The sequence below is a fragment of the Cyprinus carpio genome, chromosome B5 (assembly GCF_018340385.1).
Source record: "Cyprinus carpio isolate SPL01 chromosome B5, ASM1834038v1, whole genome shotgun sequence".
NCBI classification, from domain to species: domain Eukaryota; kingdom Metazoa; phylum Chordata; class Actinopteri; order Cypriniformes; family Cyprinidae; genus Cyprinus; species Cyprinus carpio.
Window position 1 is genome coordinate 33,757,742 of NC_056601.1, and position 136,597 is coordinate 33,894,338.

Here is a 136,597-nt window from a genome sequence, read left to right on the forward strand (position 1 = left end):
ATGAATGCTTTCCGGTCATGCAGAAAATACTCTACAACCTAACATATACATTCTTCATATTCTAAGTGCCTTGTAGGAAATTTCTACTTTGGCAAAAAAAGTATAACTTTGCTGAACCTTCTCATTAACAGTTGTCATCAACAGCTTTCACTATCAGAATCGTCCCACTGCACTATTTTCAGTCTCATCACTTCTTCCAGCTTGTTTATCCATCACCATTCATCGCTTTTTTTTCGTCCAAGAAAATAACCTACAGCGTTTTCTCTCATTCGGGGCTTTGCAACAAAGCTTCTTCATCCTTTTTTTCTGCAAACTCAGTATTTTTTATTCCTCTCAGCCAAGATACATTCAGCTAAGTTGTGCTATAATAACAGTCTCTGAAATACATTAGTTTCACTTTCATCCTCATTTCTTCTATATCTCCTGCCAACAACTTTGATCCGGCGCCGCCCTACCAACATCAACACTTCTTACTGGCTCACCATCTTCACACACTGAGCCAAGACATTCATTGTAGCATTATTTGACAGCCAGTCTGTTCTGCATTACAGCTGTTTACCGGATCTTCTGCTTTTACGACCACCACACCAGCCTACCGCCGACTCCTCAAGCTTCTAGGGCAAGGCATTAACCTGTCCATTCTAGCAGGCAAAAGCACTTCATTGTATCGAAGACTAAAAATTACATAATCAAACCGCCAACCGCTAATTTAAATGCCATATTCATTTCATCCGTTTTTGTTTAAAACGGCATATATACACTTCTGTCAGTTTTAAAACAAACAACATGTTTGAGCAATGGAGGAGCATAACCGGGAAGGTCTAGTGTCATTTATAGCATATTATGGGTTTGCCATGCTTCAACTCTTGCTAATAGCAAGTACTATCCTTATGTGCCGTATGAACGTTGGAAAGGATTTATTCACCGAGCTGGTTGTATTAACGGTACACTGATTCAGCTACAGATCTCTGGATTCAAGACAGGACTCGGCGTCACATTTTGCAGCTGCTGAATCAGGAAATGTGACCGTAACTGTGACCTGTGTTTACTATTATGAAAATAAACCATAGCAGAGCAGCTGACTACATTTTATGGTTTATGATGTTAAGAACATTTCATGACGTCTCAGATAACTGTAAATTTGTGGCTACTCTGGTTTTTAATTATAAGCTATCATTAACTTATATTTACCATAGTAAAAGCATGGTACATTTTCTTTAGAGGCACAATAAATTTATGGCTACTCTGGTTTTAATTATCGCGCTATCATTAACTTATATTTACCATAGTAAAAGCATGGTACATTTTCTTTAGAGGCTGCTGGCGTCTATTTTATGAATGTAACTTAAAGGGATAGTTCACCCAAAATCAAAATTATGTCATTAATGACTCACCCTCATGTCGTTCCAAACCCGTAGACCTCCGTTCATTGAGAATGTATATACGGTATACTGTCCGCGTCCAGAAAGGTAATAAAACATCTTCAAAGTAGTCCATGTGACATCAGAGGGTCCGTTAGAATTTTTGAAGCATCGAAAATACATTTTGGTCCAAAAATATCAAAAACTACGACTTTATTCAGCATTGACTTCTCTCGGGTCTGTTATGGCGCGTTCACAGCACTGCAGTTTAGTGACATCCGGTTCGCGAGCGAATCACTTCGATGTAACGGATCTTCTTGAACCAGTTCACCAAATCGAACTGAATCGTTTGAAAGCGGTTCGCGTCAACAATAAGCATTAATCCACAAATGACTTAAGCTGTTAACTTTTTAACATGGCTGACACTCCCTCTGAGTTCAAATAAGCCAATATCGAGTAATTCATTTACTCAAACAGTACACTGACTGAACTGACCGAGCCAGATAACGAGCGAAACATTGACTCGTTCTCGAGTCAAGAACGGTTACATCGGTTTTGGGATCACCCGGTAGTGATGGGAAGTTCTGTTCTTCTCAGCGAACCGGTTCTTTCGGACAGTTTGATTCAATAAACCGGTTGCAGAGGTTCACCAGTTCTTTTCTTTCGGCGTAATGACTTCATTGGCGATGGTGCCCTTGATTCAAGCCCGGTTTACCAGCGCTCATAACGTAGCACAGAATCAGTTCAGAATCAATCACCAAAAGAACCAGTTCGGTTCAGGCGCGCTGTGTGTCAGTCTGCTTCAACGCGCATGCGCAGTATCATCAGCTCCTCGGTTCGGTTCCGAGTCCGGACGCGTCCGACAGAAAGCGGTTCTTGACTCGGGAGCGAGTCAATGTTTCGTTCGTTATCTGGCTCGGTTCAGTCGGTGTACTGTTTGAGTAAATGAATTACTCCGGGATATTGGTTTATTTGAACTCAGAGGGGTGTCAGCCATGTTAAAAAGTTAACAGCTTAAGTCATTTGTGGATTAATGCTTATTGTTGGCGCGAACCGTTTTCAAGCGATTCAGTTCGATTTGGTGAACTGGTTCAAGAAGATCGGTTACATCAGTGATTGGATTCGCGAACGGATGTGCTGTGAGTTGTGAGCGCTCATAACAGACCGGGAGAAGTCAATGCTGAATAAAATTAAGTAGTTTTGATATTTTTTGGACCAAAAATGTATTTTCGATGCTTCAAAAAATTCCTAACGGACCCTCTAGTGTGGCATTATAAGATTATGTATGAGATTTTGCTTGTGAAAAGGTACAAAAGTATTACATTTGTTATATACAGATTTTTTTTTATATACAGAATAAAGTTAATATTTCAAATACTTGTATAATCAAATAAAATACCAGCGGAGTGCCGCGCAGATAACAAGTTAACACGTTTATAAACTTAAAGTAATTTTATCGCGGTATTTCAGCCAGCAGAATCTTATCGTTTACACTTCAAATCAAGTCCACTTTCCAAAGTAATGCTACGAGAAAATAAGTGGAAATAGCGTTGTTACATTGATGACAGCAGATAATTCTGGACACATTCAGCTCAACCTCTTGAAGGAATCGTGGGAATGCCCACGCCCGATGCTTTTAGCGCCCCGAACAAGAATATAAATTAATGATAGCATTGCAGACAAAGCCATCTTTGCAAGCAATAGTGGGTCGCCTCGTCGCCAATTTGTTGTATTCTTGTTATCAACCGAAAGCCAGGTGCCCAACAATGTAGAAGGGTTACCATGCTCCTTTTTATGCTCATATTATTAACACTCAACAACTCGAGATCATCTCTCTTCTTCTTATCACAGTATCCCCTTTTTTATGCTACTTCCCCCTAGTGGCTCTCAGTTCAGAACTACGTGAATAACAGGACACCACAAGATCTGTTTGAGCAATGGAGACTTGCAAGCCGGCGGTATTTTTTTCATTGCGACATGATTTTGCCATGCCGAGGACAACTCTGCTACTAGCAACTCATCCTTAATAAAAGGCGCCACATTGGGAGGAGGAATTACTCTGTTCGCATTGGTTGTATTAACGGTACTACAGAACACCAGTGTTATCGGGGATCGCACAGACTCAACCCTTGCACAAACACTATTCACCTTCTCTATTAAGTACAAGAAAATAACCACGAGCGCCATTCATTCGGGAAGCAGAACAATGGCTATCCATAAACTGCGGTCCTTCCAAACAGCCAAGGCCCAATCTTCAAAACCGAAAACAATTAAAAGGCAGGCACAACTTTAAGGCCATGCCTGCGTGCAAACAACGTTGGTCAAAAACTTTGACCGAGCGCCGCCGGCGTCGCCATAGTCACCTGGCAAACGCCGGCCTACGGCGTCCTCTCCCTTTACACTTCACACAATAAATACTCCTCTACTAACTAAAACAAAACCTTTAAGACAATCAACACCAAGACGCTTGTGAACAAACAGTGTGAGAAAAGCAGGAAAAAAAGAGATAGAAAGAAAAGAAAAAAAATTAACCTTCACCACAGCGTTATCTCAGCCACACGCTCCTAGCAACCAATCACTCGGCGCACATTGAGCAAGAAACGAGGAGAGAGAAGAGCAGGGAGAGTCTGTGTGTGAGAGAGAATGTGTGTGGGATGCGCTGTGGTGTGGGTGTGTGGTGGATGAGACAGAGACGGAGAGCGAGAGTGTGTGCGTGCGTGCGGTGTGCCGTGCAGCGCTGCGCAAAGTGCGTGTGTGCTTGCCAAGTGGTGTGCGTTGTTTGTTGTGGGTGTTGTGCGTGCGTGTGTGTTTGCGGGGTGTGGTGTTGTGTGTGGCGTTGTGAGTCCCGTGTGTGCGGGTGCGTGCGTGTCGGTGCGTGCGTGCCGTGCCGTGTGCGTGCGGTGATGTGTGTGCGTGCGGTGCGTTTGTGTGCTCGTGTGTGATGTGGGTTGGTGTGTGTAAAATGGCCTACTAATCTGGAGAATAATTAGCACAGCAGACAAGTTAGGGCCCCTCAACAGTTCTGGTGAACGTCAACACCAACACAGATAATTCTACTGAAACCCGCAAACTGAGAAGTTAACAACAGAAATCAGGGTGTTTCATGCATTCTACGATTTTACACGGAAAGTGTAAAGCTGACAATTCCCACAATAAGCACGTGAAACACCTTAATTTCCACAGAAGACAAAACAATAAACGAGCACTGATATTCGAAGCAATAAAAGAAAAGAGCATAAACAAACTGTCTTATCTTGATTACAGAAGAATACAAATATCACATCGTATTTGCAAGTCGGAATCGATGATGGCCAATTACATTCTGCGGCAGTAATCTAAAAATTGGTACCTAGTGTGAACAGCTTAAAAAAAACAAGCTCTCTTGATCAAATCATTTGGATTTTCACTCTGGGATAAATGCGTTTCAGATTAAGATTACTGCATCAGCCCTGTCATCCTGCAAGCACAAATATTTGTGATTGTACATGCTTGATAGTTTCTAAATAATTTGCAGTAACCAGGACAAAATAAGTAGTTGATACATTTTGGGGTGGGAAATGCCAAACGATTACTCGCAGTTTTTGATGTTCAGACTCTTATTCTGGCCATTTCCATAACAGCCCTGTAGCCAATATAGCGCATTTGGGAAAAACTGCTTGTTCATACATGTTAATGACTGACCCAGTAGGGAGAGCCCCAAACTAATCATATTTTAATAACTGTAAAGTAGTAGTGCAGGACTCCAACATTTTTTGTATTAGCATTTAAGGGGAGGAAGCTTAAAAGTGTCTGGGCATACGGTACAGAGCTACAAAAAGAGATAGTCTTAGCATAATAATTTTAACATTACAAAGACTCCTAAACATTAGGAAAAATTATGTATACAAAACAATTAAATATACATAAAGTATTTTCTTCTGGGCAGGACTGATGATTGTAAGGCAGTTTGATGATCTGTGTGTATTAATGGACACACAATCCACATCCAACATTCTCAGCCACACTCAAATCGAGCAGCTTCAGAAATCTGACACTGTTACAGAATTAGAGGAATGATTCCCTCCAGAAAGAAATTTCTGTCGATTATTTCCTTCTTCATGTCTGTGGGACACAAAGGAAAAATCTGAACAAAAATTTCCATGCAACCTTTTTCCTTACAATTAAACACCCAAAAAAAATGATGACAAAAACCAATAAAATTACTGCATGAATGTCATGCTCTATATTTGTTATAGGTACAAATCAGTTTAGTCAGCAACTGGTTTCAATGACAGGTCAACTTGAATTATTACGTCTTGTTCATTTTGCAGCTTACTTTCAAACACCTGAAAATCTAGATCACTTAAAGGACAATTCAGATGTAAGAAATTTGTCACTTTACAACTCACTGTAATTCATTCGCACTGAATGAATTACGTTGAAACAAAATGCAATATATTATTTTATTTCTGATGCATGGAACATGATCGTCTTTATGAACCCCGTCATCACACAAAAGCTTTTCTCTGAAGTTCGTGTGAAGAAATGTTTGGGTGTTGAAAAAAAACATTTAGATGAGTTCAGGGAAATAATGATCTCTTCGAATTGTCAATTAATAATTCACGAAACAATTGAAAAATGTCTAAGTGTAACTATGTCTGCATCTGGCACATGCACTGGTAAACTTTCTTGGTTAATGTATTGCATTATGATACTCAAATAAATCAAGTATCATAGTGTACCGGGTTAGATATCCATACGAGGATTCGTAGAACATACGCCAAGCAATGGCAACCACCACTTGTGGCAGGAACCTTTTCTACAAAACATTGCAAATTGTACACTTGTAAACAACAAACAGTTCACATGTTATGTAAGTTAGAAGGCCCATACACTTCTATGCAAATATTAGAAAAACGGCATATGAAAAAACGTTATAAAAAATTGCAGTATTACTTATGAAATAAGCCTATATATATCTATATATACACTTTTTTGTTTTTTTAGAAATAACAAAATGTCTAAAAATTACCTTAAGATAAATACATTTGCTCTTACAAAACTTTGAGCTGTGACATAGTACATCATCCTATGACATGTATGTATGAGTCCACATATACCACCAGAACTCAGCTTTGGTCTGCTGTAGGTAAATTAAGGACACTGTTACAGTATGGTTTATCGAGGGTCTGGGCAACCAATTTACACCAACCAGGTATAGTAACTGGGACTTCCTAAATGTCAAGTATCATGTTTTGTGTATTGTATTTATATAGATTTAATTGGCTTTATTCTCTACAGCGGCATGGCACTCATAGAAAATTGGAAAAGCTCAGGACCTGCAATTGACACCAACTAATAATTACACGATGTGTCTCAAATTCATATTAAGTTTGCACCCAAACAGTTAGAAAGAACGGTCATTTGTTGGTCAAAAAATGATATACCGCAGAGAAGGAAAAAACAGAAATTGTGTGCAGGTGTTGATTGATTACAGGATGTGAGTGAGACCACACGCACATGGGGAGATCAGGTGCTTCCCTGTTATTGTGTCAACTGTAGTGAATAAGGGTAGTAAATTCTTCTTAATGTTTATCCTTTCCCGTTTTGAATCATGGTGCTACAAAGTCTATGAAAATCATTTTGTACAAATGCTTTCAGATGAAGTGTAGCATTTCATGGCACTGAAATCATGTAATTCCCAGATAGTAACTTCAGGGAGTCAATTTTCTGAGATACTAACCAGTGAAATTATGTTGAGGAAAATACTGAGAAATCTTTTTAGGAAATGCAAAAAAAAATTTTTTTTAAATCAAATGTTACTCAAAAATTTCACAGAAAGTTGAAGAATTTTAAGTTGGTGAACGCATGGAACGATTGGAAAAATCATGCATAAAAACGAACAGCCAGATGTCAGGACGAAAAGGTATACCATCAGGTACACCAAAACCGAGACAAACGTGAGACAGGCAAGACGGGGTACAATGGCCGCCATCTTGGAAGCGTCAAACATGATCACAGATAAGCACAGTCCCACAATTCAGTCTTCAGGGTCATGTGGTCTAACTTTAAATTAAAAGTGCAACTGTGTGGTTCTGGGAGGAGTCAAAGACTGATATGAATAATCTCCTCTATCTCTGCACTGATCATCAAGGGCCCACACTGCAAGTAATGGACAGTAACTATGAGGCGCTGGAGTCCAGTGAAACCGGTCACTATTCGAGGTGCTATAAAGATTTGCTTATGAGGCATAGAGACACATATAATCACTCCTGAGTAAACACAGGTACTGGTAAAAGTTTGAGCATTACATTTTGTCTGTTTTGGTGCGGGTAATTCTGTTTGCACAAGAAGTAAAGTTGTATTGTTTCTGATTAGTTCCAATTTAAATTTTTTATGTTCTGTAGCACTTGCTCTTTAAAAATACCACATTTAAAACTATTAAATAATCAAAAATAATAAATAATTGCTCTTGATTAATCCTTTATTGAAAACTCTTAACTCATCAAAAGTGATGTACAATATTCAAAATACCGCATTTATTATTAGTTCATGTTTACTAATGTAGTTAACTCCTAACTGTTAAAAAATACCTATTGTAACCATAATAATAATGTTTCTCTCTTTATTCAGGGGAGGCCAAAGATAAAGGAGATGGTTGGAACTGATTTTCAGATTTTCATTCCTGTGGTCTATTCCTCTCAGGTTGTGGAAGGAATGAATTACATGGTCAAGGTAAATTAAAATTAATTTTGTTCTTGTGAAACTCAAGGTATAACTTGCATGCCAGCTAATATCAACTAGTCAGCTGTGTGTCCTAACCAGGTGTGATGTGTCAAGTAATTCGTCCATCCTCACTGAAAGTTAAAATGCATCAAGTCAAGCTTCTTGCATTTGCATAAGATAAAACTTTTCTTAATATTGTAGCATTGCTGGACATGGCCAAATGTAGTCGAACTTGTAAAGTTTTTGTCTACATTAAACCATAGATATTTTTTCTCTCTCTGTCAGTGGATGGTGTGAGGTGAGCCTAAGGATGGAGTTCACGAATCCCTTCAGTCATTGATATTTAGGCCTCTCCCTTTTGTTATGGAATGGAAACGGAGTTTGACTAAAATACAGTACCCCAAACCTTTAATGACCGTCTGACCCTTTGATACTTTACAGAAATAGTCTTATCTACTAAGACACATGCAAGAGCGCCAACTGTATAGAGGAGCCCAACTGAAATCATTTCATTCATCAATATAAACTCCATAATCAAAATATCTCAAGGCATGTGTTTGCTGTGTGTTTGTTTTGAACCATTTTTTTTTAAATTGTCTTTGAAATATGTCAACTCTGGTTGCCTATCAGTTTCAACCGGCAGTTGTTCCAAAGCAGACTAGAAGTGGAGAACTGATTAGTTAGAGTTTTGGGTCAAAATGTTGGTGGGCTGGCCTTTAGGTACAGGGCCGTTTGTGAGGGCTGGCACCGCATGTACTGGTCCCTTTCACTACTCTGTTGTTTATTTAATTATTGAATTTATGTTAGCGTTTGTTGGTTTCCTGCACTTACAATAAATAACAAAAGAACAAACAAAAAAATAACAATCTTTTTTACAATAAATAACAAAATAACACTCTTTAATTTTAAAAGTGGTTTTTGGGGGGGGGGGGGGGGGTTTGTATGTTTTTTTTGTATAGGCCTATATATACATTTCGTTACAAAATTACAGACTTTTATTTTCAAATTCTGTACAGCGTCATCTTGCTGATTGCACATGCTTTATAGCCACATATAAACATTTTGGAAAAATAATTGTTCTGGATGTATCAATGACGTCTCATTACAACTCTTACAAATCATTGAAGAGCAATTATTGTCATATATCGAGTTGTGCTCATAAGTATTAGCGATATCCCTTGCAGAACTATGGAAAATGTTAGGATCTAATGCATTTTAACAAAATGAGAGGGATCAATGAAAATTGCATGTGGGATTTTATATTTAATACTGTCCTGAATGAAGCTAGCTATTTCATCATACACAGATGTTTATATATTCGTCCACAAGACAAAAAAAAAAGAAGAAAAGGACGCTGTTCAAAAGTTTTACAACTACCGCTTGAATCCTTAATACTGAGTGTGTGTTCCGCTGGATGATCCACAGCTGTCTTTCCTGTTTTGTTGATATTTGTTCATGAGCCGGCTTGGTTGGTCCTGAGGCAGATAAATCCTCCGGCTTCTGAAACATTATTTGTTTTGTCGGCAGTCATCTTCTGCATATTTTGGACGCCTTTCCAACAGTGACCCTACTGACATAAGGGAAGACAGCAAACGCATCTCCGTGCTGCAGGGATGTGAGGAGATGGAGATGGGCCGAATCAGGGGCACAACTCATAGTATTGTTGTTTTGATAATGGGAGGTGGTGTATGCTCACTTCCGTTGTTTTCCGATATCATCGCTGTACAGCATATTCATCATTTCGGGTAAGTTGTTGCCAAATTAATGAAGCTAGAGGTCCGAACAGATTTTTAGGAAATATGTAATCGCCCTAGTTAAATGTGCCAGGGTCGCATGAGAAGATCTGGGGAAATGTGTTTAAAAAATTTTGCTTTTCAGTTAGGCGCGCAGTCTTTCATCCAATATTTTAGAGGCATCTTGTTAATTCTGGTTATTGCGTTTCTTCGTCTTAGGAAAAACATCGGCGGGCACATACTTTCCAGTGGCGTATAAGTTTCTAGATCCCTAGGATTAAAATGATTATCAGTCGCAATAGCAGACTTACCCCCTAATCATGTGTGCTTTGAACACATTTAGTGAAAAGTGCATTGTATCTGAAATCGGGTACTAACATCTTATAGATCCTCTGCAATTTGCATGCTATCGTCCTTCTTCCGGAGTTGTGGTTGAGGATGCAATTTTAACTGGCATTGCACCTGTTGCATTCACATTTAGAAAAACCAAAAATTTTCATGCAAAAATTCTGTTTGTGGATTTCTCATCAGCTTTTAACTGCATTTCTCCCAGTATATTAGCTGCTACCTTGGCCAAAGAATTTTAATTAGATAGTAGGACACTTGCCTGGGTGACCAATTTTTTATAGTTTCAGAATCCAGCAGGATAAAATAAGACGATCTTCCAGATAAAATGATCACTTTGGTCGGAGCTCCCCAGGGATTTGTTTACCATATAGGGATAGCCTTTTACATGATGGGGAGGAAGAATATACAAATTATTGTGTGAGCTTTTTTAATAACAGACATATTGTAAAATATACAGATCATACTGCTTTGGTGAGCCTTTTACATGATGGGAAGGAAGAACACGCTCCTTTATAATACTTCTTAAAATATAAATAAAATCTAAGATATCTCCATAACTAAGGAGAAGGTTATCGATTTTAGAGAGAAAGGGCAAAGTGTAACCCATCCTTCACTAATGAACAGGGAGCAAATTCAGTTAGGAACAAATTATAAATACCTCGGTGTAATGTTGGACAATAAACTTAGGTGGGATGCATGGACTGACTGTGTAAGCAAAAAGCTACAAACAGAGAATGTACTTCTTAAAGAAATTACCCTTTTAATGTTGATAACAAAATGTTGTTAATGTTTTATGGGGCTTTTGTTGAAAGCATTGTGACATTTTGTGTGATCTGCTGGTGTATGGTTAATGCTTCTGAGGCCCAGAAGAGGTCATGGGAACAATAGCAAGTAAATTGTCAGAAAACAAAATTATAGAGCATAAAAGGTATATAAAGAAAGTGTTAAATAAGGCTAACATGAATGATAAAATGATAAGAATAATAAATAACATTATACATTTCAAACATCTTTCAATTGTATCACCAAACAGTTTGACGATATTGTGTTCCCAGATGTTCAAAAAAATAGGTTAAAATTATCATTTATTTATTTTAACTAGATATATTAGTATTAAATTATTGTTTACATCTATTTATTTATATGTATGCCTGATGTGAATCATCAAATGCCTGCATTAAGTTGGTGACTTTGACTTGCAGTGGTGTGTTTATTTTGAATAGTTTTCTTCATTTAAAACATGAGACAATTTTAAAAAACCTTAAAAATACCACCATCTATAGCACCAACTCTCACCAAAAATAACACTAAATATAATTTTACATAAATTCCATATAATTTTGCACATCTATCACAAATTATTGATTAATTACAGGCTAGTGAATTTTAATTGGTTTTAGGAAACCAAATTTGTTCATGAAGTGCATGTAAGAAGTTGTTGTTGCAAAGAAATCCCTGTTATTATACTTTTGACTTATTTATTCTTCCATCATCAGTTTGGTCAGTGCTTAATTATGACTTCACATTTTTAATATTTTGAATTAGTTTTTTTAGTTTTTAGCAATTTTGTTTTGTGCCTTGTGTTTTAAATATATAGTTTTAGTTATTTTACAAAATCAAGTTAGACTAAATGAAAGTGAGAAATGTTGTTTTGGCATCTAGCTGAAATAAAATAAGTTTTGTTTATTTTATTTTATTTCAAGTAACAAAACTGTTTTTATAATTTTAATTTGAGATAACTATAATAACTATAGTTTGTTTTAGCTATTTGGAAAAACATAAATGTACAGCAAAAAAATCATATTAAAATGCTAAAATAATAAAAAACTCTATTTTTTATTTACGTATTTTCACTGGGTCTACTGCTGTGTAGTCTGTGCTGACTAGATCATATCAAAATTATATTATATTATATAAAAACAACCAAACTACCATAAACATTTGCAATGCAATATTCATTATTTATTAATTAATTTATTTATTTTACCAAAAATATATAGACACATCTGAGATATTACGAATAAGACATTTTTGGTCTGTGTTTTCATTTTACAGTCAAGTCCTGTATACATTTCAGTCAACATATTCACAGTCCTTCACCGAGCGGAAATAAGCTTTGTTTACAGAGGTTCCAGCTGAATCCATTCATTGTATCCTCCAGCATAATGACGGGGCCTGGGAGACAAACACACTTATGATGAGTTTTGTTGTTTGTGAGACTCCAAATCAAATGAACTTATCTTGTGGGATTTTTGTGTCTCTCAAACACACACACACAAACACACACACACACACACACACACAGACACAAACACTCACACACACTATCTCTCTCTCTCTTGAGTGTGTCGCGGTCTCGTTGCTCTCTATACTCTCCTGGCGGTCTCACAACACAACACACACACAGAACCACGCAGCACTCTCTCTCTCTCTACTCTCACACGACACACACATCCGCTCTCTCGCTCTCTCTCTCTCGCTCTCACACACACACACACACACATTCTACTCTCTCTCTCTCTCTCTCTCATACACACACACACACAACTCTCTCTCTCTCTCTCTCTCACACACACACACACCCTCACACACACACACTCACACACTCGCTTCATTTCAAATTTATTCTGTATGATTTATATGCTTTTTTTAGATAGGGACCAAAATGTCGACCACAAGTGCAAAATTGACTGGTAATTACTATAGTTTCTGTTTTCATTTTAATTTTAGCATTAAGTTATTGTCATTCATACTAACCATCCAAATAAACTAACCATCCCAACCAACTATATATGCGATCGGAAATAAAAATGAGAAGACTAAGGTTATGCTTATGTTATTATTATAGTTTTTATTTTTGTTGGACAAGGGATTAAAAGAAAAAACACTTTTTTTTTTTAAAAACACAATTTTGAAAGGTTGTTTTTTTTAATAAGTTTATTTAGATAGGTGGAGGAGTTATATCAACTGCTTTGTTTAGTGGTGTGTAGGAATGTAATGCCATGTGTTGTCATAAGATAACATTATGAGTGATGATTATTTTTCTTCTTTCTGGAACATTTACCCAGAGTTTAACATGACAATTACATCACTTTGTGTTAGAGAGAAAGTAGGACAGATGACTTGAGTTGCTTGCATCAGACCGTGTGTGCATCCTCATTGCTGTGTTTTGGTGATGTTAGTGCTGCGTTTTGACACCATGATCACGACGAGAGAGGTGTTTGATAGTGTACAAAACGATACAGGTATCCAAGGTGCAGGCTTTAAGAGAGGTTTAGATCCTACATAACGTGCCCGAATCGCTAGAATACTTGTTATCTCAAATGTGTGTCCATCGTGTGTGTCACCAGTAAATAGGGTGTGCCACAAGGACTGTGTGTAGTGTCCCTCTGTGATTGTCAATATACATGTTGCCCCTTGGTAATATCATTAGAAAAATAGGGGATTAGTTTCCACGGGTTGCGCTGTGTGTCAACTATGTGTGGTAACAATGCCAGGTGAGAGAGTGTGTAATTGTGCTGTGTGTGAGAAGAGAACAGAGAGTTGAGAAGGTAAAGATGGTGTGTGGACCAATGTGTTTGTCTCCTATTAAATTCAGAGAAGACAGAGGTAGATATTACTGATGTGTGGGTGTAGTGTGTGAACCTTATCACAGAATCTCGTAGATACAAGCAGAGAACTAGAGTACGATGTGTGTGTGTGTGTGTACTTCCTGTACTGTAAAAAAATCTGGTGTGTGTGTGTAGTGTGTAACTTGTGTGTTGTGTGTCATATTCCCATGTACAAAAACAGCATTCTTTCCATTGGGTGTGTGTTGAGAGATGACGAGACATTTACCGTGCCTGAGCAGAAAACTGTGTGTGCGTTCATGACGTCTAGTGGACTGTTGTGTGTGCGACTGTAGGTGGTGTGTAGTCTGAGAGAGAGGACAGAGAGAGAGTTAGTCCCAAAATGCAGGGGATAGAGTAGAGACCAGGTGAGAGAATGTGCAATATGTTACCCCAATGTACAGTCTGTGGCACTGGGTGGTGTAGTAAGTGTCTTCATATACTTTGCTGTATCCCAGATCTCTTGCGGTCTCCAGCGCGGTGAGGCTGCAGATGCCCCTCTGGCAGTACAGCACCAAGTCTGAGTCCTCTAAACCAGGCTTTGGGACACCGTAGCGCTCTCTAAACTGATCTGGGTTCAATCTGAGGGCCTGCTCCACGTCTCCCACTGCATGACCAAAAACACTGTAACTCCTCACATCTGAGTGTGTTTGTGCAGATCTTTGTGTGCTGGTGACTTACAGGGAATGTTAGAGGCTCCTGGAATAAATCCTGCTTCCAGCTCGTCTGGTTCACGCACATCGAAGAGCTGGACGCTTCCGGTGGACATCATGTCCTTCAGCTGCTCATACGTCACCACATCATCTGAGACACACGACGGGTGAGCACACATCCGAGTACTGACAACATACTGCTGCTAAGTCATATTTATTTATTTGATCAGTAAAAACAGTAACACTATGAAATATTAAAATTTCAAATTACTGTTTTCTACTTAAAAATATTGCAAATTGTAATTTATTCTTGTGACACAAAGCAGAATTTTCAGCATCATTAATCCAGTCTTCAGTGTCACATGATCCTCCAGAAAAGAATGAAGATTCAGCAGTGAGATTACAGTGAAAAATAAAGATTCAATAATATTAATTTAAAATATATATTTCATTGATATGTTTTATTACATTTAAATACATATTTTGTGTTGTTCTGTTAATATCTTGTTAGAAGATTTTTAATTTTGCCCTCCAAAACTTGATTAACAGTGAAAAAGTGCAATTTGATAAAAAAAAAGGGTGTGTATTACTTAATGTGTATTAGAGTAGAATCTCGTGGGAATCTAGGCTCCCACCCAAACACAAATACTGATTCAGCAACCTGAATGGATCATTATCAGTCTTCACATGGGTGTGTCACAGTAATTCATCAAACTAAACAAATATACTCTGTGAGAAAGTCACAATCCACACAATAACATTCACGAATGAAAATAATAATATTAGGAACATTTAAGACCATATAAAAAAAATAAAATAAGAAAAATTAAAAACAAAAAAAAAAAACATTTTAAACAGAAAAAAATTTAAAATAAAATTTAATATTAGGAACATTTAAGACCATATAAAGACAGTATTTTCATGAGAAACAGATTTGCATTAAATATGAAATTTGCATCTTTTAATTGGCTGAGAAGACGTTGGATATTGGACAGTGCCAACCACTATCAAGATAAACTCTGAAAGCTTATCTTGTGTTCCAGTTTAAAGTGTTTGTAAAAATCTGAGTCCTTCTTTATATCCCTTCTGCAGGTGATGAATTCTGTAGAAAAGCTATATTTATGACTTTTTAATCTCATATCTCCAACTTTTTGTCATTTTCAATCTCATAATTATTTCACAGTTAAATTCTTTATACATAATTTGAATTTATTTATTAGGATTAACCCCTTAAGATGTAACATCTCGTTTTTGAGGGGGTCCCAAAATACAACGTATCACAATCACAACATAGTAACATTAAACAAAACAAAACACAAATTAACAATACATCCATAAACAACACTAAACACAAATGGGGAAAAAGGCACCACAAAACAGAAATAACAATTAACAAAAAAACACAACAAAACAAAAATTAAAAAAAAAACTTATCAAAAAAAACAATTATAATAAAATATAAATACAGAAATTGAAGCCAATGAATATGTCTTCTTGTGTGAGTATATTTTTCCCCTCCAAAACTATTTCTAGATCGATGTAAAAGTTTCTTATGAACACTATATGAAAAACTATATATAGATCTAAAAAAAAAAAAAATATTTTACTCAAAATAAAATTAAAGATCGATGTAAAATTCCAAAATTTATTTTACGTAGAATATGATTAATATGTGATTCAAAGGAAAGTTCAGAATCAAGCCATACTCCAAGGTATTTAATAGTATCAACTTTATGAAAAGTAGTACAGTCTTTACATGAACCATAACAAAAAGAAACAGATTTGCAAGATCTTCTTAGAGCTTTTTGCGTGCATTTGGCTCCCACCACTCTGGAATAGCCTTCCTGATAATGTTCGGGGTTTCAGACAAAATTCCTCTGTTTAAATCTAGATTAAAAAACTGTTCACCTCTTTTGGCCAAGCATTCAAATAATGCAATCTCATAATTTTGGGACTGCAATTTTATAATGATCAATGATTACTTGGCTGGAACAGCAGCTACGCTAATTATGTCTCATTACTTGGCTGGAACAGCAGCTACGCTAATTATGTCTCTATTTGTTTCTCGACAAAAACAGTCACGGTATTTACACAAGCTCCAGTCTGGATCCAGAACACCTGAGAAGAGATGATGCCAGCCCCTCAAAGGAAACAAAGTATTGCTTAGAATCTTAAATGAGCCGCTAACAGCAGAAAATTATTAAGTCACATTGGGCTTTAAACATTATACACGAAACTACCACATTTATGCAATAAGTTTGATTGTACATATATTGCTGTAAATAGTGTTAATCGTCTGTTGTTTACTTCTTTTATTGATTTTCTGAGAAGCTGAACATTTCTGCAATATGCACATGAAATGAGTCACCACTGATAAGCACTACTACTAATATGTGATTGTAGAAACTTAGATTTTCTGCCTATACTAAAGGTTGCTTTGTAATGATTTAGATCGTAGGAAATCATGATATACGACTTGTTTTGTTAAGTACTAATTTATTATCCAAAAGCAAATCATGATATACGACAATTTATTATCAAAAACCAATTCATTATAAAAAACAAAAATCCTACTGAAGAGACAGTTGAATTTGTAAAATATCATACTGAATTGAAATATAACTTTACAATTATTGTAAATTAACGGTAAATCATTATTAGATATAGGTATCATGGTGTCATCAGCATAAAGTTGAACTTTACAATTATTGAAAATTAACTGTAAATCATTAACATATATCGAAAAAATAAGTGGTCCTAATATTGAACCTGGGCCCACACCTCTTTGTTGAACCAAAAAATCTGATTTATTCCCATTTAATACTACACACTAAAATCGGTCAACTAAAAAAAAAAAAATATATAAAAAAAAAAAAAAAACAAATGGATAAATCAAGAAAAATAGCACATGTGAGTTTACCATCATCAACAACAAATAATGGATAAATCAAGAAAAATAGCACATGTGAGTTTACCATCATCAACAGCTGAGAACACATCATTAATAAACTTAAGTAATGCAGTAGTTGTAGAATGATCGGACCTGAAGCCAGATTGATATGGTGATAAAATATTAATAATACGTAAATAATCTGAAAGTTCTTTATATATAATATATAAAATAATGTATATATTGTTTATAATTACGACTTTTATCTCATTATTTTGACTTTGTAAATCATAATTAGAACTATGTCATAATTGACTTTTTATCTGATAATTTGTTGTCACGATTATGACTTTATCTCTAAATTACAACTAAATATTTAATAATTACGACTTAGATTTTTTATTAATTTTTTTTCATCATGTCTCAATGTCACAATTTTGACTTTAATCACATAATTGTTTCTTCTCATAAATAATACTTTAATTTCATAACATAAACTCTACATCCCAATAATCCAAATATTTAACTCATTATCACACAATGACACAGTTTTGACTTTTTGTAATAATTATGTAATGACTGTTTGTAATGACTGTAATGAAATTATGTAATGACTGTTTATCTTGTTTTACTTTGGTCATCATTTCTACTTTTATCTCCTAATTATGATATAGTATAATAATTTTGACTTTCTCATAATTTATCTCATCATTACCTCATCATGACACAATTTTTCAAAATCATAATTATATTATTAATATTTTTTATTTATCATTTATACATTTTATCTCATAATTATAGCCTACTTTAGTATCTCATAATGTCAACGTTTTTCTCCTAAGTTACAACAAGTTATCTCCTTTTGTCATAAAGGCCTAGTTACAACAAGTTATCTCCTAATTACGCTTTCCTAATGACCGAAACCAAGTTTTTTCTTAGTGTCAGGAAAGGTCATTGATCAGGCAGGTTTTGGCAAAGGCAGCAAACTGTTCATCAGGTGAAGCAACATCAAACCTTCTCTGACCTATGAGTCACTGACCATACGTGCAAACTCCTATGCTTAGGCTACTCACTCTGTAAGAGTTCACATATGAGCCAATGGAATACAAAGATATTACATCTTAAACTAGATTGTATATTTGTGGGCGTTTTATTGGAGATGTTTCACTATAATCGTTAAATGAGCAGTTTCTGAAATAGACATGCAGCTTGTTCCGAATTATTCCTTTAAATGTAATCAAAACACATCTTTATCTAGTAATCACAATCGATTTTGATCGGTCCGTTCAGATCAGCGGTAACATATAGTTAAACACACACCCACTATTTCTACTATTCCACTAATATACTGCTGGAATAATTTCATGAAGTAATTTCAAAGCCATTTAAAATAAAACAAATACTCTTTAATAATTTCATGAAGTAATTTCAAAGCCATTTAATCGAAAACAAACAATGTGTAATTAAAATAGGAAAAGTTTTTATTTATACCATCGGAGTTCACCAATCAGAGAGAACGGTCTGTTAAGCCACGCCCACAATTGTCTTCCTACTCACTTTTGTGTTAGTCCCGTCTCAGACTAAACCAAATTATAAGAGGAAACATCCTTGATACATCAGATGTTATGATAAGCAAATGTGTTAGAATTAAACACCAACCTTAATAATTATTTGCATTATTTAATTATACATCATTGCTGTTATAGCCTAACTCTATGATTTATTATTTTAATTTTTTTGTAAAGTTGTTTTTTTAATCAACCCCCGCCTGTTCCGAACACATGGTACATTCCAGAGATGGCTCATAGTCATATGATCTCTAGACAACATAAATACTGCAGCAGTGACATTTCTGTGAACTGGACTGTCTAAAATATTATTTTTTATACATCTCGACACCAATTACAGCAATGGCAACATTGATTGGAGGTCCATCCGCGGTGATGCAAGCCACACCCGAAGTGCAGAAGATCTGCGATGAGGTGAGACTGGAGCTTCTGCTTTTGTTTTGATGGTGTAAGTCAGCTGATATGGGAATGCACGTGATATGCATTTATCAATTATTATAATCTATTAATTAGTTTTAAGAATTTACTATGCTGTGGGTCGATAAAATAATCAAATGATAAATAAAAATTATTAATGCAGGATAACTATGATTTAAAGTCATAATGCAACAATTGCATGCACCAGAGATTGCAGGCAATAAATGGTATTTATGCAAGGTCAAAAACAAACTAATGTAAACTGGTAACCTTCACATGATGTTGAGCAAGTCTTTTAAGGTGTGTCAGAGTAATTCGTCTAACTTGACAAATCACATACTTCTTGCAAAACAGGCTTTTACCGTCTACTGTATGTCGGGGTGGGGGGGGAGGCAAGAAATTGTGTTTCAGGAAAAAGAAGCATATTTTAAAGACCAAGTTAAAATGTCATTGTGATATTATTTTAATGACAATTAAACACATATGCATTAAATATGAAATCTGTCTTTTGATTCAGATCAAACATCATGCAGAAACGAAGGCAGGGAAGAAGTTTGCTGTTTTCGTCGCCAAATCTTTCACCACTCAGGTCGTGGCCGGGACCAACTACTTTATCAAGGTAAACTTTGAAGACCAGGATGTGAGGCAACAGATCACCCAAAAATTAGAATTTGCTAAAAATGTGCTCACCCTCAGGCCAAGCTGCAGATGAGTTTGTTTCTTCATCAGATTTGGAGAAATGTAGCATTGCATCGGTGTCTCAGCATTGGATGCTCTGCAGTGAATGGGTGCCGTCAGAATGAGAGTCCAAACAGCTGATAAAAACATCACAATAATCCACAAGTAATCCACAGCACACCAGTCCATCAGTTAACATCTGGAGAAGATAAAACCTGTGTGTTTGTAAGAAACAAATCCATCATTAAGGCATTTTTAACTTCAAAGCATTGCTTCTAGTCAAAATACAGTCCATAATAACATGCAGAAGTCTTCATAAATTGATAACTGATGGACTGGAGTGGTGTGGATTACTTGTGGGGTTTTTATCAGCCGTTTTGACTGTCCACAGCGTGCATATTGCCATCAATATCTACTTTCTAACAGTTCAGAACATGTGTAAACTGAGTATTCTCATGCTCCATATCTCTCTCTTCAGGTAAATGTTGGAGGCGATGAATTCGTTCATCTGAGGGTTCATAAGTCGCTTCCTCACACTGGACAAAAACTGCATCTGGAAAGCATCCAGACATTGAAAACTCAACAGGATCTTATTGAATACTTCTAATGCATGCACACAGATAATAAAATTCCATACTGTTTGTATACAAAATAGGTTGATATGTGTGATATATATTTCAATAATGCTGTTATAAAAGCTTTATTCAGTTCTACACCATCAAATGATCTCCAGTCCAGTGCCTACTGTATCTAGAGGAGTTTTATAAGACCAGCACAGCTTTGTTTTTGACAAACATTATATTGTGGTGAAATAATTGCACATGGATATGAATCAACATTCCAAACCTGTTTTATTGAAAATAATGGAACTTCTAAAATAAAAAAAATAAAAAATCAAATACCAAAAATTTCTATTATTTACACCATCTAAAACAACTAAAATAATGTTATTTAATATAAAATATTGTATACAAATATTTTTGTGTCTTCAAAAAAAAAAAAAAAAAACAGGGATAGTGCATTTTAATACACTCAACAAAACGATTCAGATGAATCATAAGCCTTTCAGTTTGAATTGGCTGAGCAAAAGAATGAAAGAAACACCATCAGATAAAACATGAAGCATTGCTTTCATTGTTACAGCTAAGAAAATATTGATTCTCCACCAATTTTCAACATAGTATCTCACTAAAATACTGGTGTGAGCTGATGGACAATTATACTGTAGTTTTTAATGCATTTTTATTTTTTCATTTTTCATTTTAAGTTAAAGATTTAATCATTTTTTGTCTTATATTTCTTTATTTCAGTTTTAGTTACTTTAATACAAACAAGGCAAAGGTTTATATATATATATGCAGTATACATATATATGATATACAAATTATATAATTAGTTTTGGTTAATATATATATATGCAGTATACATATATATACATATACATATTATTTTATTGCATTTTTTCATTATTTAGTTTTTCTAATTTTAGATTTAGTTTTGGTTAACTAAAATAATCCTTTTCAAACTGCATCTGAAGAACTACAAGACCAAAGAAAAGATGTGTATCATTCTTTTAAAACATAAGTTCATGGGATTAATTTAATAATAACATTCTAGATTTTAAGATATAATATGGGTACAATGTTTTTAGTTTTCATGTTTGTTTGTTTCTTGGTTACGTTATTTCTATAGTATTTTATGAAATTTTATTGTCATTCTGAAAGGTGGAAAATAGTTATACTAAACAATAAAAATAATAAACGTAAAAAGTTTGACTGGTAGTGTATATACAGTTGTCAGTTTTTGAAGTGGATCAAAAAAGTTAATCAAAGTTGTCTTAAGACAAGAAAGCATTTAGGTTTTAGGACAACTTTGATGAAAGGTTTTGGTCCACTTCAGATGCTATATATATATAGTACTGAATACATATGACAAATAAAAGTCTTGTGATGTTTTCTGCTTACAGTAGGTAGCAGCCACATAGGAAAAATCACAGCGGTCTCATGATGATCTGATTTATCTAATTTAGTAAGGATCAGATGAGAAGTGTAGGATGAGATTAAGTCTGCATTGGACAAAATGTGAGAGTCTAGGTATATATATTTAATACATCTTTATTTGAGTTTGAGTGAGAACATTGTATGGCAAGAGTTTGCATTCAGCTACAGAAACCATAAAACGCTTATTAAGCATAAAAAAAGAGACAGGAACATTATCACGGGAGATGCCATATGTCTAAATAAAGCATGATTCATCACACGAGAAGCATTACTGCACTGTACTTAGTCACACAACACACTAAACCACATCTGCATCTGTGAAAACCTGTTTTACCAGCGTTACTTTAGTAACAACACACACACACACAGTGTATACAGATATACTATAGTTTTTGTTAATATTTTAAATTAAAGATAATATTTTATGTTTATTTAGATTTAGTTATATTAGTACTTCAAGTTAAAGTAAATAAAACTGAGCAACTAAATAAAAATTTTAATAAAATAAGTTATTAAATGAGTTAATTTCTGTAAATGTTAATTTTATTTCAAGAAAAATACTTTCTTAAGGGGTTTATTTTTATTTAACTTTAACGACCCCTTTTTTCCAAATTTTAGAATGTTTTTGATTGTTTTATGTTTTTAATCCTTTTAATAAAGCCAAAAGCATTTGATTATTTATGCTACATAAGCAACTAAAATCTAATGAGGTCAAAAGACAACTGGCTGATATTCAGATGAAAATGATTAATGTTGTTTTATTTCAAATAAATAGATTGAAATAACGTCACATTTCAGAGTTAGAAATAAAACTATAAATGACTTTGAAAAGATGTAAATAACATATTTGTTAAAGAATAAGTCCATGATACTTGCATCTCCCTGAAGAGTTTGTTTTACTTTAAGTCTAAACTAAAGAGAAAAATGATTTTCGTAAAAGTCTCAGCTTAAGAATAAATCTTTGCATAAAGATATTTGCATTATAATTGTTTTACCAACATACCAGATGGTAAAAAGCTAGAATGCAGCTAGAAACCATTAAATGCTTATCAAGCATTAACAAAAAGGAACATTATCACGGGTGCTGCCATGTGTCTAAAAGAAACCTGATTAATCACACTTGATATATGAACTGTTTGTGTGTGTGTGTGTGTGTGTGTGTGTGTGTGTGTGTGTGTGTGTGTGTGTGTGTGTGTGTGTTTGTGACATATCAACACACAACTTTGTATAATGACATGGATATGACACAGGTATTACAAGGAGAGGGTGACTTCTGAGGACATAACCCATGTCCCCCCATTTTTCAAAACACGCTTATAAACCATACAGAATGAGTTTTTTTGAGAAAAGTAAAAATGCACAAAGTTTCCTGTAAGGGTTAAGGTTAGGTGTAGGGTTGGTGTAGAGCAATAGCAAACACAGTTTGTACAGTATAAAAACCATTACGCCTATGGGATGTCCCCAAAATTCACAAAAACAAACATGTGTGTGTGTGTGTGTGTGTGTGTGTGTGTGTGTATAAACCTGTAAAGCATAACTAACACACACAAAAAAAAAAAAAAAAATGCAATGTTTTATTTGATTCACTTCAAAGTAAAACAATCATCCTTTTTGATCAGTTACAGAAACTGGTTTGATCATATGAAAATAGATGTTTAAATGTGTTAAAAACGCATGTTGATGTCCTCATAATAGCAAATAAAAATAACAGTTTTTCCCCATTCTGTTAATAATAATCAAGTGAAGGAATGAAGTTTAACCACAACATTTTTGTAAAAGTCTGCAGTACCATTTTATACCAATAACTGATAAAATCATTTAAAAGTTATGAAGGGTTGAAAAGGTCCTGAAGCGCAGGAGCGACCCCTACAGGAGAACTGAGCACACAACTCATCTATTGTGCTGTATCTGTCTGCCACTTTTACTATTTCATCCAATTTGATTTGATTAAATAGACTTGACTTCAGTCTATTCTCTTGAGACTATGAATATTTTGCTCAGAGGCTTTACTTTATTATATATAAACACATTTGTAGAAACAAGCCCACTGCATTTGACCGAGGTGTTTTTTTATATAATTAGAAATGTGTAACAAATTGCACTAAATATTAAAATGATCTGCTGTAATGTTTACTGAAACATATCAGGGACACATCCGGTGTGTTGTTTCTTCTCTGTAGATGCTCTGTGATGTTGGTATTGTTGTAAAAGTCCCAGGGTTGTGGGAAGTGAGTTCTGTGGCTGTGGACTGTGATATATGTACATGCAGGCAATCAGAGGCCAGTCTCATGTAAACGTCCTACTAACGCTTTTGTCTGACCTTCCCTTTAGTAATCTGGAGGCAACAGCAAGATTCAAAAGACCAGTTCATTTAGCTGGAGCCTGGACAACAAATCAGATGAGGGCCCCATATATATATCAAGTAATAATATGAGAATAAAGTTGTAATATTTAGAGAGTTAAGAAGAATTGTGAGGGTAAGTCTTAATATTTTGATAACAAAGTCAGAAATATGAGAATAAATCGTAGCAATACAAGAATAAAGTCTTAAAAATAAAACCTAAAAAACAAAAAAAAACAAAAATATCACAAAAAAACAAAAATAAATTCTAACACAAAATAAAAAAATTCAAAACAAATTACAATAATAAGATCACATCAGTACAAGAATAAAGTCTTACACAAGATTTAAAAAGTCGAAATTAAAAGAATAAAGTCATAGCATTGTGAGATTAAAGTTGTACTATTTTCATTATGACAGTAAAAATGTATCAATTCAAGAATAAAGTCCTATACAAAATCAATATTTTGTATTCCACCTCCTAATATTTTGATGATAAAGTAAAAATTATGAGAATAAAGTCATATCAATACTAGAAGTCTTACAGCAACACGAAAATAAACTTAATATGTTTAGAGAATAGAGTTGTAGCATGTGAGATTAAAGTTGTAATATTAAAAAAGTAATTTTGACTTTAAATATTAAGCTTATAATCTCATAATGCTACAACTATTTTCATAATTTGTAACTTACCCTCACAATATTATGACTTTATTACAACTTGATTAAGGCACTGAAAATACTGTCACACTTATTAATCATGCTTCACCAGTACAGAATATTTTAATTTAATTTAATTTAATTTAATTTAATGTTAATTTAATTTAATTTAATATATTCAATTTTAATTAATTTTTAATTTAATTTAATTTGATTTTAATTTTTGTTTATTTTTTTTTTTTGTTTAGTTTAATTAGTTTATTGATTCTATTCTATTCTATTCTATTTTATTTTATTTTATTTTTATTTTATTTACCTGTTGAAACGGTTCAGGTATTTCTAAATTAGTTATATTCTGCCTTTAATTAAAATATAATTCCAGAGCTCTGTGATTGTGATGATTAGATTTATATCTTATCTGTCTGTACCTGTTGAAACGGTTCAGGTATTTCTAAATTAGGTTACCAGCTGAGACACGAGTTTCCACCTGCAAAAACACCCATAAATACCATGGTTTACCTGTTTCGTAGTAACTGTGTCAGTATATGAAAGACACACAGACAATTAGACAGAGACACACACTCGGTTTTGTTCAGAGAAAAGCAGTTTCTTAGAAAATGCTGTGATTGTTTGTAGGCGTTTGCATCTCTTATAAGCTGAACGTATAGGCGTATCTCACATCTATAACAGGAAACAGATGTATAGAGCAAATTCCTCAGGTAGCTTTATAAGGGGTAAAACTATAAAGTGTCCTGCAGTGATTTTCATAGGATGAAAATACCATTATTTTAAAGCTCACTATAATTGCACTAATAACTTCATGATTACAGCACAAATAAAGTCGTACAGTCTGAATGCATTTGCAGCTGATGTAGAGTGTGTTTAACTGTGTGTTTGTTGTGCATGTGAGTGACTGCAGGGTTTTTACTGTAAACATTGTGTTTCCAATGTGAAATGCTGACATTGTTCTCTGTTCCAGGTTCCAGAACGGCCCAGAGCACGAGAGAGAGAGACAGATACAGAAGCTCTTTGTGCTTTATCTCCCTGTTTGTGTGTTTGCGGTGACTTTTTTTTTTTGGCTGTAATTATTGATGGCTCTTTTCCAATCTTAAGCCACAGATGGAACACATTTAAAGACACGTACACAGACATATGCTACCACTCAAATGTTTGGAATCACTGTTATTTATTTATTTAAGAAATAATTTATTCAGCAAGGATGCATTAAATTGATCAAAAGTGACAGTAAAGACATTTATAATTTTACAAAAGATTCTATTTAAAATACTCTCATTTTGATTCTATTCATCAGAGAATTATGAAATCCTGATGGTTTCCACAAAATTTATTTTTAAAAAATTAAGCAGCACAACTGTTTTCAACATTGATAAAAATCAGAAATGTTTCTTGAGCAGCAAATCATCATATTAGAATGATTTCTGAAGATCATGTGACACTGAAGACTGGAGTAATGATGCTGAAAATCCAGCTGCGCATCACAGAAATAAAATACATTTCACAGTGTAAACAACTATTTTAATTTGTAATAATATTTCACAATTTTAATGTATTTGAGTAAAATAAAAAAAAATGTAGCCTTGGTAACACTTTTTATTGATGATTCTGATGATGTAATGTAGCATCAAAAATTGGCATTTCTTTTACAGTATACACTGGGGTATAAAAGACTGTGACCACATTGAAGATCTGGTTATTTTATTGCATTGCATTTAAACCTGAAAACAAAGACCTAAAAATAAAATAACAAAAATTAAAAAAAAAAAAGAAAAAAACAAAAAAAATCCATTATTTGGGTGACTAATCAAACGTAATTTGAAGTAAATAAGTGTCATTGATCATGTGACTCTTTGTATAGATGTTCAAACGTTCTTGTTTTGAATCTTAAAATGCTCTTTTGAACATCTGAAATCACACTTGAGGTTTTGTTCATGTTGAGGTGTGAAATGCAAAAGAAGATCATTTTTATTAGTGATCTATAACTTTTGGACCCCACTGAATGTGTGTATACGAAACCCCTTTGACCCAGATAAACAGATCCTGTCTTAACATGTAGTTTTACGGGACAAGGCTGTAAATGTGTGTGTGTGTGTGTGTGTGTGTGTGTGTGTTCAGCCAACTGTTAAAAAAGAAAAACACCCCAAAACAAACTTTCCCTAAACCAACACTTGTATAAATTTATGCCCCTGTGTGTGTGTGTGTGTGTGTGTGTGTGTGTTTTTTTTATTTATTTTTTTATTGCCCCCTGTTGTGTGGTGTGTGGGTGTGGGGTGTGTGGGTGGTGTGTGTGTTGTGTGTGTGTGTGTGTGTGTGTGTGTGTGTGTGTGTGCATGCAATGAAAAGTGAGAACTGAATGGATGACACGGAGATTTAGATGTGTGTGCTGAGCATCCGGCACAGATGGACAAGTGTATTGGAGCTTTGTGTGTCTTTGTGTGTGGTGTGTGGGTTTACATACAGTAGATGTAAACTGGAGGCAAAACTGTCCCCACTATCTTAATAAAAAAAAATAAAAAAATCTGAAAAAAAGTGTAAAATGATGACTTAATTGTAAAACTGTAAGTAAAAAAGTTGTCTGTAGGGTTAGTTTTAATTATAATAATAAAAATAAACTTGTTGGTATGTGCTCCTGTAGATGTGTGTGTGTAGGGGGCGTGTGTTTATGTAACAGGCTTCTGCTCTATATAAGCTCCTGCAGCAGGACTCTGCGCTCAGAATTCAGCTCTCGAGGCCCTGATTCCCACACACTCCAGACCGAGCTCTGCAGTAGCCATGGCAACCGCCCTGCTGGGATTTTTGCTCTGTGCCCTTGCTGTCAGTTCTGAGGTCACGACCTCACCCTCAAGACTTCAACACTCAAAGGGGAAAGACATCAAGACAATAGGTAACAAAATAAATTTAAAAAAAACCAATTTAATATTTTCTTTTCTTTTTGTTACTATTTTTCTTCTTCGTTTTGTTAGCATTTTGGTTACTGATTTTTAATTTTGTTTATACTATATGATGTGTGTGTATTGCATGCATATTATATATATATATATATATATATAATATTATATATATATATATATAGTATATATATAGGTATTTCATAAGTAAATAATTTTTGTATTCGTTTTTATATTTCAATCAAACATTTAAACATAATTCACAAATGATCAAAACTTATGGACATATAAAATTTATATAATTAGGTTATTAAAATAAATGTTCATCTTATCCACTTATACATACATACATTTTTAATTTTTTTATTTATTTATTGCACAAAAACTTGTATCAATATCAGAATAGCTTAAAAATACATTTTTTATTTTTTATTGCACAAAAACTTGTATCAATATCAGAATAGCTTAAAAATTACCATAATGTCTGTCTATAAATTATTAGTAAAAACATCTTTAATATTCATTGGTGCATAATTTTCATTCCATATTCCCATTTAATCAACCATAAATAACAAGCATAAATAAATACATTAAAAAAATTGCATGACTTTTTGTATTACAAAACGTGTATCAAACATTAAATTCATAATTTAGAAATGCTTAAAAATTATGGCACTTTTAACTATATTGTTAGTCGGCAGGAAGTATATGTTTTCGTCATGGGTGCTACATTTTCATGCAAAAAAAAATAAAAATATTAATAAAAATATTCAATACATTTTTTTCTGCATAACGTATATAACGTAGTTTTATATTACGAAATTGCATCAAACATAAAAGGAATAATTTAGAACTTTGAACTTTTTATTTTAAACTAGATTTTTAGCTTTAACAGAAAGTGTATATTTTGGGTGTTTGGTCACCTAATGTTGACGTGTGTCCTTCACACAGGTGGCTGGGAAATGGTACCTGATTGGTTTTGCCACCAATGCTGAGTGGTTTGTCGCCCGCAAGGGGAACATGAAGATGGGCATCGCCATGCTGACGCCGACTGATGAAGGAGATCTGGAGATGGCATATTCCAGTCTCAAGTAAGACAAACTGTTAATAAACTCTTCTTGTGTCATATGATTTCAACCCTTAACCCATCCTGTTTTTCCAGTCCTGATGGCACATGCTGGAGAATGAACCATCTGGCTCAAAAGACGGATATTCCTGGGAAATTCAGCTTCCGCAGTAAACGTAAGGAAGATAGTGTTCATCTAGACATGAAACACAGCAGTGATTTATTCAGGATTCAGACGGGAAATGATGTGTTTCCTCAGGCTGGGAGACTGACAATGACATGCGTGTTGTTGATGTGAAGTATGATGAATATGCTTTGATCCACACCATCAAGACCAAAGCCGACTCCACCACGCTTCTCAACAAACTCTATGGTAAATAAAATTTTGTATTTTAATTTTTAGCAGGTTTGAATCTAGGCCTCTTCACATAAAAGCTAAAGACAACTACAGACTTGAATTTAATGCTGATAAAAATAAGGCTGTGAGGAATATACTTCCCCATTACCCTTATGGCCAAAAAAATTAATAAAAATAAAAATCTGGACAAAATATATTTTAAATATATGCTGTAAGCAGTTATGTTAAATGAGAGATCAAAACTAGATTAATAATAATTCACTAATGTTTTTTTTTTATATTTAAATATAGACAACAAAGAAACATTCTCTTCAAATGTCAAAGTATTTTATTGGATTGAAAATATATGGAAGGAAAACTCTTTTTTTATGGAGGTCAAAATATATTTTAGAAAAATTGCAAAAATTGATTGGCCAAATATATATTTATGTAAATATATTTTGAAACATATTTTAGCAACTATGTAGCAGTAGTATAAGCATAAGTATTATATTTCATGCCCCTAAATTAAATATATTTTTAATTTCAACATTTTATTTATAAAGCTTAGCAGAAAAAATTATTTTCTTGCTGTATTGGAACTCAGGTCCATTAAATAATATTACCAGATATAACTAACTTTAACTACATAAGTAAGCACGAATTAACAATATAAAAAAAAAAGCATTTATTAATCTCATTTAATGAATCTCACTTTTACTTTCAGCTGTCTGAATCTCTCTTAATTTTCAACCTTACCTTTCACCTCAATACATTTGAATATAAACCACTCAGTTTTTTCTGATGGATAAAATGAAGCTCACCAGATTTCTTCTTGTTTCGCTGAAATATTACAAAGGTTAAATGGATTACGAAGCTGTTTCTTATGAGCTTAAATCTCATGTTCCTCAGCCTGTGATGTGTGCTGTAAAAAGAACATTGTGAAAAGCATCAGCTCAGATAATGAGAATACTTACTGAAGTTTGTGCTGATTCTGAATTGCTCTCGTGATACTTGTGGGGCGAACCCCAGACCTGAGCCAGGACGTCCTGGACAAGTTCACTGAGTTTTCACTGGAGCAAGGCATTCTTCCTGAGAACATTGCCATCCTGCCGAAAAATGGTAAAGCACTGTTAAAAACACTCTTGTAAACACTAAATATGAGTGTATCCAGGCCTGACTGAGCATTTTCTCTCTCCAGACGAGTGCCCTTGATGTGCTGCTGTGAAGCTCCTCTCTGAATCCTGACTGATTTATTATGACTGTAGTGAATCATTTAAAGTGCCTCTAGTGTTTTCTGCTCTCACTATCAGTCCTTTAACCCTCGAAGTTCTTTCCATCATCTCTTCTTATTTCTTTTGAACCAATAAAATCTTTTGTGAATCTGTTTTGAGGCATTTAAATTGTGATTTCTATGCATTTAGCTTGTTAACAGTCATAGAAAATGACAAATCAATCTTAAAATCTTAAAAATATTTAAATATTTAAAGCATTTGATCACTTTTTCAAATACAAAAGACATTTGGCAGATTATTGTAGAAGTGAAATGCTATAAAAGTGAAAGTAAAAAAAAGTTTAAGTTTATGAAAACATAAAATAATGTAAAAAATATTAGTCTTCATAAAATGAGTTACAAGCATGTACGCACCAGGGATGTAATAGTTAACTAAAACATAACTTTTTTTTAAATAAATGTTAACTGAAATAAAGTATGAAATATAAATATTTCAGCTAATTGCCAAGACTTTACTTAACCAAAATAAATAAATATGTAATAGATAAAATATTATAAAAATAATAAATAATATTTAAATTATAAGAATAAAAATTATATTTAAAAAAAATGAATAAAATCTATAGGTAAAAAACGATAAAAAAAAAAGTTAAATTGTTATTCATATATTCATATATGCAAATGAATAAAAGTAATTTTAAAAATTATGAATTTTATATAATATTTTAAAACCACAATAAAAAATGAATATTAAATAATAAAAATGACAACATAAAAAAATATACAAATATAAAAAACTAATAAAAAAACAAAAAAAATACTCAAACTAAAATTTTAACTAAAACAACATTAAAATAAATCTTTAAAACTTCAAATAAACTTTAACTGAAAAAGTAAAAAAAAAAAAAAAAAAAAAAAAAAAAAAACTTATTTCAGCTGGTTGCCAACATTTCTCGTTTTAGTTTACCATGATGTAATAAAAAAAAAACATGTAGACATTTTTATAGACATACACAGCTAATAATGACAAAAACATGACATAACATTTAAAAATTAAAACAGAAAAAAATATATATATTAAAAAAACTAGTATCTGTAACATCTCGATACCAAAATAACACACAAATTACACTTTAAATACACCAATTTTAAAGATACTGAGAAATAATGTCCTGAATAAATAATAAACCTGATGAACTTTGTATAAAAAGCATCTACCACATGAATGAATGTAAATGGGAAAGCTCATTATACCCCATATAAAAAAACCTCTAAAAAGTTGTGCACTTACAGACAACAGCATTTCCATAATGAAGAGCAGAGGATGCAGGAAAATACTTTGCCTTTTATTTCCTTTTTTATCATTTTTTTAAACAAATGTGAAGATACATCCATGACAACACAAAGTTCTGAAGTCCTCTTTCCGAAGTGTTTACATCTACACTCTCTCTTTACAGATCTGTGTACAAAACAATAAGTTATAGTCCCATAGATTCCTACTTACATTTAACTATACAACAAAGTTTAAACGGTGACCAAATAAATATCTGCAGTATATGAACAAACACAGAGAGAGAGAGATAGATAGAAAGAAACGCCAGCGTCGTCGGGGAGTACTTCCCCCCCCAAAAAACGACATAAAATAAATTTTTGCTAATCATTGCTAATGGTGCTGTTCGGTTCAGTGCTTCCAGGTCGAGTCCCTCTGGAAACCTCTGGCCAATCACATGCAAAGCCGGCGATGACATCATCCATCACAGGTTAGTGGAATTGTGACCCGAATAAGCTTTATTTGATTCGATTTACGTTACGCACAAACACAAAACAGCGCATTTCCAACACGACCCGCCTTGTCAATTCCAGCTTTGTGTCACGTTTTGGTAACGAGTAAAGGATGCCAGCCTAATACACGCTTTCAGGGAGGTCTGACAGCAACTGTTAAGACAATTAGTGGGTATTATCATATATTTGCATTGACCGGATGTGAACAGTACCATCACTACGAAGTCGCCAAGACGAGACAGTCACCTGGTGGAAAGGTTATTGGCAACAGCAAACATATCTGATGCATTGCTTTGAGTATAAACCAGAAAAATCATCAACCATAATCATACACACACACGCATACAGATCATTTGTACTCTCCTCGTAGCTGTCCTTCTCAAAGGAAACTCATACTGCATGTTGTGGATACTGACGAGAGATAAAATTGGCCTGATGACTCATCAAAACATGATTTTGGTACACATTATTGGCATACTGAATCTAATATAGTGTATGTTTACAATTCATATGGCCGAGTCTCAAAAAAAAAAAAAGATACACGCTCAGGTCAAATTTCACCCCAAAAACGAAAGAAATTAAAATAATTAATTATATTTTGAACCTATTAAACCTAAACCATTAAACAATCAGTAGTAAAATTTTAAATACAAATCATTGTGTAACAATAAATAATTTTTATATGATTTTTATACAAAAAAAAATTGGTGTAGAAATAATTTCCACTCAGATTTTGCAAGTAAATTGCACATATTTTCAAAAAATGAGAAAATAACACATTGAAGTAAAGGTGAAATGTTGAAGTATCAATACGGAAATACAGTGGAAATTTTTTTTTTTTTTTGTTTTTTTGAAAGATAGAAATAAAACATCCATTTTTTTTTTGAAAGATATAAATAAAACATCACTTACCAGAGTATGTTTTGCAAGAAAATACTATTTAAGCCTTTCTACTTCAGAGGTTCGGTGTGTTACTTGCTGTTTCTTTGCAGTTAATTGTGAAAAGAATGGAAATTGTTTTTACACCAATTATTTTTTATTTATTTATTTTTTTTGTGTAGGTGCTATTTTTAGTTCCAATAATTCCAATTCATTTTCCGATGGTTATTTACATTGCTGTGACATAAAAAATATATTTACTGCAATACAACGATTTGTATTTAATGTTATTATGTTGTTGTTTTTCTCTGCTATTTATGTTGTTTTTTCGCATAATTAAAATCTATACTATAAGCAAAAACTCACTTCAAAACACCCTCTTTAAAACACCCAAGTCAAATACATCCAAGTGAAATGCATTGAAGTCAACTTAGAACATGAGAACATTTACCTATGCATGATTAAAATCTGTCCTATTAGTGAAGAATTCAAGCTTTCTTTATATTACACAGACTAAAGGGGTTATCTGGTCTCACAGACCCAAAATGCCAGAGATCTGAGGTGCCAGAGATGCTTTTATAAAACAACTTTGTTCATGAGCTGCATGGACTCAATCCAGGAAGTTAAAAAAAAAAAAAAAAAAAAAACATTTAGTTCTGAATAAATCTTTAAAAAAAATGACATGCATGGCTTTTTTCATACATGGTTATAGATAATGCTGCATGTGCATCATTAAAGGTTTGAGAGACCAGATATTCCCTATAACCTCGTCCTGATCACACACACGTTGCAAAATAAGGCAATGTCCTCAGTGCCAATGGAAAACAGCCTGATACCTACCATTCTGACCATTAAAAACATTTAAACATCTACATATCATACAAACATCCTAATAAAATACAAAAATGCAAATAAATCACAAAGACCTATATCAATAAAACATTTCATATATTCATAAATCATCTCATAGATGATACTCTAAAACTACTAAAACAACACAGAAACTCCATACACAAGAAACTTTAATCAAATAAGATGACAAAACAAAAATAAAACAAAACCAAAAACAAAAAAAATCTAAAAAAAAAAAAATCAACACATGACAAAAAAAGAAAAGAAAATCAGTCTTCACACAAAAAAAAAGTCATTATTTACTCACCCTCTAGTCGTCCGCTTTTATTATTATTAATTTCTAAAGTGAAGGGGAAGATTTTCAATGAACAACAACATAAATTTGGGTCTGTCTTCACACAAATATATCATACGACTTCAGAAAATCTGGAACATAATGCACAAGTATAATTTTAATATTTATAATACATTATTATAATGACAATATTATAACAAAGAAAATTAGTTAAATATTTTTTTTTTCTTTTAAGTTTACGCTTGGTAAAAAGTCAGTCAAGCTAATTTTAAACAACATGAGGGCGAGCAAATTTTCACATTTTACATTTTAGAGTGAACTGTTCCTTTAAAGGGATATTTCACCTAAAAAAAAAAAACTATTTTCTGTCATCATTTACGATGTTCCAAATTTGTTCGACTTTCTTCAATGGGAACTGAAACTGTTCGGTTAACAAACAACCAAAACATTAACAAAATACAAAATACATCCACTGTATGAACAAAAGATAGAATGGAAGTCAATGGAAACAGAAAGAGTATGGCTACCCAAATTCTTCAAAGTATCTTTCTTTGTGTTACAATGAAGGTCAATGGGAACCAAAACAGTTTAGTTATTTCCATTGGAAGTCAATGGGAACTGAAACTGTTCGGTTACCAAACACTATTCAAAACATCTTAGAACATAATCCAATAGAAAACAAATCAATTTGAACCAAAACTTTCTTTATCACGAACATACAAAAGCATAACATATAAAAAATACACGATTGAAAACAAAACAACAGAAGAATAAATGACAACACAATTTTTTGGTTTGGCCGAACTGTTCCTTTAAGACTGAAGACCATGTGATCATAAACAGCACTTCCAGCCTGTGTCACTAAACCCTTTTCTCTCACATACAAACACAACACACACACTGCTATGCGTGAGGGGTCTTGGTAAGAAGCCCAATACAGAGGTTGCCAACATTTCCAATCGCTGGCTGTTTAGTGTGTTTATGGAAGAGGAGGAGCTCATTCTGCTGGCACCATGTCTTTATGGTGCCTCATAATGTGCTGGTTTTTCTCCGAAGGTCTCCGGAAGCCCTTCGAACAGTACTGACAGCGATGCGGATAGTCCTTAGTATGGATGGAAATAACGTGTCTTTTGAAGCCAGACGCATCTCCCGTGCTGTAGTCGCAATATTGACATTGATACACCCTCCGTTCTCGCGGGCCCTTCGCGCCGCCGGATTTCTTTACAGCAGGCGCTGCTAACTGCGCCGCACTTATAGTCCTCTTGGGGGCGGGCTTTTCTGTGGGCGGGGCTTGCGGAGGCGACGCCTGCGAGGGCGGACTCGGGGACTGTGACGGCTGCTGCTGCTGCTGTTCCTTAGTGTGAACGGATAAGATATGGCGGCTGAGAACGAACGGGTCTGCGATCTTGAAGTTGCAGTGGCGGCACTGGTGCAGTTTCTTGGCTTTATGCGACGCCGAGTGTTTCTTAAGCTCGGACGGCCGGTGGAAGCCTTTCCCGCAGACGGCGCATTTATGCGGGTAGTCTTTAGTGTGCACGGAAATGACGTGCCGCTTAAGGTCGCTGGAGTTGGAGCTGCGGTGCTCGCAGTGGCTGCACTGGTGTCCCCGAGCGTCCTCGTGTGTAGCCGCGTGCTGCGTCAGCTCGTCTTCCTCGCCGAAGGTTTGGCCGCAGCGCTCGCAGTGAAACGGCAGCTCGCGGCTGTGCTTCGTCTTCACGTGCGTCTTCAGATTGGACGAGTCGGCCGATTTGTAATCGCAGTACATGCACGAGTACGGCTTCTCGCCGGTGTGCGTGCGCATGTGTTTCTTTAGCTCCGACGGATGGCGGAAACCCTTGCCGCATTCCACGCAAATGTGCGGGAAGCTCTTACTGTGCACGGCCAGCAGGTGGCGATTGAGCAGCCCTTGCTCGGCAGTCTCATAATCACAAAACTTGCATTTGTGCGTCTTGTTCGCCGCGGCGGGAGGAAGCGGCGACGCGATGGCCGTGGGCGATTTCTGCTCCTGGTGGTGGTGCTGGAGACGGTGCGAGAACAGCGCCGCCTGCTGGTGGAACTCCTTACCGCAGGTCTCGCATTCAAACGGAGCTTTGTTGCTGAGCGCGTGCACCTCCATGTGGTTGTGCAGACTGACTTTTTTGTTGGTGGTGAAGTCACAGTCCGTGCACTGGTACTTTTTGCGACTCAACACGTCCTGGTGGTGGTTGCGAGTGTGACGCTTGAGGAAGCCGCGGGATTTGAATTTCTTGCCACACAGCATGCAGGGGTAGACAGTCAGAGGCTGTCCATACGGACCGATGATGATCGCTGGAGGGAAATGAGAGGAGATGGAAAAGGATAAAAGAGAATCAGTTTCGTAGCCAACAGCTGATATAATGCATTATGCAACTAGGGGTGTTAAATAAAACTATTAAAAACATTATTGTTAACTGAAATACAAAAAAAAAACCAAAAAGTTTACAACAAAACACTAAAAACTTTAAAATAATTAAAATCAAACCAAAAAAAAACAAAAAAAAAAAAAAAATTACTAACTGGAAATAAATGAACGAAAACTGAATTAAAACAAAAACTAAATAAAATCATATATATACATATATAAGAAAAATAAAAACTGAAATAGAAATAAACATAAATGGCCATTTAAAAAAACAACAACATTACAAAACAACAAAAATACTAAAATCAAAATTAAAACTGAAAATATAAAAAACGCAGCTGATATAATAAATATACGCTAACTATTACTTTTTCTAAAAATTAAACAATTTAAAAAGTATAACTAGTAGATGAAAATACAAAATATCACTAAAAATTAAACAATTTAAAAATCAAAGTATAAAAAAATAAATGATACTAACATAATACTGGATACAACATACAATTCAATTGAGGCTGCTGAAATAAAATGACAATTAAACATTTACAAATTATTAAATGCACTGACAAATATTTGAAAACAAAACAAAAAAACATTTTCAGCATCAAGGTAAAAATGTCTATACTTGTATATTGGCAAAAATGTATATTTCTGTTTATTTCACCACTTTGAATCATCATTTTACTTCACGAGGTCATTTGAAAAGGTCCTTCAGCGTGATGCATAACGCTACAAACATACTACGTAATCTGCAATTTTCTGTAAAGCTTAACACTTTCAAAGCAATTCCACAAAACATAAGATTTATTAATTAGGTTAGTGAGAGGTGAGCGTGCTGATACCTGTTTGGACCTGTCGGGGTTCAGCTCGTCTCTTGTTCTTGCCGTGTTGCCGGTTGAGTTTGTCCAGTGCATCCGACTCGTCAATGTGCAGTAATGCGCTCGCTGCTCCGTTACGGTTCTCACAGCCCTCATCCGCTCCTGCTCCAAACACACAAGAGCATATACAACATCATTTATCAGTAGAAGAAACATCCTAATAAATGCAAAACCACAACTTTATTATAGTTCAAAATACTTAAATGTGACCCTGGAGCACAAAAGCAGTCTGAAGTCGCTGGGGTATATTTGTAGCAATAGCCAACAATACATTGTATGGGTCAAAATTATAGATTTTTCTTTTATGCCAAAAATCATTAGGATATTACGTAAAAGATCATGCACCGTAAATATATCAAAACATAATTTTTGATTAGTAATATGCATTGCAAAGAACTTAATTTGGACAACTTTAAAGGTGATTTTCTCAATATTTAGATTTTTTTACTCCCTCAGATTCCAGATTTTCAAATAGCTGTATCTCAGACAAATATTGTCCTCCTAACAAACCACACATCAACAGAAAGATTATTTATTATAAATCTCAATTTCAAAAAACTAATCCTTATGATTGGTTTTGTGGTCCAGGGTCACATATCAGTCAACCACTATTAAACATGACATTAAAGTACAGAAAGTCAGAAACAGACCTATGATAGCTAAAAATTAATAAAAGCCATATGGACAAAAACACAAAACTACTAAAAAATTGACAAAACACACAATAAAAATACAAAAACGGAAAATATGAAAATAAAAACTAAATCAAAACATTAATAAAAAAATATTTAAAAAATACTGATTTTGAATCAAATTGAGATCAGAATCGAATCAAAAGCTTGTGATTCAAATTCAAATCATGAAATTAGTGTCGATACTCAGGCCTACATTTCATTATGCCCGTATGCATGCAGTGTGTTGTTTGTAATAGACTCTATTTAGTGGGGCTGCGACAATAAATCAAAGCAGAATCAATTCGTACATCAATTCTGAGATCTTCTGAATGCATCGCGATTCTCTCTAGAATTGATTCTGAGCTTAGATTTTAACAGCAGATGGCGCTCTAATCTAGTTTTTATCCACACACTCAAATGCCAGATTAATGTAAACAGCCCACTGTGAACACCCTTGTAATTTGCTTCAAACCTTTCCAGTTTTATGAATGATTATTTTAGGTTCAGGTGTGTGTAAGGATTTGGAAACTAGCAGAGTACGGCTGAATGCAGAATCGACTCGAGAAAGAACCGCGATGCGTTCGGAAAACCTCAGAATGGATGCTGAATCATTTCTCGATCCATCGATTTATTTTCCATGCAGTTATACTACATGATCTGGATTTGTAGGGTTGGTGAAATGTGGACTCCTGACCGTATGCAGCGGCCCACGCGACGGGCATGAAGTCCTTGCTGAGGGCAGTGCTGTCATACGGTCTGTCGTGAGGAACCGGCTCCTCTCCTCCCACCACCACCTCCATGTACACCTCGTCCGAGAGCTTAGACCCTCCTGCGCACAAAACACCACAGACTGCACATAAACAAGGGATAAACACACAATAACAGCGTCTAGAACCACCGTACATCATGACATTATAATGAAACTCATGCCGTTTCAATGAGTTTCATTATTGAAAACCTATTATTGCATTTTGCAGCTTAAAAATCAGAGAGGAGTACATCTGGGACAATGATAACTACATTTTTAAAACTGGAAGCAAAGGAATCAGGGACATGTCCTCCTCTATGTCTACAGTGGTCACAGTGCTGGCTTGACATGTTCCCCTAAAGTTACATAATTTGACATTTGTAGCACAGAAAGAGCAAAGGGCTTTGAGCAAAAACAAAATGTTTATTTGAGCTTTTGCAGCCAATATCAAGCAAACATGTTATTGTATGGTTATATCAGTGTCAATCACTTTATACATCACATTAACACTATATATTCACAATATAGATATTTCTGATGGAAATTTAATAACAACAAAAAAATCCCCATAAAATATTATATATTAAATAAAATAAAACAATATAAAAAATCAAAAATATTAAAAAACAATCAATCAAAAACTTTATAATACATTCAATTAAAAACTTTAAAATAATAACCAAAAGAACATATAACTAAACCAAAAAAACAAATTTAAATTTTATTAAACGTACTGACACCAGTGTAAAAAATGGTGCTTTTTAATATCATTATTATACTAGTATTTATTAACATTTTTTATTTTTTTAAGTTATATTTTCTGTTTGTTCATTTAGTTAAATTTTTTTTTCATTTTGTTGTATGTTTATATATATATATATATATATATGTGCATTAGTTTTTTATCAATTTCCACTTATTTCTCATTAATTTTTATTTCAGTTTTAATTTGTGCAATTTTAGCATTTCAGCTTAAACTAAATATGAAAAGTCTTTTCATATTTTATTTATATTTCAGTTAACATGTGTATATAAATATATATATATATATATATATATATATATATATATATATATATATATATAAATAAATATATTTTTTTTTTTTTTATTTTTTTATTTAAATAATAACCACACCGGTAAAACAGCATCACATCATAAAACTAAGGACTCAGAGTCAAACTAATTTTATAAAACAGACTTTTTTTTTTTTACAATATTTAAATATGATTACAATTTCAAAAAACTGTTTTCTATGTGAATATATTTTACAATGCAATTTATCAAAACTGTATTTTCAGCATCATTTCTCCAGTCTTCAGTGTCACATGATCTTCAGAAATCATTCTAATATACTGATTTGCTGCTCAAGAAACATTTCTGATTATTATCAATGTTGAAAACAGTTCTGCTTCATATTTTGAAGGGTTTCAGAGTTTCTCACCATCAGTCTGTGTGTGATGAGCGTCTCCCACAGACATGTAGACCATCTTCTCTCTCAGCGGACGAACCACAGGCTCAGCCAGAGCCACCGCCTCGTTCTCACCGAGATCCACCGTCTCTCCTGCACACACATACAGCACTAAACAACCAGTCCTACATCCTCATCTCATGCTATTAAAATCACAGACAGCATCAACAAAGAAAATAATAATTCTAATAAAACAAACCCACAAATAAAACTTAAAAATTACATAATATTAAAATACTGAATAAAAGTTAAAGCTACACAGAAAATTTTAATATTACAGAATATTAAAATACTGAATAACCAATTAAAAAGGACAAAAACACATATCTAAACTAAAATCAATTATTTAAAAAAAAAAAAAATGAAAATAAAAAAATGAAAATCAAAAAAAAAAAATTAAAAAAAAAAAAAAAAATGAAAATAAAAAAATGAAAATTACACTCAAAAAATAAAACTTCAAATGACAAACTAATGAGAAATTATAAATGTAGTCTTGGCAATGAAATAAGTTTAACATTTCTAAATCTAAAACCGAAATAATAAATGAAAGCTAAATAGACATATAAAAAAAATTATAATAATATTATAAAATATTATAATATTATAATATTATATAACACTATAAAAACAAAAATAACGATGACAAAAGCACTAAATGATTTTTTAAACTACAAACTGAAGATAAAATAAAACAAACATTAAATAAAAAAAAAACGAAAATTGGCAACAAACTGAAATACATTTACGTTGAAACACTAAAAAAAAAAAAAAAAAAAAAAAAAAAAAAAAAAAAAAAAAAAAAAAAAAAAAAAAATTATTTTATAAAATATATTAAATAATATTCTAAAAGCTAATAACGGACAAAAGCACAAGTAAATTAATTTTTAATGTAAAAAATAAAAACAAAAAAAGAGGTTATTTAAAATCCTCTAACTCTAAATACTTCAATTGTGTAGAAATAATACCAAAGTAGCGCTAGCTCAAATCTCGTTCACTCACCGAGGTCGTCTTCTCCAGAGTCTGCTTTAAAGATGTAAACTTTAATGACTTCCTGTCCGTCCTCATCCTTCTCCACCTCCTGGTCATCTATCGCCCCCTCGACGGTCACCTCCTCTCCGTCTCCAGACACCATCTTACCCGCCTCGTCCACTGCACCACGAAGAACACACCGGGTCATTATCAACAGACAATACTTCAATCAGAAGCATTTTAACGATTAGACAAAACTTTGGAACTGTAACATTAAATAAAATACTACTTATTATATGTAAAAAAGGCCATGTGTTAATGTCTATTTTTGGACAATTCAGTCCAGCTTGAAAATGTTGTTCAAACTATTCAAACAGAAACAAATGAACGAATAACTGACTGAATAAACAAACAAACAACTGATATAATAAATAAACAACTTTAACAAATAAGTGAGCAAATGAACAAACTGACAAAACCACAACTAAACTACAATTATTTTTTGAACAATTAAAAACTGAAAATGAAACAAACATAAAAATAAAACGTAAATGAAACAAAACTTAATATCAAAAACAAATCATATTATAAATTATTATATTACATAATATTATAAAACCTACTAACAATGATGAAAGCACATAACTAAACAAAATATATATTTTAAAAAATTAAAAGCGGCTTTACTAAAATTACAAAAGAATTAAATAAACTTAAGAAATATAAAAAAAAAACAAGTAATATTATGTAATATTACTAAAACTAATAACTATGGCAAAAGCACATAACTAAATAAAATGCAACTTTAAAACAGAAAAAAAAGAAAATGCAGCCTAACTGAAATAAGTTTAAGTTGAGGTACTAAAAAAAATAATATAATAAAAAATATTATATTGCATAATACTGTAAAAAGTAATAAGAATTAATTGTTATAGATAAATAACTAAATAAAATGCAACTTTAAAAAAGAAAATGCAGCCTAACTGAAATAAGTTTAAGTACTAAAATAATAATAATATTCTAAAATATCATATTGCATAATACTGTAAAAAGTAATAAGAATTACTTGTTATATATGAAAAATTATAAATTTAATGTTTTGATAAACTAAAAGAAAATGAGTTTTCCAGAAACTAACTGGAATGAGTTTAAGTTGAATTACTAAACTAACTAAAACTGCATTTGAAACCATAAACTGAAGCAGACGAGCGGATGAAGCGAGTGACTGAATGATTGGTGAATTACAGGAGATCATGAGGTAATCTCCGCAGCCGTCCGAGTCGTGCTCAGGGTCCCTGCCCTCCGTCACCAGAACATCCTCCGTCATCTCTGCCATGGCAACGCCGTCCTCCTCTTCCTCCTCACCCTCCAGTGACATCACACAGGTCTCCACGGCAACGCCCTCGTCGTCATCGCAGTGCACGTACTCGGCGACCACATCCTCCACGGCGTCCTGGATGACGAGCTCGTCGGAGGAGAAGCCCTGGACAGACGCGGCCTCGCCCTCCACCTCTGACACCAGCACCGTCTCCTGCAGCTCCACCACGTACTCCTCCTCCTCCCCAGCACCGCCCTCATCTGCAGCAACACACACAACTTCTGCTCACAACTACTGTCTACACCTCATAACGGACACTGGTTACTACATTTGTGACCCTGGACCACAAAACCAGCCATGAGGGTCAATTTTGAGAATTTGAGATTTGTGCATCATCTGTGCAGCTGAACAAATAAGCTTTCCATCGATGTATGGTTTGTTAGGACCATTATTTATAAGCTCTTTTTTTCCTTCTGGGGTCTGAAATGGATTTTTGCTGGATAAATAATGATCACAATAAAAAATTAAGCAAAAATAATCAAAACAATAAAACGTGCTGAAGCCTTGGCTGGTTTAGGCCTGTCATGGATAAATAATGATGACAATAAAACCGCCAGTAGGTGGCAGCAAGCACCTGTTTTGATAAATGAAATATTGAATCGTTCAAATCAAACGATTCGTTCAAAACGGCTGATTCAATTAGAAACTAAACAAGCCTGCGTCCCAATGTGCATTGTGTGCTATCCATCCTAAATTCTATGTGATATTAGTAATTTTCAATAATATTTAGGGCAGATCGGCTGGATAGTATGCACACTGGGACGCAGGGAAAGTGTCCATCTGACTGGGCCGCTGAATCACTGGCTCACTTGAAACTGATTCATTCAAGGAACGAAACACAGTGTTACAAGTAATGCACTCTTGTATAAAATTAATAGCACGTTTGTGCTCGTGCATGTAGGCCTACTGATATTCAGAAAAGTACATTGCTTGTGCAATGAATATAAAAACATACAAACTCATTCATGGGTATTTTTTCTTTATTTGCTTGAATTACAAGGTTATTTTAATAGGCTTCATCACGCATTTACTTGGCAGTCTATGGGACTGATATCAGATGGAGTATTCTGAAGATGCTTTTCATACGTTTCCTGGACCTTGACACTGTTAGTTACTTGGCAGTCTATGGGCAGTCTCAAGCCTCCCTGTTTTCATCCAAAATATCTTAAATTGTGTTCCGAAGATGAATGAAGCTTTTACGTGTTTGGAACGACATGGAGGTAACTGATTAATGACAAAAAATTTCATTTTGGGGTAGAGTATCCTTTTTAAGTAGATAAAATTTCATTTGCATGATTTTACATAATACACATTATTAATCCAAAGGGGATGGTGGTTTTACTGATTGGATGCTTTTTGTCTTTTTTTTTTCGAGCCATCCCTTGCATCCCCCTCAATTCGAGCCCTGACTATTTGAATATCTGTAATCTGAGGGTGCAAAAAAAAAAAAAACCTAAATATTGAGAAAATCGCCTTTAAAGTTGTCCAAATGAAGTTCTTAGCAATGCATGTTACTAAACAAAAAAATAAGTTTTGATATATGTACTGAAGGAAATTTACAAAATATCTTCAATGGAACATGATCTTTACTTAATATCCTAATGATTTTTGGCATAAAAGAAAAATCTCTCATTTTGACCCATACAAAGTATTGTTGGTTATTGCTACAAATATACCCCAGAGACTTATGACTGCTTTTGTGCTCCAGGGTCACATATAGACACATACTGCTTTATATCAGCTTTTTGATACAATAATAATAATAGGAAAAAAACTGACAACAATAAAAGCACACAATTATTTTTATTACATAATTATTATAATTCATAATTACATATAAATACATTTATATGTATTACTTAACATAATGACATACTTTTATTATAATTATATACATTTTAAAATGTAGTTATATTAAAATATTCATTATAAGTCATTATATTCATTATTATAATTTATTATAGTAATATTTTATAAAAACATTTTTCAATGTAATCATTTTTAAATATATTGTTTTCCCATTAATATATTAATAATGATTAAATTAAAACTCTTAATAATAATTGCTCATAATGAAATATACACTAAATATAAATAAGTCATGCATATAAATGTACATTTATAATTAATAACTAATTTGAATTATATGATTAAATTATAAAAACAATAATATTTGTACATATTTTTATTTCGCACAATGCCATTTAATATATTTGTGTTTGTGTAAAATTGTTTTTAATCATACAGATTTATTTCAATTATGTACATTTTAATAAAATATATTTATTTATATTTTGTTCCCATTTAATATATTTATTATTTGAATAATTATTAGTAATTATTTATAATAATAAAACATTTAAGAATTAATATTCATCATTAATAATTATAATTAAATAATATAAATAAAAATATGAATTAAATATATTATCTGTGTATACACACACATACATATATAGATAAATGTGTGTGTATGAGAGAGAGAGAGAGTGTGTGTGTAATTATACATATGTAATTAGAATTCAACATTATTAAATATATATATATATATATATATATATATATATATATATATATATATATATATATATATATATATATATATATATTTATATATATATATATTTAAAATGATTATTCATATTCACATTCCTGAAATATTCCCGAAAATGTGACAAAATGTTTCATTATAAAATATCTAAATTCAAACTTTACATTCTCTCTCATCTGTGATCAAAAATACTGTTTTGTCCAATCAAATGCTCTCTAGAATTATAACAACACAACACTGGCATTAAGTGTTCCAGACATACAAATGAGTGAGTTTCTTTATTACCTGAGCCATGCAGTATAATCTTTGGCTCTTGGGAACGCAGAGCAAGCCTTGTCACCTCCTCATCCATCGTCTTTATTCTTCATTGGCCACGGCACAACTAACACAACACACACAATTCATCAAGAATGTCTGAAAGAGACCATTTATGACAAAAAGAGAATAAAAGACTTAATCACTTATAGCAGAATTACTCTAAAATCAAAAGTAAACACAGAATGAAGTCTTTATAGCAGAAGAGCTGGGAGGATCATACAATGTGACAGGCTTCAAGAACTAGCTGCCATAATGTAAACATGCAATAGGTTCGAACAGACAGACAGACAAATAAATAAACACGGAGACAGACAGACACGCGTATGAATATGACACTAATAAACATTATCAGATTATTGACGGACGTGCATGTCCCTTTAATTTGCAAATGACTGCGACAAGAAGAGCGACTGGAAATTAAACATGAGCACCAATAAACGTTTGTGCATTTAATAAAATGACAGGTTGGGTTAAACGCAACACAAAATGCATTAAACGCTTCATGCATTTGAGAAGAATGAGTGCAGCAGCGCGCGCCGAAGCTTCCCACCCCCCGCGCGCTGAAGGTTTCCTCGTATTTCAGCAGCTGAAACCGGACATAATCATGGCGCCTTGTGACCATAATTTCCCCCCTTCCACTGAAAACAAAACCTGCCTGCCCTGCGCGCGCCATTTTGAGTCATAACACATCGCGCGTTTGAGTCCCACGCGTGCATACGCGCGAGCTTTGCTTTAAAAACAAAGGGGCGTTTGGTGTCGCGTGCATGCAGGGGCATTTATAAACAATAACCCAACCCCCAGCGCTTCAGGCCCGATTGCGGCCTGCGTTAGGCCCAGGGCCCGGCGGCCACTCCGAGGCCTCGCGTCTCCAGCCGCGACGCGACACATAATGCAACAAAACGTGCAATAACCACGCATAAACCTGACGCGCGTGTGCAACGAGCGGGCGGGATGAAACCCGCGCGGTGCGGTTCGTCGGTATCAGCGCGCTTACCGTAGATCGACGCGCGGGGCGGCCTCCGGATTTTCCCCAGGCAAGCAGGAGGCCGTCGGATTCCCCCAGACTCGGGCAGGGCTGGAGCGGGAGTTAGCGGGCGCTGGGCGGGCCGCGGAGTGCGCAGGGAGGGCGGAGCTCCGCAGACAGACGCGCTGCAGCCCGCTGCTCCGCCACAGAGCGAGCCGCCGTCAGCGCGACACGTCACTGCGCAGAGCCGCAGGAAAACGCGGAAGGCCCGTGACCAACATTTTCACCCGGAGACCGCGAAGCTAACGGCGAGCGACGGCGAAAATGTTCTCGCCAAATGCATGCGCATGCTTTTAACGCATTGTTTAAACATCATAGGTCTAACTGTTAATATCAAAGATGCATGTTTTCATTGTCTGGCCCTTAAAAGCGCCCACTGGTCGCCACAGCATCTTCATGCCCACATGTCTTAGATCAAATAGTTTGTGCACAAAATCTGTCACAATATCCAACCCGAAAGACTGGCAGTTTATTATGAAACATCCCAGTTGTTTTCCTTTTCCTTTCTTTTTAAAACATTTTCACTATCTCTAACCCCAAATCAAAATGTGACTCTGGACTACAAAACCAGTCATAAGGGTCAATTTTGTGAAATTTATACTGAATAAATAAGCTTTCCATTGATGTATGGTTTGTTATGATAGGACGATATTTGGCTGAGATAGAACTATTTGAAAATCTGGAATCTGAGGGTGCAAAAAAATCTAAATATTGAGAAAATCATCTTTAAAGTTGTCCAAATGAAGTTCTTGGCAATGCATATTACTAATCAAAAATTAAGTTTTGATTTTTATGGTAGGACATTTACAAAATATGTTCATGGAACATTAACTTTACTTAAAGGGGTCATATGATGCTGCTAAAAAGAACATTATTTGGTGTAATGCAATGTGTTTATGCGTTTTAAGGTTCAAAACACATTATTGTTTCTCCTCTGTGCCACGCCTTCTGAAACACGTCGATTTTTACAAAGCTCATCGGTCTGAAAAGCAAGGTGTGCTCTGACTGGCCAGCTATCCAGTGTGTTGTGATTGAACAAATTCACCAAGCTTTTCACAATTCTGACCCCAATCCAGACCACCACCCCACTATAATACCCCACTATTATTATTAGGTTTGAGGAATAGGTTTCAAGTACAAGTTAGGATTAGGGGTGGTGTTAGGATTAGGCAATCAGGTAGTGACTTCAACAAGGGGGGTAATAATTTGGCAGGGGGTCGAGATTGTGCACAACAGCGGACTGGAGACGCAATATTAAGATAGAGATTCATCCAGTGGGGACATAATTACTGATTATAATGACTTACTGATTATAATGACTTATACTGTCTTTTTACACGTTGCATTGCGTATCGTGCTGCGTAAACATTAAACCATGTCTGCATTTGTGATCGGAGAAACAATAAACAAGCCAACTCTGCACTGCTCAGAACTCGCATTTGAATCATCAGTGGCAAATTATTTAAATATAAAAAACGTACTTACAGGCTGTGAATCAGAAGCACCAGACTGTCCTTGCAAAGTTTGCCCAACTTTATAGAAACAGCCGTTGTGCCACAGACACATTGCAGGCTACTGATTCAGGAAACAGTCCTCGTCCTTTCTAAAATGTGCTGCACACATCTGAATACTTGGGTTGAACTGTTCTGGAACAGTGTTGAAATACAACTTAACCACTGATTTCTAGTCATGTCCTCTTTTGGAAGACCAAACAAAGTAGTTTCACTTTCACAATGAAACACACAGTGTCTCCACGACATGGCAGCTGCAGCAACAGAAAGAATAAAAGTTACGCCTTCTTTCTTTGCATGAACATTTGGGCGGCATTATGCAAATCTTTCCACATAGTGACGTAGAGATGTGGGGGCGTGTTAGAACGAGCCATTTCAGGGGGACGTGGCAGAGTCTTAACTTTTATAAAGAATATCTCTTTGGTTTTGAGACTTTAGTCTTTACAGATCTTCTTTAAGCACCAAGAGCTTGTAACACTCCAAAGAAAAAGGAAAACTTGAAATCGCATCATATGACCCCTTTAATATCCTAATGATTTTTGGCATAAAAGAAAAATCTATTATTTTGACCCAAAGAATGTAGGCTATTGTTACAAACATACCCTGCTACTTATGACTGGTTTTGTGGTCCAGGCAGGGTCACATATTATTTTAAATAAAATACTTTCTTTTTTTTTTTGTCCTTGCAAGAGGCTTTAATTTTTAATTTTTTCATTTTTAATAGTTTTTTGATCATGCATGCATGGTGTATTTTCTTATTAGAAATTCCAACTGCATAAGCATCTTTTTATCTCACTGTTTAAACTTCATTTACTGAAGTATTTTTTTTATTATTGTTTTGGCCCTTAAAAGTGCCCACTGGTTGGGTCATTCTATGTTTTCATGCCCACAAAGTATTATTTAAAATTTTAAACTCACAAATTTTAAGAATGAGCATCACAAAAGTTCATTTAATACATTATCACAACTGAAAAACTGACTTTTTTTTTTAGTTTTATCCCATATTTAGGAAAAAAAAAAAATTCCTTGAATGAGGATTTTGTTTCATGTTTAGTAGTTTTCTGATCATGCATACATACAGGTGTGCATGCATGCAAATAGATCCAAATGGAGGCAGAAAGGCAGAAAGACTTATGAATATGACACTAAAAATATGAACAGATTATTGACGGACGTGCATGTTCCTTTAATTTGCAAATGACTGCAACAAGATAAGAGTCTGGAAGGCAACACACATAAACAGTTTGTAAGGTTTGAATGATGCAATACATCTGCTGATCATGCTTGGATGCAACTTGTCACATGTGGTGTATATTTTTCATGAGAATTAAAAATTTGCATAAAATGACTACTGTACTGTACTGCACAGTTTCTGGAATGGCTGTCTTTAGAGAGTGCATGCATGAGAAGGATAAAGCAAGAGCCAAAATGTTCAAATACTGTCACCATGTGTTGACTTTAATCCGGACCTCTGCAACTTTAAAACATTGTTTCTCCATGTACATGCGCTCAGGTGTTTCAGCAGCATCGATATCCAGTTGGTTTTGACCAGTTGCACAGGTAACATTAATTTTCAATTAAAGCATCTCAGAATAATGCACTAGCTTGTAGTATTTACTGAAAAGCAAACCTAAATCAGTGCATCTCCTAGTGTAAAATCTTATTTCCCAATCTAAATGAATGCAGGTGTTTCTAAAGCATCTATGTCCAGTTGTTTTGACCAGTTGCACAGTTTCTCAGCCTCCTCCTCCCATTCAGACTCAGATGAGTTGTAGACTTCCGTCTCGACTGATGGCAGAACTATCTTGATGTCCAGTTTCTCAGTCGTCTCATTCTGTTTCTTCATGTCATGGGTATTAACGTGCTTCTGTTCATCTAATATCTGGAATTGGAGAGCAAACCGTAAATCATCATCTCAATAATTTCATCAACATATAATTTTTCTAATCTATTTTTTCTCCATTTCTGTCACCTAGTTTGTGTTCCTCTCAACTGACACCATTGTATAATTTATATATATATATATATATATATATATATATATATATATATATCTATATATATATATATATATTTGGTAACACTTTACAATAAGGTCCTATATGTTAACAGTAGTTAATGGATTAACTAACACTAACAATGAACAAACCATTTGTTACTTACAATGTTTATTCATCTTTTTTTAATGTCAGTTAACAAAAATACAACTGTTAGTTAATGTAGCTCAAGTCTATTAAATAATATTAGAATATATTACAACTTTAATTTTTTTAAAAATTAGTTAATGTTGAAATTACCAAAGATTAATAAATGCAATAGGAGTATTTTTCATTAATGTTAACTTATGTAGCTAATAATGTTAACAAATGGAACCTTATTGTAAAGTAACTTTTTAAAATCTTTTTGTCTATTTAGCCTTGTACTGAATTAAAACATATTTTCAAAAATTAAAAACAAAATCTAAAAAGTATTATAAAAATAAAGCATAATACATTAGCCTAAAAACTACATCTTAAAAGTATTATAAAAATAAAGCATACTCTTTGAGCCTCGCTCAGGCCATAGAGGCGTCTCTTTTGAGCCGCAGTGTTTTGAGCACGGGCAGATTGTCGTGTAGAGACCCGGGAACCTCTGTAATGTAAGAAAGACACATCAGAATAATGTTAACGAATGGTTCCTCTGCAGTGAATGGGTGCCATCAGAATGAGAGTCCAAACAGTTTTCTTACAAACACACAGCTTTTGTCTTCTCCAGATGTTAACTGCTGGACTGGAGTGCTGTGGATTACGGAATAATTTTAATTTTTCAACAACCTTTTTGAACCCCCACTTTCTGACGGCACCCATTCACTGCGGAGCACCCATTAGTGAGACACTGATGTAATGCTACATTTCTACAAATCTGTTCTGATGAAGAAGCAAACTCATCTACATCTTGGAACGATGATGAGTAAAATTCAGCTGTTTTGGGTGAGCTTTTCATTTAAAGGGGTCATGTGATGCTGATAAAAAGAACATTATTTTGTGTATTTGGTGTAATGCAATGTGTTTATGCGGTTTAAGTTTCAAAAAACACATTATTTTCCACATATTGTACATTATTGTTTCTCCTCTGTGCCCCGCCTTCTGAAATTCATTGTTTTTTACAAGGCTCATCGGTCTGAAAAGCGAGGTCTGCTCTGATTGGCCAGCTATCCAGTGCGTTGTGATTGGTCGAATGCCTCAAGTGTTTGACGGAAATGTTACAACCCATATACTGTTATGGCGTGTCCCGGTCAGAACACCGGCATTACAGGACAAAAACAATAAAACCCATTACAAACGAGGCAGTTGTTGCATCCAGTGGGGACATAATTACTTATTATAATTACCTTTACTGTCTTTTTAGCATTGCGATATAGCATTGCATAACACGCCGCGTAAACATAAAACTATGTCTGCATTTATGATCGGAGAAACAACAAGCCTACTCTACACTGCTCAAAATTCGCGTTTGAGTCATCAGTGACAAATCCTTTACGTAAATCTACTTACATACCGTTAGTCAGAAGCACCAGACTGTCCTTGCAAAGAGTACGGAACGACCCGCGGCTTGAGTGAGTGAGCGGCAGCCAGCGGTTATACAGCAACAGCGCAAAGTTGATGTAACATGTGACGACCCCGGGCTGGACTCTGCTTCGTCCACGGTGAAAGCCGATCTGGCGATCCACAGCAACAGCGCAAAGTTGATGTATTTCCTCAGCGACCAGCACAGATCTGCTCCAGGCATGACGAAGCAGATATCATGCACTTTTGGAAGGCCAAACAAAGTAGTTTCACTTTCACAATGAAACACACAGCTTCTCCATGAAATGGCACTGGCAGCAACAGCAAGAATTAAAGTTACGCCTTCTTTCTTTGCGTGAACATTTGGACAGTGTTTTGCAAATCTTCCCGCATAGTGACGTAGAGATGTGGGGCCATGTTTAAACGAGCCATTTCAGGGGGGCGTGGACAAGTCTTAATTTTTATAAAGAATATCTCTTTGGATTTGAGACTTTAGTCTTTGCAACTTCACAGATCTTCTTTATGCACCAAGAGCTTGTAACACTCCAAAGAGAAAGGAAAATTTGAAATCACATCATATGACCCCTTTAAGCACATTTTTTATTAATATTGTTCTTTAACTTTGGCACTTGGTTTGTTTCTGGGGTCCAAGAGTGAGACTTTTGTTAGAGACTATAATACAAGATGAAACTGAATACCTGTGTGAGAGCTGCTGTCCAGCAAAATGAGAGCGAGCGAGACGTCTAAACGGCAATACCGTCTTCAACCTGCCTGTTGTTCCTGGCTTTACACCCTCTCTGAGCATGACGTCCCGGGACAGCACCTTCAGAGACAGGAACCTCCATCCGTTTTCTCTTCCTCCTACACAAGCTGGAAGCTCATCCAGGTGGCTGGAATACTGATTGGGAGGAAAGGGTGAAACAGCAACACAACAGCATGACTGCGTCACAGAATTGGGCTGTGAATATAGCCTGAAGGGTGTTTTTTCATCCACCTGCATATAGTCTCTCATGCAAATCACATCTTGTGGTTCAATGGCGGCTCCGTGAAACTCATCCATTGAAATGAGATCCATAAATGCTCTGTTTCCCATTATTCTGCAGGTGTCTGCTGTGGCCTGATGATGCAGACATACATAGTGCAGTCAATAAAATGCATGCATTTTTTGCTCTCATAGTAAACCGTTCTTTATTTCAGCAAAAACTAGGAAAAATAAACTGATCTGAGACCAGCACAGGGATATAGACTATACAAAAAATTATTGTAGATTATAGATAAATTATAGGCTATACAAAAAAATAAATAAAAATTGTTACTTGAAATAAAATAAATGATAAAAGTAATGAAGTAATGGTCTTGGATTATAAAAAAATAATGATAAAATCTGTAAAATAACTGGTAATTTTTTTTAAATATAACTATTTCAATATTTTTATTTAAACTAGCATTTCTCATTTTAATTTAGTTAACTTGATAAATAACTAAAACTAAAACTGAAACTAGGATGCATCAGAATAAAACAGATCCAAGACCAGAACAGGATTATATAGTTAAAACTAAAATAAATAAATAAATAAAAATAAAATGATAAAAATAACGATAAAAAAAAATTAAATATACTTTTTTATATTATTATTGAAACTAGTTGCCAGGGCAACATTTCCAATTTTAATTTAGCTTAACTTGATAAATAAGTAAAACTACTCTACTTTAACTTACTCAAAATGAAAATGTAAAATAACAAAATAAAAACAATTTGAAAATATTAATGAAAACTATACTAATATTGCAGTGATTCTGAAATAACACTGGACCAGCATTCATGACCTGGTTGGAGGGAGAAAAGACTTTTTTGCCAGACAGATAGTGTCCTCCTCCTCCAGTGTGGAAAATCTTGAAGACAAGTGAAGGTGGAAACCGAGGACCTGCAAACCTGGACAGAAGTTCATTTATCAGGGAGACAAGGGCTAGTTGTCACATGTTATTGTTCCAGTAAATCTTTTTCAGAGTGGGTTAAGAAGCAGGGCTGATGTTGCATATAAGACAGCTTCTGGTTCACCTTATAATGCTGCTTGATGATGTTTTGTATGAAGTTCATACCTGAATCTGATCTTGCACTTCAGACTGGGGTCTTTCAGCAGTTCAGCTTCTCTGGGACTGAGCTGACGCAGAACTGCTGATGCCAGACACTGTTCCTGAGACACACACACACACACACACACACACACACACACACACACACACACACACACACACAGACAGAGACACACACACAGACAGACAGACAGACAGACAGAGACACACACACAAACACACACACACACACACACACACACACAGACACAAACACACACACACACAGACACACACACCACAGACACACACACACACACACACAGACACACAGACACACAAACCACACACACACACACACACACACCACAACAGGACACACCACAGCACACACAACACACACACACACAAGACACACAGATACAGACACAGACACACACACCCACACACACACACACACACACACACACACACACACACACACACACACACACACACACACGTCCTCTATGTCTACACACACACACACTACAGACACACACCACACACACACACCACCAAGTTCACACACACACACACACACACAGACACACGACACCACAGACCCAGACACACACACCCACACACACACACACACACACGCACACGCACACACATACACACACACACACATACACACACATAATCAAATTTAGTACAATGAAAGTGCTGACAGGAATGTTACAGAACAATCATCCTCATATCTAATAAATAAACTGCATTGATTTACAGTAAAACAGATGAAGTTGGGGTCAGAGTAAGCAGTGCTTTCTGCATTAAAAATAAAAAAAAAACTATAAAAATCAAAATAAAAAAAAAACTTTCATATTTTCACAATTTCAAAATGTATTTCAGGGTCAATAAATATAATAATAGTCATTTATTATAAATATAATATTGTAATTTTCTTATTTAAATGTGTTATATGATGTTCACACATAAAAAAAAACACTTTATTTGTTTTCTAAATATGATTGCATTTTCTTGGGTTGAAAAAACATTTTATAAATATTTTAAAAACATATGTATATATAGAAAAGAAAAGAAAAAAATATTAGTAGAACATTTATTAACACACACACACACACACACACACATATATATATATATATATATAAACTTTTTGAAACATTTATGAATATATATATATATATATATATATAAAGGGTTGGAGTACATTTTAGAAAATACTATTTCATTTCTTTCTACTTCAAAATGTTTTGTTCAGTTCAATGTGTTACTTTCTCTTTTTGAAACATTTATGAAATATAATAATGTAATAACATTGTAATAATTCACACACAAACTTCTGTTGTTATAAGAACTCACAGCTGAGCGTACAGTGTTCATCATGAGTCTGAAGAGCCTTCTGTCCCTGAAACATCTCCAATAAGCCTGGATTCTTCTGGCACAGTTCTCCAGGCTACATCACAAACAATCATTCTGAACATTAGAAATGATATTCTCATGTGCAAATGTTATAAAGTATCAGATGGCACCCACCTCTCCTCCATAACAACCACACACACACGCTGATTAACACCGAAGTGCTTTTAGTATTTTATTCTATAGTCTTTATTAACACAAGCTGCGCGTGATGATTGTTGTCAGAACAGTGCGCGTGTCTGTAGCGGTTGCTAGGAAACGAGTGAAAGTTTCACCCAAGAGAGGATGATAAAAAACAAAATTTCCAGCATGAAAGATTTCCTTCTTACAAACTAAGTACTATATAACAATTAATGGCCAGAATATCAGTTAGAAATCTGCGAATATGATTGATTACAGTCAAGTCAAAAAAGTTTAGACTGCAATACGCTTCATAAACACTAGATGACAGTATAATATCCTTATTAATTATAAATAAAAAAAAAAATTAAAAAAAAAATAAGTATCAATATCTTTTTTAACTTTTAACAATTTTTTAAAAAATATATGTCTCTATTTTTTTATTAACTTTTGTTTCAGTTTTATTGCAGTTATTTTACTGTGAGTTACATTAAATTTTGTCTTTATTTATTGTATAATTGTAATTTTATTCGACTTTAATAACCCTGTTCTGAATAAAATAAAACACTGAATACACATAGATTGCATAAAAAATGCTAAATAAATAAATAAATATCCATTTCTATCCTATTACTAAACTAAATTATTATTCGAAATTAATATACATTTTAGTTATTGCAATGTTTATATATTATGCCCTAGCATAAATAAAGTATAAATATTACAACCTGTAAAAATTAGTAAATTTCAAGGGAGTGTAGTGAGGCTGATGATTTAAAATAAATAAATAAATAAATAAATAAACAAATGAATGAATGAATGAATGAATTAATTAATTTTATATTTCAAGTAACAATGGTTTTTAATGGTTTTAATTTTATTAGACTTTAATAACCCTGTTCTGAATAAAATAAAACACTGAATACACATAGATTGCATAAAAAAGTTAAATAAATAAATAAATAAATATCAATTTATATCCAAATGCTAAATTATTATTCGAAATTAATATACATTTAAATTATTGCAACTTTAAAAATTAGTAAATTTAGTGTAGTGAGCCTGATGATTTTATATATATATATATATATTCCACTTTAATAACAACTTTCTAAATAAAATAAATAAATTAAATAATGGTTTTAATTTTATTCAACTTTAATAACCCTGTTCTCAATAAATTTCAAGTAACGACATTTATTAAAAATTAAAATTTTATTCCACTTTAATAACCCTGTTCTGAATAAAATAAATCACTGAAAACACATAGATTGCATAAAAAATGTTAAATAAACAATTAAATATCGATTTATATCCTAATTCTAAAATATTATTCGAAATTAATATGCATTTTAATTATTTCGATGTTTAAGTATTATGCCCTAGCACTGTAGAACTGTAATATATAAAGAATAAATATGAACAACCTGTTAAAAATGAGTAAATTCCAATGAAATTCAGATAGCATCACAAAATCAAAAAGAAGAACAACAAGAAGAAAGCCTGATCGCAGCTCAACAGGAAATAGAAGAAGAAGAAGAAGAAGAAGCCCGGATCATGTACAAGGTGAGAGTTAAACTTCAGTCGCTCACTTTGTGTTCTTCACTGTGTTTTTGTCTCGCTAACACATTAATAATCCGCGATAATCACTCTTAAATACACATGTACTTAAGACTATATATTTACTATATATTCTTCATCTTTAAAGAGGCATCAAAGGACAGGAAATACAAGGACACTGCAGAAGATTAAAATATAATAAACTGTTTTACTTGTTTAAATAAACCTGATATTCTTTACACTATTTTAGGCTGCTCTAACTCTATAGACCGAGTTCAGTGTGTAAACATCTAAATATATCGGCGCGATTTGTAATGTTAGTAAAAGTAAAAGTGTCTTTTGGCTTTCTTGACTTTGCCTCTATCTATGCTCAAAGTATAAGATGAAATTAAAGTTTATATATCGACTGTTACCAACCTTACATTTATATTAGTTCTGCGATTTTATTATTAAAATGTGTAATCCTGTATAACTGTGAGGTGCTGGTCCACGTGTGGCCACTAGATGGCGACAAAACCCTTAAAATAGTTCAAAAATATAAATAAAAATAATAAATATTAAGCATAAATATTAAGCATAAATCAACTAAAGTAATAATATAACTTTTTATAAATATTATAATATTTTCTGGTGGCAACACTTGTGCCGTATATACAAATATATGCCCACTATAATGAAAGTAGTTTAAAAATAAAAATAGAAATATTAACCATAAATGAACTAAAGTAATTGTATAACTTTTTATAAATATTATAATATTTTCTATATACCCAATACTAAATGTACATGATGATTAGAATACTGAAAATGTTAAAACAGAAAAGAAAAATGGCATTAAACAATTTTATTACACTAAGTGCTCTTTATTATTATTATTATTTATATACATTATACATATATTATTTATATATTGTTAGTTTTTATTTTTATATTTTCAGTTTTTATTTTAGTTATTATTTGCTTTGTTTTTAAGCAACTTCTATTTAGCTTTAATTTTCCGTTTTAGTTATTTTAGTACTTTAAACTTAAAACATTTCTTATTTATTTGTAAGATTTTCATCTAATATTTATGTTTTATCTATATATTTTATATAGATCAAATGTAATATCTTAACTATTTCAATCATCAAAAACAATATTCAATAGACGCAAATTGTTACATGACTAAATCTTACAGAATTACATTTTAGTCCGGGACTAGGTTTAAGCATATAATTCAGGAAATGTTATCAATTTCTCATATGCATATAGAAGTGAATAAGTGGCCCGTTTGTGTGTCTTCAACCTTTGACCTCAACACTGAGCACATTTAAAATGATTTGACCTCCAGTTTCTGATATTGTGTTACTGTTAAGCTCCTTGAGAAAGCGAGGGACCTTGAATGTCCTCAAAACAGCTGTGTGTTATTCTCGCTTAAACCAGATACGTTCAGTGTGTTGACAGTGAGCTCAAACCGGATTATCTGTCTTCAGATATTCTGCTGTGAGGTCAGGAAATTCCGTCTGACCGGTTCATCCATGCTCTGTGTGTCTGTGGCTCTGATAGGTCGGAGGGGTCACAGGAGTCTCTGGCACTCTGGGATTGATTTCTGCCTCCGTGCTGGCGGCCTCCGCGTCCGCTGATGACGATAAACCCGGCACGACTCTGAGTGTAGATGAGGTAATCTCACATCAGACACACATTCTGACCCTAACATCAGCTGAAAAACTAAACAATGCATTTTACAGAAAGAAAATCAGACAAGCAAAAAATAAAAATCGAATCTAGTGAGAATGAGAATCAGCATTGAGAAAAACTATTCTATTATTTGATGATAATTGATGCAGATTTAACACTCTATTATGAAAGTCAATTAAAAGATTACATAATATCTCAATAATAAAAAAAAAAAATTAAATGGTTTCATTTTTCTGGGACAATACGAAACTTAATATAACTTTTTAATATTAGAAATAATATAATCTTGCCTGGTGGCAGTGCTAATTAAATATCAAATATACATGCTGATTAGAGTACTGAAAAAATGTTAAAATAGCAAAGAATAATGACATTTTACATTATGCGTGTTATTTTATAAACTATTATTAGCTTTTATTTTTATAATTTCAGTTTTAATTGAAATTTTAGTTTAAGAAATTTTGTATTTGTTATTTTTATTAGTTTTTTTCCCAACAAATTCTATATATTTTTCTGTGTTAGTAATTTTAGTACTTAAATTTAAACTTTTTTTCATTTAGTTGCCAAGACAACATTTCAACTTTTTTTTTTAAGTTTTAAGCCTCAAAACCATTGAGAATAATGGCAAATTGCAAAAAAAAAAAAAAAAAAAAAAAAAAGGGCAACTCAAAAATAAGAACTCATTAAATTGGTGTGAAAATGTGCTTATTTGTCATGAAAATAATATCAAAATACAAAACAAATATCTATCTATATCATATATATATAAATGGCCCTACATTTTTTTCAGTACAGTTTCTTGATGTTTACTCTTTATGATTTTGGGATGAAATGTGATGCTCTGGGCAAGTTTCATGAGAATTACCCATTTAATTTAGTTTTTAACACTCATATTGAATTACAGTATTAAAATATAAAAAATAACTGTTGAACTAAAAAAAAAAAACAAAACAAAAAAATAATAATAATAACATAAATAACATTCAAACATAAAACTCAAAAGTTAAATTACAAAACAAAACAAAAAAAATCTTAAAATATCTGGATGCATTACATTAAACAGACAAAAATGCTTATTGGTAATGAAAAATTATCAAGTCATAATAGTCCTCAAGTAGGTGTAGTTTTTATTCATGCAAAATATATTTTCACATTTATTGTTTGGACTCCAGAGTGAAATGTGTTGAACCGAGCCTGAGTTTGACTAAGGCTTCATTAGTTTAAGGACTCTTTGACCTCTCTGTGTTCAGCAGAACCTGAATGATGGTCATTTTAACTTTGTCTCTGTACACCATTGCTTTGGTAGCTGTCTCTCTACACGACACCGCAGCAGAGGTTCCAGCGCGTGGAGGCTGAGAGAGGACAGGTGGAGGAGGGCGTGGCCAAACTGAGAAAACTGGCAGAGCCGTACACCAGCTGGTGCCAGGTAACACACAGATTCACTTTTAACAAGCTGGACTGGTTCAGGATGCTCTTTGGGCTAGTTCTTAGAACATTTGTTAAATCGGGAACCAAACTGGCCAAAAATGTTGTTTCCTCCATTTATGTGTTAATTAGCGGCATGAGAATGCAGTAGATGCAGCTTGTTCGCTTATTTGCTCAGCATGGCTTTTCTATTTCTCCATCTCTTCATTTTAGGACAGAATATGATCTCAGTTGTTATTTACACTCTACAGTCATGAACTACTAACTTTAGCGCACTAGAATAATTCAGTCATTTACAACAGCAGTCAGCCAGGATCTCTCACAAAATCATCACAAAAAAATATATTTTTATATAATCATTATCATAGTTTATTAATTCCTTTTTGTTAATGTTTTATTTTAATATTATAATATTTTATTACAATAATTCTGAAGGAATATGAAGTGGCGCAATGCAAAAAAAAAAACAACAACTTAAAAACGTAAAATGATATTTTTCCATACAGTATTATTTCTTCTTTTGCTTTTTTGGATAAAATGTGACACAGATATGTTTTGTGAGACTGACACATTTAAAATAAGAATGGATTTTAATATTAGTTTAAATAAACAAACAAACAAACCCAGAATTACTAATCATTTGTCCAGCCTACTACTTTCATATTTCCGGACACTTGAAATTTCATATTTCCAAGTTTGTTCATTTTGTCTTTTTAGTCTTGTTGTCTAAATCAGAGCTGCATTCTATAAGATTTTATTGTTTTTCTGCATTTAAAAAGTTTTATTCTCTTCTTTTCTTGTACATTTCTCTTTAAAAGCTGTACAAAGCACCGTCAAACACAGAGCTGGTCACGTTGTTTTACAGACAAACAGACCTTAAAAAAAGCACATGCTGTCGATAATAAAAACAAATAGTTTTTCAGTCTGTAAAAACAAGCAGAAATCATGTGTACAGTAATGAATCCAATAACTTTCACCTTTACACGAAGAAAAAGATTTTTAACAACAATAGAAGCGGTTCTTATATTAAGCCATTTACTCTAATCATGATTTACGATATATTTTCAGTAGCACTTCACCTAAAGCCTTTATATATAAAATGCATTATAAAAGTAGATTAATGCATTGATAATGCCTTGTAATGCACATTATACGTGTTATTACAAGTATTCATGAGATCATAATGCATTATAATACAATGCTTATCTTTTCATTGTTACACCTTTTAAAAGTATAATGCATTAAAAGACATGAAAAAGAACCCTTTAAATATTATAATGCATCATTTATGAAAAGATATAATGCATTGCATTGTACTTTATGGATACCTTTATAATGCATTATAGCTGGTTTTCTTTGCGAGTCGTCAACATGTCACAGGTGTTGTCAGTAGGTTAATAAGTTTAGAGAGAAACATTACTGAAATGTTTATGGAATGCATCTCTTTCCTGTAATCTGTGACTCTTTTCATTGGGATTTATAATCGTTTGACCTTCACTGATGATGATGTTGTGATGATTTGGCTCCTCTTCGTCTAAATGTGCCGTCTGGTGCTGGTTGCTGGTGGTCTGATCCGGTCCAGCAAACGGCCAGCTCGGCCAGACAGACAGCGCAGGTACCCACACACACACACATCATCATCATCATCATTACCCACGCTGCTCTCTGCTCTCACGCTGTTTGCTTGTGTATAGAACTGATTCCTGCTCTGTGTGATGCTTTACTATGTCACTATTACATACTTTAGCTTTAGCCATTGGTCAGACAAAGTCTCGTTCCGGTCAGTGCTGCTGTGTCGGGGTTATTTTAAATCATGCATTTACAAAATGTTCAGTTTTCCTTCTCAGCATATCATGCCATGCACATCATTTTGTATATTAATGTTGGGTTTGTGCAGTTCAATTGAATAGCTGATAATTCGTTTGAAACATTTTCAGTGTTGATTTTAGGGACATTTTTATTTGAACCAATCTGAGTTGTCACTACATGTGCAATGTATTATCTGGGTCTGAATTAAAACCAAGGGAACCAGAGGTAAAGAATCCACAGTTTCATTGTTTCATTGGGTCATTATTTATATAATATTATAGTATTAAATAATATTTTTAATTAGTTTTATATTTTTTAGTTTATTTTCATTTGTTTTAGTAATTTAATTGTTTTCTTTCTTTTTTTATTCGTTTCATGTCATTTCAGTAGTTTATTTGAATATTTCTGGTTAGATGTAATTAATTCTTATTTCGGTTCTAGTCTAAGTCTGCTTGTTTTATTTCAGCAATTTCTAATGTAATATTTATATTTCATAAATATTTTTACGAATAGGATTCTTGAAATAAGAACCATCTTGAAAACATACAGATGTCTTTTTTTTCTAGAGCCATTTTCTTATTTTAGTATTATTTATATTATAGTATTTGATAATTTTTTTCATTAGTTTTATATCTATATATTTTTAGTTTTCATTTGAATTTGTGTTTTAACTATTTAATTTCTGTTTATTATAAGCCATTTTATTAGCTTTTTAAAATATTTATATGTAGTTTAAATGTATTCTTATTTCAGTTTTAGTAATTTTGGGGACTTTTTTCAATTTTAAGTTGATCTGATATTTATATTTCATTGAACAGAATTTTTAGTAGTTTTAGTTGTAATATTTTTAGTTAACAATAACAACACTGATATTTTACTCTATTTGTTGAAGGAAAACGCTTGAGTGGCGTCATTTATAAAGCGTGCATTTGCACAAATTTTATTTTAGAGAGTGCATACGCTTAAATCCACATCAGTGCTCATTTTTGTAAAAAACTGCCTTTGACGTGGAAAAGTGCTTAGCGTCACATCAGGGTCTGAGCAGACGCACACACTTCTTCTTGTCGAAGTGCTGCAGGTTTTTGAAAATGTAAGCTGTTCTTGCAGCTCGTTCTAAATTAAAGGATTGGACAATGACTGGTGATCTTTTATATGTTAAAGACATTAATTAGGAGTCGTTTTCTGTGCGTACGATCATTCTAGGAATCACATGTCTATGCATATTTGAGAAATGATTTTAAGGTCACATTTTATAAATGAGGCCCGAGACGTTCTGCTTTTAACACACAGCATGAATCTGTCCAGAATGACCTCTGATGGTACAGTGTCCAACCACAGCACAAAGTGGAAAAATGATCTCATGTAATATCATAATGATGGAGCGCTGCAGACAACAATTTACAGCAGCTAATAAAGCGTTTGACTCACTGACAGTCTCTCTGTCCTCCAGCGCTTTATTTGTCGTAACCCACATGAGGAGGCAGGACACACTGACCCACATCTGAAAGCAGAACCCGCTTTAAAAACAAAACAAGAAGCGAAATTCTGCAGAATTTCTTGAAATATGTCAACACGTTAACCTCTGCCACATACAGTGGTGTGAGCTTGGGGCGGGACTTTGTCCGTCCGACCAATTGCATACAGAAGGAGTGTTTGGACCTGTTTGAAAACCATTTGGTGACGCTAAAGCCACAGAAATCGTGCATTTACATGATAATGTGGGAGAAATGCAGGTGCAGCATTCATGTTATTTGCTTAAAAGATAATGCAATCAGATCATATTTAATAAATGAGCACAGCATTATTTTAGTATTATGTACAAACTATTATATTATTAGTTATTATTTTGAATCTATTATTATTATATAAAATTCTTAAATCAAGACACATTTACTTAAGAAGGAAAATGACTTATGATATTAATTCTTGTTTTTTTTTTAAAAACGTATCAAAATTATTAGTTTTTTCTTATATATTGCTGGTGCAGATTTAAATTTTTCTTGTATTTTTATAATATAATGTCATGATTTTATATTAAATTGTTTTATATAATAATTTGTATTTACTTACTAGCTGTCCTTAGTTTGCTCAAGTCACTTTTTGCATATTCATCAGATTCTGCTCTATATCAGATACATTCTGTTCTATCTTAGGTCACATACAGCAGAATATCAGTTATATCTCTGTCAGTCATGCATTAGGGGTTTATGGTTACTGATAAAGATATGCCAAGGAGGTGCATTTGTCAAATATCAAAATATAACCTAGATGCAATAAAGTAAACCTTTGGTCTCTGAGGAAGTTCACGAAGGGTTCAGAGAAGTAGTTCAGCCAAAAATGAGATTTTCTGACCCTCATGTCAAACTAGACCCTTATGAAACTAGATCAGATATATGGTCTGGTCTTTTCCATGCAATAAAAACATTCCATTAGACTTTGACAGCTTTGGGACAAGAAAGTGTCTTGTTTTCTTAGACTCTGCACTGAATTCTTGGTGAAGTCTTTGCTCACCATTTAGCATGTAATACTGATTCTATAAAGTTGAACTAGTGATGCTTATTTCTAGATTCTGAAAGTAACATTCTTTTGTACTGACTCTCAGGGCGTCTATGGGACGGTGAAGCCCAAGGTTGACAACACTGTACAGTTCGGGCAGAGTAAGCAAACAAACACGAATGAAACATGCTTTCTTACTGGGCTTTTTCAATAAAATGTCATAAAGCCAATCTTTGCACTGTCATCTAGACAGTTATGCCTACTTGAAGAACCCTCCGCCTGAGTTTTACCCCAGAGCTGGAGTCATCGGATTTGCCGGGATCCTGGGCCTTTTCCTTGGAAGAGGTAGCGAAAGTTTAAATTATTCCTTTTGGAGCCTGCATTTACAAAAAAATGACATTTTTTTTTTCCATTACAAATATCTAAAAGACATTTACTCAAAATGCAGAATGACTTTTTCAGAATACAAGTCTTAAAGGGATACTCCACCCCAAAATGAACATTTTGTCATTAATCACTTATCCTCATGTCGTTCCAAACCCGTAAAAGCTTCGTTCGTCTTCGGAACACAATTTAAGATATTTTGGAAGAAAACCGGGAGGCCTGTGACTGTCTCATAGACTGCCAAATAAATAACAGTGTCAAGGTTCAGAAAAGGTATGAAAGTCGTTGTCAGAATACTCCATCTGCCATCAGTCGTGCAATCTGGGTTATATGAAGCAATAGGAACACTTTTTGTAAGCGAAGAAAACAAAAATAACGACTTTATTCAACAATTCCTTTGTCAACAGTCTCCTCTGTGTCTCTCCATATCACTGTATGCTGCGTATGCTCTTCTGTATCATCCGCACCACAAGGATGTGCTGTTTCTACATGTATTTAGCTTTGATTTGAAATAAAACAGCACATCCTTGTGGCACGGATGATACAGAAGAGCATACAAAAAAGATTAAGATTAAGTATTCTGACGACAACTTACTTGTAACGATACCTTTTCTAGACCTTGACACTGTTATTTATTTGGCAGTCTGTGGGACAGTCACAAAACTCCCGGTTTTCATCCAAAATATCTTAAATTGTGTTCCGAAGACTAACGAAGCTTTTACAGGTTTGGAATGACATGGGGGTAAGTGATTAATGACAACATTTTCATTTTGGGGTGGAGTATCCCTTTAATATCATAAGTCATTTTCCTTCTAAAGTAAATGTGCCATGATTAAAGAATTTTTCAGTGTTTGTTGTGGAACATAAGACAAAAATACTAAGTCTCTCCCAAAACCAAAACCAAAAATACTATTTATTTGCTTTATTGCACTCACTGATAGTTCAGATACAAAACCATTCAAAATATCATGGTCAGTAAGATTTTTTTTTTATATTTTCTGGAAAAAAGTCTCTTCTGCACACTAAACCCCAATTTATACTTCTGCGTTTAACCTACGCACTGGCTATATGTAGTACTGCGTAGCCTGACGCGCACCTCTCCAAAAATCTAACAGCGCGTCAATTCTACGCGGCCCGCAAGCGCTGTGATTGGTCTGCTGGCACCCCTCCCTCCGTATGTACTTGAGTTTTGTGTGTGTTCATGTGCACTTTAATATATTTTAATGTTACACCTTCTTATATAAAATAAAGCAAAGAACAAATGTCTTATAATTTATTAAACTACATAGCATTATACATCACTTGTTGTCCGCGGCCAACAATGTTGATCTGCCGTGGTACAAGTCCTTGTGAAGATTGAAAGAATACCATCTTCTCGTTCCGTTGTTGTTTCCTTTTATAGTTTTAAATAATAATTTAATGATTTGATATTTATTTGTTGCCGTCACGGCTATAATGATTCTCCAACGAGCCGCTTCTTCTTCGGCTTTTGTCGTGGTACTGCAACATGCCCCGTGGACACTGCATACTAGCAGTTTGCATGTGTACTGCACGTCGACGCGGACAGCGACGCAGAAGTATAAATGAAAACTGACGCATAGCCTATGCTGTAGGTCCTACGCAGAAGCATTTATTTGAACAAACATACTGTAAAATTGTGAAATTATATTACTGTTTAAAATGACTTTTTTCTATGTGAATATATTGTAAAATGTAATTTATTTCTGTGATCAAAGCTGCATTTTCAGCATCATTCCTCCAGTCTTCAGAGTCACATGATCTTCAGAAATCATTCTAATATGCTGATTTGCTGCTCAAGAAACTTTTTTTTATTAAAAACTCTGATACATTTTTGTTTTCAGGAATCTTTGATAGAATAGAAGGTTCAAAAGAGCAGTGTTTATTATATAACATATATAAATAAATATTTATAACATTATAAACATCACTTTTGATCAATTTAATGTGTCCTATTGGAAATGAATCCTTCGAACAGTAGTGTCATTTTAGTGGTATTTTGTCATTTCGGCTCCAGGCTGAAGAAACTGATCTACCCGACCGGTCTAATGGCTGTGTCTGCGTCCATGTATTATCCTCGAGAGGCCGTGACCGTCACAAAGGTAGGAGAGTCTGTGTGTCTTGTATGTTTATTGGCTCAAGGGTTGCGAGGTGTTATCGGGCCTGGAAACGAGAGGAGGAAAAGGCGAGGCGAGGTTACTGTAACTTTCCACCAGTTACAAACAGCAGATGAAACACATTCCTAACAGCTCCCGAGCACATCAACACTGTGTCTAATATCAGCCGTTTGTCTGTTTGGATTGTAACCGATATAGACTTCGCAGTGGAGAGCGGTCTGAATCTCTCTATCTCTCGCCTCACACGCGTCCTGCTGAAACGCTGTCAACACACAAGTGAGCGATTTTTAGATTCAGATCTCTCTGCATGTCCCCATCCTGTCAGATATGCTGATGGAAATGTCGCGAAAGGCCAGCGGGAGGCACTGATTAAACAATAAAACAGCCCCAAATTAGCTTGTTTTCACATTTGGTTTGAACCAAGTTCCAATTCAAGGTGTCAAGGTTAGGCTGGGTGGCATAGGACAGTTTGTCCCTGCTGTTTGAGTCACAATATCAGTTGACAATGCTGTATGAGCGTTATTATATTAAAGGCAGAGACAAATCAACAGTGAAATCTCTCACTACTTTCTGCATTTTGTCTACACTCTAGCACAGTATCTCATACACTGCAAAAAGTGATTTTCTTTCTCAATATCTGTCATTTTCCAGTTGAAATATCTAGGCATCGTTAAATCAGGACTTGTGAAGTAAAATAGCATTCAATATTCATCCATCCCTCCATTCTTTCTAATAAAAAGTAATTTTTTTCATATTCTTTTTGAGTCTTTTTTATGTTTATGCATAAAACAGGAAGAAAAAAATGTCAATTGGATCAGAAAAATAAATATACAGATTTTTGTTATTTTTCATGTTTTAGCATAAGTATGATACAGTTATCTATCTATCTATATATATAAAAATAAAAATAAGGTCTCTCACTCATTAGAAATAATATATATATATATATATATATATATATATATATGACTTATAATGTTTTTTAAAGAAGTCTCTTATGCTCATCAAGGCTGCATTTAAATGATCAAAAATACAGAAAAAACAGTAGTCTTGCATAATGTTATTACAGTATAAAATAATAGTTTCTATTTTAATATCCTTTAAAATATAATTTATTTCTGTGATGCAAACCTGAATTTCCATCAGCCATTACTCCAGTATAAAGTGTCTCATGATCCTTAAGAAATCATTCTAATATGCTGATTTAGAATTATCAATAAATAAACAGAAAAACAAAGGAAAAAAAAAAACAAATTTAAAAAATAATAAATATACAGTTATGTTTAAAAATATATATTTTTTTCAGCCATATATTATATATATATAATATCATGCATTATGTGTTGCTGAAAATATATATATATATATATATGTGTTGCTAGAGAAGCATAAAAGCGCATCATGCATTATGTGTTGCTAAAAAGCATTTTTAAGCAACCAAAACATTGATTTGTTTTTAAACACTATAAGCAGCTTACAATAACACGTAAGTCATTCAGCATTAGAAACACACACTATGACAAAAACGTGCTTCCAGCAAAAAATAAAATCTCAGTATGTGTGTGTGAACGTGGCGTTTCACTGAAGTGACCCTTTCTAATCTCTCCACACCACAGAACACAGGAGACGCTGTATACGACTGGGCGCTTCAGGCTTATGTTGCTCTGGAGAAACTCATCAAGGACAAACCTGCCTCAAAGAAAGTGAGTCTGGCTCTTCTCACACAGACTTTACATTCATGCATGTGCCAGAGGCTTTTATCCAAAGCCATTTACGTTGCATTCTTAGGAATCTACAGTTTGACCTACAGAAAGCATTTGAATACTACTGCAAATACTGTGTTTGGAAACTTTTTGTTTTGTGTTTTAATAGGATCAAGCAGAAAAGAGTTCAAGTGGGGAGACCAAAGCTTAGGTACAAAATATCAAACATCATTAACAGCAGGGAAACACAACACAGGTGCACACAGTGCATACATTTAAGAAGCATTAGATTATTGCATTAGATTGTAAAATATTAAACAAAGTGGCATCTTTAACCTGTTAAGTGTCACTCCGTCCCGTATACGTTTACTTCACTAAATCCTAATCTAATCATGACAAACTATTTATCGTTGGAAAGGTCTAAGACTCCTAAATAGATATTTTACTATTGTTTTTTGTTAAAAAATATGTAGGAAAAGTAATAGATTAATTTATGACAAGAGTGCACCCTCAAAACTCTACATCATAACAGGAGTTCTGACCTTGTCAAAAAAAAACTCTTCTTCGTTGCCTTTTTCTCTGTCACACTTTAGAAATAATCAGAAATGATTATCAAACTGACAACTTAAAATCTTAAAATTCATCCCATGAATTATAAACATTAAAATCAGACATTGCATTACCACGAAAATGGTACATCAATATCATGTTATAAAATGTTTTTGTTCATGAATTATAAAAATTTAGTTTGGAACGTGCACTTTCAAATCTATGTTCAAAAATGTGAGTGACAGTTAAGGGGTTAATACATTTTATATGATAAATTAAATATTTATGAATATATTTTATAATTTACAATATACTTTAAAATACCACTTGTTTTAATATTTTGTGATCTGATGTAATGGCACTGAGGTGTGTGTTTTACAGATTAAATATGCCGTTTCTCAGAAGTCCTCATGACTGCGGTTTGCTGTGCTGTTTTGTTTACAGATGCATCATCATGTCTCAAGATCTCCATCCTTCGCTCACGTTCATGACCTGCTTTTGCACTTGCCACTTCCTCTTTCGTCTGTCAATCATCAGACGGGAGTTAGTGGCCTGACTGAAAAGTTCTGAATTTGTAAAACTACTGCGATCGTATTAAACAGTTGTGTACCAAAAATAAATGCGAAGGTGGTGATTTCAAACTGAATGATTGCATATAAATGTATGCATATACTGTGTAGGGTGGGGTTAACATGTTACTGTCAGCACCATTTCTCAGGCCGAACTTCCTCTTTCTGTGCAAACACTAAAAAAAACCTGCAGCTGCAGCAGTTAAACAACCTTTGATCTAATTAAGCCTAGACTTAGACGTCTGGTTGTTTCCAAACAGTAGAACACAATTAAAACACTTCCTGAAAGGTCATAATCTCACTTTATTATGTAATAAAATTAGTTATAATAAAAGTATAACTTTGCCAGCTAAAGAGAAGTCTGAAGTGAAATAAAATGAGATTTTAAAGAGTGTTTCTTTAATGGGGACAACAGGGTTAACATACGGATCCAACCGAACTGGTGTTTCTCGGAGTATAAACTTTATTTATTAACGATACATTACAGGTGTGATTAATGGACTACACAACAATAGCTGTAATCATGATCCTCCTCTATGGAAGGTTTCCTCCCGCGCTGGCGTCTACTTGGATGACATCTTGAGTAGGTTGCACTTGTCGATCTCGTACAGACGCCACCCCTCCTCGTGCGAGAGATCAGCCGCGCCGCGCCGCTTGTAGAACTCGATGGACGACGTGTTCCACTCGGCCACGATGAAGTGCATGCCGCTGCATCGAGTCTTCACTGCCGTCTGCAGACAACGACAGAAATCAAGTATGTCACTTGCTCAGTTTTGAAAAACTTAATTTGAGGAGTTTTAAATATCCACACACACACACGAGGGTTAGACCTAGAATAGAATTATCATAATTTTTTTCTAAATTATTAAAAATGCCCATTTTAAATGTTTTAAAACTTAGGTTGTAATGATTTATAAGTACCTCACTCAGCGTCTTCAGGATTTCAGAGCCAATCCCATAACCTGAAAGGAACCAGCAAAAAATTAATAAAAAGGAACAAATATTCGTTAAATCAAAGTTGTTATTATTATTATTATTATTATTATTATTATTATTATCCATTAGAAATACATACACACAAAATAATATTAATTATTATTATTACAATAAAAAACAATAATTATCAGTAAAATTAAAATAAAAATAAAAAAATAATAATAATAATAAAAAAATTATTATATTTTCCATTTTTGTAACAAATAATAGCAGTATAATACAAGAATTATCAGTATAGTTACACATTAATATTGCCATTACTATAAATAAAATGTGTGTGTGTTAAAATCAACATAATTCTTAGTAGAAATACATACATGCATATGATTGTTACTATAATTAGAAGTGTACATGTACTAAGTGGAAACAGGTGGCATCACTTCAGACCTCTGAACTCCTTCATCACATAGAAGTCCTCCAGATAAAGCAGCTTCCCAATCCAGGGGTCATAGGTGAAGTAGTACATAGCAAAGCCAACCACTGTATAACCTGAAGTGGAAATCACACACGAGCACGAAGGAGAAAAAAAAAAAAAAAAAGAAGAGAAAGAGGAAAATTACAGGATTCTGATTCAGCGGCTCTGACGTCACGCGTGACGCAGAGGGATAAAGTAACATTTCCAAAACACAAACTGTAACAAACACCGTATCCATGATATAAACCGGTGTTTTTGTGAGTAAGTTAACGCTGATGTTTTTGGCTTGCCTTCAACGGACTGTTTATCTTTCGGTACTTCAGCGACGACGCAGTGATAAAACGGATGATCTCCGAAACCGTCCTCGAGCAGCTCTGAAAAATAAACAAGCGTCTTATAATCAGATTAATTCGTATATTATGTATGTATATATCACGTTACATGGAAAGCATAACGTTACGGTTTGGATTCGAAGAGCGAATAACGGTCGTAACGTTACCTTTCTCGGTCAGGACGACCTGTTCCTCCATTTCCTCAAACTTCGCAAGTTCCTAGAATCAATTAAATAGCGTAAATTATTTCGCAAACACCAACATGTAAACATCGTCAACGAATAATCGCTTTAAAACAACGCCACGCGTCGCGTTCGTACCTTTATGAGTCGCAGTATGTCTGACACGTCCTTGGCCTCGGCATTGGCCATTTTCTGAAGAATAAAAGCAGCAATTGGCGGGCTTTTCTTCTTTTACTCTTCTTCCCTTTTCTTACTAGTCCTCGGTATGTGAAAAGCAGTAAGATTTGTTTCTTCATTCGGTTCCAAGGGGGCTACCCTCAGCAGAAAGTCCGGGTTTCTAACCCTGTCCGCGAGGAATCACATTAAGTCCGAAATCGCAGGAAGCGCTTTGTCTCAGAGCTGCGCTCCTGCGCTATTTATAAGCGCGGCGCTCTGACGTCAGCAACCGGAAGTGCTGAGTAGATCTGACCTACATCAGTAGTAGACTTCAGCAGGATAACCAGTACGAACCAGAACAAAGAAGAAGGCTGCCAGCCAGTGAAATATGAGGCGTTTATAAATATTTCAGCCTTTCAGACAAATTAGTTTGTGGCCCTTGAGAGAACACAAACCACTTCTAACCAAATATTATAATTGATTAAGTTAATAAATTGTTAATAATAAAATAAATTAATTAAGCTCACTGCTAGCACAACAATGAGTGAAAAAAAAAAAAAAAAAACAAAAAAAAACAGAAAAATAAATAAATAAAAACCTAAAAAAAAACAATATAATAATAGTAAAATAAATGATTATTAATTTAATAAATAATTATTTAATAATAGTTAGTTATTATATGTATAATACAATTTATTAACAATCAGTTACAGTATTTATTATAGTATTTTCAATAAATAGTTACATTTTAAGAATACATTTTAATTATAATATAATTTGAATGCACAACAATTAGAGTTAAAAGTTAAATGGAAAAACTGACATGAAACTCTGATGACTGTATTGTCTGGCACACTAAATATTTTATATATATATATATATATATATATATATACATATATATATATATATATATATATATAATACACACACACACACAGACACACACACAACATCACACAAACACAAACAAACAAACCACACACACACACACACACACACACACACACACATATATATATCTTTACCTTTTGTTTTAAATATTTCAAAATTGGTTTAATTTGAGTTTAATCTCAGATTTTAGACTTTTGGACCATATCAAAGTACAGTAGCATTGTCACATTCTAGGTGTGCCCTAAATTTGCATACTTATGCACTATTCTATACTGTTTTTAGTATAAATAATGTATTAGTGTGTTCACACACTGCCCAGATGATGCCAATTCCCAGATGATGCACTCTAATAACTGGAAAAAGCTCTCAGACTTCGTTGTTGACAACATGTTGACATTGATGTTAATGATGATAACATAACCTTATTCATACACTAGACAGTTGAGTACATAGAATAAGTGCATAGTGCGTAATTTGGGACACAACTACTATCATTATAATACTTTTTTATAGGGACCTTAAACACTGGAAGTACTGCAGCACAAAGAGAAATAAAGTCTCCAGTGGGTTACACCTCGCCCTTAGGTGTCATAATATCAAGCCAAGACAGGAACAACATATTTCACAGTTTGCACAAAAGCCTGTTGCCAAACAAAAGTTCTAGCTTGTACTTGTAATTACTGATTGTTAGTTATGATGTTTTCATGCTTTGCCCATTAAGGTTGATGACAGATGGTTAGCTCTGCCGTGTAGTCTAGAAAACTAACATCACAGATTTTTACCTCTAACTTCATTTTTAGTTGCATGTGATTTCATAATTGGCAGCTAAGCTAGAATTAAAATGAATAGTTCTCTCAAAAATAAAATTTCTACTTTCATTTACTTAGTGAGCAAACTTACATGCGTTTATGTTTTATGTGCAGAAACAGCCACGCAAACTTCACAAATGTGTGAGATCAAACGCTGTTGTTTCATTCACAAGAATAGAGCAGGAGGATATTGTTATATAACATAAATATTGTAGATTCAATGCATTGTTGGGGGAAAACAGGATATATTAAAATAATGTTCCCATATTTATCATTTACATTGAAACAAAGGTGACAATGAGGCTTTCTTTGTAGATTTAGAGAAGCTGTTATTGTTACTGAATGGTGATGATGCTATTTTTGTCTGTGTGTCTCCTTAGAAATGTGAAACAGATCTTTGGATGAGCAACTATTGATAAACACGGCATAATGGAGATTGATGCCACTATTAGATATTGAGTTACAGAGGCAGTAATATCATGCATCATTGCCGTGTGTGCAATTGTAGACATTTCAAAGGCAGAGTAACCTTAAATAACTAAAGAATAGTATTCACCTTGCCTTAAAAAGCTATGATCAGTCTTAGAAACTGAATAACATTTTATACACCATGTAAATAGAGGATAGATGTGAAATTGCCTATGCATTATTGTTTAAAGTGCCAAATAGTGGATGTGCATGATGTTTACTCCAAGAGTAAAGTTGGATTTGTCTTTGCAATGCAAAATGCATACAATGCAATGTGTATGCAGTGCAAACTTAAAGCACAAAGCCAGTAATACAATATGATGCTTTGTTGATATATGTTTCAACCCCATAGTGATTACTGTATGATATTGGATGCACACACTTCTAAAGCCTCTAAATTATTAATATTATATAAGTATAATTATACATACATCCACATTCAGCTCACGGTTCATGTGTCTTTTTGCTATGAGATCTTTACTGATTGAAATGTAAGAATAACCTTGATATTATTAGTAATATATCAAAATAAACATTTACTGGACTGCAGCAACTTAGATTTACTTGATTATCCAGATTCCAGACATCATTTTTGAGAAAAACCATGTTCAAGTGTATCACTTACAGTATGATCACCAGGCTTTTGGGGAACATTTATTTGTCCATATCTTAATCATTATTGGATTGCATTGCGTTTTATGTTTGGATCATCAAAACGAAGCATTTAAATATCATCTTACTAAGACATATTAGAGTTATAGAGTTGTTTTATGTAAGTATCTGCTATATTTTGATTTACACTGATCTACATCACAAGCATCAGAATTTCATTATAGAAATATCAGCATCTGCATCAAATTGCTAATTTTAGTTCTCTAAAAAAAAGAGGTGTTTTCACTATATCATACTTTAACAGCCTGATTTATCAAATATGATATAAAACGTAAAACATATGCAAAATTTCTAAAATATTTTTAAAATATATTTTAAATTAATTTAAAAAAATGTTCTGACTATTATTTGACGTCAGGCTTCACAGGGTTAAGAAACTACAAGCTACTCTCTCTGAACATGTGCACAAGCATCTCTAGTGTTTATCCGATTCCAGTTTCAGCCCATGAGCCGGACTGTATTTGTGAATGGGATATAATCAGCACTGACTCATTCACATCCGCTCTCAGTCGGAATTCTTGTCTGGGAGACTTACAGGAGGTTTCCTCTGACGACATGGATATGCCGTCATTTCCAGGACCCTCCACCCAACAAAAGCACTTATGCAATTTTCTTATAACTGGAAAATAAGGTATTGACCTATTGAAAAATTGTAATAAACATCTTAAGGCATATGGATGTCTTAGAGGTCACCGGGCAGGAAGCCATTGTTATTTTCACAGCTTTGTGTTTCCTTTAGTCCAGACAAATGCACAACTGCGACATTTAAGAAAGAAAACCTGCATCACTGATGACTGTCTAAGATAAAACATCACAGTGTTTAATAAAACAGAACAATCGCAGCAGCAGCAGCAGCACATGCAATAATGGACAGGCCTTTACAAATAAGCATGAAACTCTCATTCAGTTTGGATCTGTTCCCAGGAATGTCTCAGGAATCTCTCGGAGAGCAACGCAAACAAACAACAGACTGCAACAAAGAACAAACTACAAAACATCTCAACACAACAATAACACCAACACAAATACAACACTTTAAAATCATAAATATGATCAAACACCAAAAATAAAAAAACACAATCTAATAAAACAGACAAGTGGGGAAAATTGTTGTAAATTAAAGTTGTAAATAAAACAAACATGCCTAAAACTATGTGCAAATGTATCAGTCAACACCATTGCTAAGCATATATGTTTATCTTAAGTTATTTTTGCTCATTAGTATGGTTAAATCGGATCATCAAAAGGCCATCAGCAAAGACATTGGTTATTAAAATGGGATTTTTTTTTACATTTATTTCTGCAGGTTTGTGTCATATTCTGAGTTTGCATTTCACAGTTTTTATTCATTCTGAGGAATACTGAATCTGTGTTTTTGCAGGTGAGATGAGTTAATGCATGTTCATATTTGTTCTAGAACTACAGTAACATCATGTTTCCACAGCACGCACAACACCTCTGCACTTACTCCTGATTTCTCTCAGCATGGGGACAGGAGAGCTGTCAGGCAATAAATGGTTTAACAAAGTAATTAGCGTTACTTATTTAAAAAAGTAATTCAGATATTTTCTTGTTAATTTAAAAAGTAATGCATTACCTTTTAGAAAAAAGTAATCTGATTACGTAACTTGCATTACTTGTAATGTGTTAACATGGTCGTGACGTGGTAGAATTGCTAAAATGGGGAAACATTAGATCTTATGTCAAAAATGAAAAAAGAAGATGAGGGAATAAAGAGTAAAAGAAATATGTTCTAAACATTTTATTTGAATATGTTCAGTATAATTTAAGATTGAAGTGTTGAAGAAGTAAATATGCCACGTCTATATAAACATCAGTAAATTGCATGATTATTAATTCACAAAGGAAAAGAAGATATCTTAATGTATCTTCTTGCTTTAAAACAAGAATATAATCTTTCAAAATTATGAAAACTACACATCTGAAGATCTCACTCGTAAGCGATTTTAAACTTATCATAAAAACACAATCCCCTGGTTTCACAGACTAGGCTTAAGCCTAGTCCCAGACTAAAATGTAATTCTGAGCTGTTTCAACTTAAATAAACTTGCACTGACAGATCTCAAAACCAATTAGTGCCTTTGTTTTGTCTCAAGATGCACACCAGTAATGTTTTTTTTTCTAAGGCATGTTAATAAAAATTACTTAAATGTCCTAAATGAACTATGGCCTAATCCTGGTTTAGTCTAAACCAGGCCAATGACATATAAAGGGGACAGTCGAATTATGGGTAAGAATGAAAGGTTTTGGATGTAACATCACATCCTGAAGGCTTTAAAATGATTTTTTTTTTTTGAAGATCTGTCCACTCCAGAGGCTCAATCATAGATTGAACACAACACTAGAGGATTTTCTGCAGTGGGTTTCCTCCTGACTATCGGTTCACTCCTCATTGGTCATCTTGAGCAGGTTCTGCTTGTCGATCTTGAAGAGCCTCCATCCTTCCTCCAGCGAGAGATCAGACGCTCCGCGCCGCTTGTAGAAGTCGATGGAGGGTTTGTTCCACTCCGCCACGATGAAGTGCATGCTGCTGCACCGAGTCCTGACCGCCGTCTGCAGAAAACCAGTCAATGATTGGAGAAAACCGATTTGAGTACAAGATATACTGCCAGGAGAAGATTAGAGGTGCTGTATAATGCTGGAATGTTAACCTGCTGGGACTAATTATTAACTAGCATGGTAAACTTTGAGCTTTGGTACCCTCGTGAAAAAGAAGTACACTTCTACTTAGCATAAAAGTTCATAGGTTCATAGTTCATAAAAAACGTTGATATAGAAACCATTTTCACTCAGAAGTTACATAAACAATTACAAAGAAACAGCAAGTAACACATTCAATTAAATGTGGATATTTTTAAGAAGAAAGTACTCAAAACAATGTTTTTTTTAACAACTTTGAAAAAAAAAATTCTTACAGTGTATATATTTAAAAATACATATTTAAGTTCAAACTAAATGTAATATTTTGGACGCTTAATTGCATGTTATTTGCAATTAAATTCAAAAGTACTTAAAAATAATATTTAAATAAAATTAAATTAAAACAAATGCAAAAATTGTCAAAAAAAGGGATTCAAAAACACGACTTAATTATAAAATTTAACAGAAACTAAACATGAATATTAATAAATTTAAAATATATTAAAAATAAAATATTACATTAATAAAATTTCTATTGAATATTATAATTTGACATAAATTGACATGTTTTTTAAAGCATGACAAAAAAAATTAATTTAAAATGTACTTTAAAGTAAACCTTTTAATTTGACATTATTACAAAGTGCACTTTTTTTAAGTGTACTTAAGTGTGTTGTGAATATATTTATATACTAATAAGATCTGAAGTACACTACAAGTGCACAATCTATACAACTAAGCACATTTCTTTTGCACAATGGTATCTATGTGATCTGAACAGATAGATTTTTGATTATGCATGAAGAAAGTTTAAACGTACCTGACTCAGTTTCTTCAGGATTTCGGACCCAATTCCAAAACCTAATTTTAATAGAAGGAAAAGTGTGTTACATGACAGTGTCTCTAATTCTAACAATTTGATAACACCATTATATAAGGTCACATTCATACCCCGAAACTCCTTCATGACGTAGAAGTCCTCCAAGTAGAGCAGTTTCCCAATCCAGGGGTCATAGGTGAAATAATACATGGCAAAGCCAATGATCACATGACCTGGAAACACACTTCAATCACTCTATTGTTTCCAGCAGGACAATGGCACTACAAAATCGCTGTTGTTTTGCAATTTGCTTTGGTTTGCTGAAATTAATTTCAGGTGGGATTATTGGCATCACAACCCTCGCATACACCACATCATTCCAGGAGTCACATCTTCAATTAAACCATCATTTCACTTTTTCTTTTCACTTTTATTATGTTGATTTGAACGTTTATACTAGGCTTACTTCGCAATCTTGTCTTGTTTTCCAGAACAAATATATAAACCAAGATACAATTACTTGAGAAACATAATATAATATAGAATAATATAATATAATATATTTTTAATTTATATAAGTATATTACATTACAATTATATATAAAATTATTGTTTTTTTTTTACTCCACTGGCAGATTGCCAAACCCCCATCAGACCCCCCCCCCCCCCCCTTTATCCAAAAACTCACTTTTTTTTAGTTTTGATGCATTTCTCTTTATATCTTATGTCATTTTGAATGCATTTTTCTTAATATCTTATGTCATTTTTTATGCATTTTTCTGAATATCTTATGTCATTTTGCTTCTCATGTAAACATATCTTAATTTAAGAATGTTTAGACATTTGTACTGGAAAACAAGACAAAAATACCAAGTAAGAAAATAATTCTTGCAGTGCAGCAGAGTAGGGTTGGGAATCAAAACATACTTGAAAGACTTTGACGGAATGTAGCTAGAAAAGAAACATTTCCGTTGTCATGGCAATTAGAATTGTTTTCCAAACACTGTCCCTTTGTTTGTCCTCAAAGTTCTAAAAGATTGATTCATTGAATCGTTCGTTCCCGGCGATTCCCATCCCTAGCTGTGAGTATGGAAACACATCTGTATGGTGCGTCTGGCAGACAGCTGTTAGTTTGGGCCGTATGGTAGTGTGGTGTGAGGCTGGGACGTCCCAGCTGCTGTGGCCTTACCTCTGGTTTACTGTATATGTTACGCTATTGTAAGCGATCTTTCAGTTACCTCCCCGCCCATCCATGTACACGCCACGGGCAATGTACATGGCGAAGCAAGAGACTGTAGCCTGAAGACAATAAATTACAGAGGGGGATTGGATGAGCGTTCTTGGCACATGTCAAACAACTCAAATTCTCTGTGATGAATGTTCAGATTCACAAAAAAAGACACTTCAGATTCCAGTGTTCATGTTACAGCATTTCTTTAATAAATAGTTCACCCAAATATGAATATCTGGCATTATTTACTCACTCTAATGTCCCTCATATTTCGCATAAGCTGAATTCTCAAATAGTGACCACTTCTCTCAAGCTCCAATATGAACCATACATGCAATACGATCCGACTTTTTGGAATTCGTACAGTAGGAATAGACCAAAATTTAAGTTGTTGCACCACAAAAAAAATAAAAAAAACATTATTTTCTAGTTCAATAAAATGATTTTACATTTTACATTAAATCAAGACACATTCATTTGAGAAGCAAAATGTTAACTTGTGTTAATGTTTATTGTCATTACGTTAATGTTAAAACAACTAGTTTTGTGTTCTGAAATTAAAGTCTCAGAATTAAGTGACTTTACTTTTAAAAGAAAAAAAGGTCTGCTAATGAGGTCAGTAAAATAAACTAGTTGTTCCTCTAAATTAGGTTTAAATTAGGAAGGAATGAATTCTTCTGATATTTTTAAATGATTTTATTTAAAATTTGTATTACTTTTATTGACCGATATTTTTTTTTCTTGGAAAAATGTTTTAAAAAAAATATAAATATTAATTGACTTTATAGGTTTTGACACTTTTTTATAACTTTCATTATTATTTACTTATATTATATATACTATTATTTTATATTTATATTATTTTTACATTAATTTACATTATTTTATATGAATTATGTTATTTATAATTTAGTATACTATCATTGTTTTATTTTATTTGTGCTACTTTTATTTAGTTATAATATTTATATTACCTTTATTGCTATTATTACTTATATTTAATAATTTTTTTATGTTATTTATAATTTTTTTGGTGACTGTTATTTGACTATTTGTGATCAGATGATCCACTTGTTGATTAGCAAAAATGTCAGGAAACAAGCTTCTCAGGTCTTGATTTAAGAAAAAATAAATAAAAATAAAAACTGAATAAGAAAACCATACATATATGGCTAAATTTATCAAATGTACTATTCCTTAAATCTCATTTTTGGGTGAACTAGTAGTAATGAACTACATGCACTTCCTGTTTACAGAATGTGTAACATGCACGCTGCAGTGCAAAGTGTTTCCAAACACAGTTTTGCATCATTATGCACACAAACACTCTTGGTAAATCAAGTGTGGGTGGGAATTTCCACTCTCCTGATGCGCTCGCTTCAACCTGATCCGGAAACAAAAGCAGAACAGCACGACATATCGTGCACTGAATCACAGAGCTGCAGCACAGGTGTAGTCTTACCATCGGCACTCTGGTGCTGTTTGGGCACTTCAGCCACCATACAGTGATAGAACGGATGATCTCCAAACCCATCCTCCAGCAGATCTACACAGGAGTAAAACCAGCCATTAGAAGAGCGAAGAACAAGTTACACACTGTGAGAAAGTCATTGTACTTGCTTACCTTTCTCAGTAAGAATAACTTGATCTTCCATTTCCTCAAATTTTGCCAGTTCCTATGAAACAAGCATATTCAGGTTTAGAAAAGTTTTAAAATTGGGATTACTAACTAGTACTGTAACTCATGATCTCAACTCATCATCACAAAATTTAAGGTAAAAAAAAAATAAAATAATAAAATCACTCAGAAATTGCTAGTAAATTTCACTATCATACAGAAATAGCAAGTAACAGATTAAATTAAACATTATTTTGAAGTAGAAAGACTGAAATACTGTTTTCTTGACTTGTATCTTAATTTACTTAAATTAACTTTGGGGGGGAAAAATTACAGTGTAGCTACACAGCTTTAAACTGCCTGAACTCTTTACCTTCATTAAATAATATAAATAATAATAGCAATAAAAGTCATTATATAAATATTATAAAGAAATAAATAACAGTATAAATTAAATAAATGCATTTAAATAAATTACAAATAAAAATTAAATAATACAAATATAGAATAGAATAGCTAATAAAAATAATTCTAACAATAAATAAATACATACATGCATAAATATATATAAATAAGACTACAAAGAAACTGCAAGTTAGACATTTAATTAAAGTAAAGCTGAAATACTCCAATAATCTTTATTTACAACTTCTAAAAATCATTTTTATGGTGTAGCTACACAGCTTTAAAATGCCTTAAATAGCATCAATCAAACTGAATTTCATACCTTTATGAGTCGCAGTATGTCAGACACGTCCTTGGGTTCAGCTTTCCGTAATATAAATTTGGCCATTTTCTTCTTTTGCTCTTTTTTCCTTTGCTGACTAGTCCTCTGTATGTGAAACGTAGTAAGATTTGTTTCTTCATCCGCTTCTCAGGGGCTCACCCTCAGCTATAGGCCTGAGATTGGAAAGGCATCCAGTGGCTGGTGTGCTGAAGCATCCTCTGAGCTCAAAGCTGCAACGCTTCCACCTTTTATTGATGCTCAGGAGGGGCAGAAACCTTCAGGCCACTCCCAGAAAACCTGCTTTGCATTGGGTCCTTCCTGAAAAAAAGTATCCTGTTTGTTCACTCAGAGCAGCATGGGTTAATGTTTATCATTCTGGAAGGATCGCTGTTTATGTACTTCACTTTCAAACTGCAGATCATGCAAAGGTCATGTCCTGTATAAACAAGGATCCTGATATACCAAATAAAGCAGACCTTTGAATTTGCTTATGCAATCTAACAAATTGTGGGCAATGCAATTACAATTGCACAAACAGATTTAATATTTGACAATTATATTATTCTATAATACAAAGAGGCCTATATGCATATCTAGAAAGCAGAAAAATAAAAATGTGCATGAAAATAAATATACATTTTACAAAAACTGAAAAAAGAAATTCAGCAATAAATAACTGACAAGACTGTCGGCAGCTTTTACTAACGACACTTCTGCTAATAAAGTGGATTATTTAATCACAAAAAGTCAAACATCACTCAATTAATATCATAAGAATTATAAAAAAATATATAAAATTAATAAATAATATAAATAGCATTGTAAGTAATAATATAAATATAGAAATATAAAATGAATAATGAAATAAAAAGAAATAATAATAGTATAGATAAATTCTGAACATTAGTAATAAAAGTAATAGTAGGAAGGCCAAAACCTAGAAAGTCAATGCATATTTGTATTTTTTAAACAAGCAAATCTAATTAAAAAAATAAAAATAAAAAATAAAAACATAAAAAAATCACGAAATAGTTAAATATCAGTCAATTAAAAAAAAAAAAAAAAAAAAAAAAAAAAAAAAAAAAAACACTATTAAATACTATAAATAATACCAGGTAAAGTAACATTATAAACAATATAAATATAACAAATAAATAATAGTATAAATAAAATAATAATAAATAATAAATATGAACTTAAGCAAATATAAAAATATATAATAAATCAAATAATAAAAACTAAATAATACTAATATAAATGAACAGTATAAATAAATTATAAATAATAGTAATAAAAGTCAAAACCTAGATAGTCGATGCATCACTTTCCCAAAAATTCTGAAACAAAGGTTTAAACGTCATCATGAATCATGAATATGAATACATCTCTGAAGATTGAGGGAAGCCTGCCTGTGAATTTATACATACACTTCCATGAATCAGGGCAAAAATGACGTGCTCTTTTGTATCGTCAACACAACTCTGAAAACTACACTTAAGGCAAAAGTCTAAATAAAGCACAGCTTCCGGATATTTCTCATCAACTGCCATGTCTCACAATCCTTGCTGCTCATCTGGAAATGTATTTTTCTTACATGCTTCACACAAAAACATCTTTAAAATAACGACTGAACGGGTGCGGATGATGGAAAACTGTTTGCACAATCAACTGGATGACATATTAATGTATTAATACAGCTAATATCCTGCCCTGAGTGACTTTTAATACTGATTTGTCCATTTTCCTTGACGCATGACACTTACAGCACATTCATGGAAAACTTTCCAGAGTTTTTGCACCACACCTTTGACCCGAACATGTGACTGACCTTTACTGCATACACAAAAACACAGAGTATTACAGTAAAATCTGCTCTCTGGGGAGCAAACGTTTCCACAATACTAAAGACACGGGTCCCTTTGTTCTGGCTATTTTGAGATTAATAATAGGGAACATTATAATCTATATCCATTTTTAGCAGTGCTGCAAAAACAAAAGACAAAAAATGGCAAACGTCTGCATATTGATGAGTTTTGTCACATCTATTTTCAACTGGCTTTGTCCTAGAATGGAAAAGGATCTGAAATAGCATTTAAACACTTTGAGAAACTGGATTTAGTCTTATTTCTAGAGATCTGAAGTATGACAAAGCTCCTGTTTCTCACGATTGATTAATTTTCACGAATTTCCCACTAAGTATTACTGGATTTTAGCATTTTAAATATGCAATTTATGAAAGATTTTATGCAGAAAAATACAATTCCTACTCGATGAAAATACAAAAATGTATATTCACTACAGAAACATCCAAGACATTATGATTTTATTCATTTCAATTATTTCTCTAAAGGCTAAAATCACAAATTTTCTTGACATTTACAGATGTTATGACTGTGGAAAACCTGGTATTACATAATTATACCTTGGAGTACATTTATAAAAACATCATTTGAAGCACTAGTTCAGTTCAACTTAAGATTTAATAAGACTCAAATTGCAATAGTTAAAGAATCAATAGCTGCATAGTCCCACATGCATAGCTTTATTTCATACGTTTGCACTTTTGGCCTTAACATCTGTCTGGGACTGGGTAAAGAAACAGCCTTATCTAGTCTTTAGCAGCGTGACACTGTTATTGCAGCTGTGCATGTTTGCAGTAATGCAGGCCTTTCCTTAAAAACAGTCCCGTGTTTCCTGTCATGTCACGCTTGTAATTTAGTCTCAGTTTCAGTGTAGTGCAATGACAGCAGCTGCAAAGCACGAAACTGTTGACTTCTCACACATTTCATTTTAGAAAAACATCTGTTTTGTTGGGGTTGTGCTATAAATGAAGCTGATTCTACATCGCCATCTACTGTCAGACTAATAACTTCATGCATGTTTGTAGATTCAGGATTCGCACAACTTTGACAAATGAATTTCCATTGCTAATGATTAATGATAAACTATAGACATAGTTGGGACAGATTTCCATTTGTGTTTTAGATAGCATTCTGTAGATAGCATTCAAAAGAGCAATGATATGCAAGTGCTATAACAAGTCTCAGTTAGATGAACACAGCACACATAGCTAGGTTTTTTATTTTTTATTATATAATAAATAAAAATAAAACAGATATAATAGAAAAAGAATAGAGCAAGCTAGCGTTAGACCAAGGTTTCTAGTTTTTACGCATAAGTGAAATTTTTGATTTTCATTTTAAAATGTTTGCAATTTTGTCATTCTTTATTTAATATTTCTATAGTTTTTATTAGTTTTATTTCAGTTTTAATACATTAACTTAGTTAAATATGAATATTATTATATAATTATTTAACAAGTTAAATATTGAGAAAACAAACTTATATTATTTGAGTTAATGTTTATTTCAGTCAACAAATGATTTTTTTTTTATGGTTTGTTTACTATAATAACTCTGAGACTAATATCTCCAAAAACATAAAATTGTCTGAAGTTTTTTTTCCTTCTTTTTTTTTAATTTTCAAATTGTTTTCAATTTTTTTACTTGACAATTTTGTCTCATTTTCCAGGACAAATATCTAAACATTCTTAAATAAAAATAACATGAAAAGAAAAATAATGTCTTTGTTAAAAAAAAAAAAAAAAAAAAAAAAAAAAAAAAAAAACATCACAGTGAAGCTAGTTTATGCTTAAAAAAATATCAGCCCTGTGGTCAGAAATATAAACCTAATTTAAAGGGAAAACAAAATAATTTTATCACCCTATTGGCATCTTTTTCTTTGTTTTAAGCAAAAAAAATATATATTTTTTTTTTATTTTATTTTTTAACCAAGACTTGTCATTTTGCTTGTAAACATATCTTGATTTTAAAATATTCAGAAATTTATACTGGAAAACAAGTCAAAAATACAGAGGAGGAATGTAATTTTTGCAGTGCAGCTTTCTAGACAATCTCAATAAAAATTTCTACTGCTTTTAACATTTCATTCATTTCGAATGCATTTTCCCTTTACAGACACACAAACAATAAGACACACACTGCAGGGACGAAACAGGACTACATGTTTATCAAAACTCTCCTTTTATTCTGCGCTTCAAAAACAGTCAGCAGAACAAACGTGTAGTGAAACATTAAGCTCAGTTGAGTTTATCAAAGTACTTGAGTTTGCCTGAAGGGTCTGGGATGATCTGTGCGGAAAGAGGAGAAATACAGAGATACTGTAACCTGTGATCATACACACACACACACACACACACACATACACACACACACACACACTGAAATCTTACCGTATCACTGCCAGGCTTCCATCCAGCTGGACACACTGACATCAGAGAGACAGAGACAGAGTCAACAACACCAAAACCAAACCCTAACATTTAAACCAGGCACACTCGCATACTTAAGTATGCGTGATATAAGATATTTATACATTACAATGTTTTGGTGGATAACACAATTAGAGACTGACTGATATATCACATGTCCAAACACTTCATTCCACATTTCAAGAATATAATCTTTTTCCTTTATTTAAACAGTCATATATATCCCCCCCAACAATAGAGAAATCAAAAAAAATACACATTTTTCTACTCTAGATATTTTTAACTAATAAAAAAGATAGATTTCTCTTGTTAGTTGAACGTAAGCATTGCTTCCATTCATTCTCAATCAAATCTCTCCATTTGTTGCCCATTTCAAATTTTGGACAGGCTACTATATGCAGTAATACGGAAATAAACACAAATAATACAGATGATATTTAATAATTTCTAAGATAACTCACTTAATCTGATTATGCTCCTGAAGCAGTGTTATTTTAGGATTACTTGTAGCCTGTAGTATTTCTTACCTTTTTAAATGAGCTTTTATTTTTATATTTGCAGTTTTCATTTTCATGTTAATTTAAATGTGCTTTTGTCCTTTTTTGTGTGTTTTTTTTTTAATTATATTTATATATAGCTTTAATTTATTTTTATTTCCGTTTCAGCTTTAATTTACTTCGGTTAGTTGCCAAAGCAACATTTCTAATTTCCCTTTGAAGTTTTTAAGTTTATCATCTAATATTTGTATCGTTTGTAAGTAATTCTACTTATATTTATTTTATTTCCACTTTTCTCACACTGAAAAAAAAAGGCTGCTGTGGTTGCCAGAATTTTACTGTTAAAAATACAGTAGCAACATTTTAGGTTTTACTGTTTTAACTTAAACTTACAGTTAAATTAGTTTCGAACCTTTGTAATACACTGATAACCACCAAATGCAGGTGGTGATGAGAAAGTCACATGATGAACCAAAGCCCATCACAAGCAGCTATTAAATAACAACTTATATATATTACAAATTATAAATATTACGGTTATTCACTGTAAATTATATGGCCTTTTTCCACTTCCAAAAACCAAAAACAACATAAAAACGTAAAATTACATGCAACGTCCAATACAGTTTTTCACTGTATATAGTAGCGGAATTTACAGTTAACCATTTAACAGGTTTTTACTGTAGCATTTTCACAGTATTTTACCGTTAAATTCACAGTCATTTTTTACAGTGCTGCAGCTACCACAATCTGTTTTTAATAGCTCTAGTTATCAGCAGCAACTCTGCTCTGAATGTGAAGTGATACGATTAATCTCAAACTCTGTATCTGCATCCAAATATTTAAAGTATTAAAATAGATTAAACATAGAATTTCATAAATCAGTGTGTTAAAATTGGCAGCCCTGGTAAACACGGCTTTAATGCATTATTCAAATTATGTCAAAAGTGTGTCATCAAAGCAAGATGCGGAAGGATTAATAACTGTACCGTACCTTCTCCGTGTTTATCGGTGTACTGGAAGGCCTGCACCAGCCTGAGGGTCTCGTCAACAGAGCGTCCCACCGGCAGGTCGTTCATTGTGATCTGTCTGAGGACACCTTTGTCATCGATGATGAAGAGACCTCTAAATGACAGCATAGGATAAAACCATCACCACAGAACTCACCAGGCAAGTCATTCATGTATTACTGAAACATAAGCTTTAAATACCGAATGCCGTTCATCTTGTTTTTGATTACTCAAACATACATTTGTAACATCCATTTACAATATCAAAGTCCAACAGGGTCAAAAAAATGAAAAGGCCTGGCTTCAGTACCGAAGCGTGTGTCCCTGATCCTCAAGAAAGACACCGTAGTCTTTGGATATCTGATGAGTGAGGTCAGAAAGAAGAGGGATTTTCATTGGGCCGAGACCTCCTTGTTTCCTGGGTGTGTTGATCCTGATTAAAAGAAACCAGCGGTGAGTCCATTCATAGTCCTCACTTATCTAAGACATCACAACGAATCATCTCAAAGTCTAGAAGAAGCAGTGTGTCCTCACCAGGCCAGGTGAGTAAACTGAGAGTCCACCGAGCAGGCGACCACCTCTGCGTTGATGGCCTGAAACTCATGCACGCGGTCGCTGAAGGCGATGATCTCGGTAGGACACACAAACGTGCTGTGGACCAACACAACCGGTCAAGCCTTCAGAAAACATCTATTTAAAATTTCTGCATTTATTGTATTGTACTGTTGACCAAATAAGTGCAACCTTAGTGAGCATAAGAGACTTCTTCCAAAAACAGTACAAATCTTAACGATTCTGAAGTGTTTTGAGCATTCAGTCATTTCATTTTAAGAGGAACTAAAGTCAATGTAGTGAAAGCATGCTCACAAGTCCAGCGGGTAGAAGAAGAAAACCAGGTATTTTCCTTTGTAATCGGACAGTTTGAGCTCCTTAAACTCGCCATTGATCACAGCTGTTCCTTCCCAGTGTGGAGCTGGTTTTGAGACTGAAAAGAAAGAAGCACAACCTTTATTATTCGAAAGAATCATATCCTGAAGTGCATTATTAGTGCAGATATTTTAGTGCGCATGCATGTTTTGATCTACTGTCTCTTTAAGAGATTCAATAGCAAGCAATCATGACGTGTCCTTAAAAGCAGAGCACTTTTATACCCAACATAGACCAATAACTGTTAAAATTACCTGATTTGCATAAATAATAATAATTTAAAAAAGCATTATATTTTAATATCTCACATATTAATATCTCACACTAATGTGAATTAATTGTTCTGATAATGCATCAGATGAACTGTCATGCTGACAAAATATCGCTACCAATCCTTCTGGAACACTCTGTGCAATATGCATTATCTCAAAAATAACTTTTAAAGCAAATACACAGACGTTCAAATCAAATCCGTCCACGTTTTTTCAAATAAGAGACTGTGTTAACTATGTTGACAGCTGTTCGGGACATATGCAAAATCATATTCCTTTACACTAAATGGATATTTAAATATATATATAAGAGCATGCATATGATTTGCATATGCATAAATGCTCGAAACGCACTTTTGGCTTTGCTCAAGTGTAAGGAATGATCAGAGACGGGGACGCGGAAAGCCTCTCCGGGATAAACGTGTCCACCGGCGTAATTATAACACTCCTGCTCCTTCTTCCCGTCTGCACCGTCACACAAAACCGACTCGGTGAGTAAAAGAAGTGTGCAAACCACTCCGAGCCATTCTCTGGGCGTTTTAACGCAGCGACTGACATCCATGGCTGAGTCTTGCAGGAAGCACGTCTCTCTCCTGCCGCAAACACACGTCATCGATCTGTAAGATGATCGGATCGACTGCAGCTGTGTTCTACTGAGCGGGTCTGAAGGCGATGCATTTGATGTAGAGATCTGGTGTGTATTCCACCATGACAACAGCACCTGCCAAAAATAAAAAATAAAAAAATAACCCCTTGGCCAAAAGAATCGCTATGAAAACGCTGATAAATTTACTATGTGAAAAGAAAAGTTAAGAAAAGCAGCTGTCTGTCTGCCAGCGCTCGATATTTCGGTCATCCGGTCACACAGTGGCGCAGCAGTTCTGTAACATAATCGTCACTTCCGCTGCTGTCGGTCAGGACGGTCGCACGCTGGCGGGAGTTCACCCGGTTAAAGCTTTTTAAACCTAGTTACTGGTTAGTAGTGTCGGTCATAAGGTGATTATATTATGGATCACCACCAAATTTTAACATCTACTGAAAGCTATACGTCATAACAATCCAAGATTGTCAGAGCGCGTGGCTCTTTGTTGCAGTTAGCGACTTTTTCATAGCAACTCGATGCCTCTTCTATTGTCTTCGATGCACTGCGTATTAACGATACTTTATTAGAAAGTATTCTCTCACTAGTCATTGTTACAGGTGTAATTAGTTTCTTTGGGATGTGGTTTGTGGAATCGGGAGACACTCTGCAGTTAATAATAAACACATTTATTTCTCCACTCTCTTGTGTTTCACAGCAAAGCCTCGTCCTAATTAAGACACCATGGCCGACAGCGACGATGAGTACGACCGCAGAAGAAGAGACAAGTTCCGCCGGGAGAGGAGCGACTATGACCGGTCCCGCGAGAGAGAGGACCGCCGCAGGGAGGACTGGAGTGACCGGTGAGAGAGAGGGAACTAATCTTCTGAAACAAACCAAGTATTATGTCTGCAGATAGTCTGAGTAATGGAGCAGAGATTTCAAGTCCACTTAGGGGTGTTAAAAAAAAAAAAAAAAGACTTTAACCCTTTAACTGTCACCTCTATTTTTTTAAAATAGGCATTAAAGTGCACTATCCAAACTTAAAGGGTACATAACATACACAGCTTCACCTAATCTCATGTTAATCTTGAATACCTATAGAGTAGTACTGCATCCTTCATATCTCCAAAAAGTCTTTAGTTTTATCATATTTATAAAAAAAAAATATAGAAGATTTCTGATTCTCTCCAGAAAAAGCCGAGCTCCTGGAGGCGTGTCGTGGGCGGAGCTATAATACTGATGTTTCGTGTTGTTTCCATTAACATATATTCACTTATGTGCGGATTTCCAAACAAAGACAGAAATCTGATGCAGTTGTACTTACATGAACGGGGTCTTTTATCACTGGGACCGCTCCATGTTTTAATAGCAAACGTTGTGCAAATCCAGCGTCGACCTGGGCCTTGTTTATAAAACATTTGTCACTGAAATGACAAAAAAACACAAACGCACTTGCTACACTCCGTTACTGCCCCGGAAAAACAGACTGCATCCACTGTTCGTGTAACGCTGGGTTCTTTGGGAAGCTGAACACGGTAAACTTTCCCTCACATCCAAAAACACACTTATTTAGAGACATTCTTGAACAAATCCTTTGCAAAGCTGCCGAGGATTTCCCGATGAAGCGCGTGGATGAGCGCGGTCTCGCTCTCCTCTGGTCGACTCTGAATACATGAAACACCATTGTAGCCCCCCTTTAAATTGTTGTAATTTATGAAAACTTTAGAATATAGACCTAAGGTTTTAAAGGTTTAAAATTTGCAGATTTTGGCAAAAGTGGAATTTTTTCAAAAAATTAAGTCATAGAAGTTTAAATGTACTGTAAATAAAATGCGCTATATTAATTTTATTTTATTTATTTTAAATATTTTACATAACAGGTTTTACTCTAAAATTGGTATAAAATTAAAGCCTTGTCTAAATAAGTTATGTTCCAAATTTGAAGTTGATATGAAAAAAACTGAGGTTCCTGTGAGATTTTATTTAGGGCGTCATACCACAAACAGCCACTGGAAGCCCTCAAAGCTACTTTGAATTTTGTTTAATGAATTTTTTCTTTGTCAATTTTACTTCTATCTCAAAATATGGAATCCTGAGACTCAGACCTTTCCAATGATATGTTTGTTCCCAAGATTATAAAAAGTTTTGATTCTAAAAGACTGTAATGCATTTTGTAATATGACACTTATCACTGCCCACTAAGGGGGAGGAGCCATAAAAAATAAAATAAACAACCATTTCCATGGTAACGCAATGTCCGATTTCAAAATGGTTTTCACAGGATGAATCTTGGCTTCTAAGCTTTCAGATGATATAGAATTTATGATGATTACTAAAAGATTTTATAGAGAAAAAGGACAACAACAAAAAAGAGCGCCAAGCGTCGGTGACAGTTAAGGGGTTAAGCATGTCTTGAACATGACAAAAAATGATGTTTTTCTTACATTAAATATTTGCATGCTTTGAAATACGCACATTCACTCTTAATTGCATGCCTAATATTGCTGAAAACATCATTTGATTATGAATTACATATCCAAAATAGAAAGTTGAGAGGTTTACATTACTGGCTTTGTTTCCATCGACCTATTTTTATGCAAATTTTGGGATATGACCTAAAAAAAAAACACTGGATGGAAATGCCAAGATGTGCAAAAAAATTCTTAAAATGTATGTTTTGCATGAAGATGACAATGTAGTGGAAAAAAATAGAAATATTGTATTATGCATGTGTGGCCAGTAGTTGGCGATGTCACGTAGTAAAGAAACACTAGACGTAATAATACGCATGTGGCATCATTTTAGTGGTTTTCAGACCTTCAAAACACCATTGTCGTATTAATGAATGGCACACAGTTTAAAAAGGTGTGTAAACACCCTCTAAGAAGACATGCATAAACTATGACGGAAAGACATTTACAGAATAAATTGCAGCAGTTTTTGTTAATGATGCTTTGTCCATATCTGATTATTATCCTCTTTAATGTTTATGATGGTTATGTCTCAGGTCAAGACTGAGACTTGTATGTGTGCATATTTTTATATATATTTCTTGTGGTTGTCGTTTACTGGCGGCCCTCGGCTAGAGAGTGGGACCGGGGCCGCGAGCGGCGCAGCAGAGGAGAGTATCGTGACTACGAGAGGGGCAGACGAGAGAGGTTTTCCCCTCCACGTCATGACATGAGCCCACAGCAGAAGCGCATGAGGAGAGACTGGTAACAACAACAGCTGTGTTTTACTGGATCACTTTTAAACTTCTGTTTTGAAACCTAGCAGACTGGCTTACTGTCTGCAGCCTACATAGGCAGTATCCTAATTAAACCAAAATAAAACGAATTGCTACATTTATTTGATTATATTTTAAAAGATCAATGAAATGGTTAATGTTATGCCTTCAATTGATTACCACAGTTTTGTTTTTTTGCTTTTTACAAAGAAAATTTTAAAGCAGATGAGACAGAATTTCTGAAAAAATAAAAGGGCCATATTATTGTAAATATTTTAATAAATTATTAATGTTTTATTAATTCAATCAGACATTTTTTTTTGATTGCCGTTTTAAACCATGAGAACAGAATCCCAAAAAAATGAAAATGGAAAACATGAAAAATGAAACGGATTTTGGGAAAATAAAAAGGAATTTCATAGAGCCCTAAAAACTCTTGCTGAATTTAATAAATTGTTTAGACATTTTTTATTAATTAGACATGTTTTTTTTGGTGTCAAATTTAATTTGACCATTAAAGTGGAATCCAGAAAAATTAAAAAAGGGAAAAACAGAAAAAAAAAAAAAACTGAATATGGAGGAAAATAAAGTGATTTACTATAAGCGTACACAAATAGTAAGAAGTGTGTCTGTGATGCCTTAAAATACTTCCTATGTGGGCAGCTCACTAGGTTTTGAAATGAAGCCAAAGATATCAAATGCCTCTTCTGCACTCTTCTCAGGGATGACCATGGAGGTGACCCTTACCATGGTGGCTATGACCTGGGTTATGGAGGTGGTGGAGGACCCAGCTACGCCCCTCCTCAGCCGTGGGGTCACCCGGACATGCACCTGATGCAGCCGCATCATGGCATCCCCATCCAGGCCAGGTGAGCAGGAAGGAAATGAGCCGCTCTGCAGTCCACCATTTAACCCGTTAACACCACCCCTCTGGTCCTCCTCCAGGCTGGGAAACATCCATGATATGGATCTTGGTCCTCCCCTTCCTGTGATGAAGACCTTTAAGGAGTTCCTGCTGTCCCTGGACGACTCTGTGGATGAGACGGAGTCGGTCAAACGCTACAATGAGTACAAGATCGATTTCAGGCGGCAGCAGATGCAGGACTTCTTCCTGGCCCATAAAGACGAAGAGTGGTACGATAACAGTTACTGTTTTTGTTTAAGTAGTGTTTGTGCATTAAGCTAGTGATGGAGGAACAGCAAGTCCCGCATCTTAGCACGCAAGTGGCCAGATTCTGCACCTATCAGCCTCTGAACATGCGACTGTATTCTGTTAATTATTCATTTGGCCTGGAGTTAAGATGAATAATCTTGTACCTCCGAGCATGACATTGAATATCCTTTAATGAGTAGTTTACTACAGTCGGTTTTGAGGGTGGAGTTACATGGTCACCTTTTAAAGTTGTGGTTCATCCAAAATTGGAATAATTTTCTTTTTTGCATGAACTATTCCTTTAAATCTCGAGTGCTTTATTTGCTCCTGATAGCATTATTTCTAAATGATGTCTACTGTCTCATCAGTTTGTCTCCACAGCGACTGAATTGGTCTCATCATTGACTGTGTTTTTAACATTGGTTTATTTTAAGGTTTTTGCATATTGTTTATTGGTGTACAAATTAACACAAATCCTTCTTCCCTCCATCACCACAAGGTATTGGAAGATGAGAAAAGCTCTTGGACCCGCCGCAGGAGTCGCTGTTAGTTAGTCAGGGTTTGCACTGCGCACAATGCAGCTGCCATTAGACTCAAGTACCAGGGCTTTTAGCTAGACAGCCGAACACTCACAACCCAAACCTACCGTCGCGTTCACGGAAAGATTTTTTATTTTATTTTCTGTAGTGTGATGCCTTTCTTCCCCCGTTTTCTTTTTCATTTTTGATATTTGGATCAATCAAACCCCTCCCAAAAATGCAGAAATGGTGTGTATGTACACACTCCTCTGAGAAGACCGCTCTCAGTGTAAATGTGTTGTAATGCGGGGAGGACATCAGGTAAATTTAGTGCACACAATGAAAACTGTTTTGACTCTCGTTTCTTGATAATGCATCAGTTTCTATTGTTGTTTTACTTATTATTTTTTGTTTCTACTTCTTTGGTGGTGAGTCTACCTTGCTGTATTACACACACTTAAACACAAGATTTGTTTATAGCATGTGTAGTGAGACTGACAGAAGTGCACTTAAAATGTAGCCAACAAATTGGTGTCATAAGCTCTTCGAAACCTAGTGTGCTGCCTTGCTAAATACTGCCTAAACATGCAGCTGCCTTCTAAGACAGCATGTTAACTGGAATGAAACTTTGAATGCTCTGCATATGCAGCAGTTTTTTTCTCGCTTCACTCGGTTTATTTCATTGGAGTTTGACATTAACAGTGTTGTTAAACTATTTCACACACATGGATTTGTTGTCATTTCTGTTCACCGCTATAGAAGTTTACCAAACTGTGCTTCTGATAACATGAATGTGTGTAAAAGGGTCCTTCAGGTATCATCTTGGAAGGATACGTGCAATGCTGTCTTAGAATCTAGCTAAAAAAAGGCATCTTAGAAGGCAACAAAACTGTTTCTTTAGTTTTGGAACGTCCTTCACTTTGGGAGCATGTTTATGCTGCCTGTCTAGACAGCTCACTAGTTTTAGAATAGAGCCACAAAGTCATATGACAGAAAGTGGGTCAGTTATGTGGGATAATGGAATTGCTGGTTTACATTAGATTTATCAAAGCACTTTAAGATAAGTAGAAGGCAGGATTTAACTAGCAGGTCTCTTGGTGACTAGTTTGTGAGGTTGAGCTCAAAAATGGTTGCTAACATGCTGTTTTTTCTTCCCCAAACACCCCATTTGTCCCTCTTTCTCCTTTCTGTCTACCTGTCAGGTTTCGTTCGAAGTACCACCCGGATGAGGCTGGGAGGCGTAAAGCAGAAGCCCACAGTGCTCTACAGAACCGGCTGAACGTCTACATGTATCTGATGGACAATAACTGGTTTGAACCGGTCTCTTTGGACATAGAGCATGCTCCGCAAATCACCAAGATTTTAGATGCAGGTAAAGAGAAATGCTGTTCATTTGCTAGTTTTAAATGTCTAAAGAAGTAAATTGTCATTTGCTCAACCTTGTGTCGTTCCAAACTGTGTCCATTGGTAATGATGAACTATAGCGGTCAGTTACACGTGCGCTTTTCTCAAAACATGCTTCGTTTGTCTCTGTTAGCCGTTATAAAGATGGAAGGAGGAATGGAAAATGATCTGCGCATCCTGGAACAGCCCACCGAGGAAGAGGAGGAGCGAGAGAGACTGTCATCCGGTGGACCTGGTTCTGAAGCTCTTAAACGGGACGAGCCCAGGCCCGCGGATGTTGAGCGCAAACCCTCGACTGAAAAAGACAAGGTGGTAAGAGAACGTTGCATAATGGAGCAGAAGATCGTGCAGTATTGAGAGTATCTTTGTAACAGTGATGTGTAATATTGTGTCTGTAGGGTGAGGGTGATGAGGGCACTGAGAAGGATGCGGCCGCTTCTGCAGGAGGAAGTGAAGGAGAGGAGAAGACCGAGAAAGAAGCACCTGCTGAACCAATCCCAGAACCCAAGAAGGTGAGTTAGCCAAGTTCTGACGCTTTGGGTACCGTCTGTTGGGTCGAACTGTTTTGTAACTTTAATAAATGTTAGTATATCTACTTACATTAATTGCAATCGGGTGCTTTGATGTTCTCTTTCTCTCTTTAGCTAAGCAAGAAGAGAAAGAGGAAGCACAGTGGAGACAGTGAAGACGAAGCCAGTGCATCTGACAGCGAATCTGATTCTGACTCCGACTCGAACTCTCACTGCTCGGAGAAACCCTCAGAAAGAGAGAGAGAACCGGACGAGGGAGAGGAGAAGGAGGAAGAGGAAGAAGAGGAGGGGGAAGGTCAGTGTCCAGGCTTATGATAATGGATCATCCGTGTCAAAGTGTCATGGTTGTGACGGCTGTGCTCCTGCTCTTTTAAAGCCGCTGATGTGAAGGAGCGAACGGAGGAGCAGAAGGAAAGGGAGGAGAAGAAACCAAAGGACGATCAGCCTCCACGACCTCGACCTCTTCACAGGACATGCTCTCTGTTCATGAGGAGCATCGCTCCAACCATATCTAAAGCGGAGATCGTCGCTGTAAGTGTGCACGCAAAGCACTGCAGATTTTTGCTGCTACTGTCCATGAAGTGTTGTCTAAATGCTGCAGTTTTTGTTTTTGTTGGCAGCTGTGTCGACGTTATCCAGGATTTATGCGTGTTTGTTTGTCAGAACCGCAGCCAGAGCGCAGGTATGTTGAAGTTAGATTCTCTTCAGTTTCAACACTTTAGAGCGGGTGATATAGCTGAAATTCTTATTGAGAATATAACGCATATTATAAACATGTATTCAGAGTGCTCTTTTATCATTTTTTTTTTTTTAAACTTCATTGGACGGAATTTTTTTTTTTTTTTATTTTTTTTTTTTTAAACTTCATTGGAATGGTACTAAACTTGCTATGTGAACACAAAATTCATGGGTTGAGTGGTCCTGAAAAAAATAGTACTTGTACTCCTCACTGTCAAAATTGACCGCATTGGAAATGAATGGGAAACAAATGACATCTAGTGGAAATGTTGGGTACTGCGCCCAAACAAAAACGTACTGAAAGCTCGTTGTTGGATACATCAACCTTAAATTTGAAACTGTGTTTAGATTTTGGGCTTTGATTTTTCTTTCAGTTTTAGAGTAAAACATGTTTTGAAAAATATGTATCTCATATTAAAATTTGAAAATTTTATTTTTTATCAATTTTTTTAACAGTACAAAAACAAAAAAACAAAATTAAGTCTGTGGTCCAAAGCATTTGAGAATTACAGTTTAAGTTAGAAATTGAAATTTCAGGTCAAAGCTCAAAGTAGTTAAATATTCTTAAAACAAAAAACAAAAACAAAAAAAACAACAAAATTAAAAACAAAACAATTTTTTCATTGCAATAAAAAATGTGGCCATTTTTGACTGCCACATTAGGAGCACCATAAATTAAAGGATGTCATAAATTTAATTTTCTGTATTATGTGCAGGTCTTAAAGTCCTAAAATTTTTCAAATTTGATAATACAATTAAACATGAAAATTATATAAATTAATAAATCTTAGGTTACTTAATGTTATCTGTATTTGCCAATCTAAAATATTTCGCTAAATGATTTCAGTATATTAAAAAAGACATTGGGGACTCTTTAAAAAGCTCAATTTTCCATCTCTGTGACTCAGGTTTTTCAGGCGTTGTTGGGTGACCTTCGACAGAGGTGTGAACATCAAAGAGATCTGCTGGAACCTGCAGAACATCCGGGTGAGTTCTAGAGTCGCTGGATGGAGGAAGCACAATGTGTAGCAAACGTCTCGCTCAATGACTTCTGTTCCTCTCTGAGCAGCTGCGGGACTGTGAGCTGGCTCCTGGAGTCAATCGAGATCTGGCACGTCGTGTGCGGAACGTAAACGGAATCACTCAGCACAAGCAGGTTCTGCGTAATGACATCAAGCTGGCTGCTAAACTGATCCATGCCCTGGATGACAGGGAGAGGCTGTGGAGCCACAAACCCAGAGAAGAGACACACACCCTGGAGGTATTCTCACTGCACAGCCTCAGACTGACACCATTTGAAATGGTTTTGACTGTGAGATTTGATCTATTATTTTTCCAATTTCCTGAACTCCCTGCTCAAAACCCCATTTTGAAGAACATCACTGATTACCTGATTGAGGAAGTGAGTGCAGAGGAGGAAGAGCTTCTGGGAAGTGCAGGAGGAGCCGACTCTGAGGAGGGATCCAAAGAGGGAAACCCCACTGAGATAACTGTGGAGAGAGATGAAAAACTCGTCAAGGTCAGAAAAAATGTCATTATTACTCGACCCCAAAATCAGGAGATGCAATACACTACACCGCCCATATTTGTGGAATAAAATACTAGGGATGTAACAATTCACTTAACTCACGATTTTGATTTCACGATTCTATTCACGATTTTTATTTTTAAACAAAATATTTAAAACATTATGAATTTAATTTGTCCTTTTATTATTGATTGGACAAAATGCTGTACATTTCTTTGTGAAATTATAATATAACTATAATATACTAATATAACACTTGCATATTATTGCTCTTTTGTTGGTTTTGATTGCTTTTATTATCTTCATTTGTACGTAGCTTTGGATAAAAGTGTCTGCTAAATTACAAAACTTTAATAGAATGTAAATGTAAATAACAAAACTAAATTGAAATTTTCAAATAAGCCCCAAATCAAAAAAATAAGTAAAAGAAATAAAATTAATCTCTTCGTATAAACAAAATAAGGCTTTGTCTGTGCTCTTTACATTTAAAATTAGAGGCAACCACTGCATTTATTCATGATCCAAACTAAGATACATGCAACATGAGCAGTTTTTAGTTTAAATTAGATTGTATAATTTTAAAATTCTGAAGCAAAAACAGAATGTTTTGACTTCAGTTTTGTGAACTTATACATAAAAATATCTGCATGAACCAGCGGACGAGCTGAACGAGATGCAGATTCACTCTCTGCCAGCAGGTGGCGCTTAAAGCGTTTCCTTGGTTACTGCTGTAAACAAAGCAGCGCTGCACTCATGAACTTTAATATGCATTATACAGAGGCAAGACTAAAAGAAAAAATACCATCTAAACTTTTCTAAAGACAGTAAGTTCCTCTCAGACATGCATTCATATAAACTTCCACTAAATGCATCTCAACCGATTTGAATCGTCACATATTTAAATCGATTTTCAACCGGCTCGCGGTTAATCGTTACATCCCTATAAAATACAGTTCTTCTTTCTGATTAATTTTGGGGTCCTGATTTCAACAATAACACCCTGTTTTCTTTGAGCACGTCTCACACTTACAAAATAAAACCTTTTGTAGCGTTTTTGTTTTCGACAACAAAAGTTGAAAGTTGGTATGGTGAAGAAGTCTTATATTATCCCTTAATCAGCAAAACTGCCACAAAGACATGATTCTGAAGACATTCCTAATCCACACAATTTGAAAAATCTTAATTCTTATTTTAAGCTGGGACTGGACATGATTTATTGATTTCTTTTTTCCACTGATATTCATCATATTAGGTAATGTTAGGCCTTTTTTGCAAATGTGCTTTTTTTTTTTTTCATTGACATTTATTTTGTGATAAATAAAATTAATATATGGATAGATAAATTAAATATGCCCAGTTCTCATTATTCTCGTTGTCATCATATTGGGAATTATTGAAAAAAAAAAAAAATAAATCACAAAACGATTTAAAAATAAAAAATATGATCCAAAAACTCATTTAAATAGTTTGAGATCAATAAGTGTAAATGAGAATTTCAGTCTTATTTCCGTTTGGTGTTTAATTCAGGAGTGTAATGTGTCTGTCTCCTCCCAGGTGTTGGATCGTCTCCTGTTCTATCTGCGTATCGTACACTCTATTGATTATTATAACACCTGTGATTACCCGAGCGAGGACGAGATGCCAAACCGCTGCGGTATTATCCATGTGCGAGGACCCATCCCCCCCAACCGCATCACTCACAGAGAGGGTGAGCGCTGCCTGTACTGCCAGCAACTAACTGTGCTGCGTTTCTTGAAGCGTGATTTGATTTATTGTTGTAATTCTTTTTCTTTTTTTTTGCATCCCAGTTTAATGTATAGTTGGTTATATAAGAAAGTAGGGCTGGGTGATATGGCAAAAAATGTAAATCTCAATTTCTTTTTTTTATTTTCAGAACATTTGACCGATTCTTTTTACGATTTTAAACTAGTAAACTTGAAAATGTGACCATAACATGGTTCAAATAACTTTTTCTTTATTAACCCTCTAGTTATAGAAAATTCTATTCCAAGTGCAGCACACATGAAGTTGTCAACATGATGTAAATTTTAAACAAATCACATTCTTATCTCTTTACTGTTATCATTGGCATAGTGTCTAATTCTGACGTTTGCTAATATTTCTATTCAAAATCGTGATTCTATAAAATGAAATAAAGTCAAGTCGAGCTTTATTGTCATTCTGCTACATGTGTGGACGTATAGTGTCTCGATGGACCACGGTGCTACATACTAGTTAAACATTAATATAAACATACAACAGTAGTAGTATAAGAAAAACTATTTTAGACCTATACAACAGTTAACCATCCGACTATACATATGCTATAAATAGTTGACTATACATGCACAAACTGAGACTATACAAAAACTGTGTAAATACTGTACATGAAATTGTGCAGAAGAGAGATTTTGGGGGAAGCAGCACGTTGTGCAAAACATTAATTGATAGAATCTGAAAAATCGCCCAGCCCTATATGAAAGCCGTGACGTGGTTGACATCCTAAAGAGCGTAAATGTTGTGTCTCTGTTTGTTTGAGCGATCTATCAGGTCAACTTCTGGCTCAACCGAGGGCCAAAATTTTAGGATGAGATTAAATGTTAGTTTTCTGCAACAAACTGCAAAGGAACTCCACTTCACCTTTAAATAACCCCATGTAACTGAGAAATGAGCTGAGCTTGTTGACTTCTGATCCTCTTGTAGTGGCTGACTGGCAGAAGATATTTGAAGAGAAGCTGGGAGCCTTGTTCAGTGTGAAGGAATCCCTGTCTGAAGACGAGGCAGCAAAGATGGGCCGCAAAGATCCAGAACAGGAAGTGGAAAAGTTTGTGCTGGCCAACACACAGGAACTGGGCAAAGACAAGTGGCTTTGTCCTCTGAGTGGCAAAAAGTTTAAGGTGTGTGATATAACATGCTGCTTTGTTCATCTGGTGTCCTTAGGCCCTACAGGTCGAGTAAATAAAACAAAGATTATTAGAGTACAGTAAACAATAACACAACACTTCTTTCTAACTACTTCTAAAATGTAACATCAAAAAAATTTAAAACAATTTTTTAAATGTAACAAAAAAAAAAAAAAAATAAAAACATCTCTCTAGACAAAATTAATAAAAAAATATGAATCTCTCTCTAGGGCCCAGAGTTTGTGAGGAAGCACATTCTAAACAAACACGGCGACAAGATCGAGGAAGTAAAGAAAGAGGTCGTCTTTTTCAACAACTTCCTGATGGATGCAAAAAGACCCTCCATCCCAGAGATGAAGCCTCCTCCTCCTCCAGGCCCAGGACAGGGTAAAAAGCATATATGTGACCCTGGAGCACAAAAGCAGTCTTAAGTCTCTGGGGTATATTTCTAGCAAAAGCCAAAAATACATTGTATGGGTCAAAATTATAGATTTTTATTTTATGCCAAAAATAATTAGGATATTAAGTAAAGATCATGTTCCATGAAGATATTTAGTACATTTCATACCATAAATATATTAAAACTTAATTTTTGATTATTAATATGCATAGCTAAGAACTTCATTTGAACAACTTTAAAGGTGATTTTCTCAATATTTAGATTTTTTTGCTCCCTCAGATTCCAGATTTTCAAATAGTTGTATCTCAGACAAATATTGTCCTCCTAACAAACCATACATCAATAGAAAGCTTATTTATTCAACAAACAGATGATGTACAAATCTCAATTTTGAAAAATGTACACTTAAGACTGGTTTTGTGCTCCAAGGTCACATATCAATCTTGTTGATTTTATATCGGAAGTTAAAAAATCACATTATCGTCTCGCAAACATTTCTAATTTTTCTTTCTCTCATTAGGGGTGCTTTCGCCGGGAGGTCTTCCATTCCCACCTCAGGGTCCTCAAGGTCTCATGGGTTTTGGCCAGCCCAGACCTCCAGTGATGGGTTATGGAGGTGTGTGTTTGTTGAAGTAATAGAGTGCGAGTGGAATTTTTTTGTTAACACAGGCTCGCAGCTTTGGCATTTTCAGGAAGTCATGATGTGATCACAAAACCATTTCTAATGCATCTCAGTTTTTCAACAGTGGTGCAACCATAAAACACTGATATAGCTAGCCTTTTTCAATTAAAAAAAAATAAATAAATATCAAAGCTTTGAAACTTGCTCAGGTTCTCTGCAGAATTGTGCTCTCACAGTCATGCCAAATTTCAGGTGTTTATATATTCTAGTATTCAGGCCAAGTCAATGAAAGGATTTTTTTTATGTGCATTGATTGAATTTATGCAATGATAAACAATCAGAGCATTGTGGTGCTTAGGTGAGACTCATTTTTGAGGTGTTTCTTTGACACTTTAACAGGTGGTCCTCCTTACCCACCCAACCAGTATGGTGGAGGCGGCAGGGGCAACTACGACAACTTCCGTGGACAAGGAGGTTACCCTGGAAAACCTAGAAACAACCGGTGAGTCTGTCGTATTTCAGTTCTGTTTTAATTGTAGTTAGGGAACAGACGTGATATTGTTTTAGAAGCTCTTAGGATGATAATGGACAAAATTCTGTCTTTTTCAGAATGATGCGTGGGGATCCTCGCAATATCATTGAATACCGTGACTTAGACGCTCCCGATGATGTGGACTTCTTTTAGAGCTCCAGTTTTATTCTCTCCATTTTAATCTTTTTTTTTTTTTTTTTTTTTTTTACCATTCTCAGCATTTTCTTTTTTGCATTCATTCCAGAAGCTGCCTCCTCTGGTTCGCTCATATGTATTACAGTAGCGCTCCACCTGAAGCATGTCCTTTGTGTTGAACCTCATTGCATACTCAGTGTTATAGATATGGAGCTTGTGCTTGTGGGCTTTTTTCTTCCAATAAAACTTTGATTTGGATCCTTTTTGTGTGCTGAATTGGTTTTTAAATATAATTAAATTTGATATACATTAAAAACAAAAAAATCAGTTATAAATTAGTGCTTTATATCTCATTTAAAAAACAAAAATCATGTTTACAGTAAACCACTTGCAATGGAAGTAAACTGTTAGCATCGCAGAGGGGCTAAAAAAAACCGGATGGCTTGTATTTTTGCACTTGATGAATTTAAAAAGCCAGTTTTATTTGATCCATATCTTTAAGGTAATCTGTCCTTCACCAGGTGGATGAGTTCCTGCGAGAGAAGTTGTTCTGTGTAAATGGTTTCTTTCTGGTGCACACATTAGTTTTGTACATTATGAAAGTTTCTCCAGTGTTTTATGGTTGAGACAAAGTTGAAGGACTGGATATATGTGGTAGGTAAATAAATTAAACTAGTCTTATGTTTTGAGAGTGTGTACTTGAGTGTTTATTGAATTGCCCTGTGCTGTACTTCCATTTTAAGGACTTGACCCTTGTGCATCCTTTTTTTTTTTTTTTTTATTGTCTGTTTTTTTTTTTTTTTTTTTTTTTTTTGATAACAGTTAATGAAAATTGCATATATTTGAACTTTTTTCATATTTCACCCGCATTTCCTTTCATCTGATTTACATTAAGTACAAAAAGTATTGACACTAATAAGGATAAAAATGTCTGCATTGAAACCCAATATTTGATCCCAGGGCTATTTTAACACATTCATTCATTAAGTCATGCAAGTAAAAAGACCAAATAGCACGTCAATGCATAAGAAATAGGATATTTAAAGCAATCAAAATGACATGGAATCGGGCACATTTTGGAAACTGTCCTGTGACACTGGTAATCTTTAAATAAATAATAAATAGTAGTTTTACATGTTGACAAATCATCAAAATGCATGAAAAAAAAAAAACCAAAAAAAAAAAAAAAAAAAAAAAAAAAAATGTATTTGTAATTTTCTGCCAGGTCATGTTCCAGAAATTTCATGGACATTTCTGCAAACCCTAACACAAAGCAATGAAGTGCAAAATTCAAAATACATATCAAACACCTGTGTGTACATGCATATACACATGATCAGAATTTTTGGTACCCATGGTATGTTGAGTTAACGTCTATGTTAAGTTGGTTTACTTGCCTGTCTGCTGGATTTTCTAATTAAACTACGTTTTTGTTGATCTCTTTCGTCCTTGTATGTTTGTACCTCACCAACCCTTGACACCTTATGTGTTCACATTTATTTAAATTAGCCATTTGAAGTTTCATAGTCACGTTTCTGTATTGCAATGACTGTTTTCTGTCTCATAATTTAAGATTTTCTGGTGTAGCTACTATAAGATATTTTATGGAATTTGACAAACTAAATTTAAGACTTTTTAAGGACCCACAGAAATCCTATAATATGACAATTCATATCTCACCCTACCAAATTAACCCTTCTCGCTCTGTTTTAAAAAATCAACACTCAACAAAATCAACAAGAATAAACAAATAAAACAACTGTCTTCCTATAAATAATTTAATTATGTGAAAACTTATAGGTTAGTATTTTGGCTAAAGTATGTATTTGAATGTTTATCGCATGTCTCCCTGTACTTTCATTTTAAGTAAATTAGTTTTGTTTTAACTCTCAGGATGAGGTAAATTACTTTTGTTGTAAATGTCTTCATTCCAAAAATACAGTCAATAGAGCTCTACTTTTATTTACCTTTCAACATTCTTTTAACTTTTAAAGACATCTCATGCAGCTGCAAATATTATGCATTTGGTTGACGTCCGCTTATCAGCATGTTCAAGCTATAAAAGAGGTCTGGCCTCTGGTATTTTCATGCCAAAGTACTAAAAGAAAGATACAGGATTTTTCAGGGCAGACATCATATTTAAGTATAGCCAAAACGGTTAGATCATGATCAAAACTTATTATGAATTTCATACGAATTACTCTCACTTCCTTTGTTTAATATATTTTGGAATGTTTAAAAGTCCAAGATCAGCACAACTGCAGTATTTTGTTAATTCAGCAATTATTAGTCTTTCACTAGCAGTGATATTTCAAATGGTAAAAAGGAAGTCAACACACAGGACAGATATTTAAAAAATAAAAATGACAAACTAGATCCATGGACAAGAGCACATGTTGTGGAGGTGAAATGTTTTTTTTTTAAGTAAGGGATAAAGTACATCCAGCTGGTTGTTACTGCAAAATAAACCCTTCAAGTCGGGTTCTTGATCAGCCTGTCTTTATTCTAAGCTGATTCTACGCTTATTACATGACTACTTGCCAAATTAGTAAATAATTAGATGTGAAATATTGATTTGCATTGAAATATTTTATTTATTTATTTATTTATTATTAGTCCTTTGAATGTTCTAGGCACCCTGGAGACTGGTGCAGGACAGGAACAGGGTGGAGAAGGTTGTTTTCATCAGCTTTCCTCCTTCTTGAAGAATAGTGAAGTATTGTACAAGTTTCATAGTACAAGTATTGTACAGAATCTGCTCTTTTGAAAGTGTTAAACGATTTGCTATTAGATGTCGACTCTGGGAAATGGGGGGTTTTGGTCCTTCTGGATCTAAGCTCAGCTTTTGACACTATCGACCATTCTATTTTATTTAGACGACTGGAGGAGTATGTTGGAATTAGGGGAACAGCATTAAATGGGTTCACATCCTATCTTAAGGGGAGATCTTTATCTGTAGATATTGAGAATTTTACCTCTGTTAATGCTGTATGTACACGTGGGGTACATCAGGGTTCCGTTTTAGGCCCTGTTTTGTTCTCCCTTTATCTCCTTCCTTTAGCTATGATTTTTCGTAAGTATCAGATCTCATATCATCTTTATGCAGATGATATACAGCTTTATCTTCCAGCTATATCTCTCCAGTCTCTGACTGATTGTGTGAGTGAAGTTAAAACTAGGATGGAGGAAAAACCTAAGCTGTAGAACAATTTACCATTGTATATAAGATCAGCCTCCTCTTTTCAGGTTTTTAAGTCTTCACTTAAGACTTATCTTTTTAAAATAGCTTATGGTCTGGAGTAAATGCTGTCAAATATTTGTTGTGTGATGATATCTTTGTCATAATTTGTGATTTGTTTTATATGGTTAGTTGTTTTATGACATGTATTTAAACAATGCATTTTTCAGTTAAAGTCAGTTCATTATTGATTCAGTGATACCATCGTCCAGCTCAGTTCAGTTCTTATCCAACAGTGTCTGTGCAGTCACACAGATAATATTGCCAAAAATTAAGTGCCCCCAACTTAGCAAGCCAAAGGTGACAGTGACAATCCATGAGAGTGTACAACAATCCTTCTGGCGACAAGACGAATATTACCGCTGGTCTACTATTAATCTGATGTCCTCCGGTTTCATTTTACAGTAAATACAGTCGATAACTAAGACGCAAGATTATAGCAGTTGCTTTTGAATGAGACTAGGGAGAGTGTGGCTGTGAGATATGAGAGACTTTAAAGTCTCACATGTAAAGCTGGCTTTAAATACCAAGAGCAGCGGTGTGTTATTCTGTGTTGCTAATTATGACGGTTGTTATTGGGGAACAACACACATTGGAATGCTGTGACTGACCAGTCAGAATCAAGTATTCAAGAGTGCCATATTCCAGCTAATACATGATGTAAAGTAGGCATCACACAACCATCATGATACCTCTCATTGGATTTTTTTTTACATTAGACATAATTTTCTTTTAGACATTTTCCTATTTGTAATAGGAAACAGTAAACGAATACTTAGAATCCCCCCAGTCCCTAAATATCAGTTCTTCAGAATGTGGAAGTGAATGTGCCTTTTTTATTTAAGGAACATGATTGGCTAAAGGATTATAATACAAGGGAGGTGTTGTTTTGATTTTTCATTATGAGAATCAAGTTAATCAAGCTATTAATCAAGCTCATTTTACTTCCATTTTATGGTCTCAGAAAATTGGAATGGATTGCTCAGAAGAATACATAAGAATGGAGATGGAATGTGAACCAAAGAAATCATTTCGGAGAGGTTTGAAAGATTTACAAAATTACATTCTATTTGATATAAAAAAGAAACTGTTTGAGAAATAATGAAACTAACTTAAATCTTAAAGCATTAAGCTAATTTGACTTTTACCATTCAGGTGAAATGGAAAATGTTTTAAGTCCTGCAATTACATTTATTTAAATGTCTTTTTTTTATTTAATTTTTTTAAATTATCACTACAAAATCAAATTTTATATTTGGAATGTAATTAGAATTGAGAATGCCATTTAGCAAAATCCTTCTTTCTCAGCTTCAATTACTGATCACATTCATGTGCTAAGTAATGTTTTGTGCTGATACATGTATCATTAGTACTATTGCTTATATACAGTGCTTGTAATATTGCTGTAAACTCTATTAAAGTATATAAGTCTCAAGTATTAAACTTGGGTGGGGATGAAATAAACAATACAAATTAATCAAGCATATGTTATTTTTTTTTTCCTGCAGGTTGTCCATGTACCAGACAAACTGGGATACTTGTACTTCTAGGAACAGTCTGCATGACTATTTTCATGGTCATGGCTTTTGTCATCTGTGAGTGAATTATACAACACAATCTTCAGTGTAATGCAGCTAGACTGCTTTAATTTAGCTGTGGTATGGACTAGGGCTGTAACAAAAGATATATTGATAATTGATTAATCTAACGATTATTAAAGCCATTAATTAACTAATCGATGATTATTTAAAAGATTAATCATTAGACTTAGTCTGATTATTCAGCTTTTGCAATACATATTCTAACAAATAAATAAAAAGGTTATTGCTTATATTAATATTACATAATTACAATTTTTATACATTTATTTTTTACAATACAAATAAATATTTTTTACACACAAAAGGTGATAACAGGCAAGAGAGGTAATCTCGTTCACCATTTAATTAACTGTATAAAAAAGTAATGGAATGACATCATTCTGCCTAACATGTCCTTTATTTAAGTCATATGGATATGGAACAAAATAAAGGTAAGTGACAAGAAATTTTATTTTTGGAAAAATGATTTTATTCACAACATAATCTCTCTTAAAATACCTTATAGGCCCAAAACAGTCCAGAGCTATTTCAAGCTTTAATCTCTGCAAACCAAATTATCACTTTAATGTTTTTGTTTTAATTATTGTTGATTTTTGCATTCAATAAAATATTTTTTTCATTAGCTAGGTTCACACTGGAGAGTTACTTTATAAAAGAACATTTTAAATTTAAGGCAATCTATTCATAAAGTGCTATATAAATAAATGTAATTTGACTGATCTTTACTGGAGTACTGAGCTGCAGAGCTTGTGCAAACATCCACATTTGCTATAATCAGATGCTTTCTTAACTGCTTCTTTCTCACCACTGTCATTTTTGTTTTGTTTATTTTGTTATTGAGAGGAAAGCGTGCAGCATATATTAACATATTAATCTAAATGCTGCTCTCCATAGCATCTGGTTCAGCTGCACCGAAGATTTAGATTATAATGTATAAAATGTAAAAAAAAGAAACTTTTATGTTTATATTTGGTGCAAGAATTATCCACCATAAAACATAGAAAACCATTACATGTATTTTGATATTAAAATACTGTTTAATTAATTATAAATTTTGATAGTAGTCCTTAAGTGTCATAAAAAAATGTAAAAAAAAAGAAACTATTATATTTATATTTGGTGCAAGATTTTTTCCACATGTTTTCATACAATTAATAATAAAAAAAAAAAATAATGAAAAATAATAAAACTATTTAAATAATAATAAAAAATTAAAAATAAAAATAAAGCTATGAGACACTAAGACTATTTAATCACACATGTAAAAACTGCTCCCTGAGAGGAGGGAATGAAACATTACGACTATTTAGTCACTTTGGGGAAAACTCCTTTTGTGAAATGTGGAAGACTTATCAAATCTTGCTATTGCACCTGCAATAGCCAATGGCGTTCGAACACCTGAGAAGTGGATGATATAGCTTTGCACTGAATGCCATTTACCTCAGAACAAGCCAGAGAAGGGCGTGGCCATGAAGAAACCCAAATATTCAATGGCTTTCTCTGCAGAGACAGGACATGCGGTGCGAAAAGAGGAAATCTCCAGGTTCCCTTTCAGTCTGTCACTTCCGACGTCACATCGGTGACTGATAAATTGGGAATCTCACCAGAAAGACCAGTCTAATTTGAACGTAAACTAAATGAGCCAATGCACATTGGCATGCAATATTTGTATCTGACTGCCACGCCTCTGTGTGAGGGTGTTCTGGCGCTGCATCGGGTGGTTGGATCCTTCATTGAGTGGGTGCACACTACAGGCTGCACTACCCCCTGTAGTGTTGTGTGGCCATCTCCCCTGAGCGCTTCAGCAGACTAAAAGAGTATTTCCTAAAAGAGCATTACACAGGTGTGATGATTTTCCGCAGACAACGTTGTGTCTTTTTAAAGATGTTATTCCACCCGTGCGTTTCTGGATGCGGTCGTTACATGGTGCCAGACAATGGTCACGATTGCTGCCTCACATGTCTGGGCATCAAGCATGCTAAGGTGGCCTTTGTGGGTGAGTCATGTTCCATCTCGGAGTTGTGGAGCAGACTCCATTACCTCCGAGAGGTGAAGTTCCAGTGCCTGTGCCTAGGTCTGGGGGAGGACTGCTTCAGACAAATCGCTTGGGCGGTCTTAAGGCCTTTCCACACTGAGCACTTTGCGAAAAAGCAAGGTGAATTGCAGACGAATGGTGCTTTCACACCTGCACGCTAGGTGGCGGCGACCAGCAATGCATTTTTCCTCAGATATGTATCTCGTATATGGATTTAACACATAAATTAAGATAAACAAAGTTTGGTTCTACACCAGAAACACAAACTATCTATAATGCTTACAAGAATAGGCTACATCCTAAAATATATTTAGAAGTACAACTATACTTGAAAATGTATGTAATCATTAATGTATTTGCTTACCTGTTTTAAACCATCATCAAGTGGTTGTAATAACTTCCGATTGTGATCTATGGTTAATTTTGATTCTATAATAAGCAGACACATGAACTCTTTGTATGTTTAATAATGCTACACTGCTACTATTTGTAAACATCCTTTATTGCTATAAAAAATACTGTGAGCTGCATACAAAACACATACAGAAAATATATTGTCATACGATGTCTATTTGCTTTCATATTTCATGTGTAGAAAAATGTTCCACTCTATTTTTTTTTAATAAGGAAGATCTAGACTAGAGAGTAAATGCGCTCTCACTCATAACACTCGTGCACATATAAGAAAACGGATGGTGCTCCACAGATCACATGATTCAGTGGAGAATTATTAGAACTGTTATTCTGTATAAAGAACATGTGAGAATAAATCTGTTCTCAAATACCAACGATAACAAGAACTCAGCATCCACTCTCTTCTCTTATCCGGGAAACTCTTCTTCGGTTTTTGTTTACACTGGTTTTTGAAAAAACGCCACCATTCTCGGCCTTTTGTGCAACAGCAGCTTCTCCGGTCATGTGATCCTAGCTCAAACTTATTGTATGGCCCGTCTTTTAAGTTTGAGAAACTGAAAAGATTCGTTGGACTGGTTGGAAAAAAAACATTTGCATTTTCGGTGCGCGAATGTTCGCGGTCTATATGGAAGCATCCATAGGAATGTATTGTTTTATTCCAGCGCCTCATCGTGTCTGATATTTATTTCACTTTTTGTGAAATAAACTTTTTTTCAGCGTGGAAAGGCCTTTAGGGTGACAGTGAGGGCTTCCCCTACGAGGAACTTACCTCCCAGGGACCCTCGCCCCACATGCGCACCCTGAGTCTGAGCTCTCTGGGGAAGAAGATTCGGCTGCACTGACTCCTTCTGAGATGGCAGCAATTCCTGAATCGGACCATGAAATGATGGCTAAGCATCCCTGGGTGGCTGAGAAGGTCGGGCTTGAGTGGATTCCTCCACTTTGTCCTGAAGCTGTGAGGCTGGATGATTAGTTTCTCTGGGGTGGCTCACGCTGTGTTCTCAGCACCCCACCCAGGTGCCTTTCTTCCCGGAAGTGCATGAAGAGCTTACAAGCTCGTGGACAGCACCTTTTACTGCCGAAACCAAAATCGTGTCTCCCTTCCAAGGCCTGTAAGCATTCGTGTAGTCTGTCTGACAGTACTTATGTGGCCTGTGGAGAGGCAGCCTCAGCCTTACACACTATGGTGTTATTGCAGGTTCATCAGGCCAAGGCACTGAAAGACCTGCACAGGGGTGGTCACGATCCTGAGGTTCTGAAAGTACTGCGGAAAGCTACTGACCTCATGCAACAAGCATTGAAGGTCACTGCACGTTCACTGGGTAATGTGATATTCACACTTGTGGTCCAGGAACACCATCTCTGGTTGTGTCTGGCTGATTTAAGGGTTGCTGCAAGACTCAGTTTTTAAATTCCCCCATGTCTCAGATTGCCCTCTTCGGCGACGCAGTCGAGAGATTTGCCCAGCAGTCCTCATCTGCACAGAAGCAGACAGAGGCAATCAGACAAATCCTGGCCGGGTGAACAGCTGCTGCCACCTGACTGCCTGCCGCAATGCCTCGGACTGCTCATCGCCTAGGGCGGTCCACTGTGTCCACCCTGCTCTCGTTCTACAGCAGCATCAGCCTACAGCTAATCAGAGTCGTGGAGCAAAATCAAATCTGGCAACAAAAGGAAAGGTAAGAGGAAAGAGAATGGGAGAATAGAGACTCCATCCCCAGACGGTCCAGCTGATCTGGTGAGGTTTCGGAGCCTCTCAGGTAGACCTGTTTGTCTCTCCAAAAACCTCTCACTACCAGCTGTTTTATTCCTTGACCGAGGGAATACTCGGGACAGATGCTATGGTACACAGCTGGCCCCAGGGCTTGCACAAGTATGCATTCCCCCCAGTGAGCCTCTTTGCACAGACTGTGCAAAGTCAGGGAAGACAAGACAGAAATGGGGAACCCTATGGCACCCATGTCCAGACCCCTGGAAACTCCATGTCTGGTCCCTGGATGTGCCATGGAGGACCTAGGTGACTCATCCCAAGAGATAGTGGACACCACCACTTCGGCATGAGCACTGAGACACAAGACAATCTTACGCCTTGAAGTAGAACCTGTTCATCGAAAGGTGTATCTCTCACAGAGAGGACCTCCGGAGACGTTCGATCAGGGCTGTGCTTTCTTTTCTGCAGCAGGGGTTGGAGCGAAGCCTGCCTCCCTCCACACTTAAAGTTTACGTTACTGTGATATCTGCAAACCACGACCCCAAGGATGATAAAACAGCAGGGAAGCATGACCTGGTTGTCAGGTTCCTTAGGGGGCGAGAAGGTTCCTTGACCTCCCTACATACCTCTTGGGACCTGAGTCCAGCTCTTGGAGCACTTCAGCAGGTCCCATTTGAGCCCTTGCAATCAGTTAAGCTGAAGTTTCTGTCAATGAAAACGTAGCTCCTGGTTGCTTTGGCTTCTATCAAGAGTAGGGAACCTGCAGGCATTTTTGGTTGATGAATTGTGCCTAGAGTTTGGGCCGGCTGACTCCCATGTAACTCTTAAGACCTCGGTCCAACTACATGCACAAGGTTCCAAATTCTCTCGCTACAACCCGTCTAAATAATAGTTTGATTTAACTTGAAGTTATGACAAAAATATATTAGCATTGTATAATGTACTTCAAAGTTATAATAACAACAATAATACTATTTTTATAATAATTAATTTATTTAAACATTTTTAAGGAATATCATGTTTGTCCATGTTTTAACTTAGTATACCTCTGTTGCGAAGCACTTTGCCAAAAAATAAAAGGAGTTGTTAAATTTTCATTTGATAACATTTTAAAACATTCATTAAAATGTTAAAGTGTGATATACATATACATAAGGCTTATAGCTTTATTTTTAATAGTTTTTTGTTTATTTATTTATTCAGAAGCGAGACTTCAGTACTTTCATATTTCAAGTTTGTTGCAATGAAGGATTTGTTCACTTAAATAACTTGTTCTTATTCTTTTAAGAGTCATTGTTACTGATAAGAATTATTGTTTAATATATACCGTGAAACTGTGATATTTTCTGAGACGATTATCATACCATGAAAATCTCATACCCAGTTTTGGTAACGGACTTCTAATTAACTGTCAACTGTTTTTGGTAGGTGGTGCCCTAGAAAATAAGGTTGCAGAGATGCAGACCTTAGTTTCAAGCCTGAGTTCATATTTGAACACATCTGGAGCAAGTAACCCAATGACTAGGGGTTAGTGTTTTGTCTTTTTTATTTTTGACAGATTGCAACAAGATCATTTAATATATTAAATATATAAAAAATATTTGTACTTTTACAATCTTTTGATCATAAATTCATCATAAAGTTCAACATTACACTCTTCAAATGTCTTCCATAAAATGCTGATCTCAACAGAACATGATGGTTAACTATACTTTTCCTCTTTGACTTTTAACACTGAAAATAGCCCTAGATATATGTGCATAAAAAGCACAGATCATTTAATAATTGGTCCCTCTCACTCTATATGCATAGAACTGCAAGAAAAGGAATTGTCTAATATTAAGACCTTGATGACTGATCTTGTCTCCTCACTGAGTTCACTCACATCCAAACAAGAAGAAATCCTACAAAAGTTGGGTAAGCACTGGACGTACTTTTCGGTTTTGAATCCTCAACCATAAATGAACAAATTAATGGTTTGAATCTGTTTCATGCCTCAAGTTATGAAACTTTCTCTCGGTTTTGTCCTACAGAGCACCAGCAGAATGTGTCAGACACTGAAGTGAAGAGTTTGATGGGCAGTTTGAGTTCTTCAGTATTGGCTCTTAGGGATAAACTGACAGAGCACAGTTCAAATTCATCTGTTTTTTCTCTACAGTCTTTTCAACACACACAACTTATTTTGAGTAAGACCTTAAATTATATTACCTAAAATATAAATTAATAAATATTTCATTCAAAAATCTTAAATATTATGTTCTATAGAATAAGCTTCTCCTTTTATTAGAGGTAATTGTGATGATATACTGTATTTTTTTTACTTGTCTTCAACTAAAGTGGACATTTCAAGATCACTGATGGGCCTGAGTGATTTCATGGGAGACACGAGATCATCTATTCAGTTACTTTCTTATAAACTATCATTTACCAGTAAGTAAACTCTAAATTCAAAGTGTAATATTGTGCTCAAATATAATACAGCTTCTGTTTCAATGATGTTATGCAGCAGAATAACCACTGTTATTTTACCAAGAAAGTTAATAATGAAGGTGCACCAGGTACAACAGGAATTACTGTTTTAGTTACAGTATTTGAAGGTGGTCAAAGTAAATGAGGAGAAGCACTGTGGGGGAACAATATCTGGGTAGGATTACATTTATTAGACAATAGATTAAATTTTTAGACAAAAAGTTGTTTCTGTATTCTTTTACTGAGGGTGTATAGAAAAAAAAATACTGAAAAACTCAGCAAAAAGGGGAGGTTTACCCAAATGAAAATTCTGTTGATTTAAATTAATTGTTTAATAAGTTATGTTTCTTTCGATTTTGTTTTTACTGTGATGATTTGATTAAATGTGTTGCATGACTGAGTAAAAAATAATGCACCATTTTGCACTCTCTTTCTTTCTCTTACTTACATAGACTTGCTTACATCAGGCTGTACTGAACCCGATTGGATCCCGTTCAGAAACAGCTGTTACCTGTTCTCTTATGATGTTATGAATTGGACCAAAGCAAAAGATTACTGCGAAGAGCAGGGTGCGGTACTCTTAAAAATAGAAGATGCCTCTGAGAAGGAGTGGGTATGTGGGTACACAAACACTAACACAGACACTCTCTCTCTCTCTCTCTCTCTCACACACATACACACACACACACACCACACACACACACCAATCCAATCTGTCTTTCAGTTATTATTTTATCTTCCTTCCTAGCAATTTGTTACCAATATTGCTAAACCATATTCATACTGGATTGGTCTTACGGACCAGAACACAGGGCAGTGGAGATGGGCAGATGACACTCCTTACACCATGAATAAAGAGTAAGTTGAATATAAAGAGAACTAGATATTTGGTTCCAGAGGTAGAGGGTTTCCAGGAGTCTTTAAATTTTTACAACTCACAGAGTTGTAAATGTATACCAGTGGATCGACGAGAAGCTAACGTGACTTCTAAAAATCTAAACAATTAAGATATATATATTTGTATATATATACATTTATATATGTATATATATAAAACCATGAATATATCACCAGAGCGTAGTGTAGAATTAAGGTAAATTATGTGAAAAAATGGTTTTTTAAAATGAAGATGCTTTTTTTTTTAATGAACCATTAACAGATGTTAGACTGCACTATCAATCTGGACAAAAAAAAAAGAGTCAACCAGACAAATATGCACCTTTTTACACAGTTTTTTGTGACCTCTGAGCAATAAATGAAACAAGCCTCTTTGGCTGAATCTGGACGAGTGTGGATCTCTTTGTATTATTGTATTTTATTATTTACTATTATTGTATTTTGGATCTAAGCACCTTATTTTATTTTCCTACTGGAGTTTTGGACAAGTGTTTGGTGATATGACCTTTTCTATTTGTGGACAGTTTAGTGTGTTACCACAGACAATTACCTATACCCCACCTCATGCAGTAGTAGCCAAAAGTGATGTCCATCCTAGGAAAATTGCACTTTATTTAAACTTTTTTTTAAGCATTTATTAAATATTTTGTATGCGTGATGTGAAGTAGGGCCTGGAGTATAAAACTTATGTTATCGTTCTATGTTTGAATTGATTCAATTGTCATGACGCAATGAAACATACCAAATTGTGCGGACATCATTTTTGATCATTTATCGTTTTCATACAAGCTTGCACTCTTTATTCCCAGCCTATAATTCAGTAAATCACGGAGTACTAGGTATTAGCTATTACATGTTATTTTGTAGATTTTAATGAAGATGGCCAAATGGAAGGAGCTGTCCTCTGCAAACGATGAGGATATTTGTCAAAATGGCTAATTCTGCTCAATCAGTTTTGGATATTGCTTATGTTCAACTATAAATTAACAGTTTAACAACTTTTGAATTTCAATTTCACAGACAATGGAGTCCTGGGCAGCCGGATGACTGGACCAAACACGGTCTGGGAGAGGAAGGAGAGGACTGTGGGCACATTACAGTATATGGGCTGTTAAATGATGCCCACTGCTCTTACAAAATGAAGTATATATGCAAAAAGAAAAAAAAGGACTGAAAATATGTGCCTTAAAGTGTGGTCAGCACTGAATAAATAAAAGCACTGTCCACTAACAAGTCTAGATAGGTTTCATTTTGAGTCTATTACATTTTTTGTGTGTGGTGGGGGAGTATTGTGCTGAAATGGTTAACTTTTGGTGTAAATTACAAATCAAATTAATGTGTTTGGTGTGTAGGTATTTATGACTAATACAGGGTTTCTCCAGAGTCTTTAAAATCAAATTTTAGACTTTTTACGACTTGACAAATGAAATTAATACTGCATGCCTTTACAGAACAAACCCATAAAATGACAAAATAAATCAGGAAGCTCAAATTCTTTTACTTAATTAATCAGGCTTTGGCACATTCTACTGCAAACCAGGGGAACTGCAAGTTTAAGTAGCCGAGACCAGTTCAGTATTTACATTAGAATTGGTTTAAGTTCTCATGTATTAAAACACACAAAGCAGAGTTCCACTGATATTGGATTTTGCTGATACAATAATGTGTTTTTGAAGAAAAGCAATAAAAATGATTGTGCCGATATTCATGAAATCTATATATTGAATGTGTTAAAACAAGTCTTTCTTTCCAGTGACCCAGAGAGAAGCCACACGAGTTTATGCTGATATAAATGCCTGATACTGTTTACTGTGTAAACCAAATACCAATAATGGCTAGGGGGAAAAGCATTTTATGCATACTGAGAGACTTTTATCATAAACAAGCCTGAAATTAACAATTCATCTAACTCTCACATGCTCTTTAAAACATTTTCCTCGCTCCTTTGTTGAGTTTGTAATATCTTTATTTGTCCCTTTACAGGGCAATTTATGCAGCATCAGACCTCACAAACATACAAATTCATAAAAAACAACACAATAACCAACCATAAACAACCCCGAGCATTTACAGTACAGTACACAGTTCTTCATATACTATTAAAATCACGGTACACCTTTATCCTTATGTTTCAGATAAGTATTTACACTCAAGACTGCATTTGAAACAAAAGACCTAGAAGCTTTAACAGTCCTCCACTTGGTCACTCTGTATCGCCTGCCTGAGGGGAGCAGTTCAAATTCTAAATAGAAAGTGTGGGATGAATCATCCAAGATAGTCAAAGACTACCTAAGAACATTCCTCTCACACAGAGCAGGCAAACTCAGCTGTACAGAGCCTGTTATCTTTGACCCTAAATTAACAATGCTCTGCAGCTGGGATCTACTTTTAACATTTAATCCATAAAACCAACAGATCATAGCAAAAGGTAAAACAGTTTCAATAAAAGATCTATAAAACAGTATCAATATAGTTGTATCCACATCAAACGACTTAAGCTTCCTCAATAAATATAACCGTTTCTGTGCTTTTGATACAACAAGATTTGTGTTTTCCACCCACCTGTCATCGTCAATAACTGTACCCAAATACTTGTATGAACTAACCTTGTCAACTTCTTTGCCCACAATAACTACTTTAAAGGAGTACCAACAGAATTATAAAATTCTATCATCATATCTTTAGTTTTGGAGACATTAATTTGTAGATGTGAACTCTCACACCAATCAAAAAATAGTTGAAAATGGGCTCATGCTCTGTGTCACCCTGCTGTAACAGACTTAGCACCACTGTATCATTTAATATTTAATAATATGTCTGTCTGAAAATTGGCTTCTGCACTTATCTGTATATAAAATAAATAATAAAGGTGAAAGAATACACCCTTGGGGGCAGCCCACTGAGGAATAAAGTTCCCGGGAATGTTCTCCATTTACCCGTACTATTTGAGATCTTCTGGTCAGAAAATCTAAAATCCAGGCCACCAAACCGGACATCAAATTCGGACAGCAAACGTTCAGCTAAAAGAAGTGGTTGAATAGTGTTGAAAGCTGATGAAAAATCTACAAATAATAAACGAGCATGATGCTTGCCAGTATCCACATATTTATATATAAAATGTAAGAGTGTCAGGGTGGCATCCTCCACACTCCTATTTCTCCTATAAGCAAATTGTAGCGGATCAATCAACTGACTAGTATGCTCTACAATCCAAGTTGTAATAATTCTCTCAAAACAATTGGTCTAAATTCGTTCATTTGTCTGGCATTGGTCTTTTTAGGAATGGGTACAATAATAGATTTTTTCCACACTGAGGGTAATTTCAAAGAGGTCTGAAAAATAAATGATTAATATCACAGAGCTGATAAGCACAACTCCTCAGAACTCTCCCACTCACTTTATCAGGCCCAGGGCTTTTATTTTGTTGGGTGGTTTGCAAAACCCTCAAAAGAGAGGCTTTATCAATCTGCAAATATTCCTCTGTTTTCAAACTAAAATAAAAATCCATACACATTTCATTAAAATCATGTGTATCAAATCGCCTAAAAAAATCATTAAATTCATTTGCTATCAAATTCATTTTTCTATCAAAGACTCAGTGCGAGTTATTCCAATTGGTTCTTTATTTTTTTGCACCAGCCATTGCCTTTATTCTTTTCCATGCTAACTGAATATTTCCCTTAATAAACTTTTCCTCCACTGATGCCTTATATTTCATTTTTGCCCTCCTAATTTCTCGTTTTACTTCCTTATTAACCTGACACTTTTCCAAATCTGTACCTTAATTTAAAAAAAAAAAAAAAACTGTTTCTTCTTATTTAAAACATGTTTCAATGATTTTGTCACCCAGGGCTTATTATTTGAATACATTTTTCCTAGGTATCACAGACTCTTCACAAAAGTGAATATATGAACTCACAGCATCAGCTAACTCATCGTTGTCCACACAAGAATTTTTAAAAATGACCCATTCAGTGCGATCAAAGCAGTCTTGTAACTGTAAGATGTTATCATCAGTCCATCTTCGAAATGGACTAGTAACAGGTCTTACTCTCTGCAACACTGGTTTATAGCATGGTTGCAAACAGACTGCATTACGGTCTGCACAACCAATTGGGGGTCTGGAAAAGGATCTATATGCATCTGGTATTGACCCATAACATAAATTAAGTATTTTTTAATGGCCTTTGTACTCCTCCTCCCCCTCCTTCATCAACTAACCGCTGACGACTTTGTCACATTCTTCATTAATAAAATTAAAACCATCAATGCACAATTTTCCACCCCACAATCTGTCAAGCACATCTTATCATCAAACATACACTTGTTCACATCCTTCTCTTCACTCCCTGAGGCAGAAGTCTCCAAACTCATCCTTTCTATTCATCCTACTACTTTTCCGCTTGATCCTATTCCATCTCATCTCCTGCAAGCCATTTCTCCTGCAGTTGTACCTGCACTCACTCACATCATTAACACATCCCTTCACAATGGTGTTTTTTCCCTCAGCATTTAGACTGGCTCGTATAACTCCACAACTTAAGAAACCCACCCTCAACCCATCTCTTTTAGAGAACTACAGACTTTCCCTTCTTCCTTTCATTGCAAAAACACTTGAACGAGCTGTGTTCAACCAAGTCTCTACCTTTCTCACACAGAAACAACCTCCTCGACAGCAACCAATCTGGCTTCAGAAGTGGACATTCAACCGTGACTGCCTTGCTCTCAGTTGTTGAAAAAAAAAGGCCTCTAACACTAGGTTGCTCTATTCTTTTTCTACACTTGCTGGATCTGTCCGCTGGTTTTGACACGGTTACCCACCAGATCCTCCTGTCAACCCTACTGGTAAAGGGCATCGCAGGAACTGCACTCCAGTGGTTTGAGTCTTATATATCAGATAGGTCCTTCAAAGTACCTCTGGAGAGGTTGAGGTGTCCAAGTCGCAGCATCTAACTACTGGGGTGGCTCAGGGCTTCAGTTCTTGGACCACTTATTTCTCTGCCTACATGGCATCATTAGGCTCTGTCATTCAGAAACATGGCTTTTCATGTCACTGCTATGCTGATGACACTCAACTCTACCTCTCATTCCCATCCTGATGATCCGATGGTAGCTGCTCGCATCTCAGCTTGTCTAACAGACATTTCTTGCTGGATGAAGGACCATCACCTTCAACTAAACCTTGCCAAGACAGAAACTGCTTGTGGTTCCAGCAAACTCATCGTTTCATCATAACTTCACATCCACATCTCCACATCAACCATAACTCCTTCAAAAACAGCCAGAAACCTTGGAGTTTATGATTGATGATCAGCTGATTTTTTAGAGCACGATTTTCTCAGAGCTCATTGATAAAACTGTCCAGTCCTGCAGATTTGCTTTATTCAACATCAGGAAGATCAGGCCCTTTCTTTCGGAACATGCTTCACAGCTCTTTGTTCAAGCTCTTGTTCTGTCCAGGCTGGACTATTGCAATGCTCTCTTGGCAGGTCTTCCAGCCAGTTCTATCAAGCCTTTACAATTAATCCAGAACACGGCAGCAAGATTAATTTTTAATGAGCCAAAAAGAATGTACGTCACACCTCAGTTTATCAATTTGCACTGGCTACCAATAGCAGCTTGCATAAAATTCAAGGCATTAATATTTGCCTACAAAACCACCACTGGCTCTGCACCCCTTTACCTAAATTCATTACTTCAGACTTATGTGCCTCTAGAAGCTTGCGTTCTACAAGTGAACGTCACTTTATTGTGCCATCCCAAAGAAGCACAAAGTCACTTTCACAGACTTTTAAATTAAATGTTCCCTCCTGGAGGAATGACCTGCCCAACTCAATCCGAGCAGCAAGAATCTGCTAAAACATATATCTTACAACTTTTTTTGACCCTCTAACTCTAGCACTCTCTATTCTAATTATTTTCATAAAAAAAGCTTTTCTAATCTTTTTGTACTCTATATATTTGTTTTCTTTTTATTTATTATACAATTAACAAAAGTAAAAAAAGGCCTCTAACACTAGGCGTGCTCTATTCTTTTTCTATTCTATCTGTTTTCTTTTTATTTATTATATAATTAAAACAAAACTTGCTACATGTACTGCGTTAAGCTAACTGAGACTTGTTTTAGCACTTACATATCATTGCTCTTTTGTTGATTTTGATTGATTCCATTGTCCTCATTTGTAATTCGCTTTGGATAAAAGCGTCTGCTAAATGACTAAATGTAAATTTAATGTATATGTAAATACATTGGGACTCTTATTTTGAAATGCCAATGCTTTACTATTTCCAGCTGCTTATTCAAAAAGATGAGGAAATAAAATATGCCCTCTTACCACCATTTACAACATTTTGTTATATAAATCACATGCACTCACATTTATTTAAATCAGCCTTTTGTAGTTTAATAATCATATTTCTGTTTTGCAATGACTGTTTTCTGTCCCCAAATTTAAAACCTCTTAAAATAATTAAAACGTTTGGTGTACTAGTTAAGGTAATGTATGGCCTTAAATTTGATCAAACCAAATTTAAGACTTTTTAAGGACTCCCAGCCTTCTAGCACTGTCTTAAAAATTAAACAATCAAAAAATTAAACAGTTAGTCTTTAGCCTCAACAAATCAACAAGAATTACATTGATAAACTAATAAAATAACATACTTGTCCTCTTGTGAACAGTTAAATCATGTGAAAACTTAACAGTTAGTCTTTAGCCTAAACTGTGTACTTGAATGTTTATTGCATGACTCTGTATACTTTCATTTTAAGTAAATTAATTTTGTTTTAACTCTGAGGATGTAATAAATTACTTTTGTGGTAATTGTCATCATGCCACAAATGCAGTCAATAGAGCTCTACTTGTATTTACCTTGCAACATTCTTATTTATGAAATCACATATGCAGCCACAAACATTAGATGCATTTGGTTGAGGGTGATTTATCAGCATGTTTAAGCTATAAAAGAGGTCTGGCCACTGGTATTTTTATGCAGATTGCACTAAAAGAAAGATACAGGATAAATTTCATACCAAACATCAACACAACCCCACATCATTTTCCATATTTAGTTATAGCCAAAATGGTTAGAGGTCAAAATTTCATACAAAATATTTTCACTTCCCCAGTTCAGTTTTTATTTTTGCATGTAAAAGTCCAAGATCAGCACAACTGCAGTATTTTGTTAAAACAGCTGAATTATATTAATCTTTCACTAGCAGTGAATCTTCAAATGGTAAAAAGGAAAATTCCATACAGACCTCACAAACATAAAAACTCAACGCATATTTTATATATATACTGTATATACACTCGCTGGCCACTTTATTAGGTACACCTTGCTAGTATCGGGTTGGACCCCCTTTTGATTCAACAAGGTGTTGGAAACATTCCTAAGAGATTTTGGTCCATATTGACATGATAGCATCACACAGTTGCTGCAGATTTGTCGGCTGCACATCCATGATGCGAATATCCCGTTCTACCACATCCCAAAGCTGCTCTACTGGATTGAGATCTGGTGAATGTGGAGGCCCATTTTAGTAAAGTGAACTCATTGTCATGTTCAAGACACCAGTCTGAGATGAGGCCAGCTTTGTGACATGGTGCATTATCCTGCTGGAAGTAGCCATCAGAAGATTGGTACACTGTAGTCATAAAGGGATGGACATGGTCAGAAACAATGCTCAGGTAGGCCGTGGCGTTTAAACAATGCTCAGTTGGTTCTAAGGGGCCCAAAGTGTGCCAAGAAAACATCCCCCACACCACTACACCACCACCACCAGCCTGAACCATTGAGACAAGGCAGGATGGATCCATGCTTTCATGTTCTTTACGACAAATTCTGACTCTACCATCTGAATGTCACAGCAGAAATCGAGACTCATCAGACCAGGAAACGTTTTCCAATCTTCTATTGTCCAATTTTGGTGAGCCTGTGTGAATCATAGCCTCTGTTTCCTGTTCTTAGCTGACATGAGCGGCACCCGGTGTGGTCTTCTGCTGTTGTAGCCCATCTGCTTCAGGGTTCGACGTGTTGTGTGTTCAGAGATGATATTCTGCATACCTTTTTTTTATTTTTATTTTTTTATTTAGTTGACAGGGACATTGTACATTAATAAAACACTCCTGTAAATGTACCAGAATTAGCCAAAGGCTATTTTACATCTGTAGTCCCTGGACAAGATGTTACAAGTCACCCTAAAATAAAAATTAATTAAAAATACATACTAGAAAATGTAATAATTACATAGTACAAATCATACAGTATTCTGTTAAACAATTGGATCGAATAAAGACAAGATACAATCAATAACAATACAGCTAGCAAATTTAAAATTCTAGTGTTGACAAGTCTGAGTACTAGTTAATCATGGTTGTATCGAGTGGTTATTTGAGTTACTGTTGCCTTTCTATCCTCTCTAATCAGTCTGCCTGTTCTCCACTGACCTCTGACATCAACAAAGCATTTTCGTCTACACAACTGCTGCTCACTGGATATTGTCTCTTTTTTGGACCATTCTCTGTAAACCCTAGAGATGGTTGTGTGTGAAAATCCCAGTAGATCAGCAGTTTTTGACATACTCAGACCAGCCCGTCTGGCACCAACAACCACGTTCAAAGTCACTTAAAGCCCTTTTCTTCCCCATTCTGATGCTCGGTTTGAACTTCAGCAAGTCGTCTTCACCACATCTAGTTGCCTAAATACATTGAGTTGCTGCCATGTGATTGGCTGATTAGCAATTTGTGTTACCAAGCAACTGAATTGGTCTATATACTGTATATGCACACACACACACACACACAAACACACACACACACACACACACACACACACAAACACACATATATGTGTGTGTGTATGTGTGTGTGTGTGCGCACATACATAAATCAAAATGACAAACCATGGACACATTTTGGGAAGAATTAACAGATAATCTTTAGCTAATGCATAATGTAAAGTAGACCTAACCATCATTATACCTCTCATGAAGAAAACTTACGTGCAAATAAAAAAGTTGCATTACAATTTTATTTGACATTTTCCTATCAGTGTCTCAGTAACAGAATACCTAGAAACCTCCCAAGTCCTTAAATATCAGAATGTGGAAGTGAATGTACCTTTTGTTTAATTTTAAGGAACATGATTGCACAATGGATTATAATACAAAGGAGGTATTCTTTTGATTTTTCATTATGAGAATCAAGTAATTGATTATTTTACCTCCATTTCATGGTCTCAAAAAATGGGAATGGATTGCTCAGACGAATACATTAAAATGGAGATGGAATGTGAATCAAAGAAATCATTTCGGAGGGGCTTGAAAGAAAAAATTAAAATAATTTGACTTTTGTGGTTCAGGTGAAATGGAAAATGTTTCATTTAGTCCTGCAATTATATTTATTTAAATGTCTTGAAACTTTTTTTTATTTATTTATTATTAGCAGCTTTTATATTTGGAATGTCACAAACAACATTTAACAAAATCCTTCTTCCTCAGCTTCAATTATTGATCACATTCATGTGCTGAGTATGGTTCCTTTTGTTTTGTGCTGATACATGTATCTGTAATACTTTTGCTTATACACAGTGGTTGTAATATTACGCTAAACTTTTTTAAAGTATTAAAATCTAACGGAGGAGAATAAATTATCAATATTAATGAATCAAGCATATGTTTCTTTTTTCTGCAGGTCATCCATGTAGCAGACAATCTGGCATTCTCGTGCTTCTAGGAACAATCTGCATGATTGTTTTTTTATGGTCATGACTTCTGTCATCTGTGAGTGAATTAAACACCACAGTTATATTATTATTATTATTATTATTATTATTATTATTATTATTATTATTATTATTATAAGAAGCTTTTATATTTTGTGCAAGTTTTTTCACCAGTTTTCATATTTGTCCTGTAGTGTCACCAATTAACTTTAATATGAATCTCGTTCTTATCTATGAACCGAGTTTACATAATCTATAATGAAAATCAGAGATTTGCATTACCACATGGAGAGAAGCTGGATATGTGACAGTGTGTTTGCTTGTCTATCTGTTTATTTTGGTTCAAAGATTCACATCAAGAACGAAAGTTTTCAATGCTGGAGAGCTGGATATACAGCCATACTTCTGATCTAACTTCAGTCAAATCTGATTTTCAGAACACAGGTGAGAATAGATTTTTGATTAATGCTTATATTTTTGGTATAGTGGTGATCTAGAAAAGAAGGTTGCTGAGCTGCAGACCTTAGTGTTCATCTTGAGTTCATATTTGAACATGTCTGGAGCAAGTAACCCAACGACCAGGGGTTAGTGTCTTGTGTTGTTTTACTTTATTTTGTGACAAATCGCAAGACCATTTAATTAAATGAGAAACATTATTTGCAAGTAAGTATCATATGACAATTCATGATTTATGTATATATATATTGATCATAAATTCATCATAAAGTAACATAACACTTTTCAAATGTCCTCCATGAAAATTGTCACATTACTAATGTTTGTCTGGGGGAAAATTAATGCAATACATTTTTGCATGATTCAAGTTTCTGATCCCTTTCCTCTTTGACTTTTGACCCTGCAAATAGTCTAAGACATGATATGTGCATAAAAAAAGCATTGATTATTTATTAATTATTTGTTTCTCTGACTCTATATGCATAAGAAATGCAAATAAAGAAGTTGTCTAATATTGAGACCCTGATGACCCTGATGACCAGTCTTGGCTCCTCACTGAGTTCACTCGCATCCAAACAAGAAGAAAACCTACAAAAGCTGGATGAGCACTGGACCTATTTTTCAGTTTTTCAGTTCAACTTTAAAACAACATTTCAAGGGTTTGAAGCTGTTTATTAATTGGCTCAAATGATGAAACTTTCACTCTTTTTTCTCCTACAGAGCGCCAGCAGGATGTGTCACACACTGAAGTGGAGATGGGCGGATGACACTCCTTACATTATGAATAGAGAGTGAATTTAATATATAGAGAACTGGATATTTCAGTTCTGGATAATTGATTATTGATCAAATACAAAGAGATCTGACATAATCCATACTAACATATAATTGTTTACAAATCATTATTTAGACTTTGGTGGCTAATCTGTTCCACCGCAGTTTCATAATAAACCAAAAAAATTGAAAACTTATCCTAACATAAAAGTCTCTAACATTGTGTTTTGTTCCAAATTAAAAGCTCTAGAGTTGTCAGTTGTGGCCAGAAAATGATATTTTTGTCAGAGTACCCTTTCAGCCACCTATTGGTGCAACAATGTAACTGCATTGACAAGTGCCCATAGGTACTGCTGAAATATGATCATTATATAGGTATTGGTGTAAACCGTTTTTAAAAATGACAATAATATTGTTTATTACAATTATTTCTAGGGCAATATATCACTCAACAAAAAGTAGTTATCTTGGCAGGCCCATTGTTACTTATGAAATACTCTTTTTTTTTTAATTTTCCTCTTCATTTGTAATATTACTTGTCTATATAACACACACAATAACACAACTAAAAACAACTAAAAATACATTTAAAATCCAGATAAAAAGACAATCTAAACACTTTTTACTCCGTTCAATTTTCACACTGAACATTTGTTTGGAGCTTGGTGCACTTCATTTTAAAATCTGCAAAAATCTTTAAAAAAATCTTAAAAAAACCCTAGACATCCTTCCACCATAGTCTGGCAGAATGCTATGGGAAACACTGCTAAACAAACTATAAATGAATATGTAACAGATTTTATATTTTATTTTTGCAGACACTGGAGACCTGGGCAGCCAGAAGACCGGAGCGAACACGGCCTGGGAGAAGGAGGAGAGGACTGGGGCTAATTGCATTTGATGGAATGCTTAATGATGCAGAATGAAGTATATATGTGAAATGCGAAACTGAATAAATAAAATTCTGAAAGCACAGTGTAAACAGGCTTTGTTTTGACCATATTAAGTTTCCGTGTGTGTGAACTGTGTAAATTACAAACCACTTTAAAGATGTGTTTATCAGTGTTGTGGTGTAGTTACTAATTTGACTAAATTGATATCTATAAATATTTATTGTGAATATAAAAATGTAAACATGAAAATAAATATTTTAATTATGAATCAGTCACCATCTCTTGATTTACTCTCCCTTGTTTGATTTGAATAAAACATTGTGTAAACATTATAGCAATATGTGATCATATTAGACTGCATTGTGTACTACTACTACTACTACTAATATAATAATAATTTAAAAATAAAATATTTTACTTGTCATTTGTCAAATTTATTAGCAATTACTGAGTGAAAACTGATTGTTTCCAAGAAAATCCTACACCAAATTTAATTTAGTGTGGGGAAAAAAATAAATAAATTCAAACCAAGTGATAAATGCAAACAACAACAAAGCAGTTAATGTATCAGTATGTAAACAAATGTTTTATGCAAAATTATTTATGCATTTACTTCAGGGTCTGCTGGTGGGTCATTTGTCCTGTCTTGATAACTGTGAGTGCGATTGTCAAACCGTTTCTGACACAGTGGTTATTCTGAAACCCCAGCCTGGATTGGTGTTAGAATTGAAATACATTTCTGTGTCTCTCAGGTTATTCTGGTGCTCTCTGTGATTCGGTTTAAGCCAGTGCGTTATGAGGATTACGTTTACCCGCCGTGGGCTCAGGGTGTGGGATGGAAATGTCATGGGTTATTGGCTGGAACCACTGCTATAGACATCCGTTCAGACGTTTGAGGTCTGTAAAATTTCTAAGGCTTTTTTTTTTTTTTAAATCTATTTTCACCAAAGCTGCATTTATTTGTTCCAAAATGCAGTAAAAATTGTTCTATTACAATTTAAAAGACATGATTTCTATTTTAATATATTGTAAAATGTAACTTATTCCTGTGATCAAAGCTGTATTTTCAGCATCATTACTCCAGTCTTCAGAGTCACATGATCTTCAGAAATCATTTTAATATTCTGATTCACTGCTCAAGAAACATTTCCTATTATCAATGTTGAAAACAGTTCATATCTTTAATCTATCTATTTAATCCTCTTCTGTTTTACAGTCAAAGACACAAAAAAGAGCCCAAAATAGTCATTTTTGTGCCCATAATGCTTTTATTCTCATTAGCAGGTGTTTGGTTTAACCTTTCTGGACATGATGACTGAACAACAGTCCAACATGAGAGAAACCCTCGCTCAGGCAGGGTCCATGCAGTGAAGATCACCCTCCGTGCACTCAACGACTGGCCCCTTTGCTCTCCTTTACAGCAGGAGCTCCTTATTTTGGACATCTTCAGTTTCTTAAGCATTAAAAGCTGACATTCTTGCGAATTCAGAGTTAATTCAGGCTAAAAATATACAAACCAAATACTGTTAACATTGGGTTATAGTTCATGTGGATTTATACATTATATTTATACATTTCAGAATACCTTCAGATTAAGACTTTTTTCTTCATTCCCAACTTGCTGTAAAATTACGGCTCAGATCCCAATTCAAATGAGCGAATCTCAAGAAAACATTTACATATACATTACACCCTAAAAACAAAAGAAATAAGAAAATGATGCCTCTTTTTATAGGAGCATAATGATTTTTCATTGTGACATTATTTTAATTACAATTAAGCACATTAAGTAATTGTTTTACTGCATTACATTAAAAGATTACTGTAATAAAATAATCCTATTCATTTAAATCTGCACAAAGGCAGTGCAACAATACTAAATACTCTACATCTGAAAAGTATTGATGATGTAAATGTAGTAATGTGTTGCCATTTATTAGAACTCAAAGGAAAAAAGGTAATATAATACTTTTAGAAATACTCTATTTTAATAGTCTTTTTGGATTATGGTAATGAGTTGGGGGGAAATAAATAACACAAATAACACATAAAATAAACAATTACATTGATTTACCAACAAAAAAATGTCGTTTGTAATTAGAGTATTTTTTACCGTTAAAATTTTTTTTTTTTATTTAAATCTAAAGGCAGTGAAACAAATACTACCAACAAAAAAATGTCACCGTTAAAAATATTATTTTTTACTGTTAAAAAAGAAAAAAATTATGTATACATTTAAAAAAAAATGCTACCTTTTTATTTTTTATTAGACAAATGAGAATTGTTTTCTTATTTGTCATTAAAAAATATTTTAATTTTATTGTGAATGTGAACTGGACAGTTTCTAAACAGGTTTCATGATATTCAAGTATTGAATTGGATTTATTTCATGTAATTTAATTTAAGTTTCCACTGGTGAAATGAAGGGTAGTTTCCCAAATATTAACAATATGAGAATTTGAATAGAAAAGAAACACAAAGAGATTTTGAGATGTAGAGGTGACATCCAGCAAAAAGTAATTCATCCATAATCAACAATCATAATCTCGTTTAATCAATAAGAATTAATTATAGGCTATCAACTATTATTTATTTTCAAGTCCTCACTACAGTGTTTTCATACTTATTTTCCAATGAAAGAAGCCAGTGTCGTACCTTTCGTTCAGTGTAAAACCAACATTTCTCATTCGGTTTCTGATTCTGCAGTCAAACAGGTTTCTTTCTCCTGAAAATCATGATTTGATTTCGCTTCAAACGAACAGTAGGCTAGCTTTTGTAGGTACAGTATAAGAACCACATCTACATACAATTCAAGTTAGAATACTCATGAAACAATTAATACAGTAATTAACATCACCTCAACCGGCACCGAGCGACTGTTTCTTATCGTCACACTCTTAAAACAGACATGTAATATGACCTAAAAAAAAATGATGTGCAATTCACGGCGTACTGGTCTCGGTGTAACCGGTCTCACATGACCGTATCAGACAGTAACACACATTAAATCTTCTTCTTTTGTTCCGGTTTCTGGCGTTGTGTGTTTTTAGAAAAGCCTGAAAGTTTCCCCTCATTAAACGAAGGTGATCTCGCTGTCGAGCGTCCGAGCGTCGCGTCAGATCAAGCCACACAGCGCCGCCTTCTCCGATTTGATCCGATCTGCAAACCCAAACCAATTCCCTTCAATCAGTTCTTTAAAACAAAGTGTTATACATGTTTTTGCCCAGCAGGTGTCTTCCCGTTCCAGATCCGTTCCTAAGATTCTTGCTCCACCGGCCGCATCTGCACGTCACCGATCTACAGAGAGAGAGAGAGAGAGAGAGAGAGAGAGAGAGAGAGAGAGAGAGAGCAATGCGTTCATTCAATCAGACAAATTTAATTCAGATCGATCAGCAGGTGATGAGTGTGATAGTGCTGTGATTTGATTTGTCTGTCTCCCCGCTGTCTGAAGATCAGCTCAAGGATCCTAGTCAATGATCAGACAGGATATTAGTCTACTTACATCATAACAGATCACCTACGACTACTTGAAAACTTAAAGTTTAGCCAAAAATGAATATGTATTCTCCCCACTGAGGCCATTCAAGATGTAGATGAGTTTCTTTCTTCATCAGATTTGGAGAAATGTAGCATTGCATCACTTGCTCATCAGTGGTTCCTCTGCAGTGAATGGGTGCCGTCAGAATGAGAGTCCAAACAGCTGATAAAAACATCACAATTATCCACAGCACTCCAGTCCAGCAGTTAACAATTTGTAAGTTAAAAAAACTTGTAAAAGTTAAAAGCTGCATGTAAAAAATAAACAAATAAATAAATCCACCAAGACATTTTTAACTTAAATTTCTGGCTAAAATATGAGTCCTCTATCCATAAAAAAAAGCTTCCTCCAGTGAAAAAGTCTTCTGGTCTGAATCAGGAGATAAATCTGCACAGATCAAGCCCCAACAGTTTTGATGTGAGAGACAACAGGACGTTTTTCTTACAAGCATGCAACTTTTGTCTCACAGTTTATTCACACCTAAGCTTCTTATCACTGGAAAATTCCGTAAAATCATGTTAAATGTAGAACACTTTTTTAAAACGCAGCTTGTTAAATGATGGACTTGTTAATGCTGGACTGGAGTGCTGTGGATTACTTGTGGATTATTGTGATGTTTATATCAGCTGTTTGGACTCTCATTCTGACGGCACCCATTCACTGCAGCAAGTAAAAAAATGTTCATTTGTGGGTGAACTCTTCCTTTAAATCTAAAGGAGTTTTGTTTTTCTGAAAACAATTAGCTCCTGAAATTAAGATCTGGTTTTAAAACTACACATGGTAATTTGGTACAACATTATATTTGTTTGACATGATTGATGCTTACATTTTTTTAGTCTTTGAAGAGAAAGTTGGAAAAACTTTCGACTTTGTAGTCAATAAATGAATTTGAACTTGATAATGTTATAAAATAAAAAAGAAATTGACAGTTTCTGTTCCAGAAAACACCCAGACAAATCATTGATCAAATGCAATTCAATCAGATATTATTATTACTATTTGAAATAACTTTTTTCTATTTGAATATATAGTAAAATGTAATTTATTCCTGTGATCAAAGCTGAATTTTCAGCATCATTACTCCAGTCTTCAGAGTCACGTGATCTTCAGAAATCATTCTAATATGCTGATTTGCTGGAAGTGTATGTGTTTGTTGTGGACTCACCTGAACATGAGCAGGTGCGCTCAGGACATATGTGATGGCGCTGGCGATGTCTTCTGCTTTCAAACACTGTAGAAGACAAACAGCCATGATACAGTTCAACAGCAGGACTTGTATGAAGAGACACGTCACACACACACAATCTGTTTACCTTTATACTTTCATAAACAGCCGCTGCTCTCTCCGGATCGCTGTTGTGATGCCGGAAGGCAAATTCAGTTTCCACTATTCCAGGTGATATACTCTAGGAGAAAAGGAAAACTGATAGGTTAATAAATATGACAATGCTGTATACCTGGAACAGCAATTAGTCTTTTAATTATTTACATCTTTATTTATTTATTATTATTATTATTATTATTATTGTTTTACTTTATTCTTAGGGGTTTACAAACGTTTTTTTGTCACCTGAAACCATTCATTCATTCATTTATTACTTCAATAATTTAACAACACATTTGCATATTCACAGTTCTCTGATTATGTAAAATGACAACATAAAAACAATAAACAAATTTTAAATATTAAATACAAATCTAAAACGATTAATCACGATTAATCACATCCAAAATAAAGGTTTTTGTTTACATATTTATATATAAATACACACATACAGTATATATTTTGAAAATATTCACATGTACAGTATATACATTTATATTATATATAAATATATTTAATGTATAACCATAACATATTTTTCTTATATATACATGCATGTGTGTGTATTTATATAAACATAATAAATATACACAGTACACACACATATATTATGTAAACAAAACCTTTATTAATTAATAAAAAACGATTAATCGTTTGACAGCACTAATTTTTAAATTATTAATTGTTTTGTCGTTTTTCCTTTTCGTGTTTTACTAAATTATTAGCTTTTCAGTAACTCTTTGGAGTTTGGAAACTATTTTAGTTATTTTATCCTTAAGATGCTATTCTAGTTTTTATTCATATGTTGAATTAGTTATTAATTTTTAGATTTTCTGTCTTTATTTTAGTTATTATTTAAAGCTTTAGTCATTGTATTGTGAGTCTTTGTAATTTGTATTAGTTTTTTAATATTTCTACATACTTTTCATTATTTTTATTTCAATTTTAGTACATAAAATTAAAAATCAGTAATGTTACCTTGGCAACTAGCTGAAATAAAATACGTTTTTTATATTTTATTTTAGTTAAGGTTTATTTTATTTAAAACTAAAAACATGAGTTTTTATGGTTTTACTTTTAGTTATCTATAATAAGCGTGTGTATGTGTGTGTGTGTGTGTGTGTGTGTGTGCACAGGCTCACCGTGGCTCGGATGTGTGTTTTGGCCTCCTGTAGCTCCTGTCTCAGTCCCTCTGTCATAGCGGTCACAGCGTATTTCGTGGCGCAGTAGAAGTGTTCGTCAGCACTGGGCACCATCCTGTGACCCCCCATACTGCCGAGAGATCATCAACAACAGCCTCGGATGAGTGTGTACAGCAGCACATTTCTGCTGGTAAAAAACTCAAACAGACAGTAAAGCGCAGCACCTGTTGATGTTGATGATGTGTCCGTCATCCACGTGCCTCTCCTTCATGGACTGGTAGGCCTCACGCGTGCAGATGGCCAGAGCGAGTATGTTGACCTGCACAGGAAGACAGATGGTGTATGAATGGATGATAAAGATCCAGATCATGTCTAGATCATATTTTAAATATCTTAAAAATCTTTCCTGAAGCTGTGCTAGTAACACCATGGTCATGGGTTCAGTTCCCAAGGAAAGCATGAACTGATGAAATGTATGCCTTGAATACAAGGCAAGTAAAAGCAATGCAGAGTAAAAACAGTAAAAAAAGTAAAGGAGAATTGATATTTTGCATAAAGAAAATGAAACCTATTTTGACCAGTGTTGTTGACGTTTACTAAAAATAAAGGAAAAAAGTCAGAATTGTGAGACTAAAGTTTTTTGCTGTGGCAGAAACAAAAAACAGACTTGCGAGATGTAAAATCTCAAAAATAAGAGAAAAGTAATAAAAAAATAAATAAAATTTATATAATTATTAACAATAAAATAACTGTGTGTGTAAATATATACAAAAATATAATAAAATTATTTTAGTGATTCAAGTTATACTACTTGAAAATACAGAAATATTGCCTTGGCATCTAACTGAAATATGTTTAAGTTGAAGTACTGAAAACTGAAAAAATAAAATTACACTTAATAAAAAATACTTTGAAAATTCTAAATAAAATATCTAAATAAATAAAAATATTATTTTTATAAATAAAATAATAATAAAAAACAAAAGCACATAACAAAATAACTACAAATGTAACTAAAATGAAAATGAAAATATAACCATAAAAGCTAATTAAAAATATTAGTAAAGATCATAAAGTAAATAAATAGTACTGAAACGTATATGATTGGACAGTTTTCTGTTGAAGCTGTCCCCATCCTGCAAAGATTAAAAGCCTTGTTTTGGTGCAGTGATCGTGTGTTATATAAGTGAGCGCTCCGTCAGTATCGTCCACCTACAAACATCAAGCTCACGCAAATATTACAAGAGAGTAAAACACCCAGAAGGGCCTGTACAAAGCACTTTCCCTTAAACAAACCAATTACTCTTTTAGTATTGATATGAAAATAATATAATGAATAAAAAAATACAGTGTATAGTATAGGAAAAAAGACAAACGATAATGTGGAAATTAAGGGAGAAATGGGTTAATAAGAAAGGAAAGTAGAAGATCCAGATGTCAATGTATGAATCAAACTCACTCAGAATGCACTGTGATGCAATTTACATTCATGCATTTGCCAGTCAAAGTGACTTACATTGCATTGAAGGTTTACACTTTATCAGTTCATGCATTCCCAAGGAATCAAACCCATGACCTTAGCATATCAAAATCACACTGCACAAGCAACAGCTTTCTCTCAATCAACCCAACGAACAATTAAAAAAAGTTTTGATTGAGAGAAAAAAGAAACTGCAGTAAACAAATCAATGAAGTGTTGTTTGAGTGCCTACAGCAGTTCATTTAACCGCACTTGATGAAGCGCTTAAAAAAGAGAGTTGAAGAGGTGAGCGCAAATTATAAATGCAAAAACGATGGATAAAACTGTGACCTTTCCATGGCTGTTTTAAAACGTAGGCAGCATTTTAAGACTGCTTGGAAAAGTAGACAGCAGCATTAGGATATCGAACAACACTGCACTGCAAGTCTCCTCAAGTCACACAAATCAGTCAGCAAGAGTAATGATGTGTGTGTTTCTAACTCACATCGATCATATTCCTCCAGCCGTCTGTCCTTCCGCTGAGCAGCGGTTCGTTGTGAGCCAGACCGGCGTTGTTGATGCACACGTCCACTCCCTGATGCAGCGTCTTGATGGCTGAAAACATGGACAGAATCTCTTCCTCGTTGCACAGATCACACTTATACGGGATCAGAGTGCCGCTGTATCCCGCGCTCTGACACTCAGCTGCCAGCTTCTGCAAGGACAAGAACAGAAAACGTTTGAACAGTGACCTTTCAGTGTCTTCTGAGAAGGACGACGAGACTGACAGCTGTCTGAGATCATAACGAGAAAGCTGTCTGATGCGTCTCTGTAAAGCACTGCTAATAGATTTTAGGTCAAAAGTGACACTAAGGCTTTTTCACTCAACTTTTGATTAAAAATACAGTAAAACAGTAATATTGGGAAATATTACTAGAATTTAAAATAACCATTTGCTATTTGAATAAATTGCAACATGTAATTTATTCCTGTGATCAAAGCTGAATTTTCAGCATCATTACTCCAGTCTTCAGAAATCGTTCTAATATGCTGATTTGATGAATAAAAAGTTCTAAACAGCAGCATTTATTTGAAATAGAAATCTTTTGTAACCTCATAAATGTCTTTATTGTCACTTTTTAATTGATTTAATTAATACTTGCTGAATTGAAGTATATATTTCTAAATAAATGTTATTAACAATTAAACATTAGATTAAATATTAATACATATTTATTAAATATTAATAGATATTTGTATTTTTTGTACATTATATTAAATATAAATTACATTTTATTGTTTTATTTAAGAAATAAATATAAGTTACTCAGCACATATATGTGACTCTTGTTTTAGTTTTAGAGGCTAATTATATAAATGTCTCTAAAACAAATGACTTGGATCTTCTCTCCAATATAATTACAAGAATAATAATGTTGCTTAACTAGTAATTTGTGTAAAAACAACTAATTATTTTATTCCATTCCCGTACGGTGGATTGCAATTACAACAACCATTATCATGATTGCAGCATTTCCCTCATTTAACACAACCATCCTCACCGAGTCACCATGGCAACAGAAAAGCACAGCTAAAGGTGAAATGACTTCACCCGACATCATAACGGCATATGCATAATCAAAATAATTAACAGTACTTTCTGATGGGCGGAAATTCTGAATCACAAAATCTACACACACACTGTCAACTAATTTCTTTTTAAAAAGAAAGACTTTCTGGCACATGTCAAAACTCAAGATGTGTGGGACACACACACACACACACACACACACACACACACACACACACACACACACACACACACACACACACACACACACACACACACACACTCTTAAGAAAGCTCTTAATAATAAGAAAAGAAACTTCTCTCTTAATAATAAGAAAAGAGTTTCTCTCTTCGGCTCAGAGCAGTTTCCTCCATTTACTGGCTCCTGATTCCTACTTGTTTCTATTATCTATTTTTA

The 136,597-nt window shown here is 34.4% G+C and overlaps 11 protein-coding genes across 24 annotated transcripts in view; 5 read left to right on the top strand and 6 right to left on the bottom strand.

Annotated features, from left to right (window-relative positions):
* Positions 1-19,109: 19,109 nt before the first annotated feature.
* On the top strand, positions 19,110-20,762 carry LOC109102344 (cystatin-B-like). The gene is made up of 3 exons (XM_042723241.1): positions 19,110-19,280; positions 19,801-19,902; positions 20,440-20,762. The coding sequence occupies exons 1-3, from the start codon at positions 19,209-19,211 to the stop codon at positions 20,566-20,568; spliced, it is 303 nt and encodes a 100-aa protein (XP_042579175.1). The 5' UTR covers positions 19,110-19,208; the 3' UTR covers positions 20,569-20,762.
* An 8,039-nt stretch (positions 20,763-28,801) lies between these two features.
* LOC109102342 (lipocalin-like) lies at positions 28,802-30,659 on the top strand (the record flags this gene model as incomplete). Its single annotated transcript, XM_042723463.1, has 5 exons — positions 28,802-28,959; positions 29,031-29,110; positions 29,194-29,307; positions 30,292-30,393; positions 30,473-30,659. Coding segments are annotated over 5 exons (468 nt in total), but the record flags the coding sequence as incomplete, so codon positions are not given.
* Positions 30,660-35,067: 4,408 nt separating this feature from the next.
* Positions 35,068-47,103, bottom strand: LOC109102340 (zinc finger Y-chromosomal protein 1-like). Of its 2 annotated transcripts, XM_042723242.1 has the most exons (8): positions 46,675-47,103; positions 45,648-45,744; positions 42,679-43,011; positions 41,464-41,613; positions 40,438-40,557; positions 38,940-39,074; positions 37,536-37,673; positions 35,068-36,620 (listed from the first exon to the last, which is right to left on the bottom strand). In XM_042723242.1, the coding sequence occupies exons 2-8, from the start codon at positions 45,712-45,714 to the stop codon at positions 35,311-35,313; spliced, it is 2,253 nt and encodes a 750-aa protein (XP_042579176.1). In that variant the 5' UTR covers positions 45,715-45,744; positions 46,675-47,103; the 3' UTR covers positions 35,068-35,310. The 2 variants fall into 2 exon arrangements, with proteins under 2 accessions (XP_042579176.1, XP_042579177.1); XM_042723243.1 differs by lacking the exon at positions 46,675-47,103 and having other exon boundaries at positions 45,648-46,618.
* Positions 47,104-49,652: 2,549 nt separating this feature from the next.
* On the bottom strand, positions 49,653-55,506 carry cb5hxorf58 (chromosome B5 CXorf58 homolog). Its single transcript, XM_042723244.1, has 8 exons — positions 55,376-55,506; positions 55,202-55,295; positions 53,861-53,955; positions 53,588-53,693; positions 52,755-52,877; positions 52,459-52,658; positions 50,756-50,846; positions 49,653-50,097 (listed from the first exon to the last, which is right to left on the bottom strand). Exons 1-8 carry the CDS (start codon positions 55,384-55,386, stop codon positions 49,888-49,890), a joined length of 930 nt encoding a protein of 309 aa, XP_042579178.1. The 5' UTR covers positions 55,387-55,506; the 3' UTR covers positions 49,653-49,887.
* A 1,373-nt stretch (positions 55,507-56,879) lies between these two features.
* LOC109089114 (MICOS complex subunit MIC26-like) lies at positions 56,880-69,736 on the top strand. 5 transcript variants are annotated; one of them, XM_042723245.1, is made up of 10 exons: positions 56,880-56,944; positions 58,484-58,597; positions 59,922-60,041; positions 61,623-61,655; positions 64,452-64,506; positions 64,595-64,689; positions 66,757-66,849; positions 68,481-68,567; positions 68,737-68,823; positions 69,561-69,736. In XM_042723245.1, exons 1-9 carry the CDS (start codon positions 56,936-56,938, stop codon positions 68,776-68,778), a joined length of 648 nt encoding a protein of 215 aa, XP_042579179.1. In that variant the 5' UTR covers positions 56,880-56,935; the 3' UTR covers positions 68,779-68,823; positions 69,561-69,736. The 5 variants fall into 5 exon arrangements, with proteins under 5 accessions (XP_042579179.1, XP_042579181.1, XP_042579180.1 ...); XM_042723247.1 differs by having other exon boundaries at positions 68,737-68,778; positions 69,498-69,736; XM_042723246.1 differs by having other exon boundaries at positions 68,737-68,778.
* A 394-nt stretch (positions 69,737-70,130) lies between these two features.
* On the bottom strand, positions 70,131-75,180 carry LOC109062289 (diamine acetyltransferase 1-like). The gene is made up of 7 exons (XM_042723464.1): positions 75,145-75,180; positions 71,749-71,838; positions 71,596-71,647; positions 71,387-71,470; positions 71,069-71,170; positions 70,607-70,647; positions 70,131-70,416 (listed from the first exon to the last, which is right to left on the bottom strand). The coding sequence occupies exons 1-7, from the start codon at positions 75,178-75,180 to the stop codon at positions 70,249-70,251; spliced, it is 573 nt and encodes a 190-aa protein (XP_042579398.1). The 3' UTR covers positions 70,131-70,248.
* A 1,176-nt stretch (positions 75,181-76,356) lies between these two features.
* On the bottom strand, positions 76,357-82,020 carry LOC109062288 (diamine acetyltransferase 1-like). Of its 2 annotated transcripts, XM_019079376.2 has the most exons (6): positions 81,667-81,911; positions 80,946-80,997; positions 80,784-80,867; positions 78,222-78,323; positions 78,091-78,131; positions 76,357-77,183 (listed from the first exon to the last, which is right to left on the bottom strand). In XM_019079376.2, the coding sequence occupies exons 1-6, from the start codon at positions 81,730-81,732 to the stop codon at positions 77,013-77,015; spliced, it is 516 nt and encodes a 171-aa protein (XP_018934921.1). In that variant the 5' UTR covers positions 81,733-81,911; the 3' UTR covers positions 76,357-77,012. The 2 variants fall into 2 exon arrangements, with proteins under 2 accessions (XP_018934921.1, XP_042579185.1); XM_042723251.1 differs by having other exon boundaries at positions 78,091-78,323; positions 81,667-82,020.
* A 3,672-nt stretch (positions 82,021-85,692) lies between these two features.
* Positions 85,693-89,301, bottom strand: LOC109106010 (peroxiredoxin-4-like). Its single transcript, XM_042723261.1, has 7 exons — positions 89,018-89,301; positions 88,332-88,449; positions 87,999-88,115; positions 87,775-87,897; positions 87,449-87,579; positions 85,919-85,953; positions 85,693-85,816 (listed from the first exon to the last, which is right to left on the bottom strand). Exons 1-7 carry the CDS (start codon positions 89,274-89,276, stop codon positions 85,766-85,768), a joined length of 834 nt encoding a protein of 277 aa, XP_042579195.1. The 5' UTR covers positions 89,277-89,301; the 3' UTR covers positions 85,693-85,765.
* A 178-nt stretch (positions 89,302-89,479) lies between these two features.
* On the top strand, positions 89,480-103,193 carry srrt (serrate RNA effector molecule homolog (Arabidopsis)). Of its 8 annotated transcripts, XM_042723260.1 has the most exons (20): positions 89,503-89,659; positions 89,962-90,106; positions 92,318-92,461; positions 93,195-93,341; positions 93,418-93,606; positions 95,346-95,515; positions 95,681-95,859; positions 95,946-96,059; positions 96,192-96,372; positions 96,454-96,608; positions 96,698-96,759; positions 97,724-97,802; positions 97,885-98,076; positions 98,164-98,334; positions 99,898-100,051; positions 101,047-101,240; positions 101,477-101,633; positions 102,167-102,262; positions 102,668-102,770; positions 102,878-103,193. In XM_042723260.1, exons 2-20 carry the CDS (start codon positions 89,988-89,990, stop codon positions 102,951-102,953), a joined length of 2,682 nt encoding a protein of 893 aa, XP_042579194.1. In that variant the 5' UTR covers positions 89,503-89,659; positions 89,962-89,987; the 3' UTR covers positions 102,954-103,193. The 8 variants fall into 8 exon arrangements, with proteins under 8 accessions (XP_042579187.1, XP_042579188.1, XP_042579186.1 ...); XM_042723253.1 differs by having other exon boundaries at positions 89,480-89,638; positions 97,885-98,334; XM_042723254.1 differs by having other exon boundaries at positions 89,482-89,611; positions 97,885-98,334.
* Positions 103,194-107,082: 3,889 nt separating this feature from the next.
* Positions 107,083-116,527, top strand: LOC109066449 (asialoglycoprotein receptor 1-like). Its single transcript, XM_042723262.1, has 9 exons — positions 107,083-107,213; positions 107,682-107,768; positions 113,363-113,461; positions 113,747-113,851; positions 113,968-114,120; positions 114,272-114,364; positions 114,856-115,016; positions 115,152-115,261; positions 116,321-116,527. Exons 1-9 carry the CDS (start codon positions 107,147-107,149, stop codon positions 116,472-116,474), a joined length of 1,029 nt encoding a protein of 342 aa, XP_042579196.1. The 5' UTR covers positions 107,083-107,146; the 3' UTR covers positions 116,475-116,527.
* Positions 116,528-129,449: 12,922 nt separating this feature from the next.
* LOC109066392 (dehydrogenase/reductase SDR family member 11-like) overlaps positions 129,450-136,597 on the bottom strand; it is a 22,441-nt gene continuing 15,293 nt past the window's right edge. The window contains exons 2-7 of the mRNA XM_042723263.1: positions 135,115-135,324; positions 133,375-133,469; positions 133,151-133,280; positions 131,998-132,090; positions 131,850-131,915; positions 129,450-130,443 (exon numbers count right to left, since the gene is read on the bottom strand). Coding sequence (XP_042579197.1) covers positions 130,402-130,443; positions 131,850-131,915; positions 131,998-132,090; positions 133,151-133,280; positions 133,375-133,469; positions 135,115-135,324 — 636 coding nt within the window. The 3' untranslated portion in view covers positions 129,450-130,401. The remainder of the gene's footprint in view (positions 130,444-131,849; positions 131,916-131,997; positions 132,091-133,150; positions 133,281-133,374; positions 133,470-135,114; positions 135,325-136,597) is intronic.

What these genes read in the sequence shown, in the direction of transcription:
- LOC109102344 (XM_042723241.1), top strand. Translation starts at nt 19,209, where the DNA reads ATGGCAACATTGATTGGAGGTCCATCCGCGGTGATGCAAGCCACACCC. An exon ending in TGCAGAAGATCTGCGATGAG is followed by an intron (nt 19,281 to 19,800) that starts GTGAGACTGGAG and finishes CTTTTGATTCAG; the next exon opens with ATCAAACATCATGCAGAAAC. An exon ending in GGACCAACTACTTTATCAAG is followed by an intron (nt 19,903 to 20,439) that starts GTAAACTTTGAA and finishes CTCTCTCTTCAG; the next exon opens with GTAAATGTTGGAGGCGATGA.
- LOC109102340 (XM_042723242.1), bottom strand. Translation starts at nt 45,714, where the DNA reads ATGGATGAGGAGGTGACAAGGCTTGCTCTGCGTTCCCAAGAGCCAAAG. An exon ending in GATTATACTGCATGGCTCAG is followed by an intron (nt 43,012 to 45,647) that starts GTAATAAAGAAA and finishes GTGTTGCTGCAG; the next exon opens with ATGAGGGCGGTGCTGGGGAG. An exon ending in CGCGTGGGCCGCTGCATACG is followed by an intron (nt 37,674 to 38,939) that starts GTCAGGAGTCCA and finishes TGTTTGGAGCAG; the next exon opens with GAGCGGATGAGGGCTGTGAG.
- cb5hxorf58 (XM_042723244.1), bottom strand. An exon ending in GCATGAGAGACTATATGCAG is followed by an intron (nt 52,659 to 52,754) that starts GTGGATGAAAAA and finishes CCTCCCAATCAG; the next exon opens with TATTCCAGCCACCTGGATGA. An exon ending in GCCTGAGCGAGGCTCAAAGA is followed by an intron (nt 50,098 to 50,755) that starts GTATGCTTTATT and finishes CTCCAATTCCAG; the next exon opens with ATATTAGATGAACAGAAGCA.
- LOC109089114 (XM_042723245.1), top strand. An exon ending in CGGCCAGACAGACAGCGCAG is followed by an intron (nt 61,656 to 64,451) that starts GTACCCACACAC and finishes ACTGACTCTCAG; the next exon opens with GGCGTCTATGGGACGGTGAA. An exon ending in ACAAACCTGCCTCAAAGAAA is followed by an intron (nt 68,568 to 68,736) that starts GTGAGTCTGGCT and finishes GTGTTTTAATAG; the next exon opens with GATCAAGCAGAAAAGAGTTC.
- LOC109062289 (XM_042723464.1), bottom strand. Translation starts at nt 75,180, where the DNA reads ATGACGGCATATCCATGTCGTCAGAGGAAACCTCCT. An exon ending in ACATACTGCGACTCATAAAG is followed by an intron (nt 71,648 to 71,748) that starts GTACGAACGCGA and finishes AATTGATTCTAG; the next exon opens with GAACTTGCGAAGTTTGAGGA. An exon ending in GGTCGTCCTGACCGAGAAAG is followed by an intron (nt 71,471 to 71,595) that starts GTAACGTTACGA and finishes TTTATTTTTCAG; the next exon opens with AGCTGCTCGAGGACGGTTTC.
- LOC109062288 (XM_042723251.1), bottom strand. Translation starts at nt 81,732, where the DNA reads ATGGCCAAATTTATATTACGGAAAGCTGAACCCAAGGACGTGTCTGAC. An exon ending in ACAGCACCAGAGTGCCGATG is followed by an intron (nt 78,324 to 80,783) that starts GTAAGACTACAC and finishes GTGTGTTTCCAG; the next exon opens with GTCATGTGATCATTGGCTTT. An exon ending in TCCTGAAGAAACTGAGTCAG is followed by an intron (nt 77,184 to 78,090) that starts GTACGTTTAAAC and finishes GGTTTTCTGCAG; the next exon opens with ACGGCGGTCAGGACTCGGTG.
- LOC109106010 (XM_042723261.1), bottom strand. Translation starts at nt 89,276, where the DNA reads ATGACGTGTGTTTGCGGCAGGAGAGAGACGTGCTTCCTGCAAGACTCA. An exon ending in TTCTTCTACCCGCTGGACTT is followed by an intron (nt 88,116 to 88,331) that starts GTGAGCATGCTT and finishes GTTGGTCCACAG; the next exon opens with CACGTTTGTGTGTCCTACCG. An exon ending in GGAAGCCTGGCAGTGATACG is followed by an intron (nt 85,817 to 85,918) that starts GTAAGATTTCAG and finishes CTTTCCGCACAG; the next exon opens with ATCATCCCAGACCCTTCAGG.
- srrt (XM_042723253.1), top strand. Translation starts at nt 89,988, where the DNA reads ATGGCCGACAGCGACGATGAGTACGACCGCAGAAGAAGAGACAAGTTC. An exon ending in TCCAGTGATGGGTTATGGAG is followed by an intron (nt 102,263 to 102,667) that starts GTGTGTGTTTGT and finishes ACACTTTAACAG; the next exon opens with GTGGTCCTCCTTACCCACCC. An exon ending in GGAAAACCTAGAAACAACCG is followed by an intron (nt 102,771 to 102,877) that starts GTGAGTCTGTCG and finishes TGTCTTTTTCAG; the next exon opens with AATGATGCGTGGGGATCCTC.
- LOC109066449 (XM_042723262.1), top strand. Translation starts at nt 107,147, where the DNA reads ATGGATTGCTCAGAAGAATACATAAGAATGGAGATGGAATGTGAACCA. An exon ending in GGTCATGGCTTTTGTCATCT is followed by an intron (nt 107,769 to 113,362) that starts GTGAGTGAATTA and finishes TGTTTTTGGTAG; the next exon opens with GTGGTGCCCTAGAAAATAAG. An exon ending in AGAAATCCTACAAAAGTTGG is followed by an intron (nt 113,852 to 113,967) that starts GTAAGCACTGGA and finishes TTTGTCCTACAG; the next exon opens with AGCACCAGCAGAATGTGTCA.